Source organism: Amphibalanus amphitrite, unplaced genomic scaffold, assembly GCF_019059575.1.
Source record: "Amphibalanus amphitrite isolate SeventyFive unplaced genomic scaffold, NRLGWU_Aamphi_draft 000056F_arrow, whole genome shotgun sequence".
Lineage (NCBI taxonomy): Eukaryota > Metazoa > Arthropoda > Thecostraca > Balanomorpha > Balanidae > Amphibalanus > Amphibalanus amphitrite.
In genome coordinates, this window is record NW_024881552.1 from 92,318 (window position 1) to 220,160 (window position 127,843).

General features: G+C 49.9%; 3 protein-coding genes and 1 non-coding gene across 4 annotated transcripts; 1 reads left to right on the forward strand and 3 right to left on the reverse strand.

Annotated features, from left to right (window-relative positions):
• Positions 1-11,812: 11,812 nt before the first annotated feature.
• On the reverse strand, positions 11,813-54,003 carry LOC122378253 (glutaminyl-peptide cyclotransferase-like). The gene is made up of 9 exons (XM_043359106.1): positions 53,925-54,003; positions 52,659-52,751; positions 48,420-48,578; positions 46,906-47,089; positions 30,099-30,181; positions 16,643-16,822; positions 13,513-13,735; positions 12,641-12,804; positions 11,813-12,363 (listed from the first exon to the last, which is right to left on the reverse strand). The coding sequence occupies exons 2-8, from the start codon at positions 52,743-52,745 to the stop codon at positions 12,641-12,643; spliced, it is 1,080 nt and encodes a 359-aa protein (XP_043215041.1). The 5' UTR covers positions 52,746-52,751; positions 53,925-54,003; the 3' UTR covers positions 11,813-12,363.
• Positions 54,004-57,637: 3,634 nt separating this feature from the next.
• On the reverse strand, positions 57,638-68,164 carry LOC122378204 (ras-related protein Rab-1A). The gene is made up of 6 exons (XM_043359006.1): positions 68,004-68,164; positions 66,338-66,410; positions 65,246-65,293; positions 61,931-62,206; positions 59,383-59,594; positions 57,638-58,872 (listed from the first exon to the last, which is right to left on the reverse strand). The coding sequence occupies exons 1-5, from the start codon at positions 68,015-68,017 to the stop codon at positions 59,397-59,399; spliced, it is 609 nt and encodes a 202-aa protein (XP_043214941.1). The 5' UTR covers positions 68,018-68,164; the 3' UTR covers positions 57,638-58,872; positions 59,383-59,396.
• A 3,940-nt stretch (positions 68,165-72,104) lies between these two features.
• On the forward strand, positions 72,105-81,849 carry LOC122378205 (N-terminal kinase-like protein). The gene is made up of 16 exons (XM_043359008.1): positions 72,105-72,531; positions 73,259-73,396; positions 73,936-74,058; positions 74,427-74,526; positions 74,832-74,955; positions 75,479-75,569; positions 75,843-76,005; positions 76,317-76,474; positions 76,866-77,021; positions 77,320-77,478; positions 78,086-78,221; positions 78,483-78,797; positions 79,151-79,263; positions 79,637-79,927; positions 80,225-80,372; positions 80,660-81,849. The coding sequence occupies exons 1-16, from the start codon at positions 72,418-72,420 to the stop codon at positions 80,779-80,781; spliced, it is 2,451 nt and encodes an 816-aa protein (XP_043214943.1). The 5' UTR covers positions 72,105-72,417; the 3' UTR covers positions 80,782-81,849.
• Positions 77,810-77,881, reverse strand: Trnag-ucc. The gene has a single exon. It is a non-coding gene; the product is annotated as a tRNA-Gly (tRNA).
• Positions 81,850-127,843: the final 45,994 nt, after the last annotated feature.

A 127,843-nucleotide genomic window follows, 5' to 3' on the forward strand; every position in this document is an offset into this window, starting at 1 on the left:
GAACCGCAAGTATGACCACATTTTTTTAGGAGAAAATGGCATCCGGGAGGTCGTAGGCCCATCTTCAAGCAAGACAGTGCATCAGTGCACAGGTCAAGCAAAGCTTAGAAGCAGTGCCAGGAGACTGTGATAGGCGTGTGTGGTAAGATCACATCCCAGCCAACTCATCGGCTCCATATTTCATAAAAATGTGTTGGGAATATTGAAATCGAGGCTCGTCGAAGCGAAGCGGTGTTCCAGCATTGAGAAGCTCACGGCGCATGCCAAGTCAGTCTGGGCTAGCTTCAAGCCTGCTATGCTGCCAAACATGCCGGTTGGCATGTCGTAGCATGTATTCATGTGTTTGCCTATGAAATGGGGAGCACATTGAGGGGTTATAAACATATCAAAACGCAATGTACTCTGTTTTACATGCAAATATAAGGTGAGAACGAACTTATGGGACACCCTGTAATTGAACTTGATAGTTGATGTTCGCGAAAAACGAGCGTTTGCGCCGATCAATACGAACTATAGGAACCTATCATTTTGCGGCATTATCATTATCGCATGAAATGAATAAAAGTTTCGCGTAACCGTCCCTGATGATGCATAAAATGAAATCTAGCTTACAAAAAAAAACGTTTATTGTGCCGTCTACAGATTAACTGAATGATTCTGAAGACGTAAAAGCCGTAGGTACCTATAAATCCAATGAACTACCAATCGATCATGTATAGTCGACTACAGAATGATGTTCCACTTTTCACAGGCAATTATTTCCCTGGAGTTTTAGGCTGAGCCGCATCACACGGGCTGAGTTCACAAATTATAGCTTTGTCAATGCTCACAATCGACACGCTTAATTGCGTGATAAACGGCACAACTTAGCGCTCCGTTCAACCGATAGCTTCTGAGGAGTGGAACATCATTCTGTAGTCGACTATATGTATACCTTTGTGAATCGTGGCCGCCTCAGCACATTTCTAATTGAAAAACGTAGCTTTTTGTCAATGGGCAAGTCGGCCCTCTGCTATGGTGAACGGGCGCGATGGAGCGTTACGGGAGTTCCAATATTTGTTGCGGATGGGATGGCCGATCGGGAGCGGCATGAAACCACCGTGACTCGATCAATGACAGTGATTGTGAACACTAAGCGCGCTTAGGTAAGGTGATTCTAACCTTCGCCAGTATTGGTGTTTTGCCAGCGTCTAACGTATAAGGGGAAGGGCCCGGGGTCCGTTGCCCCCCCCCCCCTTATACGCTAGATGCTGGAAAAACACCTCCCTCCCCGCCGCTCAGTCCTTGAGGTAAAGCTAAGCAGAAAAAGACGAACGTGTTGCCCGTGACGAGATTAAAGGGACCCTCCCACCTTAACATTAGATTTGAGTTGAGATAGCCAAAATGGGGTCCCTGGCTCACAATTACCGGTTACGGCACTCACAACATCGAGAAATGCCTTAAATTGGAAATATTGAATTTCAAAATTGCAGCATTTTGATTCAGAGGGGCTAATGCATAGGAATACCCCTCTGAATGTGTGACGTCAGCGCAGATATCTGACGATTTTTAAATATTTTACTAAAAGGTTTGGCAGCACGCGGTGGTATATGCTGCTTTGCGCGCAACAAATGCCGCACTTTCAAATAAAGTCTGTAGGAACAGCGGAGATCCCAAAAAGTAAACAAAAGTAAAAGTCTAATATCTTGAAAACCGGTGAATATTTTTCGATGAAATTTAGTAGATATTCGTTTTTGCTCTTTCTGAACCGAGCGACATCACTTTCATGTCAATTCATTAACTTTTGTGAAGGTGGGAGGGTCCCTTTAACCCTCGCCCTGGCAGGGGGGTCGATGCGACCCCCCTAAGGTTTTTCGAAGATAGCGTAAAAACGGCGGCGCGCAGCGCCGCCAAAGTTGGCACAGCCTATGGGGCAACCTTTTTACATATGACCTGAAAATTTCAGGTCCGGGTGACCTTGCGTCAGGTCACCAGGTCAGAAAAACCGGTACAAGATCATGGTCAAATTTCAATTTTCTTTTTGCACCTGTCCAACTCACAGTTTTGGACTGATTTCCTCCAAACTTTCAGGTTGTGCTAAGTTCACCAAGTCAGGTCATCAAATCACCAAATCACCAAATCAGGTCAACCAGTAGGCGTCGACTGCCGCGGCAGGACGCCAAACAAGTTTCTTCAACTTCCTAAAACTGCTAAAACTCACCGGATTTCGATTCCTTGCGCACTGTTGTGCCGTTTAAAACAAACTTTTCCCCATAAAATTTGTTTTGTTTTCGTTTTATCCTAAAAAATACCTGATCCGTGTGTACGCATAGGAACAGTCCAAATATTTCAGAATCACAATGATCTGGAACACCCGTGATGACCAAGGTGTCATTTTTGCTGATAGCCTCTAGAAAGGTCATCCGAGGTCATTTGAGGCTACAAACAGATTGTTGCCAATAACTCGCGATTGGATAGAGATAGAACGCTCGGGATGGTCTCATTGTGTTTGTCTTGTTGAGACGCATCGACTGATATGCAACATGACCTTTTCCGGTCAGGTCATGACCTTGACCTGAGGTCAAATTTTCAAGTTGAGCTTTCAAGGTCAAATTATTGTTCATTCGACGCGTCTCGGCGAGAGGAACACGATCAATACGAACTATAGGAACCTATCATTTTGCGGCATTATCATTATCGCATGAAATGAATAAAAGTTTCGCGTAACCGTCCCTGATGATGCATAAAATGAAATCTAGCTTACAAAAAAACGTTTATTGTGCCGTCTACAGATTAACTGAATGATTCTGAAGACGTAAAAGCCGTAGGTACCTATAAATCCAATGAACTACCAATCGATCATGTATAGTCGACTACAGAATGATGTTCCACTTTTCACAGGCAATTATTTCCCTGGAGTGGTAGGCTGAGCCGCATCACACGGGCTGAGTTCACAAATTATAGCTTTGTCAATGCTCACAATCGACACGCTTAATTGCGTGATAAACGGCACAACTTAGCGCTCCGTTCAACCGATAGCTTCTGAGGAGTGGAACATCATTCTGTAGTCGACTATATGTATACCTTTGTGAATCGTGGCCGCCTCAGCACATTTCTAATTGAAAAACGTAGCTTTTTGTCAATGGGCAAGTCGGCCCTCTGCTATGGTGAACGGGCGCGATGGAGCGTTACGGGAGTTCCAATATTTGTTGCGGATGGGATGGCCGATCGGGAGCGGCATGAAACCACCGTGACTCGATCAATGACAGTGATTGTGAACACTAAGCGCGCTTAGGTAAGGTGATTCTAACCTTCGCCAGTATTGGTGTTTTGCCAGCGTCTAACGTATAAGGGGAAGGGCCCGGGGTCCGTTGCCCCCCCCCCCCTTATACGCTAGATGCTGGAAAAACACCTCCCTCCCCGCCGCTCAGTCCTTGAGGTAAAGCTAAGCAGAAAAAGACGAACGTGTTGCCCGTGACGAGATTAAAGGGACCCTCCCACCTTAACATTAGATTTGAGTTGAGATAGCCAAAATGGGGTCCCTGGCTCACAATTACCGGTTACGGCACTCACAACATCGAGAAATGCCTTAAATTGGAAATATTGAATTTCAAAATTGCAGCATTTTGATTCAGAGGGGCTAATGCATAGGAATACCCCTCTGAATGTGTGACGTCAGCGCAGATATCTGACGATTTTTAAATATTTTACTAAAAGGTTTGGCAGCACGCGGTGGTATATGCTGCTTTGCGCGCAACAAATGCCGCACTTTCAAATAAAGTCTGTAGGAACAGCGGAGATCCCAAAAAGTAAACAAAAGTAAAAGTCTAATATCTTGAAAACCGGTGAATATTTTTCGATGAAATTTAGTAGATATTCGTTTTTGCTCTTTCTGAACCGAGCGACATCACTTTCATGTCAATTCATTAACTTTTGTGAAGGTTGGAGGGTCCCTTTAACCCTCGCCCTGGCAGGGGGGTCGATGCGACCCCCCTAACGTTTTTCGCGTAAAAACGGCGGCGCGCAGCGCCGCCAAAGTTGGCACAGCCTATGGGGCAACCTTTTTACATATGACCTGAAAATTTCAGGTCCGGGTGACCTTGCGTCAGGTCACCAGGTCAGAAAAACCGGTACAAGATCATGGTCAAATTTCAATTTTCTTTTTGCACCTGTCCAACTCACAGTTTTGGACTGATTTCCTCCAAACTTTCAGGTTGTGCTAAGTTCACCAAGTTGTATAACATATAGTTCGGGTTTTTTTAGGTCACTGACCAGAGGTCAGTTAGAGCCTAGAGGTCATTACGTCGTAATGTTAAGCCTATGGGAAAATACTAAATTCGAAAAAAAAAACTGGAGCTATCCGCTTCGTTCTATCACTTTTGTGCTTTGAAACCACAGTAATTAACGGCAGGTCACTTGGTGCTTCTTTGTTTGGTGTACTTATACATGGGTCAGGTCAAATGAGGTCAACTGAGGTCAAATGACGTTTTTGCCAATAACTTGGCACATAATGACGCTAGAGCTTAAAAATGGTATCATTGTGTTCCTGGTGATCAGGCGAATCGAATGATAGGCGATGTGATGCAATTTGGTCAGTTTGAACTCAATTAATTAATTAAAGGTAGTGTGCCACACTGCCACCTTCCAATGATTTCCCATTTTATTTTTCCTAGGATAAGAAGCTTCTGTTTTTACCTAATATCGCAAAAAAATCAAAAATGGGCCTGTAATAGTGCCTTTTTCGCCTAAAAGCTTATCGGTTTTTCGATATGTATAACAACTGTAGTGGGCTGACCTGCAAACAGGCGTCGGCAACAATCGCGAATGCGGCGCATATGTGACAATAAGCAAAGGTCATTATAGAGTTACGACGTACGGGAATGAGTTATCAGCTGTCTAATCGTAGACAACACAATGTCGAACCTTAAACTGTAAGCCTGTATTGGTATTGTTTCTTTTATTTGGCTGTCGAACATTATTTATGGTTTGAACTATGATTTTATGTAAAATAATTGATATGAAAAAGCCGTCTTTTAAGTTATGACCCCATTTCACCACACGCAAGTGGCAGAAATGACAATGATCAGCTAACGCATTTTTCTTGGCCGAAGTCAGAGCGCGCGTCCCGACGCACCACCACCGCACCACAAAGTATGAGCAGAAGCCGCGCCCAAAGCCAGGGCCCCGGCAGGCATCGGTAGGATTGTGATTGCAGGATTGCAAAATCCTGATTGCATTCCTTTTTGGTGGATTACACCTGGATTTGAAATCCATTCCAAAAAACAGGATTTGATTGCGGATTGGATTGCATCATACTTCCAATTTTTTCAATCCAATCCGGATTGTGTTTGATTAGTGCTTTGAAATGGTTTGTTGCGATTATGAGATCGGCTTCATTGGCTTAATGTACTTTGCTATCAAGGGCTTTACATCGAAACTTGAAATAATTTAAACGCTTTTAATTTAAACGCTCAAAATAATATACGCTGATGAACTACATAGGAAGGGTAAAATTACGTATTTGAGGGCGAGTTTTAAAATATAAAACACTGGTTGGGTAGAGATTTAAATGTGGGGGTGTTTGAGGCAAAAAATATTTCCCATAAAATACATGTGCCTTAGATAGGAATTAGGTACTCGCAAGACTAAGTACTAGAAATGGGTGATTTGGGGATGGAGGCACGGCCCTATGCCCCCCCCCCTCCCTCCCTCAGATCCACTAGTGCACATTAATAATACAACAAGATTGCAAAAAAGGATTGCGGATTTGATCACAATCCAAGTGAAAAAAGGGGATTGCGGGTAGGAATACAATCCACTTCGGCACTAGGAATGTGGATTGGGAATGCAATCCTTTCAAAAAGGATTTTACCGATGCCTGGGCCCCGGTAACGTGAGGAAGCCGGGTCGGGGCAGCGTGCGCTGACCCAAGCCGGGGCCGCGGCTTTGGGCGCGGTCTACCGCGTCCCCGCGGGCAGCCCCGGGCTATCACATGACACCGGGAGGACGCGCGGCCCCGGCTTGGGTCAGCGCACGCTGCCCCGACTCGGCTACCTCACGTTACCGTGGCCCTGGCTTTGGGGCGCGGTCTACCGCACCACCTAACAGGCGTGTTCGAAACTGCAGGAGATGATGATGAACGGGTTTATCGAAACTTGATTGGACGAGCCTATCGGTAATAGCGATTTCAGTGTCAAGTGTGTGCATTTATTGTTCATAGTGGTGTGAAATGTGGTTGGGGTACGACCGACAACCCGTCGGGGCGAATTTCGCACTGGGGTACTCAAAATTTGAAGAATTTAAGACGTTTCCATGAGTTTTGAAGGTATGGTTAAGTTCTAAAAATCCGGTTCTCCTTATCTGGGCCATTAACTCCATACGGTCCAGGAAAGCTGGCACACTACCTTTAAAGTTTGCTTAAAATTTAAGAAAAACTTTAAGTATACTTAAGCAAGCTAAAAAGAATATCATTCGACGCGTCTTGACGTGCTGAGTTCACTGGTACTTTTCTTTTTGCTCTATCTTAACTAGATCAGAAGTTATAAGCGAAGAAATTTTGACCTGTTTTTAGCGAAATTTTTACATTTATACCCCCCAAAACCCCCCTAAATATTGACCTAGAGCAATCAAATTTGCACAGGGGCGAGAACTCCAGGGGGCCCACCTACCCACCAAATTTGGTGTTTCTAGGTGCCATAGGAGCCAATCGCGAGGGGGCTCGCATCGACCCCCCCCCCCTGCCAGGCCGTGTTATGAAAAATGCCCTGCCAGGGCGAGGGTTAAGCTGATGATACCCACTTTTAAGGTCCAAGGTCATTGGTTGACCTTCCAGATCAAGTCAGTGACCCAGAGTCGGGGAAATCGGGACCTGCTAGAACTTCGTAAATTTAATTTGCCCATGGGGTCTAGGGGGTCTGATTACGAATCAGATTAATTTGATGAAGATGATGTGATTCATACATATAGGCCAGGTCGGGTCATGTCAGGTCAGCCGTCAGGTCAACCAGTAGGCGTCGACTGCCGCGGCAGGACGCCAAACAAGTTTCTTCAACTTCCTAAAACTGCTAAAACTCACCGGATTTCGATTCCTTGCGCACTGTTGTGCCGTTTAAAACAAACTTTTCCCCATAAAATTTGTTTTGTTTTCGTTTTATCCTAAAAAATACCTGATCCGTGTGTACGCATAGGAACAGTCCAAATATTTCAGAATCACAATGATCTGGAACACCCGTGATGACCAAGGTGTCATTTTTGCTGATAGCCTCTAGAAAGGTCATCCGAGGTCATTTGAGGCTACAAACAGATTGTTGCCAATAACTCGCGATTGGATAGAGATAGAACGCTCGGGATGGTCTCATTGTGTTTGTCTTGTTGAGACGCATCGACTGATATGCAACATGACCTTTTCCGGTCAGGTCATGACCTTGACCTGAGGTCAAATTTTCAAGTTGAGCTTTCAAGGTCAAATTATTGTTCATTCGACGCGTCTCGGCGAGAGGAACACGATTCTAGCAATAGAAATGTTGTGGCTTTTTTATTCGAAAGTGATTGTCGAAAAACACTTTTCGTAAAAACTGCTACCTATTTTTTGAGTTTATGCTCTCTGGAGGCTAAACCGTTGACCTGAGGTCAATTTTTATAATGTACCTATCAAAAGAAGAGTTCAAAAGCTGTCGACTGCTTTTCCATGCGTTTTTCTAGCTATCATAGTTTTTGAGATAACGGCATGTTTTCTGAAAAGTGAAAAATATAATGACAATTGGCAAATTTTGACCTTCGATGACCTCTGGTGACCCCAAAATTGCTCTAAGATGAAAAATGACTGAAATACTTTCAAACGTACGCATTGAGAGCTATCGACTGCTAGTTTTTGAGTTAGAGGTGGGTGGTAACATATGCCCCCCCCCCCCCACACACACACACACACTAGGGCGAAGTTGGCTGAGACCGCCACTGGGGCGCGGGATAAGATCTATTTTGAATCAAAAGTTGAGAGTGTCAGCGTTCAGCTTTCTAAAGCCATCGACCAGCACGTTCCCAGTAATCGCAAAATAAAGAAGACAACGTTCCGGTGGGTGACACCTCAGTCCTACCCCCTTCAGCCAGGGACGGCTTAGTCATTAGTGAGTTGGATATGTAGGTATGAAATGCTAGCATGTGCAAACAACACAAAGATGCATGACTAGGATGTATTGAAAGCCGGGGGCGTGGAAGCATCGCTGAGGGTGTTGTGAGTTGCGACTTGTTCATACTCGTCTGACGGATGTTTTAGAGAGCAAACAAGGCGCTGGCGGTCTTGAGGATAAAGTTGGCATTTCTGTTTTGTCATTTCCTGCCAAAAGATCGGTGGGCGGTGGCTCTATTGATAAACAGTGCCGAGAGAAGTGAACGGAACCACTAAGGTTTATCGAGTTTGTTTGTTTGTTTTGTTGGTTTAGGCTCTTTCGGTCTAACCTAACGAGATTATTCCAGAGCCAGAAGGATGATAGGCACGGGTGGAGAATGTTTGAAAAAGTTACCCCGGCCGGCGACCGAAAGTCAGAAAGACGATGATGCTCAAATATTTGTCAACGGTTATCAACAAACCCCTATTCTGTGGCATAGAATAATGGATGTCTGCCGTTTGTACGCTTTTAGGGAAAACTGCTGCACGCAGGTGCGGAAGATTTCATAATTGTAACAACAATTTTGCAACACGCCTTAAAATTTCGGACGCATGTCACCTAGTGCTAGGTCAGGTCATCAGGTCAAATTTGCTGGATGATCGTGCTAAAAATGCCATCATGCCCTTTGCAAAGCTTATTCCGTGGAAGTTGCCACCTTCCCACACAAAACAAAATGTCAAATTTGACCGTTTTGACCCTCTTATTGATTTGAGCTCGCACCTGAAATATTATTCGCGACCGAGCCTTAAACGAGTAATCGAATGTTTTGTTTGCAGTGTTTAAGCTCCGTTATGTTCATGAACTGTGAGAAAAGTTTTCGGAGAACGCTAAAATCAGAGAAATTTGGCTTTTGATGATCTATGGTGATTTTATTATTGAGCTTGCCTAAAACATGACCAGATTTCTCTGATCACGTTTGTCGCTCTTTCAAACGTCGTTCCGCTTCTCGCCTCGTAGCCCAGTAGCCGAGTTAGAAGGAGCGTGAAAAGCCCACCTCTCGACTCAACGTGTTACGATAGGGCCACCACCCCGGCGCGGGTTAAGTTGGGGGAGCCTTGAGCCCCAGCAGCTCGTCCTTCTATCTCACTGATATTACCCTGGTCCTGTCTTGTGATGTTATTACAGTGCCATCTTACGATAACGGCCCTTAAATATGATTTACTTCTGTTTGATGAAACATGTCGGGCTCCGCGATGAAAAGACTTAAAAACATAGAAGCTCCAAAATGAAAATAAAGTAAATTTTCAAGAACTTTTCAAGGTAGATAAGAATAATGAGAGACGCTTTTATAGATGGCAGTTTTTTCGTATGGAGACAGCTTTTAGGATTTACAAAAGTGGAAAAGTTACCCCGGCCGCGCCGGGGTCGGCTGAAAGTTACCCCGGCCACGGCCGGGGTGGCCGGGGCAGGTTCTCCACCCATGATGATAGGAATAAGAGGGAGATATTGGTCTGGGCGGGCACCATGGTGCTCCGCCATGGGGCTGAGCCCATCACGTCGACAGGCCACCCAGACCCAGCTCCGCTAACGGTCACCGCACCCGACCACGGGCCTGTTCCTGGGGTGGAGCTACCCATGTGGAATAAAGTTGCCCGTCTAGCCCGAAACTGGGGGATTGAGTTGTGGAGAAGGATTTGACTATTCTAGGGATGGAAACGACGGAACGGAGCGTTTATCGAGCTTGTTTGTTTTGTTGGGTTAGGCCCTTTCGGTCGACAAGACCATTGCAGAGCCGGAAGGATGATAGGAATTAGGGGGAGACATTGGTCTGGGCAGGCACCCTAGAGAGTCGCCGGGGCTGAGCCCGTCCATAGGACAGGCCGACCAGCCCCCCAAGCACTCTCTGCACCCGGCTACGGGGTGCAGCTCCCTCGGGAGCAGCGGTGCCGCTCCAAGGGAGCAGCCCGCATGAGATAAAGTTGCCTGTCCAGCCCGGAAGGGGGTTGTGGCGTGGAGGAGAAGGATTTCAGTATCCTGAGGATAGAAGCACGGATAGGAGGGTTTATCGAGCGGTTCGTTTCATTCAAGAATCTGGTCGCAGCCATCTACGTTTTGACGTAGTTAGGCGCACCGAGCAGGGCTCCAACTCGCGCGCCATCTACGCCACCCGAGTCTGTGCTTCGGTAGCAGAATTACGGTAAGCGGAGAGCACACAGCGACACCTGGTGGCGACCCATGGAGGACCAAGGCCTTGGCTTAGCCTGATCAGCGATCGTTTGTAGGTGCATATAACTGGTGATTCGGATCATGAGTCCAATGGAAAATGCAGATGCTGATGCAGTTCTGCTGCAAATTGTCGCCTCTGAATGACATCCGTCCCATGGTAGCCCTGCCTTCCTCATACGTCCACCAGCCGGTAACTTTGGCACATGTGAACCAGTCCTCCCATTCGCTCGCCGCTCACAGCGCTAGCAGCAGCGTCATCTATGCAGCCTAAACGTGCCTATCAGTGACGCTCCTAGTAAAGGCAGAGCTCAGATGACGCCACTGTCGCATGATTCGCTTCTATCTCCCACGGTGACTATAAATACTATCTCCCATAAAACGGTCGTGCAACACGGTCGTGTAAAATCGATATAGCATGTAATTAAATCCGCATTGTGGAGTTAGTCAGATGGAAAGTAGCAAATCGAGGGATGGTGATCGAGACGATCCTACACCCCAAGTAGCGAGATGTAGGCAAAGAAGGAAAAGCATGGAACAGTGCTGGAATGAGGGTCACTCTAACAAGGCTCGGCTGGGCCGATAAGCACCTCGGGCCTAACGGCCCTCGGAGCTTTCGCTAAAAAAAAAACTCTAAAATTTATTGAATCATCCCGACCCTGGGCAGGAATATTACCCTATCGATAAAGCGAGTGGGATTGATAATAACCCGTATAAAAGCTGGTCAAGTTTCAATCACAATGCTTGTCCCACAGAAGTGGAAAATATGGTCGCATTGGTCTAATTCAACTGAACTAAACTGACCTGAGTCAATGTCAAAGTCGGGCTGATAGTTTTTCCGGTACCTACCTTATACCTATCTGTGGCGGGATGGAAGTTAGAGTTACGTTTAACGTTGTCCTGCCTTATTAGTTTTGAAGCACTTTGGAACACTAGCAATTAAGGTTGTTTGCTCTCTGAGGCTCCTCCTCCCCCACCCCCTAAGTGATGTAACGAGCCTTTATTTTTGTCCATGTTGTTGGAAGAATGTAGCCGAACTTTTCGTATCTCTCTCGATACATTTTCACAGACTACCGGACGCAATCTGCTGATTATCGCGATGCAGCCCGAGTTATGATCTGAGTTCCTCCAGACCGATTTCTGATTCACGTACGTGTATTACGGAGCACATCAAATCAAAATACGATGCTCTCCTTGCATTTCTTCTATTTTATGTGGCATGCTCCTGGTGATATAGTGCTGCTCTCACCACTCCTAAATCCATTGTTTCACTTTCACATTTGCAGGACATTTCTTTGGGTCGACTCCATTTAAACTGTTACAACATTCTGTCATCGTCTAAAATTGCAGTCATCCCCTATTTTGTATGGACTGCTTTCTCTAGTTAATGCCGAATATAAGAAAGTGATTGTGTGACATGACCGGCGAAGCTGGCAAGGCTGGGTTGGTGGATACAGGGGTGTGTACTGTGTATGTTTGTGGTCCATCTCCAAAGATCGCCGATCAGTGTCGTCGGATCCATTGTATTATTGTAAAACGGACGAGATTCACCGCAGTGCAATCGCAATCATCAAATCAACTAGTGTCTGACTCTCGGTAATGCACGATAAACTTAATATATGGTTTAGAAGTTAGTAACAAACCAGTAATGATGTATACCTACCTGAGAATGATCAACATAAGCGCAAACAAAGCCGCTAAATAGTATACACAAATGCACAACAATCCAACACAACACTCCAAGAAACGCACAGCGTTTCAAGGTTACGACCCAAGTTTTTAACGTTACAACAACATTGTTTATAACAAAGACAGCCGTTAACAGGAGACACGGAATGTCACGCTCGTAAACCGGAGCAGCCCATTTGACCGTGACGACGTATGTCCGCTTGACCGTGATTACTATACGCTCAACCGTGGTAACGGCCGCCGCCGGCTGATATAATACCGAGGCTGATAACGGATCGGGTGGCTTCTTTATATCCATGGTGTCGTGGAAGCCGATGATTCCTCCGTTTGTAATTTGGTTTATACTCGCACTTTTCGCTGTCAACATCTGAGAAAGATCAGAGGGTCAAATGTAATACGGAGCGATACTCGATAGTACAGTTTTAATATCTTCTGCACTTTCAGAGAGGGCATTTTCTTCTAACAGTGCAGCCTTTCTCTTCTTGCATTACAGCAGTTTTAATCAGCAACAATACTCAAGCCTTTTCTGACGCTCATTAACGATAAGCTACTCAAGTATCACATACGAGAACCAATTAGTTCTAACCGTCAAGCGCCGCAGGTACGGGCGTGCCGCTGCACGCCACTGAAAGCTGTCATCTCACCTAGACGGTCTGTATCGCCGCGTGGTGCAGGTACTCGGATACGAAGACGCGCAGCACTCGGTTCAGGTTGGTCACTGTCGGACCGTGGATGGCCGAAGCGTCGTCAGAACTCTTGTGCCATACAGACGGGAACGGACTCGGGATGATGTGAAGCACCTTTACGCCTGGAGGGGAGAAGAATGTCAGAATGAGTCGTGGTTTCACTGGAGTCACGTCACGAAACTGCCACACTGTCACGAAACTACACTGCAGCACTGTCACGAAAGCGGAAACTACCGGAGCAGTGGAGCTCACCCCCCCCCCCCCCCCTTAGCAGTTTCTCCCGACGTCCCGACTGTAGCTTGAGCCAATAGCAGAGTTTTGTCAGGATCAGGCTGACGCCAAGACGCCTTTGTTACGGAAATATGAATAATGGGATGAATTCAGTCAAATCCCAGACGTTATTTAGACGTGCCCGTAAATCTCCAGGTTCGCTCACTTTGGGCTTCCGGTTTACTTTAATCAAGGAAAAGAATTGAACAAAACACGAACCACGCAAAAATGGTAAAGTTTCATAAATTTATGCGAAAAGTCGTCCGTAATGTTAGGGCGAAATTCGTAGGAAGTGCTTGTGCGTGATATTGCTCCTTAAATGCTGGCATAAGCGATGCTCTAGAACCTTTTGAAGAAAGGTATACGGCAATCGTTATAAGTGATACATAGACCTCTGTACATGCCATTGATGCAGAGAATACAGAGGTCTGTGCGTAATGTTTTAGATCAAAAGAAGGAAGTCTGTTACCATTAGTCCATTAGGAATATAATTTGATAGATTTATGGATGTGGACACATCGCAATACTAAAGCAATAATAATAGACTCTCTGTCCCGTACCACGTCTCTGGAAGGGCAGGTGGTCGTCGCTGATCTGCGGTGGCCCCCAGAGGCCCCACGACTTGCGGTAGCGGAACACGTTGGGCGCCTTTGTGAGCAGGCCGCCGCGCCTTAGTCGCTTCTCGACGCCGGCCAGGTGGCGGAACTGGGCGTTCGTGTCCGTGATGTAGTTGGAAATGGTCGGGTTGGAGGCTCCCAGGAGGTCCAGCAGCACGAACAGATCCTGGCGGAAGACATGTAGGTACGAGTTAAAGGTATGAGCTAATCAGGCGTTCAATCACTGACTACTTTTTTTTACTTTTTGTTCCTGGATAATCCGCTCGGGAGGGAGTACGAAGCACGCAAACGTTTTTTTTTTTACCACACACAGTGGTAAAAACTCTTCTCATTTACTGTCTTGCACAGGAAAACACATGATTGAGAGTTTCTGTTGCTTCAGTTCATGGGCCTAGTTGTCTAGTTTAACCGCTGAGTAGTTTTGGCATTCCAGGGGAATATATACCAGACATTCATCGTACGACAGTTCAAAATGCTAAGAGCAGTTTCCGATCGACATGCCTGCTTTGTTCGCTTTTCCTCGGTCAGCGTGTGTTCAATTCATGTGAAAAAAAGATGAGCACTGTAAATTCCTTGACGGCATTAACATAAGCAAAGTCATCACTATGCATGAAGAAGCCAAACGGAAATGAAAGGACATCTTGTTCTTCCGATACGACGCGACTTAACCCTCGCATGTGTGCGGCGTTTGCCAGCTTCTAATGTGTAGGGGGGGGGGGTCGGTTGGACCCCCCCCCCCTTGCCGTTTGGCCCCTGATCAAGCTAGAGCTTTGCGGAAAAAACGAGCGTGTTGCCCGTGACGAGAGGAAGCCGATGATACCCAATTTTAAGGTCCTAGGTCATTGGTTGACCTTCCAGGTCAGGTCAATGACCCAAAGTCGGAAAAAATCGGGACCTGTTAGAAAGTCGTAAAGTGTGGCTGCTAAGGGGTTTTTCGGGGTGCTGATCACGAATATCGTGTTAGTTTTGATCACAGTGATGTCTTGAAGCATTTAGACCAGGTCGGGTCAGGTCAGGTCAGGTCAACCAGTAGGCGTCGTGACGGGTATTCGTAGTACGTGTCAACCGCCTCTGACAGCTTCGTAACATGTTACGAAGTCACCAAAACTACTTCGTAAATGTTCAAATGGTTGCTAAATTCGAATTCAGCTCCAAAAACTAGCCTAGAAACATGTAAAACTCGAAAAAGTGACCCGAGGTCACCCGAGGTCACCAAAGGTCAATGCCCTGACCTGACCTTCAGGTGACCTTGACACACACGGGAGTAACATCAAATCACATGTTTGAACGTTTGCAACCACGAAAAGCTTGCAAACACGCGGCTAATGCGAGCCGACATACGCGAAATCGCGATTCCGGCCAAACATGGTCTCGGAAAAGAGGTCACAGGTCAAAGGTCATTTGGGTCAGGGTCATGAAATTTTCAGGGTAGGTGTAAAATTGATCAATGCGAGGGTACTGAAAGTTTCGTCGCGATCGGCCGCTTTTTACGCGAGTTATTCGCGAAAAACCATGGGGGGGTCCATCCGACCCCCCCTACACATGCGAGGGTTAAGCCTTACATAACTGATAACGGATAAGAAATCTGCTTAGAGCCCGTTTTTCAGCCAGTGACCTCTAGTCGTTTTGCATACAGAAAAGCACAGAGGTAAATGTTTACGGTTGCCAGCGTAAAAACGTCTTAGATATGATTGATACAAAATCTCCTTTCCGGTTATCATTCTGATTTCTGTAAACGGAACATGAGCCATCAATCGGAAACGATTACACTCAAAGTGGTTCCAACTTCCAATGCATCGATCACTCCCAGAGTGGTCTTGGATATCAGACCTGAAAGAGAAGAACCATAATTTGCAGTTCTCTCATCCAAATGATTCTTCGCATCTATGTAGGTATGCGTAAAAGATATAAATTTTCCTCATTGCTGCACATGCACCGGTTTAACATTTCAAGGCGCAGGAACGCGTCATTCTGTTGAGGATTTTGGCTTACGAATCCTATTTTGGTTTCATAGATCCATGATTGAAAGTTTGATAGTGCCAAGGATACTGGTGTGAAATATTTGTTACTCTGTACCATACCACATCTCTTCTCGAGTAAAGGTCAATGTGCCCCGGTAATAGACCGAACTTTGAGCAGAAGGAGCATTACCCAAATAATGCATAAAAGCAACTGAAGTCGATGTCTGACGTACTGTCAATGTCCAGTGCTCGTAGCAAAGCCAAATTTGATTTTGTTGCGTGTTTGTCGAAAATTGCTATAGGCATGGCTTCTCGCTTACGTTAATATGAGTTAAGAGTATCGTGATATAAACATTCAAAGTTCAAGACCTTGAAAATAAGTCGTACGTGCTTCGTGTAAGCTATCAATTACCGGTGATCTCGAGGTAAACTAACGGTGCGCCCGAGCGGACTCTCATACTCGGCCATTGAAAGTTACAGAGGCCGTCTCGCCTTCCCATGTGGATTTCAACCGATGCATCACCCCGATCCGCCGATACGTTTAAACGCCGACATGTCGGAGCTGCAGCCATTGCGTAAAACAGAAGCTGCGTCCAAAGGGAGGTAAATTTTAGCTGATCGGGCTAGGAAACCCACAGAGCTCCGTCGACCGAGCGACTCAGCTGGAACATTTACCGGTATACCGGGTGGGCGGAGGAGCCGTGTCGCCGAATAACGAGACGTGATTAGTGGACCAACTCGCCCTGCGCACCGCCTCACAAATGGGGGTTGAGTGGGCGTGCCTCACACATGCTATTCACAAAATGTTGAATGCGCAGCTGTATGCTGGAAGGCCGGGGATAATATGCCCGCGGATATTATGGCACATTGGGTCCGGTATGTGTAAGGTTTGGTTCAGAGAAGCGTGTATAACAGAAACATGTTACCGATGTCTTTTAAATGAACTGCTAAATTTACTGTAATTTCAAGAAATTAATTATATTGCAATCGATTTACAATTAGGAAAACGGCTATGAAATTCAAATAAATTTCAAATATATTGTAAAATTAATGTATAAAGAACGCTCTACTCTGTGCTGTAGCCGTTGCTTTTGATTGTTGGGCTAACTCACGATTCGGTCGAGGTCGGAGATGTTCTCCTGGCCTCCCCTGCTCGGTCGCTGCTGGTACACGGAGCTCTGCAGCTCGCGGGCCAGTCGCCGCGAGCCGTAGATGGAGTCCCGGTCCGACCAGCGGACGAACGCCTCCTCCCCGTCCAGGAACATCAGCTGCAGAGAGATGTCCGACTGGCCCTGTGGGTCACCGGGTCAGGTCACAGGCCGGGTCACAGACCGGGTCACAGGCCGGGTCACAGGTCAGGTCAGCACCACTCCGCGGTCCAGGAACATCAGCTGCAGAGAGATGTCCGACCGGCCCTGCGGGTCACCGGGTCAGGTCACTGGTCAGGTCAGCGGTCAGGTCGTGAGTCAGGTCAGCTTTCATTTGCAGAACAAGAGCATTAGTTGTCCTGGGATTTTGGACAGCTCCGAGGGTTCACATATTGTAAGTCACAGTAAATGAAAACAATAGTCCATCTCGCAAGTCGGGTCACAAACAGGTCACACAGTTTGTTCGCAGGTAGGATTCCAGTTCACGCCACTCACTGAACGGACCTAACTCCCAGGTCAGTCGCCGTCCGAGCTCCTGACAGGTCATATCACTCACCCAACTGGCCTGACCTACCTGATCATACGCCGGTCGAACCTCTACCAGGTTACGTCACCGAACTGACCTAACTTCCCCCGACCTCCTTGTCCCAGACCACTGGCGTGTTCCAGGCCTCCACCCCCGGGCGATAGATCGGAGCGGGTACCTACCGTCTCAACAGCCGTAATAGGCGCCGCTCTCGTGCCGCTGTCCCATCTCCTCCCCCCCCCCCCCCTGGCCGGCCGAGCCCAGCGAAGGCACGCCGCGTTGGGCCGCGGTGCCGCCTGGGGCGCTCCGTCGCTCCCCCTACAGGCATATGACACTCGCTCCGAGCCCGCCGAGCCAGCCGGCGGGCGCCGGCCCGAAGTCCGCAGCTGTATGGGACACTCCAAGTCAGTCACGTGACACCCCCCGCCAGGCGCGAGGTGCCCAGACGCGTGCCCCAGAGAGTGTCCCGACCGACGCCGAGGGCCGACCTGCCGTAAAAGGGGCCAACGGTCATAACCAGCTGTAAGCGGCGGCCCGCTCGCGTCACCGCTGCCCGTTGACGCCCAGCGGCCGGCGCTGGGCCAATGAGAACAACGATCCCAGTGCCGGCGGTGCTCCGCCCGCCGCGCCGCCTCGGCGCTCCCACGACGCGGCCGCTAGGAGGGGGGGGGGGGGGGGAGGGGCATCCCGATCGCTAAGGCCGAGCCCACGGGCGATGAAGGCATCTCACTGCTGCCAGCGGCTGCTAGGTACTGGCCGCTGCCAGTCCCTCCGACTCATAACATATGTCTAGGGGCACATCACTGTTACACGGGGGCCACCCATGGCCGGGAGCCCGGCCCACCCGCTCGCCACCGCGACGGTCCGTATTGTCTCAGGACTGTCATACTCGTCCCGCCTTCCCTTCCCCCCGCCCCCCCCCCCCCCCCCCCCCCTCCTCCCGGCCGACCGTCCAAGCCCAACGAGGGCGGCGACCCCGCCGAGCCGCCGCGCCGCGGCCGACCCGGCGCGGCGGTCGCCCGACGGTCATATAACACGTCCCGCGCCGCCCCGGTCGGCGCCGAATACGGCCTGCCATAAAAGGACACCGTCGCTCATAAACCAGCTGTGGACACAAACCAGCGGATCCCGAGACGGTGACACGCCGTCTGCGGCGTGCCGCGCCCGTGGTGGACGCCCGCTTGCGCCGCAGCCAGCGTCCGCCGCTGGGCCGCTCTGGCCGGGTCGTGTGAGAATTATCCCCCAACCCACTCGTCGGGTCAGTCACTATTCTGGCGCAGGCCAGACCAGCCGGTAGGCCACCACGGCCAACCCGGCAGCCACCGGCCGGTTGGTCATCTGGCGTTACCAGGCCAGCCGCCTCAACCGATCCATTACCACGTAAAGCTGGGGCGCTATCCGATCACCCGCCGCGGTGACCTATGGCCCGCTCGCCCACCGGCCGGACCAGTTCCCAGGTCAGGGCCGATGCGACCGCTGCCAGGCCACGCACCGAAGTGACCTAACATTACCAGGCCATGTCGCTCAGACCCCTCCGTGTCGCCCGCCGTACTGACCTCTCATTCCCAGGTCCGTCGCCGATCCGGCCCCTGCCAGGTCTACCGAACTGACCTAACAATCCCAGGTCAGTTTTCGAGCCCGTCTATGGCAAGCCACGCGCCGCTGAAGTAACATTTCTCTGTAACCGGCCTCACCGAACCGGCCTCAGCCCGAACTGGCCTCCGCCAGGCGTCGTACCGAACTGACCTAACATTCCCAGGTCCGTCGCCGAACCCAAGTCAGTCACCGAACCGTTCCGGCCGAGCCGGCCTCGCCGAACCGGCCTCTGTCCGCACCGGCCTCTGCCAGGCCTCGCGCCGAGCTGACCTAATATTCCCAGGTCAGTCGCTGAACCGGCCTCGCCAACCGGCCTCTGTCCGCACCGGCCTCGCCGAACCGGCCTCTGTCCGCATCGGCCTCACCGGACCGGCCTCACCGAACCGGCCTCTGTCCGCACCGGCGCCGTCACTCCGCCGCGCCGGCGACTGTCGCAGCTAACGCAGGCAAACACCCCCGGGCCGGTCCGAGTGCCCGTCACCCCGGGCCGGTCCACAGCGCCCGTCCAAACAAGTCGGCGGGCACCCCCGCCGACGCCCCAGAAACCGCCCCGCGCGTGTCAACACCGGCGCCGCGCGGACGGGAGACCGCTGCCCCGCAACCCCCCCCCCCCCCCAGGCCGGCCGCCACGTGGACGGGAGAGATAGAGAGAGAGAGAGAGAGAGAGAGAGAGAGAGAGAGAGAGAGAGAGAGAGAGAGAGAGAGAGAGAGAGAGAGAGAGAGAGAGAGAGAGAGAGAGAAAGAGAGAGAGAGAGAGAGAGAGAGGGAGAGAGAGGGAGAGAGGCGATAACGTCTCGCGGAGCGTGAAATACAAGACGGTTCAGTTCGGCACGAACTCCGACCCGGCCAGAGGCGTGAGCACGACCACGCCGGTCCCGCCGCGTGCACGGCCAACAGCACGGACCCGGGCGACAGTTCCGCACTGACTCCTGCAATACGACCCAAGTCGGTGATTGCATAGCCCCCCCCCCCCGGCCAGCGCCACCGCGCGCGCGCCACGCAATCCGACCCAAGTCGACGATTGCATAGCCTCCATCCAGCGCCACCGCGCGCGCGCCTTGCAAATCGACCCAAGTCGACGATTGCCTGCCTCCGTCCAGCGCCGCCGCGCGCGCGCCTTGCGATCCGACCCGAGTCGACGATTGCGTGCCTCCGCCAGCGCCACCCCGCGCGCCACCTTGCCACTCGGCCCCGTCCGCCGCTGACCTTGTTCCGCACTGACTCCTGCAAACCGACCCAAGTCGGCGATTGCATAGCCCCCCCCCCCCCCGCCAGCGCCACCGCGCGCGCGCCATGCAATCCGACCCAAGTCGACGATTGCATAGCCTCCATCCGGCGCCGCCGCGCGCGCGCCTGCAATCCGACCCAAGTCGACAATTGCATCCGCCTTGCCATGCATATCGACCCAAGTCGACAGTTGCATGGCGCGCCAGCAATTCGACCCAAGTCGACAATTGCATAGCCTCCATCCAGCGCCGCCGCGCGCGCGCCTGCAACTCGACCCAAGTCGACAATTGCATCCGCCGCTTACCTTGCCATGCAATTCGACCCAAGTCGACAATTGCATAGCCTCCATCCAGCGCCGCCGCGCGCGCTCCTGCAATTCGACCCAAGTCGACAATTGCATCCGCCACTTACCTTGCCATGCAATTCGACCCAAGTCGACAATTGCATCCGCCACTTACCTTGCCATGCAATTCAACCCAAGTCGACAATTGCATAGCGCGCCAGCAATTCGACCCAAGTCGACAATTGCATGCCTCCATCCAGCGCCGCCGCGCGCGCTCCTGCAATTCGACCCAAGTCGACAATTGCATCCGCCACTTACCTTGCCATGCAATTCGACCCAAGTCGACAATTGCATGGCGCGCCAGCAATTCGACCCAAGTCGACAATTGCATAGCCTCCATCCAGCGCCGCCGCGCGCGCGCGCCTGCAACTCGACCCAAGTCGACAATTGCGTAGCCTCCGTCCAGCGCCGCCGCGCGCGCTCCTGCAATTCGACCCAAGTCGACAATTGCATCCGCCACTTACCTTGCCATGCAATTCGACCCAAGTCGACAATTGCATGGCGCGCCAGCAATTCGACCCTAGTCGACAATTGCAAAGCCTCCATCCAGCGCCGCCGCGCGCGCGCCTGCAACTCGACCCAAGGCGACAATTGCGTCCGCCGCTTACCTGCCATGCAATTCGACCCAAGTCGACAATTGCATAGCCTCCATCCAGCGCCGCCGCGCGCGCGCCCGCAATCCGACCCAAGCCGACAATTGCATGCCTCCCCAGCGCCACCGCGCGCGCCACCTGCGACTCGGCCCCAGCCGCCAGACCCCTGCAATCCGACCCAAGTCGGCGATGCATAGCCCCCCCCCCCCGCCAGCGCCACCGCGCGAGCGCCATGCAATCCGACCCAAGTCGACGATTGCATAGCCTCCATCCAGCGCCGCTGCGCGCGCGCCTGCAAATCCGACCCACGTCGACAATTGTATGCCTCCGCCAGCGCCACCGCGCGCGCCACCTCGCAACTCGGCCCCGGCCGCCACTTGCCTTGCCCCCCCCCCCCCCCGGCGCCCGCCGCCCCCCCCCCCCCCGGCGCCCGCGGCCTCCCTACCGCCGCGTACCCCCCTGCCCGCACCCGTGTTGCTTCCCCGCCCCGCAGCCTATCGCTGCGCCCACCTGCCACCGGTCATCCTGCTGTCCGCCACCTATCTCCATTGTCGTTGTCCTGTTGTTCGATCCACTAGGCCAAGTATCCGCCGTGCACACCGTGCAACACTCAACCGGCGTCTCCTAAGCCAGAGCACTGCTCTCCGCACTTCCATCACAAATATGGAGTAGGTCCCTGTGTCGCGCCGTCACTCCTCTCCTCTCGCGGTCGCGGCCGCTCCCCGACTGAGCTCCCCATGTTATTGCCCGCCCGTCGTGTTTGCGCGCGTCCGTCCCCCGGCTCAGTGCCGGCTGGTCGCGGCTGGAGCCCTCAACGGGTCTTATCGGCGGCGGCCGATAAGACGGTCATTCGCAGGTAGGATTCCAGTTAATACCACAATTCAGATAACCAGCTTTTCGTCATGAGTGCATGGACAGCAGACATCGGACGGAAAAACAATTTGTCCTCCACTTTATCAGGTGGTCAATGGAAGCCGATATCACCATTTACTGTACCACGGACTTCTCTGCATAGCGCTGCCAGCCGCTTTATAGGGAAGTCTGTGACTGTATATACACATCGAGGCGATTCCGACCTCTCTGGGAGGTTCGGCTGCACTCTGTTGAACCATCTGGAGGTCCGGCTGCGCTATGCTGAATGAGCTCGGCACTGACTGATGATGTCGCTCCCACGGACGGCCAGCGACGCGTCTGAGAGGGTCGTCTCAGGCGCTATATCCACCAAAAGGGATGGTCTGCCCAGTGTCCATGGCTTGTGATCCTATTTCAGTCGGAAAGAATGCATTGTCCGTCCCCAGTGTCACTGGTACGGACAGCCGGCCGCCCCCAGGCTCCATTATCTCCGACAAAAGAGACGCACCACCCACAGCTGGAAATCTTATTTTAAACGAGAGGAATGCATCGTCCGTTCACATGAACCACCCACTTTTACACTCGACCCCACGCCACCTCATTTTCCGTGTGACCAGTTGAGATGCTAAGGATGACGTAACTTCCATCTTCCATGAATCATCGTGACGAACGGCATGTCGCAGTGAAAGGGTGACCAAACGGCAGACGACGGCTGTCAAACCACGCTAGGCTCTACGTGACTTAAGTCGACGCTCATTGATAATTTGACGCACACAGAGCTGCAGTAATCGATTCAATAACGTCGAAGTGTTTGAAGGCAGAGCGATGTCCCCGCACAGGAAAAAATGGCACGCATGCCTTCAATCATTTAGTCGTTTAGTTTCCGATTTCCTATGGTACTTTGATGTCAACAGGATCAATCGTCGTCGGTAAAACACGAAAACGGAAACAGTTTTGCTTCCCACATCAGAGTAGGCTCGAGCTTATTAAATCAAGTCAGCCATTGAACGACGAAAATAAATTGATATGGCCCGTGTATGAATAAACGACAATAGAGTATCCTGATTACTTTTTCGGGGAAGCCCGTCTGTGCATTGTGGTGGTCGGCGGCGGGTCGGTGGGCGGGGGCGGCTGGCGGGGGCGGGGGCGGGGATTCCAGGACAAAAAGTCAAAAGACAAAATGTCAAAAGACAAAAAGTCAAATGCAAAAAGTCAAAATGGATAAAAGTCAAATGGAAAAAAGTCAAATGGATAAAAGTCAAAACGGATAAAAGTCAAAAGACAAAAAGTCAAATGGCAAAAAGTCAAAACGTCCAAAAGTCAAAAATGCAAAAAGTCAAATGGCAAAAAGTCAAAATGGCGAAAAGTCAAAAACGCAAAAAGTCAAAAGCAAAAAGTCAAATGGCGAAAAGTCAAAATGGCAAAAAGTCAAAAACGCAAAAAGTCAAAAGCAAAAAGTCAAATGGCAAAAAGTCAAAATGGCGAAAAGTCAAAAACGAAAAAAGTCAAAAGCAAAAAAGTCAAATGGCAAAAAGTCAAAATGGCGAAAAGTCAAAAACGCAAAAAGTCAAAAGCAAAAAGTCAAATGGCAAAAAGTCAAAAAACGCGAAAAGTCAAAAGACAAAAAGTGAAAAAACGGCAAAAAAGTCAAAATGATAAAAATCAAATGGAGGGGAATGGTGCCCAGCTGTGTCCCAAGTCTCAGCCCAATCGGTCCAGCCGTTGTGCGGTTATTGAGGATAATAGTTTTCGGGTGTGTGCAAAGTACCCCAAGTTTAGCACGCGCCACGTGCCAAGATCGACACTCAGACAACATGGTGTCCATGCCATACAACTTTTACTTCCAAGTGGTATTCAGTAAAGAAGACCGCTTGTCGATGCGGCATGCGGTTCTTGAGTTATAAGGGTTTGAAGAGCGTGATGGGGTCGTGTCGGGTCGGGTCGGGTCGGGCCGGGTCGCGCATACTCAGATTTTTGCCTTAAACACGAAAGAAGTTGAGTTCAAACTGCCTCGAGCCCCTCCAACATTGAGAAAGTTCCAGCGCCAGTGCTCCCACATGTAAAAATAACCTGTGAATCATTTTCATTTTATTACTTAATGGATTCGTTCATTCAAATATGTTAATTTCTTTTAACCCGCGCCCGGCTGGGGGTCCTGGATTTCCACGCCCTGCTGGGGGGGTGTTTGAACACCCCCCCTTCTAACTCGGCTCCTGGGCCACGTAGCGATACGCGGAAGGCGGCGTTCGAAAGAGCGTCAAAAATAATGAGGAAATCACTTTGGTCAATTTTTTGGTCAGGTCAAAGGTCAGGTCACCAGAGGTCATTGAAGGCAAAATTTCGCCGATTTCCAGGTCGAATGTCGACAATTTCCAAGAAGCCAACGCATAACTCGGGAACCAATAGAGCTACAGCGCCGCGGAAAAGCGCATTCGATAGCCCTATTAACGCCCTTTCTGGACAATTCTCTCGGATTTGACCTAACGTCAACGGTTTTGCCTGCAGGGGGCAAAAACTGCAAAAATAGCCTATTTTTTCGGAAACAGTTTTTCTGCAATAACTTTTGACCCAAGCCTTGTACGAGCTTGTGTTCCTCTCGTCAAGACGCATCGAATGAACTATAACTTGACCTTGAAAGGTCAACTTGAAAATTTGACCTCAGGTCAAGGTCATGACCTGACCGGAAAGGGTCATGTTGCATATCAGTCGATCCGTATCGTCGAGCTGAACACATCTAAGGCGTTTTGATAGCTCTAGCATGCCTCTATCAAAAGTTATTTGCGAAAAACTGTTAGATAGGGTAGACCGGGGCAAGTCGCCCCGCCGAGGTAAAACGCCTCACCGATGTTTCTCGGAACTGGCAGAGTTCTGGGGAAACATCCTCTCTTCTATAAAACGTGCACTATATGATCATTATATGAGCAGACTGGAAAGAAATTGTGATGACTCTTTCGGGAGATATAGCCAAAAATGTGTTTTTTGAGTGATTTTTATGTTTTGTTGTCAGATTATGCATCATGGCGTTCTTTTATGGTCACATCAGGTTAACGACTTTTATGCATTTTGAACAACTATTGTCTAACGCTTATCATGCCGGGTTGGTTCGTGTTAAATTATGTCTTGCTGGAGTGCAAAGCGTTGTTCTCTGACCGAACTACGTGATGGGGTAAAACGCCCCAGTAGGTCGCGGGCAAAAAGCCCCATGGGGCGTTTTACCTCATGTGTTGTTCGGGCTACCCACTTTCTAATGTTCGGTAGCTGGCGAACAATAAGTTTCTATGCCTTTATGTGTATTTTTCTCAGCAACTGGATGGCAAAGGAAGTATTCTGTAAACATTGGCATTGCAATAATTTATTATTTGGTCTTATGAGGCAGGTGAAAAACCTGCTCATACAATAGTGTCATAGCTGAACACCTGACAGGATGGAATGTGCTAACTTCAGAGCCGTGCCTCCAGAGGTCTAACGGACCTCTCACATAAGATTAAGCCAACTACCGTGTTAAATCTATATTACTATTTGAGGAGGGTGCGTCTGTCCGTTACCGAGGTCCCGACTTGGTGGTGCTTTGCGTGGACTACAGGCCAGACCGTTGCACCTAGCCCGGTGAAATTTGCACAACTTACAGATCAAGGATGCGCGACGTGCCTTTGAGGGGTCTCAGCTCGATGGGATTGGTAGGGAGCGCGTGGCACGTGCTCAAAAAGTGCAAATTCGCGTCATAGACTTTACATGTATAAATCGGCTTGCAAAATCGGGCGAAAATGGCTAAATTTGCCCGACACGGGTCCGATCCCCGTGCAATATCTCGGTAACCGTGGGCCGGATCGGCACGGGGAAAACAGCATTGTGTAGATAACTGAACAGGCTATCGAATGATATGCGGTGCAGGGGATGGCACGTGCCACGTGCACCCGTGAGGGTACTTTGGTTGAAAAATTGCGGTTTTTGACGGATTTTGGAATTGACTTTATTTTTAGGTGACCATTAAACGGAGCGAGTTGGAACAACGCCTGTTGGCGAGAGAAATGTACCGCCTCTCATGGGAAAATTGTGAAAAGCTGATTGATCCAAATCAAGGTGGTACAAATCACGGGAGAAAATGGTGTTTGACTATTTTGTGCCACTTTATTAATCACACAGGTTTTGCTCAATGATCTGATATATCTGGCAATTAAAAATGGCACCGTTGGAAAGAGCATTCAATTCTGTCCAAGGTTCAGTCTTTATTTTTGCATGATGAGCAACAATATTCTTAAAAATGTAAATGTTCCAAACCATTACATTGTCATTTTTAGCGAAATTCATCGACTTCACGCCAGTTTTCGAATCATTCTTAAGTGCAACGCATGATAATACGACACGGGCACCTCGATGCGATGTATCTTTTTTGTTTTATTACAAAATGCTTGACCGTCAAAAAGCAATCGAACGAAATGGATACCAACCAAATCGACACAGAACAACCCAATGCCCGCGGGTCACAAATAACCCTTCTTCGCGTTGCGGAGCACGCGGGTAACCCTAGTCTGTAATCTAAAGTATGGGGCTACTTGCCCCAGGCCGTGGGGCGTTTTGCCCTGGGGTTGGGGCAAAATGCCCCATTTGCAATTGCTTCACAAATCACTTCCTAGCTTGGAGTCCGATCATAAGTGAATGAATTTGAGGGGTGCAATTTAAAGTAAAATGTCCAAAGAACGCATTGAGCACAAATTTGGCCTTCCAGGTGATGTGGGACAAAATTTATGCAGCAAAATAAATTATCTGGGGCGTCTTGCCCCAGGCTACCCTACCATTCGTGACCTAAGATGACCTCAGGGCATAAACAGGGGTCACGGACACCATTTTCATGTTCAGTGTGTCTAAACCACTTGTAATTCAGTGTTTGGGAGTGTTTATAATGTCTTTCGCCTAAAAGAGGCGCATTTCAATTTTCTCCCATTGACTTATAATGGGGAGGTCGCAAAATTGACCTGACCTTAGGTCATCGATATCGAAATTCTGAGATATAAATTTTGTACATGCTATTGCTCTTAGCAATCGCTGAAAGTTTCAAAGCGATCACTGCTCGGCCCGCGCGCCGAGTATGCGGTGGTGAACCGGCAGTGTCGAGCGGCCATCAGACGTGACCACGCGGCATACTATGCTGACCAGCTGCGTGAGGCAGGACCGGCGAGGATGTGGACAAAGCTGCGGCCGGTGATCGGGGCGGGGAAGAGTGCCACTGCTGCTGCGCCAGCGTGCACGCCGGAAGCGCTCAACGCGTATTATGTGAGCGTGGGCCCCACCACCGCAGCCAGCGTCCCTGCCCCGCTGCTGCGGACCCCGATACCTGTCAGAATCCCTCGCGTACTCACATGTTCCTTACAACTTCAGTGGGTAGGGTACTTTGCGCTGTATAATATTTTTCAAAAGATGAAAAGATCGATGCTTCGACTTTTATCCTTTTGACTTTTTATTTCAGACTTTGACTTCGACTTTTCTATTTTATACTTTTTTCATTTTTTGACTTTTTGTCTTTTGACTTTTACCCGTTTTGACTTTTTTGTCTTTTGACTTTTACTCGTTTTGACTTTTTGTCTTTTGTCTTTTTTCCGTTTTGACTTTTATCCTTTTGACTTTTTGCATTTTTGACTTTTTGTCTTTTGACTTTAACACGTTTTGACTTTTTGCTTTTGACTTTTTGTCTTTTGACTTTTTTCCGTTTTGACTTTTATCCTTTTGACTTTTTCATTTTTGACTTTTTGCATTTTTGACTTTTTGTCATTTGACTTTTTGCGTTTTTGACTTTTGCACATTTTGACTTTTTGCTTTTGACTTTTTGTCTTTTGACTTTTATCCGTTTTGACTTTTATCTTTTTGACTTTTATCCCGTTTGACTTTTTGCATTTGACTTTTTGTCTTTTGACTATTTATCTTTTGACTTTATTCCTTTTGACTTTTTGTCCGGTTACCGGGGGCGGGGGCGGCGGCCGCCCACCCGGGGCAGCAATCGGCGGCCGGCGTGCCACTAATTGAGTCGCCGGCGGCTATTCGGGGAGCGGTCGACGAGCGGCTCGGTCGTGTCGTGTCACGGGACGGCGTCATCAGCCCGCAGCGTGCCCCCCCCCCCCCCCCAGCCCGGGGCATAGTCGCACCGCGGCCACCACCGACTCTGTCCGGAAATAGGCGGACTGCGCGGCCTACAGCTCAACTTTGCCAGGCGTGGGTATATTGGGATGTTTGACCAATGACGTACCTACTTTTAGACCACGAAACAGGAGACCATCGGGCATAATGGGTATTTATAGCAGTAGAACGTATGTAGGTATCAGACTGTTTGTAAAAGTTGTGATTCACCTTATATTGCTCTTTATAGAACACATCCATATTTCACAGTCCATTTAAATGACCGTGCACAGGGTATTTGACCACAATGGATGAAGTTCATTGATCCCATTCCAGGACGAGTAACGCCCTGCACCGGTCGTTCTCGCATCATCCCCTGACAGACAGGTGCTGAGGTAGCTTCCGCGACATCAGAGCGGTGCAGATGGCTCGTATGAGCCGGCCGGAGAGCCAACGAGTGCCTTTATTGGACACAGGTGGTGACCGGGCGAGTGCCACACCGTGCGTCACCGAGGTGAAGTGGTCATATACACCGGGACCAAGATCTGACGTCAGTTGGGTGTTATACGAAGGAACACGGTACGGCTACAGCTACATTGGACAGTGGACCAGGTGTTGTGGTCTGTTCAGTATGCACAACATCATAGATACCAGACCACGTAACAACGCAGACAAGTAATGAAACAACCAGGTTATGACTCATTCGCCTATCTGCTTCTCTACACCCTTCCATGGAAATAGGGCAGCAGCGATCTTTAATATCCATCCTACGATTCACGCGGGATAACTTTATAACTGATGATGTAATAAAGTTGCCACAACCTCAATCAATTACAAGCGTGACAGCAAAGTGAAGTTATTGCTCGACTACATCGACAATTGATCGCTGCTCAGCGTTTTAAAACAAAGACTGGATCCTAGGAAATAAAGTGCTTGGTCATCAATCAACATGCAAGGGGGACACTGACGAATGCCATTGTCTGAACAGCAACTAACTGAATGTGTGGCTCCATCGAAATGCTCTACGTTTTCGACAGTATACTGAAATTCAAGTTAAACATTTTGGGTGACTTTTGGTGTTGATAGAACAGCTACCTCCATTCATTTCCAATTTAATTATGGACGGTGGGTTGAGATGTGGAGTATATTATGTCGGTATATGTATGTGCCTCCATGGAATTCCATGGAATAATATGAGTCGAGAAGTGCATACTCTCTCCATGAGACGACACTCTATCTAATGGCACCTAATGGGTAGACAGTGACACTCTTGACTTATGGGTACCTCGAGATCACAAACTGCCAGCCTTAATGTTAACGGCGTCGTCTCCAGCTTAGCGCGCCTCGAGAGAAAATGGGTCGACATCATGTCAATGATGCCATTAAGCCGAGGGAAGTTTCGTTAGGCTAAGAGGTTCGGTGAAATCATATAAGGAAGAGCGAATAATGACCACCGATGGATGCACTTAGGAGAAAAACTAGCGAAGTTTTAATATAAAATGTGGTGGTGGCGCCGCGGAAAGCGAGCTGCATTGGGATTGTTTTTTTTTTCTAGTGCATAAATCAACATATAACCTGAGTCATGAGTGATAATTATGATAAGAGCTATCGATTAAGAAGAGCCCATATCGCCGAAGAAACATTCACAAAAAAATGTTTTAGCTCATAATTACTTACCTATCAAGTCATAATTTGTATATTATCTAATTTATACAAAAACATTTATCTAGTATCTCGACCACCTACACTGAAAACAATTTAACCCCAGGCTGGCGAGTAAACCGGTGTTTTACGGGTACCCCTATCCGCAACCATTTTTAACCACCCTCCCAGGAGTAGTGCTAGGTCCCATTGCGGTGTAGTCGTACTTGCTCTGAGCGGATATAACCGCTGTCAGCGAACAAGTCCGCTGAGAGCAGGGACGACTACACTGCAATGGGACCTTACTGTACTCCTGGGAGGGTGGTTAAAAATGGTTGCGGATAGGAGTACCCGCAAAACACCGGTTTACTCGCGGGCCTTGGGTTAAATTGTTTTCAGTGTATTTCTAAAGCAGAAACATACCAATTTGAAGATAATTACGACTGCAGAAATCAATAATCACTCAAGCAGTGTTTGTCCACCAAAACCTGCCGACCCATTGCCTTGTGGGGCAGGGATGGTCACGTGACTGACCTTCATGGGGTCGAGGTAGTCGCGAGTCATCAGTGCCGCCAGGTACAGCATCATGGCGCAGGGTACCGCCGAGTCAGTGGCCGCTGGAACACGACGGAGCCGGGGTGTCAGTGTGATCGGGGTGTGCTAGCCAGGGATCTCTGTGGCATAGCGGGAGACTGGGCGACAGTTAACAGAGATAAGGTAGAACGCAGAACTAAACAAAGCTTAGATATGTTACAGGCCGTATGAAAACTCAGTCCGTTTGCAAACGGCCTGGCCCGATTCAGGCCGTTTGCAAACGGCCTGGACAGCCCAGTCAGTATGCAAACGGACTGAAAAGTCAGGCCGTTTGAATACGGGCTGAAATTCCAGGCTGTATGCAAACCGCCCGAAATTTCAGGCCGTTTGCAAACCGTCTAGGCCGTATGACAACTTTCCAGACACCAGGCCGTTTGCAAACCGTCTAGGCATTTTGAAAACAATCTGGTCTGCATAAAGTTACAGCTGGACAATGTTGAGTTTGTTGAAGCACGACCGTTTCATGACATTACATGGCACCATGAAATCCTGAGGTGCATTCGGCATCCGGAAAAATATTGTCACTCGGATATTCTCCGTCGGAAAATTTTTGTTGAGCGCCTATCTTCAGCATGCCTCGTTATCGCGATACCGTTCGTGATCCCCGATGATTCTCGCTAGTTCCGGAAAATTATCCCCGATTTTTCCGATGACGAATGCAGGCCTGGTCAGGAAGAGATTAGCAGAACTGAGACCCGGCCCGTATATCGCCCGGTCGACCCGGGCTTTCCCCGGACTTCAAAGTTTCGCCTTCCACCGCAATGGTCAAGTATTGACGGCGTACGCAACCGGCCAGCCGCAGGCGGTCGACCGGGCGCGGTGAGGACTCTAATGTGAACCAGTGGCGCGGGAACTTCTTCCAGACTGGGGGGGGGGGGGGCTGAACTATAATAGAGATCAACCTAGGGTACCCCCCAAATCTAGTTTTCTCACCGGTTTTAGGCCACTTATCTTACAGACCTTGGCCTTTTCAACAAAAAAAAAATGCAAAAAGTCAGGTATGGTATTCCGTCTCAGCTGAGTGAAGAAACTACCGTTTTGGCAACCTGGAATAAAGGTTTTAATCTGCCAAATGAGTTGCCGAACCAGTGAAAGAGGTGGATTTTTCACTTACATGCTTTCTTCCTTTGTGACCCACAACCCCTAATTTGGGGAGGATAAGCTGCCCCAACGGTTCCTGACCTCATGAAAAGTTGTGGGGCACCGCCCCCACGGCCCCAGAGCTGTGGGAGCAAGCTTCCCTCACTGCCCCCTCCCCCGGTTCCCGCGCCTATGTATGAATCTATGAAATTATGTTGGTAAATTTCCTATTTCGATTCCTCCAGCTGGGGGGGTTCAGCCCCGATAGCCCCCCCCCCCCGTCCCGGTTCCCGCGCCACTGATGTGAACTAGACTGCGCGCTCCGGCGTTTTATGCCGCAAAATAATCGGTGAGTCTTGTAGTGATACGTTTCACCATACCTCACCAGTAGTGGCTTCACCAGGCTCCATCAACTGGATGGCCGTACACAGGCGGACCGTGGACTTGTATAATTAGTGATATTGTTGAAAAACGGCCGGGCTGAGCATCAGCAGTCAGCACAGTAAGAAAATGTTCGATGTATGTAGACGAGTCATTCGGCATGGAATGCGCAAGCATTCACATGGATGCAACCTGATCATCGACCAACCTGGATCCATTAAGTTCAATCTTCAGAGGCTGTTGTACTTCGCCAGACCGTTTGAAAACTGACTAGACCGTTTTCAAACTGTCTAGGCCGTTTCAAACTGCCTAGGCCGTTTTCATACGGCCTGATATTTCAGGCGGTTTGCAAACGGCCGGCTTTTTCAGGCCGTTTTCAAACGGCCTGACTGGGCCAGGCCGTTTGTAAACGGACTGGGTTTTCATACGGTCTGTAACAGATACACCACGTGCTCACTCTGCATAGCGTGTAGCGCGTATGGATGGAATGGTAGACTGTACCGCAGCACCCAGTAAATGGTAGACTGCACCGCAGTACAAAGTGAGTGGTAGACTGCACCGCAGTACACAGTGAAAGGTATACTTTGCCACATTACACAGATTACACAGTGAATGGTAAACTTCTGCAATGCACAATACACAGTAAATGTGCCGCACTACACGGTGAATGGTATACTGCACCGCACTACACAGTGAATGGTATACTGCGCCGCATTACACAGTGAATGGTAGACTGTACCGCAATACACAGTGAATGGTATACTGTGCCGCATTACACAGGGAGTGGTAGACTGTACCGCAATACAAAGATAACGCAGAACAAAAGACGGAGGACGGCTTCCGCAATTCGATCGATTATATTTACAAACGTGGAGTATGACTAACTTTCAGTTTCCACACACGGGGAATGGGGACGCTAGTAGCTAAGAACTCTTGAAGCTAATCCTTCTTCTTGGCTTTGAATGAAAATGAATCGTTCCCTGGGGTCCTATACAAGCTGTAAAACAATCAACTTGTCGCCCATATTTCACATTTAATCAAATGTTGGTCGGATGGGCACTTTCAATCGTCCAACATGTGGCCCAGTCGAGCGCGATGAAAAAGGTGCAAAACAAATATGCGTGGGAGGCTGGTTATGTCAGCAACTGAAGTGTTAATTGTCATAGGCGCGTATCATCCTTATTTTCATCAGCCTTTACCGTGCTGGCTATTTTTTATTGTTCATAGCCGATATTTTCTATTTCATAGGGCCAATAAGACAATCCCCACCACAAAGTTCCCTTGACAGAGCCCCTCGTGCTGTACGAAGGAACCGAATCGATCCACACATCTCTCCGACTCAGCGATATGCGCGGCGCCACAGGTGTCTGTAGGTGCCTCGTCACTTGGTGCGTCGCTGGCCGCCCGTCACTGTCATCGGACTGTCCAACACTTCTGATAACTCTGTAATGACGTCATCATTGACATTTCTACACTCGGGGTCTTTTTTTCCAAGCGTACTTCGGGCTGAGTGTTAAAAAGCTACTGAGCAAAGATAAAAGACATACTTGATATGTCAAACGAGACGACATCTATTGATGGTTTTCTCGAAGTTCGTATTACGTGACTCCTACGTGTCCGTTGATATCTTCTAAGTAACATTTTACCATCGGCCTAACTAGCTTGCAGCAATGGCATGTGAATGACGGCTTGACGCATCAGCTAATGTTGAGAGACAATGTTCGATCTAAATACGGAGCAGCGGTTACGGGAAAATAAAATAAGCTACAGAATCCTCAACGAGCATGCCAACCGCAATTAACCTTTACTAACACCCGACTCGCATACAGGCAGTTTCGTGTGCTATATTCGGCTAACATCCCCCTCGCACCGAGGCGTGGTGGATCATCAAGGATTAACCAAATGATCCTTTAACCTCCGCTTTATCCGCCTCTAGGCGTCAGCCGGGCTTCGTATTTATAGACCGTTCCAGGTATGGCGCTTTTCCAGCCCCTCTTTAATCCCCCGCGGTTATTCCGAGGTGCGAAAACCGGAGGAAACTGCCGCTCACTGACCCTCGCTGAGCCACTGCCACGACAGGGAGCGGGCTGCCACCGCGTCACGTGCGATCAATGGAAGAGGGATGGCACGCGGAGGACGGTTGACGCTGGGAGGGTTGGGGACGGGGTGTGTCGAAAGGGTGCCGTTTTCTGCAGCGGTCACACCCAGCGCCTGGTCCTCGTCCTCCGAGGAAAGAAGAAGTAAGTTGACGTAAACACAAATAGGAATCTTCAAGCCGCGATGGGGAAAATCTACGCTGTTGGAACAAAAATGATCGAAGACTTCAGTTTCATGATAAGGATGACATGCCATTCCAACTGATCACGCAGCCGAAGCCACTTGAGCCCTTATTGACATAACGGAAGCCCCACAGCTGTGACCCCGCCGGCTTCTTCGCGTGCGTTTTGTCATACATCATTTACGTCTCGATCACCTTTGTGACGTAAATTGCCTCCGTCAGCGGTTTTGAGGCCCCAACAGATGTGCCTTACTCCTCTTCCCTGCTCACTCCCCACAGCCCAACGAAAGGTCTAGACATGTTTTAAACAGAGTAATAGAAAACGGGATAAGTTGTTCACACTCGTCCTGCTAAGGTCCATTAACAGGACGCTTGTGTTTCCTGCTAGATCGCAATGGGGGATACATCTTTACATTTTTACACACGATTGCGTTCGAAATTTCTAAGTTTGTCGGACATCAGTTGTGCTGCCAGATCCTATTTAGAGTTGCAAAGTTTCCCTACCGCACTACCGGCATGCCGGTAATTTTTCACTACCGCAGGTTTTTTCGTGGTATCTGGCATGTCTTGCCGGTAGCATGCCGGTATTTTTGGTTTTGCACACACAAAAAAATTATTAGCATACGATTCAAACTTTGGACACTAAGAGGTTATCAAATTGTAACAACAGCAATCTTTGCCACTGCAAAATACATTTTGTGGTAGAAAACACATTGCTAAGGGTAGGGGTACATATGGACCTCAGCATTTCACAGGTTTGGTTATAATTATAATTGTCAAGAACCTACTGTGGTCTATAAAAGGAAGAACACACATTCATGTTGCAAAGGCACGATCAATTAGTAAGTCTAATGGTAGGTAATAGGTATAATACAATAAAATAAATAAATGTTCATGACAACATTTCATAGGGGAAAAGGCAGAATCAAAACACCACAAAACACATTGTTTGGAAACTGGCCTTGAGTCATGAGATGTGGTCTGAGATACGCCACAAAGAAGTTGACACTGAAAATCCATCTGAAAAGGCAGGTATTAGGTAGCCCTGAGCCTGACTTTGGTCCCAAAAATGAAATGAAAATTAATGAAACTGGCAGTTTGCCTTATCTCTACAAGAAAACACAATATGCAGACAAAATTAATACAAAGTTGAAGTGGTGCAAAATAATAAGAGCTTAGAGAACCAAGGATTGACTTTTAAGATCCCCTCTCCCCTAATGAAATGATGTGAGATGATGACGTAATAATTATTCATATGCCCTTTTGGTTGAATTACTGAGGGGAAATGAATTTTCTTGTAGTTAATTGCACTCAAAATATTAATTTCATTAGAAAAAATATCGTTGGATCATTTACATCAATAAAGTCATTCACAAGGCAGTGTGTTGCAGTCCAAAAACTTTTTTGCAGCAGTTTTATCAGCTGGTTAAAAGCCTCTGTTATGGCGCATCTGTTTCGAAACCTTGTGTTTGGAGAGTATCGTGAGATTCGATGGGGGGCATCATACCGTTTTTATACATATTATTTGGTGACTGTTCTCAGGACAAGTGAGTTACTAACATATATTTTTACATGATTCGTATATCATTCACGAAGCAGCAAGCCACGGCGAATAGGAAAAAAACAGATGTTGATCTCGCTTCCTCAGTTAGGAACATGGCCGAATTGGAATCGGTAGGTAGTTTTTATGTTGTGGTCATCTATATTTTGAACATTTGGTTGATGCCTGACACTGGCGGATCCAGGCTTGCGTTTTGGGGGGGGGGGGGCCAACTCATGCAGGAGCCAAACCTAGGGTACCCCCAAATCCTGTTTTCTCATCGGATTTAGGCCACTTATTTTTCGTCACAGCCCTGACACTATGATTTTTTTTTAACTAAAAAGAAAAATATATAAATGGTAGCCCACCCGACCCATGCCTTTATATTACTTTGTAAACACTTACCATTGTTTTTATCGACCAGTTAAAGGGACCGTCCAACCTTAACATTATATTTGAGCTGAGATAGCCAAAATGGGGTCCCTGGCTCACAATTACCGGTTTCGGCACGCACTCACAACATCGAGAAATGCCTTAAATCGGAAATATTGAATTTCAAAATTGCAGCATTTTGATTCAGAGGGGCTAATGCTTTTGGATACCCCTCTGAATGTGTGACGTCAGCGGAGATCTAATGATTTTTTAATATTTTACTAAAACGTTTGGTAACATGCGGTGGTATAGGCTGCTTTGCGCGCAACAAATGCCGCACTTTCAAATAAAGTCGCTAGGAACAGCAGCGGATATCCCAAAAAGTAAACAAAAATAAAAGTCTAATCTCTTGAAAACCGGTGAATATTTTTCGATAAAATTTGGTAGATATTCGTTTTCGCCCTTTCTGAACCTAGCGACATCACTTTCATGCCAATTCATTAACTTTTTTTAAGGTGGGAGGGTCTCTTTAACCCGCTTCGAGTCAGTGCTTGGGTCCCTTTGCGGGCCGGGAGGTGGTAAAACTGCCCTGTCTAACTCGGCTCCTGGGCCACGCCCTGATTGAACTATGTTTCATTATCGTTTGGGGGAGGGGGAAAACGGGCCACTTTAGGCCTCTGGGAAGGGGGCATGGCCCTAAATGCCCCCTCCCTGGATCCGCCAGTGTAAGAAGAGACCATTGGAGCTGCAGTTGGGTACCTCAGACCAGGGCTGCGGAGTCGATGGATTTTCGGCGACTCCGACTCCGACTCCGACTCCGGCTTTCAAAAACCAGCTCCGACTCCGACTCCGACTCCGGGCAGAATTGTCGACTCCGACCGACTCCAACTCCCGACTCCGACTCCGCAGACCTAGCAGGGCTGCGGAGTCGACAGATTTTCGGTGACTCCGACTCCGACTCCGACTCGGGTTTCTAAAATCGACTCCGACTCCGACTCCGACTCCGGTCACAACTGTCGACTCCGACCGACTCCGACTCCGACTCCGACTCCGACTCCGACTCCGCAGCCCTGCCTCAGACATCAGGGTACGCCCTCAGATGTATGTATAGGACTCGCATGGAGACCTCTTATGCTATAGTGTACTGAAAGGACCCAAAGGAGCCTGTCTATATGGGCTCCCGGAGATAGACGTGGGCCCTCAGGAGCCCGCCAGAGCCCCAATGAGGGATAAGTGAGGGATACCAAGTGCCTGCAATTGCATATTGCATAAGCCATAACGCCTTTACAAATCAATATATTATGCATCAGTGGCAGATCCAAGGGGGGCCACATGGGTCATGACCCCCTTGGTGCCCGGGGGCACCACAGGCCTGTCAGGGGCACCACCGGCCTAGTAGGGGCACCACCAGCCCGCCAGGGGCACCACAGGCCTAGCAAGGGCACCACGGGCCTGTGAGGGGCCCCACAGGCTTGTCAGGGGCACCCCAGGTCTGTCAGGGACACCAGAGACCTGCCAGGGGCGCCGCCGGCCTCGCAGGGGCACCATGGGCCTGTCAGGGACACCAGAGGCCTAGCAGGGGTACCACAGGTCTTACAGGGGCACCACCGGCCTTGCAGGGGCACCTTGGGCCTGTCAGGGGCACCACAGGCCTGCCAGGGGCACCACCGGTCTAGCAGGGGCACCATGGGCCTGTCAGGGGCCCCACCGGCCTCGCAGGGGGCACCACCGGCCTCGCAGGCATCACGGCATCACGCAGGGGCACCTTGGGCCTGTCGGGGGCATCACGGGCCTGTTGGGGGCACTTTAGGCTTGTCAGGGGCACCACAGTCCTGTCAGGTCCCAGGGGCATCAGCAGCCTAGCAGGGGTACCCTAGGCCCGCCAGAGGTACAGCCCACCGCTAAAGTAATGTAGGGTTTTACCAAACTCAACGGTTGGCTTTGACTGGCGATTGTTTAATGCGAAGTGATTGAAAAGAAGATGTCAATAGCTAAAGTTGCAGCTGCAAGGGTGACGATACATATAAGCTACATTCAAAGTTTCATTGTAGTCTGGCTAATCGTTCCTAAGCTTCAGAAGCAGAACATACCCATGACTGAAACCCCACATTACTTCTGCTGTGGACTGTACCACAGGCCTGCCAGGGTCCAGGGGCACCACAGGCCTAGCAAGGGCACCACGGGCCTGTCAGGGGCACCTCAGGCCCCCGTGCCCCCCCCCCCCCCTCCCCCCCAGATCCGCCAGTGATGCCACACCACGCGAAACACCGCCAACTACCAGCTGCCGCGCCATAAACACGTGCCAACAACAGTCTTTTTTTTTAAGGTCGACTCCGCTCGCGCAACTTTTGACTGACCCTCACTGCTACTATATTGCTTCCATATTATGCTGTGGAAAGCTTTACTTCACCAAGTGGCTAAAAACCTCCGTCAAGGTATATTTTCTTAGCAATTTTTCTGGCGTTTTGGGGGGGGGGCCAAACAGGCCACTTTAGGCCTTTGGGGGGGGGCCATGGCCCCCGTGGCCCCCCCTGGATCCGCCAGTGATGCCTGAAACATTTTAGGAGAATGTGGAATAATAGAACACCTGTGACCTGTGAAATATAAATGTGATTACTGCTAACTGTCCAGTCTTCAGAAACACATTTCAGTAATTCAAGTTCTTTTTGTCCTTGCTTTTTGATGATAGTTTAATGCTTTTTGTAGGCAATACCTCTTTGATTACAGGTTATATTTCAACAGTTATAGATGGAGTTGGGTTTCAAAATTGTGGGTATTTGTAGGGCCAACTGAGTAAAAATCAGCCTGCTCGTAGTTGTGGTTGGACAATGGGTGGCTACTGGGTGGGATGGGTACCTACTGAAATTGTCAAAATGTGGCATCTCTTGTAGGGGTAAGCTGGAATCAACAATGCAGGTTTTTTAGTATGCCGGTAATTTGGTGGTGTTTTTGCTTGGGGCGTGGTAGCATGCCGGTATCCCAGAAAATTTTTGTGGGGCGGGGCGGTGCCGGTAGCAGCCTTTGGGGGAAACTTTGCAACTCTAATCCTATTTATCACTCCCGGATACTGTCTGCCCAGGACTACTGCGGGCACTGCTCAACTGAGACGCAGCTGATCTATTAGGACCGAATCTGAACTCGAATGTGGCGCATTTAGGTTGAGCTCTGAGCGCTGGAAACGGGCGCGATGGACGGAAATGACTAGACCTGACGTCTGAATGATCGGAATGAACTCACTGAGAGATTCGCAAATGCAGTTACAAACCTGATCAGGTGAACAAACGAACGAGATTCACAAGCCTCATCTTTGTTATTTTCAACAGATCTCAATTGGAGATTAAATACAACTCATCCCTTTGTGACAGCAGCAAGCCCATATAGGTACAAAAAAGAAAAATATGAAGTAGGGAGAGAGAGAGAGAGAGAGAGAGAGAGAGAGAGAGAGAGAGAGAGAGAGAGAGAGAGAGAGAGAGAGAGAGGAGATGAGAGGCAGACCAGCGGCGGATCCACTGTCCCCTCCGTCCACGACGCTGACTGGTCAGCGCAGTGGTCTGTCCATACACCCGGTGACCTCCACCGTCCCCATCAGGCCGATCGTCATTTATCTAAGGGGCGGCTGAGACAACACTACCGCAGGAGACACAACATCAGCGCCAGACGGCCAGGAGAGCAGGCGGGACAGAAAACCGACTGACCAGAGCACAACAACAGACGACGGACACAGGGGGGCGTCCGTGGGTGGCGACACGGTCCGGTGGCAGGGGAGTGGTGCTCGTTATGGGAGAGACGACGGGTTGGGGTTTACCTCTGCAGTGGCGGAAAGGAGGGAGGACGAGAGAGAGAGAGAGAGAGAGAGAGAGAGAGAGAGAGAGAGAGAGAGAGAGAGAGAGGCGGGGGAAAGAGAGAGAGAGAGAGAGAGAGGCGGGGGAGAGAGAGAGAGAGAGAGAGAGAGAGAGAGAGAGAGAGAGAGAGAGAGAGAGAGAGGCGAGAGAGGGAGCTTATGGATGCCGATAGTTAAAGAGAACTATATACCTTCTTGGCTACAGATAAAAACACGCTAATAAAGTTCTCCATGGGTCTCACAGTTGAGCGAACACTCCCTAAGAGTTGGATCAAACGTCTGTCCCTCATGGTGCAATCGTTTTGTCTTGAACCGATCAAGGATATCAATTGTGAGATTATTGCTATCCCATCAGGTGTGCAGCACGATCATAAATAAACGTTGTTTTAGTGCTGCTGTGTCTGAAACATGCTGTGGAGCCTGCACGACATGCTTATGTCGTGTACCGTTCTGCTTACAGCATGTGATGTTTGCATCAGCTTAACTTATCAAAATCAACTAGCCAGAGAAAGGGAAGGGGTGACGAAACGGTCGAGGAACATATTTTATTCAGTCAGCTGCTTTCGCTCCTAAAGTGGTACCATTTTCACATCCACTGGAAAGGAATGCTGCCGAATGACTGCAGGGTTTGCTAACATCTTGGCCTTGACGAAACGTTTCTGAAGAATAGCACATAGGATGCAGATGACTGCTGCAAGTATATTGCATAAGTTTAACTTCCTGCTGTAGCATCATTTGCACCTCTCCAAATTCGAATGCTCTTGATTTCAAAGTAGACTATATGTGATGGTGCAACCGCCGAGGCCATATTTATAACGGGTGTCAAGTTCAAAATGGGACAAACGCAAAATTAAGGTAGACACTGTGTATTATTAGATATTTTAACGAAACTTTCACCACATATACCTTGTTCTGTCGCCAGTCCACTGGTACTAATGAATTTGAACCAGGGGTCCATGCCTGTCTGCCAGACGCACGTGCTCTCCCGCTATCTTCATTATCGATCGCGGCACCTCCGGGACAATTTTATTGATGCTGCTCAGGATTCTGGCACGCAGCTGCTGATCGGATGACGCTGTCCAGCCACCACGGTAGACTTCTTGTTTAAGTATGCCCAAGAAGTCCTCAATTGGTCCCAGCTGCGGGACATTCGGCGGGTTTTCCTAGCGAATTAAATATCAGGTATGCCAGCCTCCTCCAGAAACTGGCACGTGGCACGTGCATAATGAGCTGAAGCCAAGTCTGGCCAAAATGCATATCCACCCCTTCGGTTGCTGGCCTCGATGAACGGTTTGAGTTTGCTGTTCAGGCACTTGGTGATGTAGACATGGGCGCTAACATTTGTTGAACTGGGGCAAATTGGTTTTGCTACTCCCTTGGGTGATATGGCTATCCACACAAGAAGCTTACGTGGGAACTTTCCAATCGGACGGTACGTCACATTCGAAGGTATGTCTCCACCAGGCCCAGCGTAAAAACCACGGTTTTGTGGCATTTCTGAGCCAGTGTAGGTTAAGTAGCTTTCATCGTCCATGATGGCATCTTGCTCTCGAGTGGCACTCAGTTTTCCCCGGCTAAGGGGTCGCAGGCGGCCATTTTGAGATTGTTCTCGCTGAGCAGATACCGGAGGAGCTTTCTGGCGCATCCTATATCTTACCCCTTCCTCTCTGAGAATGTGTCTCACTCTGCCATGCGTTATGCCAAAGCTGCGGCCCAAGAGACGAAGTGAGACGCCGACTTTGCCGTCTGCCATGCGAACAAGGCCTTGGCGCCTCTTTGCTGACATTTTGGGAGCAGGCCTGCCATTCTGAGCTCGTCGTATGTGTCATTTGTCTAGGAATGTATTGATAACGCGATATATCAGTCGGTCGTGGAATACCAAGCGATTTAACGTGGCGGAAAACCTGAGCCTTAGTCAAGTTCGGGTTTTGTCAACTACTCTCGCGACAATGTCTCTTGCGGCTTGCTTGCTTAAAGGCTTCATGACGACTGACCTCAATACGTAGCCACATTATTTTACATCATGCTCGTGCAATTCACGTATGGACATTCTGTCCAGATTTCAGGTGAATATCTAAAGGGAGGTTGAAAATAGAGCGATTTCAATTTTGTCTCATTTTGGACTTGACACCCGTGTTACAACTTGCAACTTTTCACGGAAGCCAGCCGCTCAGCGCTCACTTGTCGACGGGGCTGGCGCCTCATGTCTCCGACCGACAGTGACCTGGTGGGCCTCCGAGTCGCCGTCGCGTCGGCCGCGGGCCTCACAGGGGCCTCCCCGGCCTCTGTTAGCGCCGACCGACCGACCGTAGGACCGCCTTTCACCACGTGCCAAGCTAACAGAGCGACGCGCAGTGCGTGGTGACGATTGTCGGGTTCGTCGGGTCCTTTCACCCCGCAGGGTCATGGTCGGGACGGGAGGGGACAGGAAGGGTGCCCCACTCAGGCCCCCGCTCGGCCTCAGCGCAAAAGCCGTCGCACTTGGCAGTGATCGGCTACTATAAACAGGTTCAGTCATCACCATCACGCGAGTGAAACTCGTCCGGGTGTCGTGCTGAGTGACAATCAGAGCGTGTGCTACCTACCACTGACGAGTCAGACAACCCCGCATGGTGGCAGCGGACAGGACCGGTGGGTGGCCTGTCCGGTCTACGTGCACCGGTTCTACTTGTCAGACGAGCCCGGCCGACACGCCGGAGCGGCGAGCCGAGCCGCCGTCCGGCTCACTGAGCCGAGCCAGGAGCGCTGACGGACCTTACAGACGACAGACGACGGTCCGCCTTTGAGAGCCATGATCGCTGGGTCATTAGGCAGAGCCGGGTGCGGCAAGTCAACCGTGAGAGAATGGAGAGCCCTGTCCGATATGGTCTGTGCCAGGAGCGTGGAGATAACCCACGCGTGGTGCGAAACGGCACGATACGGCACGGTACGGAACGGCAAGGCATGGCACGGCATGGCACACACACACACACACACACACACACACACACACAAGTATTTTATTGTCTCATTGACAAATGCAAACACGTTTACATGGCGGATCGGCGCAAAAGCTAACGCTTAAGTCGAGGCGCCTCTCCAAAGCTAAACAATTGCAACATAATTTAACAAGATAATAAATCATGGATCCACTAACACAGCCAGCAGGGGACAGAACCACGCCGACCCCGCCAACTACCCACGAAGCATCCAACTGGAATAGGGAAAGCCCGCTCGGTCCCGTGCACAGGGCGGCCACCGCCGGCTCAGATGAGTGATGTGAGTGTGTGTGCTGGAAGGTGGTGTGTGGCTGTGAGTGTGTATACTCGTACTTATGTCAATGTTACGTTGTGTTAGTAAATCGCCTGGTGTTTTGAATGTATGTTTGTAAGTGGTGAGCCACATGTACACCCACCATGCTTGTGACGTTTCTATTAAATAAAAGGATGTCAAGCTTACTTTTTCCTGAGAGATTATCAAAGTTTGGAACGATAGCCTGCATGACACCGAACAGTTGCGATCGAGCTGTTTGGTACAGAGGACAGTCCATTATGTAGTGAGTGGTTGTTTCATTTGGGTGACCGCAAGTGCACGCTGGAGTAAGGACGTTTGGGTGTTTCGTTCGGAATTGATGTGCGTTCAGTAATGTTTGTCCGATGCGCAGTCTAGTGTGGTGTGTGTTTGCTATCTTTGTGCCGACTGAATGTGACAGTGGAGGTTCTGCTGTCCCAAATCGCTGCCAGACTTCACGAGAGAAATCAGAGCGGGATTGAATGGCACGCATAGCAGCAGGAAGAAGATTCCACTGCCTGATAGTTGCTGGGATAAAGGATCGGTGGAAGGATGTGAGTCTAATCGGGGGAAGCGATAGTTTCTAAGTTGAAGTCCTGTAGCACCCTGTCTTGTGTCAGTCAAAATGTTGGTGATATATGTAGGTAGGGGAGGATTGTTATTATAAAGTCTATGAAAGAAAATGAGTCTGTGAATGAGTCGTCTCGTTTCCAGTCTTTCCCACCCTAAGTCATTCAAAAGTGCGTCTGTCGGTGATCTGTATAGTGCTCCAGTAACGAGTCTTGCACATCGATTTTGAAGTCTCTGGAGGCGGATTTTGTCTTTGATTGTCAAGTTGCCGTCGTAAATGATGTCACAGTCAAAGTAAGGTCTTATGTATGTTGTGTAGATGTCGCTGAGCATAGGCCTAGTGAGAAATTTGGCTATAGGGTAGATGGGTCCAAGTAATGAATTAATTGTACGGACAATGCTATTAACATGTTGGTGAAAACAAAGATCAGTCGAAAGAGTGAGTCCGAGATGCTTGTGGCAACTCGTAGTGGGAATGTCTTGCCCTTTAAAATGTAGCTTGAAGTCTTGGTTGTCATGTACGTTGGAAAATGTCAATTGTATAGTTTTCTGTGCATTGAAGGTGATTGCCCAGTCGTCACCGTAACGTCCTATGTCGTCCAAGTCTTTTTGTATCGTCGTTCTGTGGTCCTGGCTGTCATGTGGATGTGATGAATATAAGGAAGTGTCGTCGGCGTAAAAAAGTGCTTCGTTCTGCGTGACTTTTGACAGGTCGTTAAGATACATAATAGCCAGCAGAGGCCCGAGCACTGAACCTTGTGGGCAGCCTGCCGAAATTTGTTCCGGCGGAGAAAAACTGTCTCCTACTCTTACTACTTGCGTCCGTTTGCTCAAGTACGACTTTATCCATTCCAAGACGTTTCCTGTTATGTTGTATTGTATTTCACATTTTTTTAGTAAACCTTTGTGCCATATTTTATCAAAATATTTTGAAATATCGAGAAAGACGGCTGTGAAATTTTCTTTTTTGTTTAGTGCTGAAAATAATTGGTGGGTGAGGTATACAAGTTGTATATCTGTACTGTGATTTGAACGATATCCGCTTTGCTTATCGGATATAAGTTCATTTTCAGTTATATGTTTGTAGATTTTGTTAAATACCAATTTTTCTAAGATTTTGGATACATTTGGAAGGAGGCTTATTGGACGATAGTTTCCCGGGTCTGAGCTAGATACTTTTTTCTTGAAAATGGGTGTGACACATGCTTTTTTCCAAGATTCCGGAAATACCCCTGACCTGATTGTAATGACTTGTTGAAGAGGATTGTTAGTGGTTTGGCGATTATCATGGCACACATTTTCAACAGTTTAGCTGGAATTTTATTTTTATCTGGACCCGAGGATTTGTTTGAGTCCAGGCGATTAAGAATGTTAAGAACTTCAGGCTCAGTAACTCGGACCTCTGCTAGCGTGGGGACGTGAGGTCCCGGGGGGCTAATAGGAGGCATTGGTTTGTTATGTATGTCGAGTCTTGTCTGAGCGGCAAAATGTTTGTTGAGTGTAGTCGCTTTGTCAATGTCGTCAGTCAGTGGTGTACCGTCTTGTCCGATGAGTGGAGGCATGCTTCGATTGCTTCTCCTTCCCATTAGATCTTTAAGAATTGCGTGATAGATATGTGGGTCTTTTTTTCGATTTCAGCAGTTTCATGACCTGTGTTTGAATGTAAGCATCTTTTAGTTTTTGGTTAGTGTATGTGGTACAGTTTCGTTGTTGTTTCCAACGCTTCCAATCCAGATCGGTGTTACTCTTCTTGGCTGCGTGAAATAGTCTGTCTCTTTTACGTATCTGCCGTTTTAGTTCAGATGTGAGCCATGGTTTGTCACTGTTTTTCTTTGTTATTGTTCGGATAGGAATCGATTCCATGGCGGCAGTGAGCAAGGTCTGTGTGAAATTGTCTGTTGCTTCGTCTACGTCACAGTTCATTAGGCTGTCCCAGTCCGTCTCCATTAGCAATGCGACAAGTTTGTCCGAATCCATGTGTCTGTAGTCCCATGAAAGGCACGGCACGGCACGGCACGGAACGGCAAGGCATGGCATGGTACGGCACGGCACGGCACAAAGATGGGGCGTGGTGATGTGAGGGAGAATGCCGTCCCACGTCCCACTCGGACCATCAGCCACGCAAATGGGATCACCGGGATCAGAGCTCATTTACGTCGGAGTCCCCCCCCCCCCCAGTGCAGCTCCTCCCTTGACACCGACGACGTCTCCCCCCCCCCTCATCGACACGGACGCACTCCCCCGCCAACGGCCCGTGCTGCTGCTGCCGGAGGCTTGGGGAAAACACCGCCACACCTCCTCTCCTGCTCTCAGCATCCGGGGCAGTGGGTTACACCGGGAAACTTGTCTCGAGTGTTCCGTTCCAGTGTGTACCCACTGGACTGATTCTGAGACCGGCGACCGCTGTTAGGCAAGCTGGCCTTTTACCCAGCGCATGTTGATTATGACATCCATGAAAATTAACACCGCGGCGGTTACCAAGTGACATCGGCACCACCATGACCGTATATGAGCCAGGCTGACGTCGTTATATCAGCGCTCTTAGCAAATGTAACAAAACGTTATGTTCATGGAATTTTTGCTCCAACTCCCACTTGTTCATAAGGATGGAGCAGGGCTACGAAAAATAAAGCAAAACTTCTAAAAGTTAGCCGCCATGCTCGATTATGCAGTCACGGCCAAAGGAAAATAGCTGCCTGCAATGTCGACCACTCTCGCGTTCGACCACGGTTGTGCCAGCTCCCCGCGGACGGCGGAAGACTGCATGAGGTGAGCCATGTGTGTGCCTGTCACCTCTCACCAAATCACCACTTCACTGCTGCTGATGATGATTTAGCAGTATTGCGGCAGGCTTGGACTGAATACCAATGAACGTAATGGAGGCAAATGAGCAAGAGTTGTCAATCGCCTGAGGCTGCTCCCTTGTTATGTAATGTTGCAAGCCGTACCCACCCTTGCGTCATGTTCCACCACAAATACCCTAAAATCCGGGTATTGTATGGTAGTTACGAGCTGATACCTACTCTGTAAAGCGCTTTCTTGCTGCGGCTTTCGTCAAGATCCGTCTCCGGAGCTGATATCCGGAGGCTTAGATCATCAGAAGACGCTGTTGATATACATTACTCTAAGGAGCATCTGAGCCGATCGAGCAACACATGTCACTTTCCGAATGCAGTACAATCGAGATCGGTCGGCCTTGGCTCTTGGCCTCAGAAACTCAGGCCTGGAAATCCACATTAAAATCAACAAAGAACAGTACTACCAGTCCACAGTCTAATCGAGTTTCGTATACTCGTATGTAGACGTATAATTTCATCGGCCGGAGCTAACGAACAAACTAAGGCATGTGGTTGGTAAATATATTAGAGAACCTGATTACGGCAAGCGTGGTAAACTTTTTTCTCAGTGTACTTACCAACGAAATCGTCCCGTTTGTAGATGGAGTCGTAGTGACAGGCGAGCACCAGCCGGCGCGGCGCCGACGGGTTGTGCGTGGCCACCACGTTGGTGAACGGCATCGGACCGAGCGGCGTGCGCATCCGGAACGTCCTGTCACCGTCCACCGTCCACCCCAGTGACGTCATCACCGAGACGATGTGCTGTGGACAGCGGGGAGGGCTTAGTGTGTGTGTCCACCGTCCACCCCAGTGACGTCATCACGGAGACAATGTGCTGTGGACAGCGTGCAAGAAGGATTTGTAATAATAGGTGAGTGGTAATACAAATGAAGCAAATATAGTGTTATATTCACGCCACTGGTATCAAATGTTTGATGCTAGTATAAAAAATCTTCGAAGATTGAAGATCAGATCAACCTGATAAGAAATGAAATCAGAAATGAGTGCACTTTGCATGATGGACTTAAGAAATATGTATTGGTGTGCTAGCTATCATGTTTACATATTAAATATGCTGGTTGACCGTGACATGGGCCAATCAATCGCACCCAATGTTGACTATGCATGCCCCCTGTTCTTGCACTAACACTGAGGTGAGAGCAGACAGCCACCAGTCGGCCAGGACCGCCGCAATGTTGGACTTCTGTCTCCCCACACAGTAGATCCCAGTGACGTAACATTCCCAGGAGCTCACGTTACGTCACCCACCAGGCTCACAGTCCTGCGGTGGCCTGTGTTGTGTGTACTGTGAGCGCTTTCACAGCCGCTCCCGACCCGTCCGAGAGGAACTGGCTGCCCTGAAGGTCAGTTTCAGCGGAGCGGCGGTAATCGCGCTACCCTGACCTTGCCTCTGGTTCAGCCAGTCACTCCTCTATCCTCTCACTCCTAACTACCAAACCAGTCACTTTCAGGTTCCACACTATACACGTGTGCCTCCTCCCAGGCAGGGAGTGGTCGAGGATGACGGGTTGAACAGGCCCGCGGCAATGTGCTGGTCATGGTGAATGTAACGACGGATATTAGAAATATGAAATATAAGTAGCGGCAGTGACTGTATTTGTCCGGCTCGCCATTAAATGTTGTTTTCCGGCAATAATTATTTACCTACCTACAGTAGCCGACAACCGCTCTGGTCCCTGTACTTCGCGAGATGGTCTCCTCCTTATTGATATATCTGATATCAGAAGCTTGCCTAATGCCTGACGCTCATTGCCGCATTGAAAGGTCACTGTCTGACCATCCTAACTGTTGTGTGATTACGAAAGGCTATGTGATTACGTGATTATGATAGGCTCGAGAGAGATTACGAACTTTAAAACGTGGGTATTTTCATTACACTAACACAGTGACCTATCCCCTCCCAAAGAAACCCATTCCCTTCCATTAAGCTGATCTCCCCCTCTACTAACCTGTCTGTCTTCCATCCTAACCGAGCCTGGCCCCTCCAGTGGCCTATCCTATAGCCTACCCTTCCTCCCGTGACCTGATCCCTCTCCGCAGTGACCCATCCTCCCCCTCTCCCTACACCGACCTGTCTAACATCCTCGTGTGCCGGGCTGGTGACGTATCTGGGCCGCAGGATCGGCTGCAGCAGCGACATGAACACATCACCGCGCGGGTCGGCCGACTGGTCCAGCAGTGCCAGGCTGGTCAGGGAGCTGTCCTCCAGCCGCAGCGGCCGGTGGCGCGCCTGGGGGGGAGGGGGGGGGGGCAGACGGAGGGGGAGCGAGGTCAGAGGTCATGTGTGCGGGCAAATCGCAGCTGTGCCAGATTTCGATGGTCTAATGCAATGCTTTCAAAATAATGTGCATTTGATTAAATGAATGCCTAAATATGAAACAAATTGTTCCATCCATCATCGAAAATTCATGTAATGCTAATTACAAAGTTCTCATATTTTTATTTCTGCTCGATGTTTTGGTAAACAAAACAACACTGCGAACAAGCACCAAACATCCATTAGAAAGAGAAGAATAAATGCTTCTGAGGTTTTTTTGTAACTATAGGCACTTAATTTTGAATGAGATACTCGAGAACGCTTGACTAAATACTAGCATAAAGTGTCTTTCCGCTAAGATTTTATTACGCATGCCCTTTCTAAAACTTATGACCCATCCACACGGCGGCACAAATTGGTGAAAGGCCACCGTCGACAAAGAAGGTTAACTGGCGTGTGAAGGCACAGAAGCAGCTCACGTTCACGTCGCGACCACTGCACCGCAGCAGCGTCTCTGTTCACCCAAACACGAGCAGACGCGTGATGAGAGCGTCACCCCTCGTGTGGTCACAGTCAGCGCACGTGCTGAGCACCTGTTGTGCCTACCGGGAGACCGCTAGGTGACCAACTGTGACCTCAGAAGGACCGCTATGACCTGACCTCAGTACTTATCTACCGCTGAGACCTCTGTATCAATTAAATGCGTGGAGTCAAGTGAATCATGATGTTTGGTATGTGCTTTTAAACGCTCTGTGATTAGGAATTTCTGCAACATCTTAACGCTTCTTCTGAAGATCATATATCAATTAAATTTGGCTTAATTCTAAGACGATTCAATCAGACCAATCCAATATGACTTATGCATTGGAGCATATTCGTTTATCTATAAAAAAATATCTGTCTTCGTCCATTCAAATGTCCAACGGGAACAAGCCCCTGGGCCAGTCCTCTTTAGTTACGTCAGAGCAGCTGTTTTCAAAGTGACCGCTACTGCATCGCTGTGCAGCATTGCGTCACTACACGCACTAAGCAACTACTAACTCCATGCATAAAAACATGTTTCAGTAAGCACGCACTGTAGTCAGCCGTCACCTAGTTCCCCAGACGGAAGCGATAAACTGATAAATAGTGACGCTGAATAAAAAATCACCCCAACATCTGTAAAGCCACCGCTGAGGCATTTCACAAGTCTTATGTCAGAGCGGTGCATTCTTCCCCGAACTCGCTTACGGGAGCACACCGCTGAAATTGTCCACTGTCCGTTCAACAACATGCAACGTAAGAGGTGAGAGCGTTTCTGTCGGTCAGCACACTTTTCATTACGCCGCTCTCTCGGCGTTGAAACTGTGCTATTTTTGTATGCCACAAGCGTGTGTGCGTAAGTGCGCCGAATGGTAGTCGGGAGCATCGCATTGAGTTAACCTCCATATCTTACACATAGGCGGCAGCCAGGGTTGCTAGAGAAACGATACTAAACAAACTTTATAATACGGTTAGCACTCGTCAGTCGTCACGTATGGGTGCAGCCACTCTCCCCCAGCATGGGTGATCATCTGGAATAAGTGAGCATTTAGTGCACATGTCCACAGCGATGGTTGCGTGCGTGGTCTGAGCGCTCGTGTTGCACGCATTGTCTGACATACATAGACATTGTTGGTTTCAATGGGTATTGGGAAATTGAAAGTCTTTGATAGATACTTCACAGATGACTGGTGGAAATTTCAGCATGTCATTTTCCCACCCTTTCTTGCCTTAGCTTGAGACGTCCACACTTGGCTAATGCGTATATAGTCTGTTACGGGTGCAGTCGAGTTTGAGCAAACCACATTTGATGCGTGATAAAACGGTGTGTCTAAAAGTATGTCCCTGCCATCGCAGTCTGGGACTGGTCATATCACACAAAAACACGAAGACGGTTTGATGTGGCATGCAGTTGAGATATACGAGCAGATACTGCACATCGTCAGTCGTTCAGCTTGTTACAGCCCGTAATGAAACATTCCGTGCGAAAACCAATTCGTCACAAAAACAACCACGGAATGCTAGCACCAGCACCGAAACTTATTCACCCTAATCGACTTTGAGGAGAAGAACGAAATAATTTTACCATGAACCGGATGACAGGCGACACTTGCCGTCCGTGAGCCAGTTTTTCGGGGCGTGTGCAGACGTCGTTTTTCATTCTCAGACACTTGCGGAGCGGATGTTCCGACGGAGTGGGGACTGTCAGCGATCAATGTACATTGTGACACGGCAGAATTTATGGACCAGACCGGTGCCACAGCGCACAGGTCTGCACTCGCTGCTGTGCCGCACCGTTTAGACCACGGGGTGAGGGTGGGGCCAAAGGGCCCTTTGTGGTTTTCGCAGATAACTCAAATGCGTCGAGAAGCCTCGTCAAAGAAGCTTGCTATCGCTATGCGGCTCTATGTAGCGAGCTTCCCATTTCATCACTTTTATTTGTTCGTGCTGTTGATACAGTCGTCATTGCTGACAGGAGGGACGGATTGCCACCCGGCGTGGAGAGCCGATTGTAATGCACTCAGCGGATATTGCTGATCTTAAAGTGCAGGTGCGTTATGTGACAGCAGTACGCTGCTGATACATATCTAGGATGATCCTGATCTATTGTCTACAATAGCCGCGGAGTGCATTACAATTAACTCCCATACAGATAATCAGATTGCGAATAGTGTGGCGATGCTGTTTGTGCTTGAGGGCTGGCACGAGGAGTCGACGACTGTCCTGCAGTGACACGAGTTTGGTTACGGACTATGTGAGAAAGGAGATTACGACTCAAACTCCAGAACAGGCCTGCTTCTGGATCATTAAAGCTACCGGAAGTGACGATTTGGTTGTCTAAAGTCCAATAGACTCGCATTCTGTCGTCTGTAATTCCAGCTCATCTGTTTCCAATCTCGCGACGATAACTGTAATAAATGAAAATAGCTTCCAAGAGCCGCTTTATCTGCTTATAGCAAGTAAGCACTCTATTCAGTAGCATGAGAATATATGAACCGGAACCGGATCACCGACTGCCTGTGTCCGTTTCTGAGCGCGGGTCGCCGGCGGGTCGCCGGGCGGGTCAGACGGTGCCTTTTGATGAGGTCCGCTGAGCGACATCCGAACACTCCGATCCGGCGCCGGGGCCGCCGCTGATCGCTGACGCCCACACTCAGGCCCGACGGAAATAGGTTCCGGTGCCCAGATTAAAATCGCCACGGTCGGCGAGCCAGCCGGGGGCGGGGTGGCCCGGGGGCGGCCGGAGAGCCTCGGGCGCGCTCTCAGTACTCGGCAACTGGTCTGACTGTGCAATGCACAGAACAGACGCAGTTTGTGATCATGTCCCAGCGTTAGAGTGTACTGATAGAAGTCAGATAAGGCCGGAGCAAGGCTACGTCAACATTCTCTTAGACTGAAATTAAACAATGACACGGTAAAATCATTATTGAAAGTTCTGATACCAAGAGTGTTCTGAACTTATCCATGGCATACTGCATAGCTCAATAAATTTAATCGCAATTTTCTTTCGTTTGAACTTCACAACGAAATGCGTTATTCGCACATCTTACGCGTTTAATTATGCGCAGCTCAGTATCGGCGCAAGCATTGAAAAAATACCAAGAATTATTTTCCTCAACTATAAGTTCTAAGGTCATGGTTTCTGTAAAAGCTCACCATGCCGCACTTATGTCAGGAAAACTGAGTACGAAGTACGAATGCCACAGGCGCTGTCTTTTGTCGTCATTAATCTTCTAAGCATATTAGTTCCTTTTCCTGACTGAGTGCACTTCCTGTTAGCCTTGACCCTTCCTTGCTCTGCAACTCATAAAACGGCGCAATACAAAGGCCTTTAGCTCAGCTTCAAAGTTTAGCATTCCATTCAGTTCTCTCTCTAATCTAAGAGTCACCTCAGCGTTCTAACTACCCTGTTGCCGAGTCATTAGAGTCCATCACACGCTGCCATCAACACCTCGCCGGATGCTCAGAAATAGCGTCACGTAGAGCCCAAATCCAGCCCAAACGAAAATTAATGAAGGTCGGGCCGCTTACCTGTCTTTGCAGCCACGAGAGGTCCTGTGCTAAAACTGGAAGGCACACCAGAAGAAAGACGGGAAACAGGGACGAGAGCCAGCTCATCTTGACCTGTGGAAAAGGAGCAGGCGTAAGCGTTCTTTATTGGTTTTGGTGGTTTGTATAGAGCCCGGCGAATAGGTACTGATTGTTCCTGATATATGAGCTGAAACGAATGATGCAAGAAAGGTTTATGCGACTTGAAGAACGTGTGTGTAGTACGCATTTACAATTGAATAAACAAGATATGAATCATGGTCGAACAAAAAGCTAAGACAAAGTCTGAGGGCCAGCTCTGAATGCCACCGGAAGAACAGCGTTCCGTTGCCTTCTTTGGCGGCGAAAGGAACAAAAGCACGTCAGCCACGACGTGCTCGCCTGTTGTTTCCTTTCTGCTGCAAAACACAACAATAAATGTGCCACAAATGCATCTATTACTAACTTTCTAGAGCTTTAATTCAAGAAGCAAACACACATTTTTTTAGGAGTGTGGTTCATTATTTACGGCAAGTTAAATTGTTTGAGCCAAGCAATGGAAGCATTTCAAATAGATGGATTCATTAAGCTGGTTATCTGCTGTGCACTTCATTATAGGCGGCGGAACGGGGGGGGGGGGGCACCGGGGCACCGTACCCCCTTGATTTTGCCATTTTAACATTAGCACTATGGGCGTTGCATGGAAAGAATGGGACCAAAAGTCGGCAGTGCCCCCCTCCCCCTTAACTGAAGGTGTTCCGCCGCTACTGCTTCATTTAACAGCGATCATTATACGAACAGTTTCTTGCTCCCCGAATTACGGTACAAAATAAGTGGTAGGTAAATGGATTATGTAATTTAAAAATCAGCATTAAACCAGATACTGTGAAAGTGCAGGAGCCTGTAGTGTGCACACCGTAAATCATGCCAAACCGGAGGCCCGAAGTATGTTTGCATCACATATTGATATTACTGTGAGTACGCATTCATCAATGACCTGATTGGTGGTGACTTCCAAACCGGGTTCAAGTTTCGGAATCGCATTCTTGGAAGCTGTAAGACGCCATCACCGTCTTCCTAAACGAAAGATAGATCGGTATTTTCCTATTCAGCCTAACCAGGACGATGGCGTATGGCACAATGACAAAATTATCACCCCAGTCATCAAACAAAAAACGCAGCGAGTGAACTGCAATCGTGCCATGTCTGCCACACAAAGCGCACGATACCCCGCTGCCCCCGTCTCTCACACTTATCACTCCCACCCACCTCACCTCTGCTGTGTCGTCCGGTGTCTCGTGGACCACTGTGCACCACCGCCGCCCCGCGGTGCGCCCGTGACGACTGACTGCGGCGGTGGCGGCGGCGGCGGACGCAGCGTTACGGTCGGCGCTCAGGTACTGTCCGCCAGGCGGCGCCACTGCCGCCGACTGTGACGGAACGGCTCAACATCGGCACACAGCCAGCGGCGGCACGGCGCGCGGAGGCAGGCGGGCGTCATGACAGCGTGATTGACAGCGCCATTGGTGGCGGGGATTGGTATTGGGAGGCGGTGGCTGTCACAGACGACGGTCAAAGGTCATTGTTGATAGCTCAACCTTCAGCGATTGATGGTAGAGCGGGAGACGTTCAGATTCGGTAGCGTATCCTAAATGTACCTAACGATAGGTCAAGCACTTTTCCCGCGCCATGTTATCTCATTTTATCTGAGTATGAAAAAAAAATGAATAGAAAACTTACTCATTGGTATCCGTGATGAAAACATGCACTTAGGTAAATTACGGCTATACGCATTTCTACATAAATGCCATATTTTTCAGAATCGTTGGTAGCATTATTCCTTTTTTGAATCGCTAGCTCATCCTTTGTCTCGTTGAATAGCAATACACACACCACAGTACACCAAGGTCTGTTGGTTCGACGATCTCAACAAATGAATGAGACGAGAAACATCTCTTCGGAAAGAATACCGTGCGACAATTTTATGCGTTTACCTATATGCCACCGGTGCTTAGCACTGATGCTAAAGCAACGCTTTACGATTTAGCACGCCAGTCGTCATTTGCCGTCTTTGCGTTGCAGCGTGAAACACACTTTTCGATGTCTTACAACAAACGGACTGCATTATGCTTGGTGGCCAGCCCGTCCGCCGGTTGTTACGCAATGCGGCACAGCATATCTGCAGGCGCTCATTACTAGCGACATCTCTGGACAGAGCGTGAAGCTATACGCGAGCCCACCACGCGAGCGGGATATGCAGATTCCTGTTGCAGCCGGGCGTGGCGGTATCGGTTCAGTTGAGTGCGGATCACGACCGTTAGGTAGGTATGTATTTTGTTATGTAATGAGGCACAGTATTCAAACGGGTTTTCCTAGCTTGTGACATCTCTGTGTGTAGAAATGAAAAGTGAAACCAACCAGCGCCTACCAGTAAGATGTATTTACCTAGTTTATTCGTCCGAAACAAAACCATTAGTAAACTAACTGTTTTAACCCTCGCATGTGTGCGGCGTTTGCCAGCTTCTAATGTGTAGGGGGGGGGGGGTCGGTTGGACCCCCCTTGCCGTTTGGCCCCTGATCGAGCTAGAGCTTCGCGGAAAAAACGAGCGTGTTGCCCGTGACGAGAGGAAGCCGATGATACCCAATTTTAAGGTCCTAGGTCATTGTTTGACCTTCCAGGTCAGGTCAATGACCCAAAGTCGGGAAAATCGGGACCTGTTAGAAAGTCGTAAAGTGTGGCTGCTAAGGGGTTTTTCGGGGTGCTGATCACGAATATGGTGTTAGTTTTGATCACAGATGATGTCTTGAAGCATTTAGACCAGGTCTGGTCAGGTCAGGTCAGGTCAACCAGTAGGCGTCGTGACGGGTATTCGTAGTACGTGTCAACCGCCTCTGACAGCTTCGTAACATGTTACGAAGTCACCAAAACTACTTCGTAAATGTTCAAATGGTTGCTAAATTCGAATTCAGCTCCAAAAACTAGCCTAGAAACATGTAAAACTCGAAAAAGTGACCCGAGGTCACCCGAGGTCACCAAAGGTCAATGACCTGACCTGACCTTCAGGTGACCTTGACACACACGGGAGTAACATCAAATCACATGTTTGAACGTTTGAAACCACGAAAAGCTTGCAAACACGCGGCTAGTGCGAGCCGACATACGCGAAATCGCGATTCCGGCCAAACATGGTCTCGGAAAAGAGGTCACAGGTCAAAGGTGATTTGGGTCAGGGTCATGAAATTTTCAGGGTAGGTGTAAAATTGATCAATGCGAGGGTACTGAAAGTTTCGTCGCGATCGGCCGCTTTTTACGCGAGTTATTCGCGAAAAACCATGGGAGGGGGTCCATCCGACCCCCCCCCCCCCCCTACACATGCGAGGGTTAAGGCGCCAGAATACCTAGATGTTCTTTGGTCTGCGAACATCTAGACCTTCTCGCGTTTATTCGCATAAGCATAGGTAATCAAAACCCCTTGCCAACCAGTGTTAAGATACTTGCCATTTGCTAATCAAGTTATGCTGCTGCGAGCACCGGACATGTTTTTAAGTGCTCGGTACTGGTACAGGACATGCAGTATGCACGTACCTACACGGGGTATTATGCACGAAAAGGGTTATGTCCCGGTGTCAATAAAGCTGGCACCGTCTCCCTCAATAACCAGGCTCTTCCGACGAACGATATTCACGGTAACGACACTATTCTTTCTTGCTCGTTCCTAGTCAGGCAAATGGCCACGCCTACGTTACGTCCTACAGGTCCTATATTTAGGTCGTCTTATTAAAACTATTACGTCTTAGAATGGGACCAGTGTCCAGCCAGCTATCCATTTTTAGCACCGGTCCCGTAATAACCTGCGTCTCGTTTTATCAAATTTAGTCTGTAAACCTGCTTTTTCGTGGACATTTGCCTGCTCATTTCGCATTCCGTTTAATACTAGCCCCATTGTGGCATCAACACCCGCCTCTGGAGACGGACAGAAATCGAGTAAGTTTGGGACGTTCGTCAGCGGAGTGTCAAAGGTCAACAGAAACTACCGGCCGAGTTGGCCGGCTGCGTCACCCACCGCCCAAGCCGGCCAGTAAACAAACCGTCAGCGGGCTGCAGCGGCCAGCGAGACACTGAACATCGGGGCTTCAATATATAACTGTTTCTATACTTAAGATTCCAATTAGAATGTGATGGACGCATTCAGCGTGCTTATCACGGAACAGGATCAGTGCTACTCAACTGACTTCAAGCTGGCTACGGCTGCTCCCTTTAACCGTAGACCATATCATTCAGGAGTCTCGAATATCGAGCGCCGGAGCGACTCGAACCCCAGCTCTCACTTACGGGAGCTCAAAGCTCTCCTAAACACTAGATGATCTACAGGACGGAGCCTTCGCTGTAATCCTGGCATAAATCTCACCGAAAGTGGCCGACAAAAGGCACCCAAAGGTCAAGGTGCCAACACGATAATGATAATCCCATTTCCGGCCGGCGGATATCTAAATCAGTGACGTCATTAGAATGACGTCAGCGCCACTGTCGCCCCCGGCAGTCTCCGTAGGCGGGAGACTATACGTGACCGTTCGACCGCACACGTCCCAGTCCAGCCGTCGTGAGCCGAATTAGTGTTCTAGGCACGCTTCGGCACATCACGTGCTGGGTGTCGGCAGCAATGCGACATATCGCGTCGTAACGCTACGTTCGAACAATTTTCATCTAGAAGGCAGTCTTTGTTGAGGTAAAAAGGATCCATTCAACGGAGGCTTTTCTCAGTCCCTTACGTCAGAACCAAAGACAAAATGAGGACCAATGGCATTCCAACGTGTTTGCGGACACCGCTAGCGAACAAATCTTCGGTATTTCCTCTTCAACCAGACACGTCTCTTGCAAGTCATGACTCTTGCGCCTACGTCTCTACTTGTAGGCCGGTGGCACTTCAAAGCCACGATTATATCACCACAACCAACACCACGCCCTCCACAAACACGACTTATTCTGTAGAATGTCGTATTCAATGTCTAGCAAAATCAACGCCACTATAGTGAAATAAAACAAACATTTGGATAATTTATTTAATGAGACATGTGTACAAAGCAAGCACGTTGTGTACAATCATCTGTAATTTGTCGTACGCCGGTGTCGGCTCTGATTGGTGCGGGGCGGCCCCTGTGTCCTGGTGTCTCCCGTACCGCGCCCGTCCCGTGCCCTCTCTGTCGTGGAATGCCTACACCAGCGCCGACTGGCGGCCGCCGCGCGCACTGCACGCTCCGCCGCCGACCGGCAGGTGGCAGCAGCAGCGGCGGGCGGCCCGCCATCGCCAAGGGACGTGCTCTCTGCGACGACACTCTCATAAATAACCCCGCACTACACAGGACGCTACCATATACAGAATAAAACAGGCATAATTTGATCACGCACAACGCCAGAGTAAACAAACCGCCGGAGACCGCCCCAAATTAGCCCAGCAGACACAATAATCAGATAATAATAGAAACTCTGCCGTAAAGCCGACTCGGCTGACTCGCTGCCCGGCGGCGCCGCCGCGCTCCGGCCGGCCGGCCGGGGCCCGCGCACCTCTCACACGCAGGGATCACTCGCCGGTCCACACTCGCCTCAGCCGACCACCGATCACACTCGCCACGCGCGCACACACTCACGCAGAGTCCGTCTCGGTATATGTACACACACACACAACACCTAGGGCGGTGACTGTGTCCGTGTTTAGAGAAGGGAGGAGCCGCGCGCTCCTGGTCACGCGCAGCCGGTTATAAACTATCTGTGGACAACCGAGCGTGAGTGCCTAAATGTACCTCCGCGTGCCGCGAGTCTCGGGAGGGTGGTACGAGTCAGTGGGTCAGTCAGTCAGTCGGTAAATCAGTGAGTCAGTCAGGATGTGCGCGGTTGCGGGTGTTGTATTTCCTAGTTGCATCTTGATGTGTCCCCGTCCCATTTTGTGATGTATGCTAACTAGCGTCCGTCGTGGGGCCTTGCAGACCGATATGTCCTCCCTCTGTCCGCCCCTAGTCTCTCTGTGTCCGGGTGTGTCCTGTGTGTCCGGCGTGTGTCCTGTGTGTGTCCTGTGTGTCCGGGTGTGTTCGTGTGAGGGCGCTGCGTCTGTCCCCGGAGTGCTGCGTCGTCGGTACCTCGTCGGCGGAGCCTCCCTCGCCAGCCGCTGTTCCGTCTCGGCGCGGCGATCAGTGCCAGCGGGCCGGCCCCGCGACCCTTCACCTGAAACCCAGCACCGGGCGGGCCGGTCACAGGCTGCAGGGAACACGTGCCCGGCTATCGGAGCGGGGAGCACGAGCGGGCAGTGTCGTCACGCAGTGATAGAGAGCAGAGTCCAGGCGGTCGCGGGTTATCAGTAGACATCAGTATTCATTGAGTGTCGGTGCAACAATGATATGATATGAAAACGCTCGCGCAGGTCGGGCGAACATAAAGGAAAGTGGAATCACATTATCGCACGAAACCAGCATGGTAATCCAACTCCATCGCTTGCATATCATTTAATAAGTTAGGACAAAGACCTCTTAATTTCGCCTTAATATCACCCCTTAGGCTTAGCACCTCCTAGCATTATGACCCCATAGCCCTAACATTATTTAACAGCAACACTAACAGTCTGACCGAAGGGGCTCGTTAACTCTGAAATTAAGCACCACACTAAATCCAATCTAAGCACACACCGTCATGCTGCCCTGCCCCCTCCCCCTCCCCTCCCCCCCCCTCGGCACGCACCTATCGTTGGTCGCTCAGCAGCAGCCGCTCTTGTTGGCCTCGATGGGCCGTCCCTCCTGGATGTTGACGCGGCCCGCCGTCTGCTCGGCGGCCGACTGGGGGCCCATGCGGCTCTTGATCTCCGAGGCCATGGTCAGGAAGGCCTGCTCGACGTTTGTGGCCGACTTAGCCGAGGTCTCCAGGAACGGGATACCCAGCTGGTCGGCGTACTCCTGTGAGAGGGGAGGGGGAGGGGTGAGAGTGAGCTACAAGGCATATTCGGCAGAACATCCGTCTACAAAACTGCACGCATGACGCAAATGCATTCCACGAGGTGCGACGCAGAATCCGTGAGTCATCAAATGCGACATACGGGTAACAAAAATAATAATGAAATAAATACTTAGTACATTAAAACAAGCCTAAGTCGCCAAGCGTCGTGACCCCCTCAAAGTGAGTCAATTAGCATGATTGTCAGCAGATACAGGACACCAGCGACCAGCTTCTGAACCATATCCATTGTCAAGATGTCGCGGTCGTTTCGTGAATGAAGCTGCACAGCGCACATGGTAAATGCCAGATGCTCGGTGACCGAACTTTGGACAGAGTTCAATGGAGCCGAACACACGTCAAGGACAGTATCGTCCCGCGATCGCGTAGTGTTCTGTTACCGTCAAACGAAACCAGTTTTGTAAACGGCCCATTGACCAAACGAGGAAACCATATCACGGAACTGCATAAACGAAGTGTGCTATCAAACAAAGACGGTGGTCAATGATTTTGTTTCCATTATAAACAAGACAAAAGTGAAACATCGCACACATTTGTGAACGAAATCGACGCGGATCGCCAAACGTAACGTATCCAAACAAATCCAACGCTGTATTTACGGTAAAAGTATACACTGCTATCGATATCCGAAGGACCTCGACGTACACCATTCAAACGTCCGCGTTCCATATCGCCGCCACCATGCTGTCGAGCACCAGCGGCGGCTGAGGCAACTGACACCAACCCTCCCCATCACCATGATCCCTCTGGGGGTGGTGCGCGTGGTGACGCTCACACTGGGCGGCCTGGTGCCCGCCTTCGCCACATTCAGAGCCCTGGAGCGCGAGGACACCTCTGCGCAGCGCGTGCTGCTGGCCTACTGGTGTGTGTTCGCGGTGGCGACGGCCGTGGAGGTGCCGGCGGACGCAGCGCTCTCCTGGCTGCCGCTGTACGGCGAGACCAAGCTGGCGCTGCTGCTGTGGCTGCTGACGCCGCAGTTCGCCGGCGCCGTGCTGCTCTACCGCGGCCCGCTGACCGGCTGGCTGCGCCGCCACCAGGACGCCATCGAGCACAGCCTGCAGCACGCGCATCTGCAGTACGGCGTGTGGGCGCTGGCCGCCCTGCTCCGCGGCACCTTCGGCCTGCTCATCACACTGGCCAGGGCCGCCTGGCTCCTGGCGCCGGCCCACGCCCAGACAGCGGCCGCTCAGCCGCCGCCGCCGCCGCAGTACGGCACGGCGGTCTGCCCCGCGTGGTCCGAGGCGGGGACAGCGGCGGGATCCGTCCCGGTCCGACCCAGCTCCGGGAGACCGGCGCCCCTCGACACGGCTCAGGTAACCCTACTCAGCGCCGGTTTAGAGGAATCGTGTGCCATGCTACTGCGCACAGCGCTGGCCGCTCAGGCAGGCAACCAACTCCTGGCCAGCCTGCAGAGCCAGGCTGCCGTGCTGGGCCAGCCACCGCCGGGCACGAGAAAACGCCACAGCCGGCGGCGCACCATCTCAGCGGCCGCCGCTGCCGTCACCACGACCGGCCCCAGCGAGCGGGGCAGGTCGGAGAGCCCGCCCGAGTCCAGCGAGGCCAGCGCGTTCGGCACCCCGCCGACGGCTGGTCCGCCCGACAGGCAGTGAAGTCAGCGGACAGCCGGCCAGCGGACAGAACCCCAGCGGACAGACACAGACGGCGATCGGAGCGATAGGCGGCGGACGGCGGCAGATGGAGATCACGGAGATAGCGGAACGCGGCCGACAACGAAACGACGACCGAGTGACGGCTGGAAAGGACGAGTTTCGGGAGCAGGGAGCATGGTATTTTACAGTGAGAGAGACGGGAGCTTAAGATGGTTTTCGATTCGGAATAGAGAGGTGGTTCTAGTGCCTGTGTGAATATCTTAGTGCTATCAATTTCCTTACGTGACAGGATGATACCATTTGAAATAATCTGCAAGACATCGCAGGCTTGTCAAATATCATTGATCGTAATCACTATTCGTTACTCACCACATCAACCTTTTAATCTCTCTCGCTACTTCAAATCCCTCCCCGAGTCACACCTCTAAAAAAGCTCGCCTAGGGCGGCCCGCCCAGCGTCCGCGGATCATACGGTACGTCCGTTACCGTCCGCCCGTCTATCCACGCTCTGACGAGCTCAGTCTACCCAGCGCACCGTGACACCCTCCCCGGCCCGGCCCGGCCGGCGAGGCAGCCAACCGCGCCGTCCGCCGGGCCCGACAGACAACGTTACCAGTAACCAAGCACAGCGGAGCAGCGGCGCCGAGCGGCCGGCGACAGGTCCTCACCTTAGCCGTGGTGAAGTCGACTACCTTCTTGGTGGCCAGGTCGCACTTGTTGCCGACCAGCAGTTTGTTGACGTTGTCGCACGCGTAGCGGTCGATCTCCTGCAGCCACTGCTTGACGTTGCCGAAGCTCTCCTGGTCGGTGCAGTCGTAGACGACGATGATGCCGTGCGCGCCGCGGTAGTACGACGATGTGATGGTGCGGAACCGCTCCTGACCAGCTGTGTCCCAGATCTGCAGCTTGATCGTCTTACCTTCCAGCTCGATTGTGCGGATTTTCTGCAGAGAGACGAGGGGGGGAGTTAGCAGGTATGGAGACGGGTGCATCGAATGTCCGTTGCGTTACCGGGAATGCCACAGCGTGTTAGGGGGATTAAACGTGAGAGAGGAGCACGACACACGGGTGGTACCACAGGGTCGATAAAAATACAATACCAGTGCAACGAGGCTCAGCACGACGAGAAAATGACATAAAGTCGAACCACGGAACACAGTAATACCAGTATAACGCCTTATGGGGCGATTAACGGAGCGAGCGAGAGGGTGGGCCTTGCACGTGCGAAATTGCGAGGGGGTACCTCCAACTGACTTGTGCAGTGTGCACGGCACCCTACTAACCGGTCTCTAGCGATGTGCCAAATTTGAGCACAATCGGCTCAGCCGTTCTCGAGATCTGGAAGCGGCACCCTGCACGTGCGCACGTGCAAAATGGGTCCCAACTGACTTGTGCACGGCACCCTACTAACTGCTCCGTAACCGTGTACCAAATTTGAGCGCAATCGGTCCAGCCGTTCTCGAGATCTGGAATCGACCCCTGCACGTGCGCACGTGCAGCAGCACCCCAACTCTGGCACATGGATAATGGATATGCATTGCCTAGTGGATGCCTACCTACATACCAACTTTCAGCGCAATCGGCCCAGTAGTTACCGAGATATTGCAACAATTACAAAAGTGACACCTCTTCGTTTTGCACGTGGCACGTGCATAAGGGGCCACCCACATGCATCGGGAATAGTCCAATACTTGGTAGAAGGAATGAAGCTACCCTACAAAAATTACCGCATGTAAATCGGTCAAGTGGTTGCTGAGATATAAGCGTCGCAGAATCGTGACCACGGAATTTCCGTTATTCTACGTAAGACTCCGCTCGCTTCGCTCGCTCCGCTCGCTCCGTAATAACGCTGCACCGTGTATACCTCACGGTATACTCATGTGAGGGCAGAATGCAGAAAACTGGAACATTTCTGTTTTAGTTTGATGCGCTTCGACCAAACACTACAACAATAAATAATAGCATACCACCGTCCACATTAAAAACGATCAAAGCCAAATAGCCGCTCCGACATTGAAGCGCTCGCGTTGGGGCTGGGCCTGGTAACCGACTCTCAATACCAGCCGGTCAAGACATAATCTAATCGGTACTGTCGGCACAATGACATCAACTGTCGCAAACACTACTCGATCCGGGCCACGGCGCGTGTAACCGACTGTAATCGCAAGCGAATCTGCTGGCTACGGTGATAAGAAAGAAAGATAATACTGCACAGAACTGTCACTTCCAGGCGAAACTAGGTTAGTAGACAAACAAAGCGAAATTAGTGAAAAAGGGAAACTGATCTTCAAGCGAGTGAATGAGTGATTTTTCACCTGTGAGCACTGTCCCACAAGCCGGATGTTCATTTATAAATGGTGTGTTATTAATCACCAAGAACAATGAAAGAGTTGACATATCAGTAATTGACCTTCGTCGGGTTCTGATATTTTGTCGCTCTGGCTACAAATCCACATATAACACATCCAAACGATCAGGCTCCTTCCTCATACCATGCGTAATGCGCCCCTCTCCCTCACAAAGCACCCGTGTGGCAGGGACGGGCCGTTATCAAACCCGCCCGGGTCGGCTGTTCCGGAACAAACAGCGCTGGCCGCTCGATACCCGCCGATCAGCTGGGCAGGTGACGCGTCCGGCCAACGCCTAGCGAACAGACGCTGGCTGGTAGCTGACCTTACACAGAGAGAGGATGGCCGATAGCTAATACAGATTAAAAACCATAAGGAAAAATGGATACGCCAGGAGCTCGTAGACGATTTAGGATCTTACGATTTAAAACGGCCAACATGGCACATATTCCGCACAAGAATGACGAAATTAGGAACAAAAAGTGGAAAGAAGCTAGATCACCTAGGAATTCCAGGTTCATACGCGGACAATTTTTATACGCCGTACTTTTCCCTGACGACAGGATGTCACGACGAAACCGGTTTTCTAACATCACAAGAACCCAACATCATCCAAAGGGCCCTAAAAACGTCAAGTCTCGACGCTTGGAAAAACAATAACACAAACATTCATTTATGTTTCCTTGGAATCGCGCCTCGCGGCGATTCAGCCAACTTCGCCACAGGTGGGCAAATGACAGAACCACACCTGAGAACGTTCTAGACACTTTCTGGTGGAGAAGTTCATGAATCTGATACGAGGGGAGTGGGGCTATTGAACCACGGCACATGAAGCTCTAAAACATCTCATGTGTCGTAACAGAGGTAGAAACTAAGCCAGCGACGTGCCGGCCATGAATGGATCGTAGTCGGGCCGGGCCGCAGATGGCGCCCTCTATACGGCGGCAGCTGAACAGATCAGCTGCGCAGCACTCGGACGTGGGCTAACTGCCGCCAACGCGTGACTCACAGAGCCAATGACGTCATCAGGCCGAGGCCAGACCTACTGCGACGGAGATGCACCCGAGACAACAAAGGCGGCCTCCACTCAGACTTCGCAACAAACAGAAACACGGAACACAGAGACACATAACAACAGATTGGCACATCGTAAAAACAAACACTAAAAAGTTGTTGATACACTGCCCCAACAACAACGGATATGCAAGTGCAAAAACACGCTAAATACAATACACAAATACAAAGACCGAATCATCCTAAAGCGTCCCGTCATCTGCTGGTTCACCCCAAAGGGACCGTCTCACCATTCCACTAAGCCGTTCTGTACCTTCCCCCCCCCCCTCCCGCCGAAAATCCTGCCCATTCAATGGCACGTCTCATTCTCCCCTAGGCCCTATCTTATATATGCAGTAGAATGCGTGTGGCAGCACTGACTGGCTAAAGTTAAAACGGCCATTGAATGTAAGTTTTTCATGAAATCAATCCATTGTACATCGAAGGTCCCATTAATCGTTTTGTTTACTCAGATACGCATTTGGCAGTACTGGCATCACTGCGAATGTTACCAAACGCTATGAATAGATGAGTCATCCCATTCTGCCACTTAGGACACCCCGCCCGCCCGGCGGTACTTACGAAGTCCACTCCGATCGTACTGATGTAGCTTTCCGTGTATGTGTCGTCCTGCAAACAAACAGACACAGTCAGTACAGACCCAGACAGTCAAACAGGCCCAGACGGTCAAACAGAGCCAGACGGTCAAACAGACCCAGACTGGGACAGCACAGACCCAAAGTGAGTCAAACTGACCCAGACAGTCAACAGACCAAGATAGTCTAGAAAAGAATAAAATAAAAGAATGGGCACGCAAGAACTCACAACTGAGTCAAACAGACACACAGGAAGAGAAAGTCCGAGTTGAGTCAAACAAACGCAATGAAAGAAAGCCTAAGTAAAAATTGGCAATAGAAACAGAAGCATACAACATGGACCCAAATCAGGTCAAATGGACCCACAAACAGACCCAGACTGAGTCAAACAGACCCAAAAACAGGCCCAGACTCTGACGACGCTCCCATCCGCCCGACACACGCTCCGTGGCAGGCACCGGCGTCACGGGCGCACATTTCGCACGGCTATATACACATGAGATGCCGTCCTTCAAGGTCGCCTATTGCAGCACACGAGATACCGCACCATGCCGGGAACCGTGTACAATATTTGGGGTGGAATAGCTCTTCAAGAAGTCATCGACCGTGGTTGAATCAGATAAGCTCCGTTTGACTGTATGACTTCGTTAAACCTAGTTTTGCGGCTTTCGTTGCGATTTCGTACGCACACGGTGGTTGCCAATTTTCGCGTGTCGTCCGTAGCGGGATTGGTGAGCGATATCGCTAAAAGGGCACGACGATAGCGCACTTGAGCTGGGCAGTGTCGTTAACCGATCGGTAATATCCACAGAGTTGTAAAAAGCTCGGACAGGTTGGTGAAATCCGACAAGTAAATCCCCTTCGCAGCATTTCATCAAAATTCCAACTGAGATAGCTGGCTAGCCAAATGATAATTTGTACACCTCCCGATGCATAACGATGCATAACTTTGTCCGTAATGTTATCGCAACATCTCTAGAAAGTTACGATTTTGTCCGTTTTAACAACGCACATGTCAAAACTTACTCCTTAGGAGTTAGTCCAAAAGAGTTAAACTGATATGTTTATCCCAACTTACCGCAAACCTGAGGAGTAGGCATGATTTTCCCACGCCGGAGTCGCCGATCAGAAGCAGCTTGAAGAGGTAGTCACTGGAATAGGCGCACAGGGTTAGATTGTGCTACAAACATCTCACCAAATGCACATCAATGCCTGTCAATATGACAGCTCTTAGGCCATTCGATGTGTCATGGTCGTCAGCTGCAGAACTGCTAAGGTCACAACATACTGTCACAGAAGAAGAAAGACATGAAGCACATGCCATGGAAAACAAAGCTGGAGAAAGCACATAACAAGCATTATTATTTATAGTGTAAAAGTACTTCTAGCAGGTGACGTTGGGTGGAACACTATGAACAATAAGTAAAGTTTCAGGCTTTTCCAACATTGAGAAACATCACCTTATCCTATATGAATTAAAGGAGGATTGAAGCTCACAAGCTGCTACACATGTCAAATATCAGAATGGTCAATGCAATTTGTCAATGACTTTGTCAGTGCATGAATACACCTGTGCCAGACTACTTGTGTCAAGGTGTTAACTAGCAATATTTACAGGTGGATATTAGGCGGTAATTCATTTTATGTTGAAAAGAAAATGACATTAGCTCATACTATTCAGAAATAAAATGTGTAGATAGGTTACATCTATCCTGGTGGCAATAGGCAAATTTAATTGCAACTTTCAACCAACAACAATCATATTGTCAATTTTTGCCGAAGTCACATGGGAATAAGAAGTCACACAAGATTCAGTAGGTATCTAGTATAAATACCAGAATGAAAATATTGTAGCAAAAAAAACTTATCACAACCCCATGAAAGATTGAGCAGGCCAACAACAACCAAAGGGTCAATTCCCTCATTTCCCTACCACTCTGCCAAAGAAATATAAATGTGAAAATCACACCAGAAAAGGGCCTTTTCAAGTTTTATAATCTAAAAATTAGAATCAAAGTGAAAGCAGATTAAGCAATGCAACTTGGTGCAGCAATGCACCCCCATTTAATATTCTATAAGTATACTTTTCTGTAAAAAAAAATACCAAAAATGTTAATAAACCAAGCTTCATTGAAAGAATATCCACAACATTAAAAACATAAAAGGAAACCAAACATTTCTATTCATATTGTGAAACATTATTTTGGTGAAAGAATGTACATCACATGTCATTAAGTAGCTCAGTATCTCATAACTGATAATGCAGTCTCAAATAAATAATGTTCAAACCATGTAGGTATATATGCAGTCATGACACATTGCCTGCTTGTGCAACTTGTACACAAGCCAGTTCCACACGTCCAATTTCGTTAGACGTTTGTGGCGTGCTGGTCAATTCCTGACAACGTTGATGTAAAAAACTGTCAGATAAGCATGATTCACTGGCTAAGAAAAGTTTATAATACATGACAGCTCATGATGTCTGTAAGTCAAAATATTTGTCCCAGATCTCAACTGTCCGAACACCGAGTGCACCATCATTTGAAAAGTGAACTGGATTACCGACCAAAGTTTAAGGATCATGCCAGAAAGTTAAAATGCTTACATTGAAAAATGTGTTTGAAAAGCCCAACATAAAATGAATAAAGAAAACAATGGACAAAGGAATCATTCTTCCTCAGGAATGGACCAGCACGCCACAAACGTCTAACGAAATTGGCGAGTTTCTAGCATCTAATACTTACTATTCAGGATTCATGGTGATATATCAATAAGTACACAAAGAGCTTGACTTTAATTCCGTGTGGCCCCGCTTTTTGTACACTAATTCGAAATTATTAATTTTCCTGTTTTATGGGACCATCAACTCAGAAATAAGGCTCTCTCTATCGTCTGGAGGTTTCGAAAGATGCTCTCCAGAGATGGCGCTAGTAAATTTGGCTGACATGACGTCATGCTAAAAAGTGATGGTTTTTGTGAGAGCAAATGTAATAATAGTTGAAAATTTTGTACTTTTGCTTAATTAAGAAAAAATAAATATACAATTGTTCAAAACAGCGTTTTCTTCATTCATCCTTCATTGTTTTAAGAGGAATATAGACAGTTTAAATATTTTTTCTTGACCGCAATTCGCACACGCACTAAATTAAAAGCTGGAGTTTTGTGCGTTCGTAAATCGTGATTTGAGAAAATAAGTTGACAATAATCTTTTGCACTTTTGCTTTACAATCATTTTTCAATGCAGATAAATGCATAAATTATTCGAAAATAGGCATATCTTTGAAATATTATGATTTTCCACAAGCAAATTTTCCCAAAAACTTGAACTACTTACAACTGACGAACGCATCCAATAATCTGGATGTCTTAGGATGAGTTCGTCATTTTTTCCGAAGGAAATACGATACAGTTCAAGCTATTTTACCGATTTATTAGGGTACTTTTGCCAATGAATTAATAAATAAATGACAACAATTAATCTCATTATCAACCATACTCGGAAGAACTTTCTTCGCATAAGCGCGAACACATCCGCGCTTTCATGAAAAGTCACGCCTGTAGATGTCAGGACTGCTGCTTTATGTTTCGCAAGGTGGCGCAGCGCGCAGGGTACCGACTACCGAGGCTGAGGTCTCCAGACTCTCCACCACGATTTAACTTGGAAATGGCCGATGGGGAAGGTCTCACCCAAAAACGGACGCCCTTTTACACAGCTGCATAAAGAGAATGAATTATTAGCATAGCTGACCACACGTCCCCTCCCCCTCTCCGCCCCAGCTCAATAGGAAATATCGCCTATTTTCCTTAGTCAGTTATATTCTGACTAATTTCTCACTCTTCCCAGTAAACCTTAACATGCATGATGCAGATGTCCACTGCGTAAGTCGTGTGCTTTCGTAAGTGTGCCAACTATATAGTGTTGCCTGCCTACACTCTACAGTACAGCCTACTGCTTCCCCATTGTCGTTATAATTGGTGATTCTCAGGTCAAAAGTTACACAGTGGTCTCAGAGAACAATCGTTTCAACAAATTAACGATTCAAACCGTTGCATTCTACTTATATTCCGGTCAGTTCTGCTACTAAACGATTCCGGCAAAACACTCTTTAGGTTATGTATTAGCGAACCACCACACAAAATTCGCCCAATCAATGGTCAGTTATTACTGCTGAGCTGAACCGTCATACGCTATATAGCCTATTATATAGCCTAGTCAATATTTTCAGAACGATACTGACTGACGAAACACAACGTATTCGCGGATTCGCACATACGTTGGCACCCAGGTGGCCTGTCAGCAGCCGCACAAATCCGCACAGCGCAGCCGGGATTTGACATTGAGATGGTACACCGTAAAGCATGCCTTTCCACACAGGCACAAGCACAGGGACACAAATTCTCAAAATCCAAACTTATTCCAATACTGGTCAATTACGAATAGGCATAAAGTTTTGAGGTTTTCTCATGTTCATTCTTCTTTCAACACACGCGGCAGACTGCAGCAGCTGCAGAACATCTCACAGAGCTGCGCTGGATGCAGTCATGAGCTGGGACACGGTTTGTGACCAATGACCGATCGGGGGTGCCAGCCTCCTCCCGGCACGCGATGCACTGGCCGCCGCGCAGTCGATGTCGGGGCACCGCCGGCATTCGCCGACAGGGTTCCATCCGATTCGGTGTATTGGTGGCAGCCCGAACAGTGACCCACGCGAAGCTGGCGGACGTCGATGGCCGATGAGCGATGCCCTTCCGCGACCGGCGGTGGCAGTCGGTCCCACATCAAGAACAGATACCAGTCATGCGGTCAGTCGGCGACGGCGCTGTCGCGAGCCGATCTGATGGTCGCGCGGTGGGCGTTGCCGACGTCCACCGGGACCGTCGACTGGGGGAGCGCGGCCGCCTCTTGGCCGCCGCCTCTGGTCGGCGAGCTCGTTGCGCTGTGGGACGGCATCCACTGCAAGTCGTTCACTGTGAAGCGGTCGTTTGACCGGACCTGGCAGGCGGGGAAAGGGGGCCTCAGATGAAGTAAAACCATCCCTCAGGCCAGCTTGAACTGGCTCTCCACCTCACCATGTTAGATAAGCGGACACCCTCGTGATCATCGCAGCGATGATTGCCAATTGGTGTGTCATTATGGGAGAGGATGCCAGCCTCCTTTGCAAGATAGTCTGCCTTTAACATAGTGCAGCCCGACCCATTGCCTGTGGCGCAGACTGGGCTTGATAATGCAGTGCAGGACACACCAAACGTAAGCGGCCATCTGTACCCCCTGTGCAGTAGGGCTGACTCAAGAGCCCAGAGTTGCCCTCCCCCCCACCATTCTGTGCACGTGATAACTGGATGGGACATGCCATGGTCAGCATCTGTTCAAAAGCTGCCCTAAGCATGTAAAGCTCCACTGGCATGCTCAAGCATGGTCACAGTCAGTTCTCACTTCTCAGTTGAACCTCCAATGGAAACCCATCACAAAGTAGAGATCAGGGCGCCTCTCACACTGCAGCACACTCAACGACTGAGGCACCATCTCATCACTTGCAGGTGGTTCTTGCCAGGAGCAATGCCAGCCACGCACATCAGGTGATAACAGCAGTGTACAACTGCAATCTACAAGCATCCATGTTCTTTCTGGTTTTCTCCTGTTGAGATCCACTGCCATGCATGAACTTGATGGGCTTTTGTTGCGCTCCTCCCATGTGCAGACAGGTTTCTGCTGAAACAAAGCAAAGCAAATGTGATTAATAATGGCCCTGTTTCACCATCCAGACACTGTGTGCACTGGTAGCTACGGCATACCATAGCATCACTCAAATGACGTTGCATGTGACCTCTTAGTTTATGATCAATCGCGTTTGGAACAGAGTGAGAGGTTCTGAAAAACCGTACCAAGAACAGAGGTTTGAGTTCAAATACTGCTAGCATGCTGCTGGTGCTGGTACCGCAGCGTGCTAGCGTTCTGGGATGCTGTCATAGCTTAGCGTCACAGTGAAGTTTGTTGACACTGCCATGGAAACCCAATGCTCTGACACACGCAGCGCACTGCAGTGCTCAAGTGCGTGCTCTGCCGTGAAACACCACCCATGAACGTTGGTTGCATGACCAGGATGGAGCAGTGTGGCAGACAGTGATTTCAATTTTAATTGCACTTCCTAGAGATTAAAATGTTGTTGGTGAAATTGCTATTCATTATTCCTATTACCATTGTCTAAATTTCACATTTTGATTTCAAGACAGCATCAGCATTGACATGTTATATAAAATAAGGTTTAGACTTCAGGTGGTCCCGGGTTCAGCTATTAAGTAAAACAAGGGCAAAAAATTGTCAAAAAAATATTTTTAAAAAATACCTGCCTTCATCAACACCTCATCTAATCTAACCTCATCCTCATCTAACAAGGCCCTAATAGCAAAAACCGTTTGAATAACAATGTAATATTTTGCAACCGCTGCACCATTACTGTCACGTACGCTATCCCTAGATTGGTTGCTGGTAAGTAGTGGTTGTCGTCATCAACTCGTCATGCAGCAGCTGATTGGGATGGGCGGGGCCTATTTTTATCCAGGCGATAGAGAGAGCCAGAAATAACACTGGCCACCCAACAGCTGACGTCAATGCTGAGGGCGTGCGTGCAATTATGACGCAGCAATTGTGACGCATTCGTGATATTTTTTGTCAAATCCTAGAAAAACTGTGGTGATCGTTTTTAAAATTTATTTCTATTTTGCCACACATACAACTTTGCAATGGTGGTATGTGATTGAATCCTAATGAGCACCATAGCCTTCCCATTTTGTATCAGACTTTCAAGCACATAATTTAGTATCGGTATCTCTCCAAGTTTGGAGATGCATATTTTACAGTGCTATAATTTGTCAGATATAAGATAAAGTTTCCATCAGAACTTTTCTTCCATTCCAAATTTAAATTGTTTCTTAAAACAAAATCATGACATTCAATAGCTTAAAAAAGGATAAATTTAGCACATAAGGTGAATAAAAATTCATCCTCAAGAACGTTACTTGAAATGGTCAATTATGCCGCAGCGTATTCATTTCGGTTGTCTGTGGTTATTGTGTTGGGGGAGGGGAAGATAGATTATATTAATTTTGGATTAATTAATTGGTGGATGCTTAAAGGAGTTTATCGTCGTATATGAAACCATGTGGTCGTTTTTCTCAAGAGATCCAGCGAAAGACTTTGCATTCGATATTGGTGAACCAGTAAAGGGACTCGAAAACAGAAGCTTTTGGCGATTGCACAAAGGACGTAGAAAGGTAAAGAAGGTTTAAACTTTTATTTCATATTGCTGAACTGTTGTGAGTATAAGCATAGGTGGCGGAACGGGGAGGGCACCAGGGCACCGTGCCTTCCTTTGATTTGGGAGTTTAAACATAAGCCCTCTGGGCGTTGCATGGAAAGAATGGGGCCAAAAGTCGGCTGTGCCCCCACCCCTTAATAAAGGTGTTCCGCCACTACTGAGTATAAGTGTGCATTCACAAATTAAGTGCAGACTGAAACTGTAATCAGGACACTGCTCAGATGCTGCTTTCTTGTCAGCAAGCTGTGAGCTTGCTAGTTCAGCATCTTATTGATCTCAATGATTTCATTCTTATGGCCTGTGTGATACAATCATAAGAGAAGAAAATTGCCATTTGCCAGCAAGGAGTTTCCACATTTGCAAAACACATCATCATGCTGTTGATAACTAAGATCAATGTTCAGCTAGTACACCAACACTGCTTATACATTTATTTATGTTTCAACTATTAGAAGCATGCTGGCAGGCCAAATTGCTTTCAAGACACAATGACACTTATTGACTTTGTCTTTTCTGAAGAGTAGTGCAGTGCTGAATCACAATTTCACACTTGTGTGAGCATACTTCAAACCTTGTAAAAACCGATCAATATTTGTGTCAACTACCTATGGATTTTCAGTGCTGTAGCCATTGCTACCACATGCAATGCCGCCCTGATGATAGATGGAAACTCTGACCGACAGGGCACCACTCAGGATGTATCCGTGTTTGTGTGTGATGCTAAGGACTCCCCAGCCCAGCTAGAGCTGGCTAAAACAGCTGTCAAGAGGCTGAAGACCCTCCGTCATCCAGGTGTAGTCACCTACATTGACAGCACTGAGGTGAGATATGGTTGTGGTGTACACAAGTTGGTCTGTCTCAAGAGCTATTCTGATGCCTTCTTGTTTATAGATAATAACTAATATTTTTTAGTAAAGGTGTTAATTTGTATGCATGCCACATGGACAGTACTTGTAAGTTGAACAGGCATATTTTGCCCAGGTTGGTGTCAGTATTAGCAAAACCTACTGCATTTGTTTTACCAATTACATTGAACCACTTCCATCTGATAGGGTATTTTTTTGTGGGTGTCCAGGATGGGTGAATGTTCAAAACCAACATGTACAGCTTGCTGAATTTGTGACCTTTGTCACCAGCTGATCACAAACTTCCATTTGAATAGCATCATTTTGATTCAGGTGCTTTGCAATTTCACATACGCCTCTGACAACAGACCATTTGTGTCAGAAGCAAATGATGAATATCTGCTCAACCCTATAGCATTCTCACCATCCCCTGGCTCATTCTCCCACTGGGGTACTGAAGCGAGTAACGGTCGACCAAACCCTGACACCAGAACACCGCATTTCCTCGATCACAGACGGACAAGCTGGTGTACCTGGCCACGGAGCCGGTGACGCCGCTGGAGGAATGGCTGGAGAACTGCTCCGTCACCGCCAAACAGCGCGACCTGGCCATCTCCTGGGGACTCCTCCAGATCACGGTCAGTGCCGTAGGTAGCGGTCATGTTTAGCAGAGGTTGCGGTCAGTGTTGCAGAGTCACGGCCAAGTTTGTGAGGGCCGTGGTGACATTTGTAGATAACGCTTGATTCTGATATCCTCTTACTATGGTTGAGTGGAGAAAATAAGTGATAAAGATGCCAAACAGTGACGCCATTGTATTAGGCTACTGGCTAGGTGCCTACAGTTTTGTGGTTTTGTAGAAGTTCCATAACTTTGATTATTTTGTCACTAGCTCTGGGCTACGAGTTGAATTGAATCTCTATTTTCTCGCAACCTTGTTTTGAAGGGCTATGTTATGAACGGCTGTGTCTCCAGTTTAGTCATTTGCCGGCCGTATCTCTTCCGCAGAAAGCGTTGAGTTTCCTGATCAACGATGGCAAACTGCAACACAACAACATCTGCATGTCGTCCGTGTTCGTGGACGCCGCCGGGGAGTGGAAACTCGGCGGTACGTAAACTACTTACAATGCGGGTTAAATGCTTCGGTTGAACCTGCTATAAAAGGACAGGCTGCTGGTGTTTTGTTATCAAATGAGATATCGTTACACAAAGTATGGTAGATATAATTTTTAAAGAATTTAATGAATGCGATTAGTACTTTCTCGATAAAACATTCATGAAATATTGAATTACGTGGAGTTAATTTGAAAATCACAACATCTAACTGGACAAAAGCCGCACTATCACGATGTTTCTGTGATGAGTGTAGGCTATGCTATATATAACGATGGACTGTGCGCTCGTATCGGCCAGGTCTGGAGTACGTGTCGTCGGAGGGCGCCGGCAGCGCGCCGCCGCAGAAGGCGTTCCCTCAGCTCCAGGTGTACGATCCGCCCGAGTGGAGCGACCCGTCCAAACAGCGACTCACCACCGCCTGGTGAGTGGCGGGACAGTGGGTCCCGAACTCGGGACGGGTCGGAGGGGTGCAGTTAGGGCGGGGCTGACCTCTCTCTATTGTCGTCTCGCAGCAAGTGAAGCCTTGCGTGTGGAAATAACGTATTTATATTTCGTTTTATTTTCAGTAACACTGAACTTTTAGGTATGGTAACGATGGACCGGTGCAATTGTAGGATATCCTATTGTGGTCTGTTGCTTTTGTCATCGAAACGCTGCCAATTGCCATAGCTTTTACCGAAACTCTGGCGGCCAGGTGGCCATTAGCAGTTGGTTGTATCATCAGAGGCTTTCAATGACACTCGAATCACGCCTGCCTAGCTACTCAGAGACTTGTGCATAACGTATTTTCACTTTTCGACGGCTTTATTTGCGATGATGATTGATGGCTTACCGCAGAAAACGCTTCTAGTTTACAGTGTTGTAGAAAAGCTTCATACCTTGTTTTATCATTTCATGTGCAAAGCACATAACGCCAGTTCCTAATGCGGCTGCCCTTATCCCAGGTCTAACGACACATGGGGCCTCGGATGTCTGATGTTCGAAGTTTTCAACGGGCAGCTGATGAAGAAAACCGCGCTCAAGTCTACTGCCAAGGTATGATAAACGGCAATCAACTGTTACCGGTACCAGAACAATCGCGGGCGGCATGTGATAAGCCTGTTTGCCAACTGATTCGATAGTCCTTTGTTTGAAAAGGTGCTTCCGGAAGCAGCATTGCATCTGGATTCTTAACACTAACAGCAGTATTTTCACCAATCTTGACCTATATTGGCCCGCGATGACGTCTTTCCAACTGCCTAGATCTCTGTCGCCGCTCTATGATACTAACCTGCACTGACCTGTAATACGTCGACCCCTCCCCCGCAGCTGCCGCAGTCCCTGACGCCGCTCTACACGGATCTGGTGAGCGGCAACCCGGCCGGTCGGCCGAACCCCGCCGAGGTGGTGGAGCGCGGCCGAAAACCGGGCGGCTTCTTCCACAACAACCTCATCCAGTCGCTGCTCTTCGTCGAGGAGATCCAGATCAAAGGTGCGCACTCGCGCCTAGCGCGCTGATTTCAGAGCTGCCGCTGCGGGAATCTCGGAAACTGATCAGGTTCATGAAGCATGTGTGCGCTACGCTTACTTCAACTGAAGGCTTGTACCTAATAGTTAGATGACATTAGCTAAATAATTCTGAGGATAGTGCAACATAGCAAATACCAAATACTTTTCTGCCTTTTGCTTTCTCCCAAGTACCAACTCAAGCTAGCTACGTTACTCGCCACCATTCCTTGATGAGTGACCACGTGATCACGTGAAACACGCCACATCTCGACGTCATGCATTCCCACGCCCCAGACGCGGCGGAGAAGAGTCGGTTCTTCAGCCAGCTGCCCGGCATGCTGGACCAGTTTCCGCCGGACCTGGCCAAGAACAAGATCCTGCCGCAGCTCATCACGGCGTTCGAGTTCGGCGGCTCTGGCTCCGGATCCACCATCCTGGCCCCCATGTTCAAGGTGCGTGTTTGGAGTGGTACGATGGCGAAGGGTGAAATTTGGGAACTTTGAACGTCAAGGGTCTTCGGTGTTTTTGGCACGAATCCATCGAACAAAGATTGTGTTTTAGTGTCTCGCCGCATCATTTTATTGTGCTATTAAATGTACCTGTTTTGGTGTAAATATTCAAATACATTCGACACAATCTTTTGAAAAAAAAATTTAGTCACCTCTTGAGTGATTCCCTTGTCCTACAAACCCCCACTACTCGGCTTCACCCTTTCCGCCCGGTGGCCTGGCCTCCCCTGACCTCTCCTGTCCCGGTGACCCGACTTCTACCGTCTCCATGAGCTGACCTCTCCCGCCCCGTGACCTCATGCCGTGACCTGACCTCTACCCTACGCGTCGTCAGCTGGGCGGCCTGCTCTCCGAAGAGGAGTACCAGCGGCGCATGGTGCCCTGTCTGGTGAAGCTGTTCTCGTCTCCTGACCGGGCCACGCGCGTGAAGCTGCTCCAGCAGCTGGAGACCTTTGTCGACCACCTCCAGCCGGCCACGGTCAACGATCAGGTCAGTGAGTGGGGCACAGAGAGGCGACGTGGAAAAGGTCGGTGGAACAGGCCGGAGGTCAGGGGTCAGAGCAGCGGGGCAGTAAGGGGTTCAGCGGGGGGGGGGGGCTGTGGGAGACCAATAGAGCAGTGCCCCGTCGAGATAAATATAATGGCATTGCTTGGCAAGCGAACCTTGGTTACTTCAGCAGTGTAAGTGGCATGCTTGCCTCTCCAGCTCTACCTTTTCAGGACGTCAAGATGGATGCCTAGTGAAGCATCATTCTAACGCGCCTCAACCTTTGTGGCACTTCCGTCAGATATTTTCTCACGTGGTGACCGGGTTCCTGGACACCAGTCCCGCTCTGCGCGAGCACACGGTGCGGGCCAGTCTGCTGCTGGCGCCCAAACTCAACTACAACAACCTCAACGTGGAGCTGCTCAAGTACTTCGCCCGCCTGCAGGCCAAGGATGACCAGGTAGGAATGAGGGCCTGCTAATGGGTACGAAGGGCATGGAACATGTGCGGTGAAAGAAAACTAGATGATAGTGACTGATATGGTGATACTGAGCAGAATGGAACGTCATTCTTGTAAATGTGAGCAAAATAAGTCATTGGGAATGATGTTTGGGACGAAAAAAGATCGAGTGTAGGAACGAGAGCATAGGGAAATATGGAAAAAATATGGAAAATGTTAATGGGATCTGCGTTATTTATGGATCAAGAGTAACTATATGTCCCCCGTGTTCGGGCAATGGTGATAGCTTCAGAGCTACTATGGACAACCCTACTGCGTGAATTGAAAAGGTTGCGATGGCCGGGAATCGAACCCGGGTCAACTGCTTGGAAGGCAGCTATGCTCACCACTATACCACCATCGCTGATGTGGGTGGGCTCCAAAGCGTGTTGTAATCCAACATGCGAACTTCATGCGCATGAGGTATTCTGTAATCTTGCAAAAATGTCATATGACATTCCACAGCAGTCAGTTTGTAGACAGCCAAAGGCTCTTGCGGATGGAGTTTCCCCAGGTTTCCCCATGATAATCACAGCGACTCCAACGTTTGCCGTTTGTCCCTCGGCAGGGTGGTATCCGGACCAACACCACGGTATGCATGGGCAAGATCGCCCAGTACCTTCACCCGTCCGTGCGACAGAAGGTGCTCATCTCGGCCTTCCTGAGAGCCACCAAGGACCCGTTCCCGCCGGCCAGGGTTTCAGGTCAGTCACTGCCCACTGGTTGGTACAGGAATGGGGGTGGCTGGGAAATCAGAGGAGTAAATTGTAGGGATGAACGGGGATGCAAGGTGAAGTGAGCGGGCGAGATTGCATTGGCTTTGCCATAGTGTGTAGACAATAAACATGTATATTTAAACTTGCTACTTGAAATCATGAGAAGGCTTTAATGATCTTAACACCCGGCTGTCAATGAGACTTACACGGGATGACCACTAGCTGAGTTCCCCTCTCGGTCTCCACCAGGCGTGCTGGGTCTGGCGGCCACGCAGCAGTACTACTCACTCTCAGACGTGGCCAGCCGCGTGCTGCCGTCGCTCTGCCCGCTGACCCTGGACCCGGACAAGGAGGTGCGACAGCACTGTTTCCGCACGGTGCGCGGCTTCCTGGGCAAGCTGGAGAAGGTGTCGGAGGACCCCAGTCTGCGGGAGGAGCTGGAGGCGGACATCAACAGCCAGACGCCGTCGGCGGCCAACAGCGGCTCCGGCTGGGCCGGCTGGGCCATGGGCGCGCTCACCACCGTCTACAAGACGACCACACAGCGGGCTAAAGCTAAACCAGGTGAGAGAGGAGTGCTGAACACGGTCTCAAGACGACCACGCAGCGGGCTAAAGCTAAAACAGGTGAGAGGCGCGCTACAGCGGGCCAGGGTCAAACAAGGGAGGAGGGGAGCGCTGAACACGCTCTACAGGACGACCACGCAGCGGGCTAAAGCTAAAACAGGTGAGAGGTAGAGCGGACCACCGTCTACAGTCGGCTAAGGCCAAACCAGGTGAGGGGTGGAGCTTAGGCCAGCTGCTACTACCATGTCGATAAGCATCTGTTGAGACTGTAAGTTGATGACTTTTATACCTTGTGGGCCCCACATGACATGGGTTACTCGATCCTGTAGTAACACACCTCTATTTCTTCAGGTACGACGGAGAATCAGGAGTCCGCTGGCTCGAGTGCCGCGGTGGGCTCTGCAAATTCGGCAGAACCAGCCAAGAACAAGGACGCTCAGAGCCGTCAAACGCCCGCCACACAGGTGATTTGAGCTCCGGGAAGTACATCGTAGAGGGGCCAGAGTTTAGATGAGGTGTAGCCTCATATGACGCTGAAACGCCTTCCCGCTCTCCTGTGATTTCTCTCGACGTAACTATATCTTGTATAGTTAGAAATGCTAGAAATGTTGAGTTTTAGGATGTTAAAACGCTGAATTAAACAGCCGAAGCTACGAAGCAGCTCCCGAAGCTATACAGATTACCCGATCGTAGTCATCACAGGATTAAAGTCGAAGCAACTCACTTGATCCCGTGGTTTCGTCTACCACTGGCTCACGCTTCTTCTACACGTCTGCCTCCAGTGTAGATCTCCCACTCCTCACCCACTTCTGACCCTGACCGTTACCCTCTCCGCAGTCGTTCGGCGGCGGCGCGGAGGACACCCCGCCCGCGGACACGGGCGGCGCGGCCGACGGCTGGGACGACGACGACGACTGGGGTGCCCTGGAGGACACGACGCCCACGCTGGCGCCGGCGCCCGCGCCCTCTGCGGCGCCCCCGACTCCCTCGGACGGCTGGGACAGCGCCGGCTGGGGAGGGGACGAGTTCAGCGCGGTGCCGACCACCGCGGACACCAAGTCGGCGGCGGAGATCCGCTGGGCGGACGCCGGGGACGATCCGTTCGCCGCCGTGCCCACCAAACGCCTGGTGAGTGCGGCGACAAACCGAGGATGTCGAACGTGGAGGTTGTGGGGTGCATCGCATGTGTTACCCTCAGCAGGGCAGCTGTTCTGCAGTAATGTGCTAGATTATGAACATTCTTGTTCGTTTTCTTTCGCCGAAGCATAACTGGGAGCAGAAATGCCAGATGCGGATTGCCTCTAGCCTTTAGCACCGTATCATCAACATTGCTAAACCATGCGTTTGATCACTGCCATTGTGCTTTACTGCGAATAAGTCAGCTCAGTGAGTCGCCCGTCCCTGACTGACCTTTCGATTCAACAGAACCAGCCGAAGCCCGCTGCTCCGACCTCTGACGTCAGCGCGGCGTGGTCAGCTGACTCGGCTGACATCAGCGCGGCGGCAGCGGGCGGCGGCGGCGGCGGCTGGGACGACGACTGGGGTGACATGGGCGGCGGCACCGGTGGAACAGGTCAGTGCAAGATTACTTTACTACTCGGTCTGTGGGGGATGAAGAGGGGCGCGGTAAGGGGACGGAGGTCACGGGCTCGGTGACTGGATGTTATATGCGTGTACGTCAGCCAAAGAGGTTCATCAAATGACTTGGTCAGAAAGCACAGAAGCCTTTGGCCATTTCGATGAGTGGTAGTGACGAGAAGCAGCCACCTGTCTGTAGGTACTTGCAAAGGTGATTAACAACGTAGCTGAACGGAAGTCTGCTTTGCATTATACGAGTATAACGTAATTCTCCACTTTCAGGCGGAAGTGCACAGGACAAGAAGCAAGCTATGCAGGAGCGGCGGCAGCAGCGGCAAAAAGAGCTGGAGGCGAAGCGCGCAGCAAAGAAAGGTCCTATGAAGCTCGGCGCCAAGAAGCTCTAGCAGCGCGACACGAACGTTAGGGTATCTGTGTGAGAAGGCAGGTCGGGGTAACTCTGACCTCTCCCTGAAGTGGCGGCAGCGTACCTTATCCAGAGGGCGCGCGTGCTACACCCTGGGCGTACCACCGGTGTTGGCTTCAACAGCAAGACACACTGTTGAAGCGTCAGATGTAGAAGTCCGGCAGAAGCTAGCGGAATTCTATTGAGAAGGTGGTTTCAGGAAGGGATCGGGTCGTACGGTGTTTCGACGAATCCGGTGGGATTTTTCGGAGGCTCGGTGGCAGATAGGTGATCTGATATTGTACTGGAGAGTGCAGGGTTGACCTGTGGATGAGATGGTTTCTACTGGAGACTGTGAGTTTTCCGGCGGCCAGGGCTGAAGGTTGAAACTGGATGCTGCAGGATCGGAGAATGAGCAAATTGGGGTGGCTCGGAGTTAAGCTGGTTGGTGGTGGAGTGTGGTGTTGCGTCAGGCCTGGTATTGGTGACAGGTGCGCCGCTACTGAGTGCTCCTGTATCGCAACCGCGCCTTCAGGGGCGCCTAAGGTGTGTTGTATCTTTGGAGCGTCGCGGAGTTGATGTTGCTTATGAATTATGATACTGTGCGACAGGAAGTGAGGACTGATTGTGGATTTATTGAGTGACTGATGACGTGAGCTACATCTGTGGTGAGATGCCTCATGGGTTTGTCACCGATTGGCGCCAGGTGAGGGAACCAATGCGTAGGCTGGAAACGAGCGTTGGTGTGGGCATTTATCAGCCAACTTGTGATACGGAATGCATTCTGACAGGCGGTATTACTCTATGGTGTGGAATGAACAAGTATGTCGAATGTATGAATGCTTGGATATTATTAAGTGCTGGGATGTGTGGATATTAAAATATTTTCCAACTGGTCGAAGTGACAAGCACATGGCTGCACTTGGTTGCCTCCTGGGTTGATGTGTGCCGCTTGGACGCGGGGTGTGTCGTCCAACTGATTTACTTTTGACGTTTGCCATTGTTGCCGCTTCACATTGCGCTATTTTTGTAACGCCTCAGCGTGGGGGAATACAGGACTCTGAGAAACTCCGGCTCTTTTCTTTTCTTTGGAAAATTGCTGCAGTTTTACTCATAGATACGTGAAGAATCATTGACCTTTTCCTCGAAAATGTAAAAACAATGCCAAAAGTTATATTGAATGCGGTGAGCTTTCGGCTACAAGCCAAGTTATATTGAATGCGGTGAGCTTTCGGCTACAAGCCTTCGTCAAACCAACAAAATGACACAATACAAGGTATTGTGTCATTTTGTTGGTTTGACGAAGGCTTGTAGCCGAAAGCTCACCGCATTCAATATAACTTTTGGCATTGTTTTTACATTTTCGAGGAAAAGGTCAATGATTCTTCACGTATCTATTCTCGCTATGTTCCTCGCTCAAGCACTTCACACCATTAATTGCAGTTTTACTCAGACCCAATCAATGACAACGGGCGCTCCTGTTTAGTTTCTGAACGTCTTTACGAGGCTCATCAGCTGCGGCGGACTCCCTGCACCGCTCCTCCGCCGTCTCCCCTGCCGTTCGCGACCCGACGCGTCTCGGTTTCTTCCGTCGTTATCGTCCCAGTGATGGTTCCGATTGAGGCGCGCCGCCGCCTGTCATTCTCGGGCGGTATTGGTGCGCCCGGCGATTTTTCCCCGATGCGGTGCGCCCTTGTCTCCTGGATCACAGCTCGTTAGTTTTCAGCGAGGAGCGGTCTCGGCAGTCTGCGCTCGGAGCCCGGCCGCCCAGAGACCCGCGAAACAGTGCAAATGATGCAATTATTTGGCGGCGGCGGCGGCGCGGCTGCGACTAAATTGGCTTTGTTAGCCCACCTCAGTCGGTATCGCCCGTCGTTAGCCGACTTCGAGTGGCTCCGCAGTGAAACAGACGCTCGATTAATTTGCATACGTGCCGGCCGACTCGGCGACTAAGAGGGCGACTCAAAGCGCCCTCATCAGACGCTCCGGTAATCATCTTATCCATACGGCTCAGCGTTACTTACTCCAGCGAGGCGAAATCGAACCGTATGAATGAGAGCCCTCGGGCGGCCGCTGCGAGCTGCCGGAAACAAAAGGAAATTGCCGAAGGGTGCAGCTAGAGATAGTAACTGAATTCGTAGCGGCCGTGTCGCCACGGAGTTTGGAGAGTAATCCTATTATGTTTGGGACGGATGCACACGCGGCAGAGGGCTCTCTGCATCTACAAGAGGCCGCCACGGCGGTGGCGACTCATTGGAGCGCCGTCAAACGTGAACGATGAGCCAGCGCCGGAGGAGCGCCCGGACAGAGAAATGACTGAGGCAGAGAGGTGCTCAGAGATACAGCCGAGTTAAGAATGACTAGCTCATAGGATATTCTGTGTTTTCAGAATGTCTCGGCCCACTTGTGCTCTTATCCATGTCGAAGACTTTAATGAGAAATGCGCATATGCCTCCAAGCCAGCTTTTTAATCACAGACGTAGGCGCCTAAACACGCATCATTGATCGGGATATCACAATGTAAGCATTCTTTTGCCAACAATCTGGAGTCATTTCGTATTTTCCACTTCAGTTGTTTGGAAGCACACACTTTTAAGAGCTAAGTTTTCTCCAACTCCCCGGGGGCCGCAAAAAGCGGCGGCGCCACCGGAACCTTCTGCAAATTTTTCCCGGTTCAATTAGCGGGCGCGTATCAGGTTAATCTTCTATCGAAATTATTGCGACGTGCCACTCAACTGACAAATGCAATTCCTTTTCCATTTATTTTCCACTTATGTGTCTGGATTTGAAATCTCGAGGGTGGCTGTTGGCCTGTCTGAAAAATTGATCGCGGAGACGAGTGCTCTATCGACGCCGCAATTTGGAGATCGACATGTTTACCTCGCCTGGCCGCCGGGGTTCGGACGGTGTGAGAGTGGGTCCTCGCACCGCGTCAGGCGATTCTCCACTCACACTGACAGTCAATTCGACCACCGACGACCGCTCGAGCGGGACGGCTGATGGTGTCAATGGATGATTGAGAACATGACATCAGCGCAACAAAGGGTGGATGGGTGGTGCACGGTGTCTACATTGATTGCTGGTGTCGATTTAACGGGGGGTGGATACGGACAAGTCTTTAGCTGGAGGGAGGGAGAGAGAGAGAGAGAGAGAGAGAGAGAGAGAGAGAGAGAGAGAGAGAGAGAGAGAGAGAGAGAGAGAGAGAGAGAGAGAGAGAGAGAGAGAGAGAGAGAGAGGGAGTGAGGGAGGGAGGGGGAGGGGAGAGAGGGAGGGAGGGAGGGAGAGAGAGAGAGAGAGGGAGAGAGAGAGAGGCGAACTCAGGGTCAGACCAGCAATAGGTTGACATTCATCGGATAACCTCGGCTCGGTGGCTGGTCACGGTACAATATAATCCTTGCAGGATCAGAGCGTTCACTCGGCCTATATTAGGCAGCTCTCGGTGGTGGCCGCGTTCCGCTCGAGATTAGGGGACACACCCAGTCCCCCACATCCCCCTCCCGGGTCGAGTCGAGGCGGGCGACACACCCAGTCCCCCTCCCGGGCCGAGTCGGGGCGGCCTCGGGCACCGTTTCCTGCCGGCCGTAACTCTGCGCCGCTGCAGTCGACGCCGTCGACCCGATCCGACATCGTGCGCCGTCTAATCTGCCATTACCATCGGAATGTCCTCATTGGCGGCGCTCAGCGGCGAGCAAACACCTGTTTGGGACGACCGGGCCGGCCGGCGCACAAAGGACCCAGCTTTATGAGGCCGGTTTGTCGCCGGGGAGGGCGGGGGAGATGTCAGGGCGGCGGTACCGATCGGCTTACCGCCGCCCTCCCACCCTGCACGCCGCTCTGATTCTCAGTCGTTCCGGCTCGTCGTTCCGTCTCGGCTGTCGCTGTTTGTGTGACAATGTGGAGATATTGGATCAGAAATGGCGAGGCCGACGGCGTCTCTGTGTTAGACACAGACGTGGCTGAACTGTGGGTCACGTGTGCTTCCCACGACGGCGGACCGGCTGAATTGTAACCAAAGGTGATCCGTTCAAAAACTGACACCGTATGGATTTTACATGACCCGGTGTGACGGCTATCTGACCGATGGTGTGTGGCTGCTCTGTTCTAAGCAGCGCCTCAGCTCCGCCCCAGCACGGAACCTTTGGCCGTTTCCAGTATCCTGACCGTGACCCGGGTGCCACTGATGGATGCCCGGCAGCCCTGACCCGACCCCTGAGTGATGCCCGCGGCGATCTGACCGTGACCTCGCCCGCCGGCCGGCCGGGCTCAAAGGCGCCGGCGCCGATACCGACTCAAACGGAAGCCACGAGCGGCCGGCCCGCCCGGAGCCGGGTAAACAGTACTGCATGGACCGGCGCCGTGGGAGCGTGATGTAAAGAAAACAGTGCTGTTTACGACATGGTGCACGCTCCTCGACAGACCCGTGGCAGAACAGGCACAATGATTTAACCCTGTTATTCACTGGAGTGCCCGTTTATTTATCTCATGCTCACGACCTCACAAGCGATGGGCGTTTACAGTGCTCCTCCTGAGAGATACTCCACAAGCTCCCATTATGGATCCCACCTTTTGAATGGAGAGGCCGCAAGACGAATGCTCGATCTAACCTGAAATATTGCTGATCTGGATTGGTAAGTTGTTGACTTCAGCCGGCAAATCTCCGAGGATTTCAGTTCAATTTCTACCACTGGCACCGGCCGCCTAATGCAACCGCTGTATGGCGTTATTTATGCCGGATTCTTTCGGGCACATAAATAAGGCAAACATCTCGGGCGCTCATAATAATTGCCTATAAATCGCGCTGGTGTCACATGGAGTCGGAGCCAATTCGGGGAATTATTCCGGCGGCTTTCTTTCCGACCGGTACCGCGGCCGAGCCATTATCGAGCCGCGACTTTTGAGCGGCGCCGCGGCGGCTCCAGTGCCACCTTTTGTCCCCGCCGATCCGCCATTTGTCAGTCGAGCTGGCACACACTGCGGGGGCTGAGCGCAAAAAGCAGTCGTCATTTTTAGAGCACCGGCGCTGACGTCATCGGTTCAACTAATGCTGTTATGGCCATTTTTGCACGTATGACGTAGGCTTTTGGTCGATAGGTGTAGAAGTGGCTACAATATCATGTTCGATACAATTTGCGTAAATGGGCCGGACCGTCTTAACCCACGCCCGATTGGCAGTCTCAGCCAACTTCGCCATAGTGGGGGGGGGGGGGCATATGTTACCACCCACCTCTAAATCAAAAACTAAGAGGGCTAGAGAGACGCGGTAAAAAGCAGTCGCCAGTCGATAGCGCTCAATGCGTACGTTTGAAAGTATTTCAGTCATTTTTCATCTTAGAGCAATATTGGGGTTACCAGACTCCAGAGGTCATCAAAGGTCAAAATTTGCCAATTGTCATTATCTTTTTCAGAAAACATGCCGTTATCCCAGGAACTATGATAGCTAGAAAAACGCATGGAAAAGCAATCGATAGCTTTTGAACTCTTCTTTTGATAAAGTCATCATAAAAAATTGACCTTAGGTCAACGGTTAAGCCTGCAGAGGGTAAAAACTAAAAAAATAACTGTTTTTACGAAAAGTGTTTTCCGACAATAACTTTCGAATTAAAATAGCCACGACATTTCTATTGCCAGAATCGTGTTCCTCTCGCCGAGACGCGTCGACTGAACCATAATTTGACCTTCAAAGGTTAACTTGAAAATTTGACCTCAGGTCAAGGTCATGACCTGACCGGAAAGGGCCATGCTGATATCAGTCGATGCGTCTCAACAAGACAAACACAATGAGGCCATCTCCAGCGTTCTATCTCTTTCCAATCGAGAGTTATTGGCAAAAATCTATTTGTAGCCTCAAATGACCTCGGATGACCTTTCTAGAGGCTATCAGCAAAAAAGACGCCTTGATCGTCACGGGTGGTCCAAAACATTGTGATTCTGAAATATTTGGACTTTTCCTATGCGTACACACGGATCTAGAGGCATTTTCATTTTCTCCATTGACTTATAATGGTAAGGTCACGCCACTGGTCTGACCTTAGGCCACGGATATAAAAAATCCGAGATATACAACTTATAGGCGCCCATAACATCATGCAATCCACCAAGTTTGAAACCTCTCTGACAAACACTGCAGGCTGGACATGATTGCAAACTTTTTTAGGCTTGGTCAGTTAACTTGAACTGGTGACCTGACCTGACATGACCTAGGGTCACAAATTTAACAAATTGCCCAGAATAGATTACAGAAAGCTACTCCAAGCGGCGGCGCCGCGTTTTTTTTTTAATTCGCACGCAAAAAAAAAACGCGACAGGGTGGTAACATATGCCCCCCTGGGGCGAGGGTTAAATGTGCGGAACTCTATCCAATGGGCTTTAGCTATTCAATACAAGTAAAAGCCCAATTTAATGAGCATATCATGTTTTTTAAATATTTATTGGTACACTTACATTTTATTAGATACTTGACGGCTGTAATCAAAGCATACCTACCTACTCGTACACTTCGTTTTCCCAATCGGTCGTCTGTCGGTTTCCGTTATCGAGTTACAGTTGACGCTTATTTACCTACTCAAGTTGGTAGCTGGTGCCTATCTGCTGACATTACATTTCTACGCATGTTTAGAAGGGCGTGCTTTTCAAAGACATCTCGAGTATTTTTTGCATTTATGTATAATGCTGACCAGACAAAACGTAAGCAGTAAAAAAGAAAGAACTATATGTCATACAACTTGGTGAACTTAGCACATCCCGAAAGTTTGAAGGAAATCAGTCCAAAGCTGTGAGTTCAGGTGCATAAAGAAAATTGAAATTTGACCATGACCTTGTCCCGGTTTTTCTGACCTGGTGACCTGACCCAAGGTCACCCGGACCTGAAATTTTCAGGTCATATGTAAAAAGGTTGCCCTATAGGCTGTGTCAAATTTTTACGCTATCTTCGAAAAACCTTAGGGGGGGTCGCATCGACCCCCTGCCAGGGCGAGGGTTAGAAACAGGTTCCGGAGCCGGGGGGGGGGCAGAACCCTGAAATCCCAAGGACGGCGCTTGCACCATAGACAAGCACACAAACACAGACAGACACACAGACACGGCTGGAACCGTGCCCCGTTCCAAAATACGTGCATTTCCACTCACAATCCTCTAATGCATGAATAAAAAGCAGCTAGAGAAAGCTCATTTTTGCCAAGTTATTTGGACGGGTGCGTTTCGCAATTGTAACCCTATTTCACGCGAATCGTTTGCTATATTGGCCGCCAGCTTTGCTACACATCTGTGCCTCCCAGTTGAATGAGATCGCTGTCAGATAGGCCTTTTGGACGAATCTGCATCTGCCACTTCCATCTCCGCTATTGTGTTTAATCGGCATATTCATCCCGGTTAGGGCCCGAGAGAGACGCTTTATCGCCAGCATCGCCCCGACAGCGGAGGGCAAAAATTAACATGCATCCTCCGAGCAGAACGCACTCAAAGGGGATACATGGTAATTAATTACTCTTTTACGATACGCTTACGACGGGTGCAAATTGATCCGGCCCCGGCCTCCCCGGAGACTCGTGTCGGGGATAAAACTTAGAGTGGCTCAGTGGGAAGAAAGAGTTAATTGTCATTAGGAAGCCATTTGAACGCTAATAGGGACATTTGCATTTTTTATTCTGCCGTTGTGAACTTCCTGTTCAAAGTTGAATGCTGAGGATGGGCAATTGTTAAACAATTTGGAGAGAGAGAGAGAGAGAGCGGAGTGAGCTAATGCGCGAAGAAGCCGGCGAACTCATCTGCTAAATGCCGACAGAATCGGGGCATTAGCGCGCGGATGGAGGAGGGACGGAGACGGAAACAGTTACACTTTGATGTCAGATGCGAGACATCAGCAGCAGGGACGCAGCGCTGCGTACGAAGGCTGATCCGAGCCAAAAACGCCTGGATGACCACTTTATAATTGTATTGAGATGAAACTGTGCAGCTAGTGCTAACAATGACAAGAAGAGTCAAATAGAGAGCACCGGACGGCGGGCCGCCGATGCCGTTCATGGACATCACACACCGGCACTATTCTATGCACTAACGGTGTACCCACATACCACAACAGCTCACAAAACAAGACCGGACCGCGGCGCTGTGACCTGTCACGGATCATCGTGACGCGTCACGGACCGGTGAGGCAGCACATCGCCGTGCCGTGCGACCGTCACGGAGCGTTATTCCTTCCCGTCACGGAGCGGTACAAGGTCCGTCACAGGCCCTACATCGCCCGGATCGTGCGACCTACGGCTCCCGATTGGACCACACGATACCTATAGTTTGTTCTCGGTTTTAGCGGCAAGGTGATTTGCCCGACATTGGGGGTTACTATGGATTGTGTCACACAGAGTGCTGAAGGTTGTTGATAGTTGCTAAGGGGACACGTACCAGACAAAAGTGACGGACGGACGATACCAAGGGTGCTGAGGATGCACAGGGTCCCAGGTGGCTTGGCGAGGGATGCCGCACCACTCCGGGATCTCAAGTCGCTAATAACGCTACGGGACGTCACACTGCAGTGCCGGAGCTGACGCCAAACGCTGACGGCCGCTGCGTTGTTTGAGCGGTCCTCCAGGTGCGATGAATGCGACCCTTCACCGGCAGTCGAACACCAATTAACACCGCGCTGAATGGCGCCCCTCTGCCGGCGGGGCATTCAGTCGCTCAGCCCGATCCCAAGAGCACACCGGGCCGTGGAAATGACGGCTCAGCGCCGACGAGACAGTCCATTTCTCGCCGCTTTGTCTCACACCACGACTTGGCTGCGCGAGATAAGTGGACATTGTGCCGGCTGAATCTGCAGGGCCGGCGATGGAGTGATTTAATTGCAGCGTGATTTGGCCGGGAAATGTGTTCAGACTCTGCTGATGAGTGGACCTGAGGATGTGTGCTTTGGGCTTTGGATTTGTAAATGATTCACCCTTTCAATACAGTGTCAATGGGAAGGGCTAAAATGGACAGAAGCTGTAAAGCTCGCTTAGAATACACGAATACACTACGCGCTACGCTACGCTCAAATACATAAGTGAATTGAAAACGAGCAACTTTTTGCTTCCCTCCCCCCCCCAAAAAAAAATGAAATGAATCAGGTAAGCTGAACAAAGCTGTGCGGCTGTAAATGTGGCCGCAGGGGTGGAGAATTAGGGGTTTTGGGGGTGCTCGAGCACCCCCTGAGATTCAAAAGTCGCCATAAAAGTGCTCCGGGGGTGCTTAAAATACGCCTGAGACACAAACTGCTTTGCGTAAGTCGTGAGGAGAGTGATGCTGCTGGGAAAACGTATCTATATGTGCTTTTCTACGCAAGAATTCGACGCTTCCATTAGCCAGGTGCTAGAAAAGCACCCCTGGGATTGTGACAATTCTCCGCCCTTGAATGTGGGTCATAGCGAACTTGAGCCAAACTTAAGCCACTGCAAATGTTTTAAAAAGCGCTTCGGATTTCACTCCCTTTTGAGCTGAGCAATTCAGAGCAAACTTATTCCGATACAATTTTGAAGCTTCTTTTCTGTTGCAAGGAAAATGGCAAATTTTCGTAAATTTGGAGCGTTTGGGGGTAGGCACATGCCCTGGAGCCCCTGCATCAATAAACAATAAACGGTAATCATATAGGTCTGCATGCAAAGCTGCTTTAGAATAAACGCGCAACAGAACCGTGCGCAACAGATGGCCGTCCTCTGACCAGAAGTTGTTCCTGCTCGTCGCCCTGGTCAGCCGCCGCTGCTGCCCTGTCCGGCGGCTACTTGGCCTCCGGCCGCAGCGAGAGTTCGGTGATGTAGAACTGCACCAGCACGATGATGTAGGTGAGCACGGTGGCCGCCACGGACAGCATGGAAGAGCGCTGCAGCCGGAACAGGCCCAGCTCGCCGAGCGAGGCCAGGTCGCGGCCGACCGACTCCCGGAACAGGTCGAGCTCGCGCTGGGGCTCGGCGTCGCGCCACTCGGGCCGCAGCAGCAGGTCGCGGCTCTCGCTGATTGTGTCCAGAACCCTCTGCACCAGGTCGCATGGCAGGACGACGGTGGCAAAGGCGTTCATCAGCTGCAGAGAGGTCTGAGGCAAGTATTGCCAAATTCTTCCTTCCTTAACCCCAATCATGATGTTGAGGACGACGATGATGATGTTGATGGTTCCGAATGTCATTTGCATGATGAGTTCGAACAACATGGCGTTTGTTAAGCGTGAGAATGTGCGGGACAGTTCGTCCTGAAGAGATCTCAGCTGGAACAGAACGGGTTGTGGCGGTTGCTGGTTCTTATCCACGGCTGTCCTGAGTCGTCCAGCTATTCCCCCGAAACCAGACAACATTTGAATTCCGGGGAGCATGTACTTGAAAGTAACAAGACAGCTAAAAATTCCATGAATACATTGGATTAATGAAAGGAACAGGCGGAAAAGGACATTCAGAAAACCTGCTTTGTAAAAGGAAGAATAAAACGCCGGATTAAAGGATACCAGCCCAAAAACTGTCCAGATAAAGATGGCAACAGATAGCAGTACACCCGAGCACTTGCGGAATTTTCGAATCGAGTTGTCTGATTCAGTCACCACAGCAACGCGAGCGAGGAGGTCGTCACTTGACGAGAGGATCTTCCTGAAGCTCGCACGCCCGGCCCACACACTACGCATCACAGCTAGCCAGGCCATGACCAGATGTAGACCGAAGACGCCCGTCTGGGTGGCGGCAGCCACCATTGAACCATTATGCGCGAGCTGCGCAACACCGATATTAGCTACCAGGTATGTAAAGTAGGCGGTGCACGCCGAGTACAGCAGGCTGGTGGTCGCCGTGCACAGCGTCTCACAGGCACTACCACTGCCGCTGACGAGGCCGCTCACTCGCAGCGTCCCCAGCAGCACTCGGGCCGAGACCGGTCGCATCAGCCGACCTCGGCCGCCGCTGCGGGCCTCTGGAGGGCCACGGGAGCGCCCCTCCGCCCAGCCGGCCGGCCGGCTTCTTGCTGGGTTTATCTTCACCCTGTCCCTCATGAACGGTGGTTTTATCTGCTCTTGTCCCAAACCAGCGCCCGATCTGCGGTCCAGCAAGTAGGCGGCTCGGAGATGCGGCTAGCCGGTGAAAGTCCGCGCCTGTCAGGACCAAGGCACGACGTCTGTTAGGACGGTGAGAACGTGGCCCGCAGTATGCACACACAAATAACACTGGCGAAAAAATATGTTACGTTTGAATGGATCTGTAAGTGGCTAAGCAGGCAAAAGAAGCGATTGAAAGCAAGTAACCATTGCTCTGCTGTTTATGACACACCGGTCACTTCTGACAACGCTATTTTCATATTCTTCCGAGGATATCTACTTCTAAGAATTAATGCCGCCCACGCACCTACCCTCAAACAAGTTGACTTCTTTCCAGTCAAAGTCGAATGCACGCCTCCTGCCGACCCACCTCTGCGCCCTGGACTCCGAGTCTCGATTTCTAGCGAGTCAGCGAGCCTTGTCCTCGAGTCCCCAGTCCAAATTTCTTCTCTTTTCTGAATACTGTCTCACTCTGTCGGCTTCCCTACTACTCCTGTTCAAACCGAACAGAACGTCCCTCAACACTCCTCCGAAATGTCCTAGAACCAGCCATGTCGGCCTTTCTTATAACTTGATTCAGTTCAGTGCAAACAAATGCTATTCGTCAACTGGCGGCCACCTACTCGATCAGACGCAAGAGGGGTCGCGGCACAAACGTCACCAGTCGCGGCACAAACGCCACCGGAGGCGCATGTCAGTATCGAGCGGTTTGTGTAGTCAGCAGATGTGGTCCTAGAGTAAACTCGGCGAGCTTTGCACCGTTTCATGTAGGCCAAGTCGTGAAGGCGTCTGTTGATCCAATTGTTTGACGACTGGCGGGGAGCGCACATCGGTTATGGGCAATATGTCAGGCGAAAATGGCAATGCCCTCGCGTCAAAAAGAGAGCCTTCGTGCAAACGGAGCTTTTACACCAATTGGTTGAGGAGCTGGAAATAAGTGAACGCCTACCAGAAAATGTCCCAGCCAGCTCGACCAGCTATTGAATATTCCGAAATACCAATTCTACCAATTCTACATTTTATTGCAGCACGTTGAAAGGTTCCATTTCTTAGTACTCATCGTCAGATCAGTAGGTAATGGCACCCGACACGTGCAAAAGACTGCGGGATCACGTAACGAACGAGGACGTAAGCCAACATTTCCACGGTGCGAATGAGATAATAATTTAAAACATTAACCAAAATTCATCAGGTGCCACAAATAGCAACGAGCCAGTAACGTGCATTTTATTGATGGCTGAGCCTGCCGTCGCCCTATCCAAATCTTGGCATCATCTCTGCACCAGTTGCAGTTACAGCGGCGGCAGAGGTGGCCGCTAGGTCGGTCCTGGTCGTCGTCAGTTGCCGCCTAACTCATCGCGGTCGACGCTAAAGGCGACTCATCTGCATATGAAGCTGGGAGCTGGAGACGGAGGGCCGACGCGGCAGCACTGGGAGGGAGCGGGGGAATGGGGATCCCCGCCGGCTGAGGCGCGCTAATCACTCTAACCAGACGCTGAGCCTCATTAATACCGCAGCTCGCACCGCCCAGCAGGCGCTGACGCTTGTTGAACACAGAGGGTGCAAGCCCCCGCCGCGACGGCTAAAAGGTTTCACCTCAAAGGAGGGGACAGCGGGACCAAAGGAGGGAAAGGATAGACTGACAGCGTTCGCCGCTCACTGCATGACTTCAGCGCGTGACACGAGATGCTATACTGAAACCACTGACATAGAGTGCACGCCTTACATATTTTGGTTCCCGTTCAAAAAGACCACAGTTCGAAATAAAACACCACGACCCTTGGTTGTCAACTCACCCAGCGCAAATCATACTGCGCCCTCCCACATGTATTCCGCGTTATTTTCTCGCGCGACGCACCTAAATTCCATTTCTCGGACGCAATGGCCATTCATAACTGCATCATTATTGTATGTGGACGTCGTTGAATTGCGTTTTCCGATCAAGTGCGCTAATAAATGTGTGCCGGACGCTCCATTGGGCTCCGACGCGCCGGATAAATCAACAGACGTGCGTCCGGACAGGATCGTCGAGCGACATCAAAGGCAGCGCTCCGGTCCGACGGCGGGGCGGCCACGCGGGGATCAATGGGGGACCCGGCAGCGCTCCGTGGAGGGCGGGGTCTTGGAGCCGGTGCCACCGCCGGACCGTTCAAGCAAGAGATTGACAGTTCCGGCAAATTAGCAGGCAGATCGGCGCATATCCAGGCAGGGGCACATTCTGCATTCAAATGAAACGAAGAAGTTTGCACTTTAGAATGTCGATAAGCGATTTGAGCGAAATGTGAGGCCATGATGCAGCAAAACTGTGACTTTGACCCTCGCATGTGTGCGGCGTTTTCCAGCTTCTAATGTGTAGGGGGGGGGGGGTCGGTTGGACCCCCCCCCCTTGCCGTTTGGCCCCTGATCGAGCTAGAGCTTCGCGGAAAAAACGAGCGTGTTGCCCGTGACGAGAGGAAGCCGGTGATACCCAATTTTAACGTCCTAGGTCATTGGTTGACCTTCCAGGTCAGGTCAATGACCCAAAGTCGGGAAAATCGGGACCTATTAGAAAGTCGTAAAGTGTGGCTGCTAAGGGGTTTTTCGGGGTGCTGATCACGAATATCGTGTTAGTTTTGATCACAGATGATGTCTTTAAGCATTTAGACCAGGTCGGGTCAGGTCAGGTCAGGTCAATCAGTAGGCGTCGTGACGGGTATTCGTAGTACGTGTCAACCGCTTCTGACAGCTTCGTAACATGTTACGAAGGCACCAAAACTACTTCGTAAATGCTCAAATGGTTGCTAAATTCGAATTCAGCTCCAAAAACTAGCCTAGAAACATGTAAAACTCGAAAAAGTGAACCGAGGTCACCCGAGGTCACCAAAGGTCAATGACCTGACCTGACCTTCAGGTGACCTTGACACCCACCATAATGCATGGGAGCAACATCAAATCACATGTTTGAACGTTTGAAACCACGAAAAGCTTGCAAACGCGCGGCTAATGCGAGCCGACGTACGCCGAATCGTGATTCTGGCCAAACATGGTCTCGGAAAAGAGGTCACAGGTCAAAGGTCATTTGGGTCAGGGTCATGAAATTTTCAGGGTAGGTGTCAAATTGATCAATGCGAGGGTACTGAAAGTTTCGTCGCGATCGGCCGCTTTTTACGCGAGTTATTCGCGAAAAACCATGGGGGGGGGTCCATCCGACCCCCCCCCCTACACATGCGAGGGTTAAAAAACCAGTATAACGCCTTTTGGGGCGACTAACGGAGCGAGCGAGAGGGTGAGCCTTGCACGTGCGAAATTGCGAGGGGTACCTCCAACTGAGTTGTGCACGGCACCCTACTAACCGGTCTCTAGCGATGTGCCAAATTTGAGCACAATCGGCCCAGCCGTTCTCGAGATCTGGAAGCGGCACCCTGCACGTGCGCACGTGCAAAATGGGTCCCAACTGACTTTTGCACGGCTCCCTACTAACCGGTCCCTAACCATGTGCCAAATTTGAGCGCCATCGGTCCAGCCGTTCTCGAGATCTGGAGTCGACCCCTGCACGTGCGCACGTGCAGCAGCACCCCAACTCTGGCACATGGATATGCATTGCCTAGTGGGTGCCTACCTACATGCCAACTTTCAGCGCAATCGGCCAAGTAGTTACCGAGATATTGCAACAATTACAAAAGTGACACCTCTTCGTTTTGCACGTGGCACGTGCATAAGGGGTCACCCACATGCATCGGGAATAGTGCAATACTTGGCAGAAGGAATGAAGCTACCCTACAAAAATTACCGCATGTAAATCGGTCAAGTGGTTGCTGAGATATAAGCCTCGCAAAAGCGTGACCACGGCCGGCCGGCCGGCCGCTCATACTCAGAAATTTCCGTTAATCTAAGGAAAGACTACGCTCGCTTAACTCGCTCCGTAAAGACACATGCGTTGTAAGTTCGCAGCACATCGCTGCTGTTATACTCGTCACTATGCCATGATTCGGCCTGTAATAATAAAGAGTATGACCGTTGTCTCCTTACCAGCTTCACCCACAGCGCATGACCACCTTGTCTGCCAGAAATCAGACCACACTGTCTCATAGCACGAGCCACGCTCAACCATACCTACTCAACCTGCAGTTATCTCCCACCAGCATCTGTGATCGACGCAGTGCCACTCCAGCCCCGGCCGACAGGGGCGACATGGGCTGATAACGCTCCCTCCCCTAACCCCTTCACTCATTGCCCTCACACTCGAGTGATCACTAACTGTGCCCCGGTGGTCGGGGACTCGCGTCATATCGCACCTGTTCGGGCAGGAAGATTGCATCGCAACATCGGGAGGGCCGCCGGCACAGCGAAAAGAGGAGTTCAACGAGGAAGCGTAACCAATCAACGTACAATTTGTAGAGCGCTCAGACAGATTTATTGGGTACTACATATAAGAGCTCCTATAGACGAATCCGGATGGATGATTTTGCAATCTTCATCAACCAAAAAATATTTACCGCTTCTCCAATCAAAATACCGCTTTTACGAGTACTAAGCGAAAGCATTTCATAACGAAAAAGTAAAAACGAAACATAACGAAACAAGAACGAGACCAAAGAAACCACGTCTCCATTTCATGGGCACAGGTGTAATATGTGCTCACCGGGCCTAAAATCTTAAGTTTTGCTGTTATTTCTCTAAAAGATTAGTTAATTAAAAACAGCAAATTGTTTTAGTGCCCATAAAATATACACTAATGAGTAATGGTCACGAATGAGGCGCCACCCTCGCCGCGCCTCAGCTGTCGATACACAGGATATCAGTAGGCGGAACGACCCTGTTTATACATTACAATTCGCAGAAATACTTCCACCTCGGACCAGAAATACTTCCACCTGGTCTATGTTATTGGGCGACAGTTTACAGAAGCATTGATCTAAAGGGCAGATGAACCGTCATGCAGGGGCCATATCATACGGAAAACGGCGGCGGGTGGCAGGGCACGCAGTGACACTCCGGTTGGCTGGAAGGGAACAGAAAACTACGGTGCTATTAGGAAAGACAGACGGCAGGACTACACAAACAGAACAGAAAACTACGGTGCTATTAGGAAAGACAGACGGCAGGACTACAAAAGCAGAACAGAGCTACGGTGCTACAGAAAAGGGCAGACGGCAGGACTACAAGAGCACAGCAAGGGAGAACACCCTTTCATCTTGAAGAGCCAGGAGTGTCTGAGTTCCAGCGACGGCGCGCCTCTCTGCTGTGAGCGAGCGAAGCAGCTGTCACCAGCTACCCTAGTGTTCTCAGTGATGATCCGCGAGCCTCACACGGTCCTGCTGGTGGCCGCCACTGTGGCGTGTCTGTGTAGACCGTCCCCGAGTCTGTTCACCGGACCCCGGCCGATCAGGGTCCAACTGGGGAGCGTCAACACCCGTCCGGTGACGGCGGACCTGGTGAAGATGAGGGAGGCGCTGGGCATCGCTCTGGTCAACGACATGTACCTGGATAGGCCGTATATATCAACGGTAAGCGAAATGAAAAGGGCTGCATTTGAGATTTGTAGGTATTACATCCCATGCTTCCCTCACATTTGACATTGTATTTGTCAACGGATGCTTCCTTAGTCTGTTGCCGAAATAACCTTAAATGCAACTGCCGATTACATATTTTCAAGTGATGTTTAATTTATGATTAGAAGGGCATGTAGTCATACTACAACAATGATAAAAAACCAGTAGTACTATGTTTACGCCTCAATCTTAAGGCATCAATGTCCTATTTCAAACGTCCTTTTCCGCAGGAGACAGCCCAGCCGTGCGGTAACCCAGACGGAGTCGGGAGACCGGCCTTCTCTCACGTGCACAGCATCTTCGAGGCCGGCCAGAAGGGGCCGCTGCTGGGCCGACCCGGCTTCTGGATCCGCCAGACCAACGCCACCATGGTGTTCTCCTTCCACGACGGCTGTCCACTGCAGGTGAGCGCTGCCTCAGTAAACAGATAGGCTGCGAGCGCTGCCTCAGAGACAGAGAGGCCGTGGGTGCTGTCGCAGAGGAGACGGAAAGGCGGTCAGTGCCGCCTCAGGGGAAACAGGCCGTGAGCGCTGCCGCAGAGACCGAAAGGCTGTGAGTGCCGCCACAGAGAAAAAGGCTGTGACTGTTGCCGCAGAGGAGGCAGAGAGGCAGTGATCGCCTCCTGAGAAACCAGAGAGGCAGCTGGCAGCGGAGATTCTGCATAGACTGTCAGAGAACGATCAGGGCTAACTCTGTTATAAAAATGCTGCACTTTTTGCTGTTTCATTTCTCCATTTATTTGATTTTTCTGGACAGAGTATGCGCCGTGAACGCAAAAGAATAGCTTTAGAGACGTCCGTAAGCGCTCCCGAGCGGTTTGAAGTTGAGGTGATGACCAGTTCTTGAGACCGTATGTAAAAATGCTGCTAGAAGACCTTACTCTGGCTCGCCACCGCTACATACAGCCGCCTTTGCCATTATTTTCAGCTGTACAGAATCCTCTCTGATGGCGAGCTACACACGGAGATCGTCGGCAGTCCGCTGACCAGCCCGTCCTTCCGTCCGACGACGGTGCTCCGGTCGGGGGAGCTGGTGACGCTCGAGTCGCTCTGTGCCGACCGCGCCACACTCGTCTCCTTCGTCACAGTGCCAGGTAACGGGCGCCGAGCTGTTGTATGACTTATCGAAATTGAGAACATATTTCATGGACATTAATTCCAGGCACTTGCATTCCTACATACTTATTCTTTGCGTAAAGCAATCTCTACTTATTATTTGAGGCTGAACCTTGCACACAATATTCATATGCGAGTCGACATCTAACCGAACCGCTGACATTTATCTCCAGCGTGGAATCCCCGTCTGAGGGAGGAACTGGACCCGACCAAGATGGCTGCCGAGTATCCACAGCACGCTCAGCTGATCTCGCGACTGGCCAGCCCCGAGTTCAACGCTGACCAAGGTCCCCTATTCTCGACATCGGACACAGTCGCGGCCCCCGAAGGTGCCGCAGAGGCCACAGGTGACGGTCAGTGAAACATAACATCGGCGCCAAATGGGTTGGTATATACCTGTCAAACGGCTGAAAAACAATGATTCTGCGCTGAGAGAGGTTTTTGTTATTGTCATTGCCGGCTCGAGTTCACGATTTAAATGATGCTGTTTAAGTGTTAAGTGGACTTGTGTGCGGCGGTCACTTTGTGCCCTATATCTTCTACAAGCTAAGAGCTTTTGTATCTTATATCTGATCGTAAAGAGCCGTTTCACGACACACCGCTGCTATCCGAGTTACATGTGAATACCCCGCGAGATATTAATGGCATTTTAGCCTACCAATGAAAGGGTAGGTACACTTTCTTGTGATGCAGCATATAATGACAATAAATGAAACTACATCGTCGCCAGAGCGTCTGCTTATTAAGTCGTGAACTGCAAACACACAGATGACGCCAAGTAACCATAAACACCCTGCCCAATACAATTGATTCCTTCAGTGCGGTTTAGGGCAGTGATCTTAGTAAAAACTACACTGGACACGTCTGTGGGTAATCATTTACTCAGCTTGTAACAGTTATCAAGATCAATAAATGTGCTCAGGCCATCAACAAGTCATAGTTCAACTGGCTATATCAGACTTCAGAAATATTCCTTGTTCTTAGTAGCTAGTGTCCAATGAAATGGACAAGACCCTCAGCCGCGTTTCCCACTGTCCAACGATTAGTGGTCCGCTCAGACCGTCTGTCTGGACTGGACAGTGTCCACGGTCCGGTCCCGGACGAATGGTCCGTCCACGGTCCGGTCCCGGCCGACGAATGGTCCGCGCTCCCCGACCAGCGGCTCTGTTTACCCTTATTGGCTATAAATCGGCGAGCGGTCGGCCACCGTTGTCAAATCAAATAGGTAATAAGTCTCTGCGGAGCGGCCGGCCACCGAGCGCCCGCTAACCGCCCGTGTGTGTTCCGCTTTGTTCCGTCCGCCGCACAGTCGCTTTTTTCGACGTCAATGGCGCAAACGTAATTGATAAAACGCGCCGGCCGACCGCAGTCACTGCGCCACACTCCGTCACGAGCGGCGTTTTGTGCGCGTGAGATTTATTCGCGCCCCTAATTCAAAGCGAGCCGGCCCGACGCTGACACTCGAGCTTTTTTGACAAAAACGCCGAGCTATTTTAGCACGGTGTGCTCTCTTTTTTAAAGCATTTCACGTATCATTTACGGCTACAGTTATTAAAAAGCCATATATTTTCATTAAGTGGGTCTTTTGGAGAAAACCCATGGAAGGCCAGGTGAAATGAGCTTCACACCACAGCTGGGGCATTCCACGTCAAATCGAACAAAAATCGGCTGTTTTGCACCTTACCATCAGCGATTTCATTATAAATTTGTGAGCGAGTTCCTGTGTGGCCCCGGACATTACATTGATGTTTTTTGCACATTCTGACCACAGGTCTTCTAAATATAGGGCATCAAATTTTTGCAAAATGTTGCATCTTTATATTTTTCAACGACCATAACTTTGGTTGTACTTGTTTGATTTGAATGAAATAAACCTCACTGTTTAGGTAATTTCTTAAGCATTTGTTTAGAATTGCACCTACTTAAATATATGACCTTGAAATTTGCTTAAATCTGTTCTTAAGCACAAATATTGAAATAGCAAAAAACACGTCACCTTCGATTTGGCTCATTTTTATATATTTTATTGCCTACCATATTCTTAACAACCTGTGAAAAAATCAGAGTGGGCCATTCATAAGTTTTGAAGAAAATTGCACATATGCAAACGGATGTTAGCACGCGCAGTGGAGGGGGAAGGACGAATTTCGCCCACCCCTCCTGTTTTTCGCCAATATCTCATAAGATTAATGCGAAATTAATTATGGCTACCTGTCAAGAATTGAATTGGACATCTCATCGTGCAAGCAATAAGAAAATCGGTTCACAACTGTTCTACTAATAGCGGTGTAAAGTGAACATCCTGTCGCCGCAGCAACGCGGCGACTCGGCAGCCGGCGCCGACCGCTACGCGCCGCCTGAATTGTAGACTGTGCCGGGACGGAACGGAACGGTTCCGTCTTTACATCGCGCTCCTTACCGCTGATTACGTTCGATTCGCGTCAAATTTTGTGAGAAGACTAAGAAATGTACAGGCAATCTTATGGTGAAAGAATTTTGAAAATCGGTTGGTAAACAATTGAAATATGAACGTGTAAACACAAAATTGTGATTACTGCGTTTCCCGCATCGGCCGAGCCCGCCTCAGCCGGCGACATGTTACTCTTAGCAGGCCTCTAACTGCCATATTTATTATTGGATTAACTAGAAATTCCCCATACATACTGAAAAATGTATGTTCTTTCGTATAGTGAAGATCAAAAGACGTGAAGATATCGTTGCGTGATAATGTTTTGTTGAATTTACTTCATGATGCATTTCAACACGGCTCAAAATTCACCGCAAAATACCGTTTGCCTGAGACACTTTTACTATGGAACGTGAATGCTTGACTACGATGACTATGCATTTCCATTCTCGCAGAGTTTGGGATATCACTAATCAGCAATCATTCATTTCAGAAAGTGTACACAAGCAAGCATATCTTGACTCTGTCTTTCAAGGTCACGCGCGGTTGCGTGATGTTGATGCATGAAAACGGCGTTTGCCGCGAAAGTTATGAATGGCCCACTCCAATTTTTTCACAGATGGTTAGGAACATTGTGACGGACATAATATGTAAAAATTACCCAAATCGAAGGTGACGTGTTTTTTGCTATTTAAATTTTTATGTTTTAATTCAAGGTCAAATGCATTTCAAGGTCACTTCAATTTAATTTTACAATTAAAAATCAAAGCCTTATCAATTGCCTATAAGACCCTGCTAATATCATTTTGATACCAGAAAAGGAACCAGAGTTATAGCCATTTAAAAAATTGATGTGTGGCATTTTTCGCTATATTCGATGACCTATATCTCAGCGATACGTTATCAAATTTCGAAAATATTATACGTAACTCAGTTTTGAACCATGCCCAGTCTGCCTACAAATTTTCAGAAAAATCGAAGGGGATGACGGATTTCGGTGTTTGATTTGACGTGGAATGCCCCAGCTGCCTCTTGCCAACCAGAAATTGCGTTTTGTGCGAAAATTATTTATGCAATTTTGGAAGAACAGACCACTGGGCGATCGCAGATTTAGTGTCGTTACATGGCTGGCCACAAGAGGCTCTCAGCACTGATCAGCCTATTCAGATTCAAAGGCACGCTCTCAAAACGGTGGCGGTACCCTGAGTGCGACAAAGGCCGAATATTTCATAATGACGCCTTTTTAGCATACGCGCCGCGGTCGTCGACAGGCAGCTGATAGTCCATGACAGCCGGCCGTTCAGAGAGCAGCACTCACTCAGGTGTGCGTGTGCGTGTGCGTGTGCGTTTACCCGCAAACGACGTTTTTTGCGTTAAAAAAACGGATTAGGGGGTTCCTCTCAGGTGAAGTGCAAAGGAACCTGGCGGTATCCTTTCTATTAATTATATCCTTCATTAGCGTTTCTTTTCCAGTAGGTGATAACGCGAAAAAAATCCAATAAAAATATGATAAATTTATCAAATTATCCAATGAAAAGAATGGAAAATTGGATAAATGTCTTCGTGCACAATTAATATAAATGCCCTATACAAATATAAACTGCTAAAGGATCACATTCCAACAAAAGAACACAACAAAAAGTTAGATACGGAACAGTCCATCTGTCTTTAGAAACGAACTATTGCCAGCCTCAGAAGATCTGCCGGTCTCTAATACCTATGCCTCAACTGGCACCATCCGTGTCCGCGCGTTTGACGATCCTCCAATGAATAGACAAATGGGCTCAGCAGCAGCGGCCGGGAAGCCGCTCCTCCAAACGCCGCCGCCCGCCGCATCGCTTTATAATTCAAATATTAGCACACAATTAGCATTTACCCAGAGTCCAAACACAAAGCGATCCTTTCACGCCTCGCCCGGCAACCCTTTATGCGTCATTGATTGGCGGAAACAGTGGCCGGCCACGTGACCCGCTGTGAGCCGGCCGGACGGCGACACCTCGTGGTCACGTGACCGGCGCGCCCGGGCGCCTTTAATCACCCCCTGAGGGCGCGCGCCCCGGCGCCCGCCCGGCGCCGCCTCAGGGAGTGCACTGTGTGCCCCGGGCAGCAGCGGAGGAGGCTGCGCGGCCCGGCGATACGGCACAGCGGGGCGGCACTGACAGCGGCGGCTGCGGCGGCGGGAGGGCTGGGAGTGGGTTCAGATGGCTCTGATGGGAGGGAATGGGTTAGGGTGATTGGGTTCAGCTAGCGGGACATGAAGGTTAGATGTAGAGGTCCGACACAATCCGACAGTCAGATAGACGTAGGCAACGAGCATTGCAATATGTATGTATGTATGTATGTATTGACGATCAAGAGCAATCCACAATCGGCGTGGCGATTACACTCCGAGTCCGAGCTGGTTGAAGATAACACAAGAAATAGGTACCTACACAAGAAAACGCACACACTTACGGATACGAGCGATCACTTGATGGCACAGGTATGTACGATAGAAATTTTGCATTTTGTCGTTTGACTTTCTGGCATTAATTCTCACAGGTTCCTCACATCCGCACATCCCAACGGCTGCACTACTACCAGTTACAAATCTCAAAGGACGGCCCTCGCGCTTCACATCCCGCCCGCAGTCGCTCTTCTCGTTTCCTGCGCACTCCTATCACTCGCTTCACGCCCACACACTACGCTCTTCACACTCAGAGATCCTCACCTCCTCCCGCTCACTTCTCACGCACTCCCCAGCCCCCTACATCTCCCCCCACCCCTCGGTCCCCACTTCTCACACTCTTCTGCTGCGCTCCTCGCCCCGGCACCCATTGAGTCGCGACTAATGCCGCCGACACCGGCCGTAAATCAGAGCCAGTGTCGCCTCGGCGCTGCCAGCCCGATCCCGAACGCAATGTGATAATCTCCCGCTGTCGGATGGGACGGCACTTGGTCGCTGAGCGCCGAACAAAACAGAGCCACTCCAGAACTCGGATTCGGTCGCGTGCGGCACCTCCGGCGGACGGGAGAGGCTGCCTTCACCGCGCTGACGAGCGCATCGAAACTCCTCGCAGGCTCGGGAGCGGTGAGACTGAGGAAAAAAGGCGACTTATTGAGGTGGTTCGGTGGGTTTATTTCGCGAGGTGATGACACAGCGCCGAGCAGTGTTTTGGTTTCATCATCCGCTATCTGCCGTCGCAGGATGAGTTTCCGCGTCGACGTGGATGCGTTATCAGCGGTGTCTGCTTTGTGGAGACCGATCCATTTTTGGTGGCGTCGTAAAGCGACAATAATGACGTGATCGGGACGCTTTTGGCGCCGTCGAACACACCGCTGAGTGACATTTACGGCGCAAGACGGCAATCAGCCGTGAACGCGTCTCGTAAAACGGAAAGTGAACGTTTTGAATATATGCAAATGTCTCACTTTTATGTCTGACAATCGCGGATTTTATGTGCGAAAGCGGTTTCGGGCTTTATCATAAACTGAATGAATATGTTGATATGAATAGTTTTTGGCAGTTCTGTCAGAGCAAGGGCTCGTAAAAACCAAATCTTTTCAAACGGCAGAAAAGCGGGATGATTTGGTGGTCACCCGGACTCACATGACTGGTAGCAGACAACTGCGCTCTAATATCAGCCGTCAATAGGCCGCAGATGTATCCCTTACCACTGCACAATGCCACCAAAGCTGCCGAGGCCACAGTCCGGCCGATATACGCTCATTCAGACTCCGACTCTGGCCGAGCGCCGCGCCTCGGCTAGGCGACCGGTTCATTATTTGGCCGTCTGATTTGCATCCGAGACCCCCCGTACTGCGGCGGAGCGGCGGCCACACGTGACCGATAATGAAGCGGTCCGAGGGTGTCACCCACCGTCACCCGGCGTCATCCGAGCCCGTGACAGCGCGACCGGAACTGGCGCGGCGGCCACCTCCGGCGCCGGCCGCGCATCTCGCGATGCTATTTCAGGCATGAAACGCGCCGCGTGCCGGCCCGCTCCGGTGTCACTGGCGATCCTTTTTAGTCGTGTTTCACTCTGAAAAGAAGCCACGTGGCTAAATGACATGCAGGATATTCTAATGGACGGGTCAGTCGGCGGCCGCGTGCGTCGGCGGTATGGAGAATGGCTGCTCTGTCACCGCGCGACGGCCCGATAAAGGATCGGGTGACGCCGGGGAGAGTCACCAGCCAGCCGTGGCTGATCCTGCAGAGATGAGCCCACTTTAAAACCGACAAACGTCAGACGAGCGGGGTGGCACCCGACCGTGATTAGACGGACCGATTAGGCATAATGAGGAGGAAATATGCTATCGAATATCCGAGGATTAGGGACGAGCTTGCCAACCCATTACATGTTTCACACAAACGCAATCCCTCCGAGCATCAGCTCCGCCTCGTGGTCATACGAATGTTGCTTCTCACCCAACAGAATCCTCATAAATAGTTCAACAAGTGGCTAACCCACATCACCACATCAGAGTACCGCTGGTCACGACACAGAGTGTGAAAACGATACTCGACATGGACACGACTCTCTCGGTGTCAGAGCCGGTGTCGGGGTCGGCTCGGCGCGCCCGGCGGCGTCCCCCAGCGGCGCGACTCTATTTACGAGACAGCCCCTTCCGCGCCATTCACTTCATTTACCAGGTTTCATTTGCATAAAGCCCTCCCCAAATGTGGGGAGCGCCGGGCCTTTTTGCGCTGGGGATCGGAAAATATGGCCCAGTTCTGGCCCAGTATCGGGGCAGCGGCAGAGCGGCAGGGAAGGCAGAGTCGAGAGGAGGGGTCGAATCAGACCCCGGGGAGGGATGTAGAAGCTGAGGTCAGAAGGGGCGCTGAGCCAGTACGAGGCGGTGCAGGCAGCAGCTCCCCGCAACAGGCCGCGCTCGAGAGAAAAGCAAGCTGAAAAGTGAGTTTAACGTAACAGCGTGGTTGATGGGTGATCGATCAGACCTAAAACTTTGAATTTTGGTATGGCATTCACCATTCTTGCAACACGTGCTAGTGATTCAATCCATTTCTCGTCCGTCAATGCAATACTGCACACCACATCCCCGCATTTATGAAGCGCATGGGAGCCGCATTCCTTCAGAGTTTTTATGACGGGCCATAAGCGTCCCGCACACGCCCACCGCTCCAACCCTTTCCGCTGATCCGCTTCACACACAGCCCACTGAGCACCGCTGCCGCCGCCAGCCGTGCGCTGGCAGGGAGATTGGCCCTGGACCTGACGCTGAACGGGTTTAAACTGGCGATATTATCCCTTCAATTAGGCATATTGTTGCGGCCGGCAGGAGAGGGTTGAGCCGGCCGCTCCGGTCACGTGTCCTCAATGGCCGGCCGGCATCCACTACAAACAGGCGTGCACGATAAACCGGCGCGATGGTGGCGCGCACTCGGCAGAGATTAATGTGCCGAGACGGAGCCGGATGGTGCGCCGCCGGTAAAAAATGCGCCGCCGCCGCCGCCGCACCGCACTATGATTATTACCACGGGCGCGCGGCGATATGTCGATGGGAAAAGCAAACGGGTCGGCCCGGCGGCAACGGGCGGCCCAGCCACTGTTCGGTTGGCCCTCCACTGTTTTTCCGCCCGGGGCTAATGACGAGACGCACAGAACGACCGTGTTGTTTCAGCCTGACGTAGAACGTGTACTTAGCAGAGATATTCTCCTAAATGTGGCAGGAAAAGACGACTCGAATCCAATGCAGTAAAAGTCCGCAAAAGAAAGGGCGCTTTTACTTGCCATATCCACAGGCAGTCGTGAAAAGTAAAACGCAAATGTGCACAATTTTGGCAATCGCGACGTCAACAAAAACGAACGCTTTCAATCGCAATTGGAAATCACTGACAGCTCCTTGACCAAACAACTAGTGTGTGTTATGAACAGTTTTAATACGCGAGTGTCTCGGTTTCATTAAGCATCATTAACCTCGGGCTTGCTGCGCCCGACCACCTACGCTCCGTGGCAGGTCACCCGCACCTAATTAGGTCATGACCTGACCTTGGCGGCGGGCACGACTCCCGCGCCGACTTCATTGCGAGCTCTGCAGGTGTCCAAAACCGATATAATTTATTGCCGATAACAGTGAACCGATCAGAAAGGTAGTGTAGTACTACCGAAATACGAGTCATGTTGACTCAACTCCCTAACTGGGTCTAGGCTGGGGTTTGAGAATACACTAGGGAACAACAGTTCGGTTGCAGTCGTTGAATGGATGTTGCACCTTTCAATGAGTATTTGGAAAGAAATCACTGGTTGATCGATATGCTCATCGCAATCATGTTGACGAGAGTCCAACAATAGCCGCCATTGGCAACACAAATGTGTAGGTACATCCGAGAGATTCCCTGATATCGGTCCCATCAAAATCATGGCAACAAGAATGACTGAAAAAAAAAACTATAAAACATGTTGATTTTAGCAAACTGTAACCCATCATCTTGGGGCAGGCCAGGAAATACGGTGCTGGAAACAATTTTACTGTCCAAAGTTCCGTGAACAGATGAACAGAACAGAACAACGAACATTTAAAGCACCGAAGAGCGCACAGCACTTAATTCATATTTGGCTTGGCCAAATTTGCTGAGTTCCAAAAGAAAACATGCACTAATGTGTTAGCTGCTGCTCTAATTGCAAAAAAAAAAACGAACTAGCCATTCATGAAAGCTCGAAATTGTCTGGTATAAGATTATTCAAGTCACCAGCTATAAGTTTTTATTGGGTAGCTTTCGGAAGCTTTCCAGCTTCCTGCATCAGAAACAATTTGCTGGCTGATGCTGAACTTGCTGGCTGATGAAGGAAGGTGGAAAGCTTCCGAAAGCTACCCAATAAAAACTTATAGCTATAAGTTTAGCTGCTTATAGCTTATAGCTGGTGATTTGAATAATCTTATACCAGATGAATCCGTCCCAGCTCAATAACAATATCTACATATAATCAAATTTATGATACTTTGATCTATAATCAAAGCTCGATTTGATCAATCAACGCGTCAATACCTCACCAGTCATCACAGAAGCGAGCTCTTTTAATATGGATATTACCTGACGGGTTTCTCGATGGCTACCGGTCAAGGCACTGCAACACGTATAATTTACATTTATTGCAACGGAAAATACTCAAAGACGCCCAGCCCTGTGCTCGACTCGCCCATTGAGAGATTGCTGAACTTGCTGTACTGCTGCGCTCATAACCAGCGAACTGAGACAAAGTGATCCGAATCTGCATACATGTGCCATTAGCGACAGAGACTGCTGCCCAATAACTCTAAGTAATGACGCCCTATGTTTGCCAATGATTTTATCACGGAACGGTATGCATCACAGTTATTATCGGCATAAATGTCACTTCCATAAAACACTCCTGATGAATGTGAATAACAATGATGTCAACACCACGGCGGATTTCTAAGTTACCCACAGCTAAAACGTACAGCGCTATACCCGACTCCTTTCGTGACGTTACCAGGAGCTACTGGCGCTGTTTGGCCTGGAGCAGCCGGCTGGCTTTAAAAGCTCGCCAGTCGACTGTAACTGATCGCTACCACTTGCTCGGGCGAGCACCGGCTCCAAACGACGAGCCCGTGTAATTCTCTCGCCTCTCCGCGCCTGATGACAGCGATAAAAAATCTCCAGGGTACTAAAGCTCATTTGAATAAAGCGATAAGCCTGCCGGTTTCGGAAAATGAAAGAAGGGAGCGACCCAATGAAATAATGGTATCGAACTTTTCATCTTGTTTGGTCTAAACGCGGCAGATGTGTTTTTCGCTGAGACGGAGGCTCGATTTAATCAGGCGCAAGCGGACATATTGACTGTTTAGCCTGGAGGAAGAACTGTATTAGCAGAATAAGAAACAGGAAAAGAGCCGTAGGCAGCTGACAAGCGTCATCGATAGAAAAACAACGATCACACGCCAGTACCGTGGCGTGTGTGTGTGTGTGTGTGGGAGGGGGGGGGGGGCTCTTCGACGCTATACGCGAATGCGCTTATGTATTAAAATTAAAGAACACGTGCTTAACGACGGCGCGATTAACTCAGATTTTTTTATCACTGACCAAGTGACCATATCTAAGCGAATGGCGGTGGTGTTCATAACTAACGGCCAAGTGCTCCATCGCCAATAAAAGCAGTGCTGATGATAAATTCACAATGTATGACAAAATAAATAGTTGTTGATTTCGATATTTCAGACACCCGCTGTCCACCCAAACTTCGACGAGCACCAAATCCTGCTCCTGAGGGCGACACAGCGTGCGGGTTGCACTACATAGTTTGAACCCTTTCTGCCAGCGGAACGCCGTGGCCTGGAAAATAATCACCCCGAACCACCGCCACCGCTCGCGCCACCAGCATAACCACTGCCACCGCCGCCGTCTGTCCAAGCGGCGCGCATTAAATTTTCAGACATGACTGAAACGTGCCGCTCCCAATCAGTCGTGAAACGACGCACGTGACACAAGAAAGGGTTGAGGGTGGCGTCAATATAGTTGGGCTAATACCCTGTTTCGCTGGGGGCACTCGAATAGATCATATAGTAATCCGGCCAGGTTTGGGACGCCGGCCGACGGTTCGTTCAAAAGGAGCACGCTCTTATTATCTCAATTTTTGTTCCCCCTTTGAACTCGGAAACCTACAAATCCTTTTTCAAGGAGAGCTCGGACGAACTAATCGATGGTTTCCGCGAGCAGTGAGCGACGGCAATAAATGTCGGAAAAATCAGGAGCCACAATTTGTGATGTCGTATAAACGAATGTCCGGCTAAGGTCCTCATACTTTGAGTGAGATACCTTTTATTGTTGGGTGAATATGACTAGAAGATAAGTCACAAATCAGCAGTCAGCTGGGCATCATTAATTGAAGCGAAGAGTTCGAAAAAAGAAAGTCTTCTTCAACGTGACTGCTTATCACTACGTCATCAATACGCACTTACTTGTTGCACATATCTAAACTCTACCCTAAATCAAGATCGGCCCTCGGCCTTCCTGCCATCCTCTCACTGCACTCTGTCGCCTTCTCCTGTTCAATGAAGCGGCACTGAATGCCCGGCGGCTGACAAAGCTGTCGGCAGGTCGTCACAGAGACTCACCAGGGTGGCGGCAGAGCGACCGCGGCAGTAGCGGCTTCACAGGCCGCCCCCGTCAATCGACGAGCCGCGGCGGGGCGGACCGCGGTCGCCGCCTGACGCCCCCGGCCGCCCCGCGTCGCTCCAGCCCCACTCAGTGTTCGGCCCTGCTAGTTACCAATTAAAGGGACCATCCCACCTTAACATTAGTTTTGAGTTGAGATAGCCAAGTTTGCGGCCAGGCTCAGAAACCACCATTTATCCTGGTCGCAACCCCCGCAGCTTTATGGTGTTCAAGAAATTTCTTCCCTTTACTTGCAGGGTGGGACCAGCTTAGTCCCTATCTCTTAACCATTAGCGGTTTTTTGATGACGTCAGCAGTCATTTCAACGCCCGCCATTCCTTGAACCCGAGTTTTGCTGACCTTGAGCTCCCTTGTTTATCAACGTGAAATCCGTCGTCGGCGCTGAGAAAGCATGTTGCTTTTCATTTTAATTTGAATATTAGAAGATACCCACCACTGGAACTTGGACTGATATTATACCAAGGCCGAAGATGATCAAGCTGCCTGCTATATCTGGAGCTTGGTGTTCAACTTCAACATGGAATAAAAAACAAAATATCAAAGCAAACTGGATATGGTACTGCAAGTTAAAGTCCAAAGAAATTTGAAGAGCTGACAATTGACATTAATTCTTTTCCTGCAAGGTTTCCATATGGAGATCAAAGTCACACCATGAAGAAATATTTTTGATGTTAACAGTTGAAAGGGGATTTATCTTCCAGTTTTGACGAAAGACGCTGCTGACTGTCTTTGGAAAAGGATGTCGGCATGAGGTGCAATTGTGCTTGTGAAGTGGTTATAACTGGTCTTTTCACAGTATTAAATTAAATGTGCCATTGCAGCCAAGTGTGTTATCATGTAAGGTAAAATCAAAACTACAATGTTGGTTTTACGAGCATTGAGAAGGCTGGTAGGTAACACCTGCCTGTGCTCGTAAATCATGCTGCCAGAGTATTCTAAATTAATTTTATCATACACTTTTGTTGTCCAGAATGGTTGCACTATTGTTTGGTATCATATTATTCCATGTAAATATGGTAGTGTAAAGTCCGACCAACATGTTACCAGATTTGAAGCTGTTACGTTACCTAAGTACCTGTTTTTTACTGGCGTGGTGAATGTCACCTGGATTTTGTTTTGAGGTGCAGACCTAGTAACTCTGACTACATGGGTTTGAAGCTATTATCTATTCTGTTTTTACTGGCCTGGTGAATGGCGACTGATGTTGTCCGTGGATGGCACTGAAACAAATTTTGAGTGTTTTGTACAGTGTTTTAATACAATGCTGAGGGCTGAAAGTTGTCTTGTTTAGAGTGGTGAAAGTTCTGGATATGCCAGCCACCATGGTGGGTCAGAGTTAAATGTGTTGCAGTCAGTTCGGCTTCGGCAAGCACACGGATGGGCATACGCATCAAGACCTGCTCTGCCATACTTTCAGCCAATTTAACCTCGGTAAGTCTTTTCTTTTTTCTGCCAAAAGCTATGACATTGTGAATTTCAGCACTGTGGCCTGTGTGTAGCTTTCAGGAAAGCAATTCTAAATAAAGCTCTGATAAAGTGCAAAATCAGCAATGCAGCCCTCTATTACATTTTCTACAACATCTTACTTGTTCCTTGCATGGAGAGAAAAATGCAATGTTATGAATTCGTTTATTCACATAATTTGACAAGCATGCAGTTACCTGCTACTATCACTGCACAAAACAGAGCAGAAAACATCAGTTGATCAAACACAAGACATAACAGAAGTTTACAACATAGGGCTGCCGAACCTGCTTCCTCCCACCACAGTTGATGCCATTTCCTAGCCTGGCTTGATGTGAGCACTGAATAGCTGCTTTGTCTAATTACAGCTCACTACCATTCAACTTAAACTACTCTCTTTAAAGTAAGAGTGAGGGCAGCTCACTCTTTCAGTGTTCATAGCAGCTCGACAGACGACAGACAACAAACATCTTGACAAACCAACCAGTATTTGATTTGGCTAATGATTTATGTGCTTGTTGTATCATGGCCAAAATACTTTAACAGCAATAATCCCTGTTTCATCTTGATCTTGCTTTTATTTCCATTTGAACTCAGATCTTGAAACAATCATCTGAAGTGATATCAGATACTGGCTTCTGTTTCTCTTGAAAGCAAGTTAAAACAACAATGATAAACTAAGGCAGGAGATGTGAGTTGTGACAGTAGATTTTTGATTCAACATATGTCAACCTTATATTGCTTGAGACCTCTGTGACAGACAAATATTTATAGTTTTTTGATAGTTTGGATTCTTGGCTTGATTTAGCAGATCAGCTGTGAACCTTGACTTTGAAATCACATAAATGTCATGGTACCCGAACGAATCCTCGCATGACATTTCTTCGTAGCACAATTTTTCGTCCGCATTTCTTCGTCTACAAATCTTCGTCGGTGCATTTATTTGTCCCTCAATGCTTACTCTTGCATATATTTGCGTTGAAGAAGAAATGCGAGCCGATTTTCATATACCCTGGTGCGAGACAAAGTAATGCGATAGGTACGAATAAATGCCCTGACGAAGATTTGCAGACGAAGAATTGCGATACGAAGAAATGCCATAAGAATTGTCCTGGAATCCTTTATTGGCCATCATATATTGACCTTGATAAGATAAACGCATCATTCGCGCAATATTTGTCGCACTTTGATACCAAACTATTGCTTCCAAATGCCGACGTAAAGAAAACCTTTATGTGACGTCATAGAAACAGCGGATTTCCCAAAAAGTAAACAAAAATAAAAGTTTTATATCTCGAAAACGGGTGAATATTTTCCGGTAAAATTTGGTAGATGTTCATTTTCGCTCTTTGTGATTCACGCTACATCACTTTTATGCCAATTCATTAACTTTTTTGAAGGTGGGAGGGTCCCTTTAATTGGCGGACCGGTGGCGGCGCGCCGGGAAGGGTTGGCCAGCGGGGGGCGGCCGGTCTCTGCAGAACGGACTCGGTCGGCGCCGAGCCCTCTGTTACCGCGGATACTAATTGAATCACAGTTGCCAGCCGACGGCGTCCCGGGAGCTGGAACATCAATGGATGTGGATTTTTACCGCTGACGTCCTTTCAGATGGGGATGTGGATAAAAATGTGCAGAATAATGCATTGTTCCACAGCGCAGCCCTCGACGTTTCGCTCGGCCTTTTTAATGAAGCGTTTATTGTGGACATAACCTCATTTGTGCCTCTCAATCTATTTTCTTTGCCGTAACACAGTAAAATGGAGTTTGAACAAAATACGGGCTATCCATTGTCATAAATCATCAATGTTCATGCTTTAGGGTAAAAACTGAAAGGTATGTAAAATATACAATTGTAAAGACGTGACTTCTGATAAAAAGGTAGGACAAATTCCACCAGAAATTGGCGGCGAATTAATAAAAACAAGCGGTTAGGGCAGTAGCCTCAAAGGCACGCGGTCACCGTAACATGCAGGAATATCATATGCAATAGGTATGTATCTTTCCGTAGATGTAGTCCAGCGTCACATATTTTCCAATATCCATCCTTGTTTCACAAATATTTATTAGCGAATGCTTTGCTGTGATCAAACATCTTATGAAACTGCTTGCCGCGCGATTGGAGAATGCAAAGGACGAGTGATAGTTACACCCCACTGAACAATAAGTGAGCGAAAAAGGTGCAAGGGATTTTGCTCATTACAGTACATTGAAATCTGAACCAAACCTTCCTTCCCTTTCTGCTTTCAGAATTAAACTTCACTGAAATCCCGTATCATTTTCCTGCGCATTTTTCCGTATCAAATATCAATGAAAACCCCTCTTTTTTGGGCAGCACGTGCCGACCGCGCCGCGCTCGCCTCCCGTCTGATGACGGCTATTGTGACGCGCCGGACTGGTCTCCATAGACAGCCGGTGATCTTATCTGCGGCACGCGGGACTCTCTCGGTAAAAATGCCGTCCAGCGTGGGTGAGGGTGCAATTAGGGTGCCGCCTGGCGACCCCCCGCCGCCGTCCCGCGGCCCCTCCGGCCGGACCGGGCCCGCCTGATGAGACCGCTGCGGCGCCGACGCCTCGCACAATACGGCCAGACAGCCAGGTCACGTGACCGAGGCGGGCCCTGTTCAGCGGCGGCCGGCGTGGTCACGTGTCCACTGCGGGACGCTCTCCACAGCCCCGCCTACCGGCAAACAGGCTGGCCGGGGAAGTAGGCCGTTACACAGATTGTCATCAGCGACAGTGGCGAGTTTGTGGGGACAATATTTGGACAGATTTCCACGATGGATGGATTTATATCCTCGATCAGTAACATCCAGTGATTATTTACACTACCGACTCCATACACGTGTCTTCAGAATGAAGAGAATCATAAGGAAATTTCGCACGCGGAGCGCTCAGCATTTAGCAGAGCGCTGCGGCACAGTCTAACAATCAGGCGTCAACGGGTTTCGTTCGCCGTAGTGGTAGGCAGGCCCGCAATACACTGCGAGGAATCGCGATGGCGCCCGGGCGGCGAGTTACCTAAGTGTGGAACTACCCAGCGCCGAGCCGGCCGGATGACGTCACACCACGGCCAGTGCCGGCGCGGCGGCAGACTGGCCGAGATTGGCATGGTCTTAACTTGGCGAAGAGGCATTGGACGCCAAACTTCTGCTGCAGCTATTAATCACATTTCATGCGTTTCTTCCATGTGTATGAGCTATCAAGTCCTTCGAATACCGTCCTAATGTGTAGGTGAGCGTACCTGCATTTAGCAGTGTGTGCTATATGCTATGTGGATGGGCACATCCGACAGTCGACACACTGCGCAATGGATTCCGATATTGCTTGGCTGATTCTGGCTTTGTGTCTTCGAACGAACCATTGAAAGGGAGGACGTCATTTTTAAAGGTTGTTAGGTGCACTCAAACGTTTTAAGATAAGCAACTGCTGATTGAATTTCTGGCGAGGGTTGGTGGAACGCTCTGTTTACAAATGAGTATCTACCTACCTAGTACCTACCTGCAGTGGCAAATAACTGGGTCGTGGTCAGTTAGGCATGATTCACGAAGTCCCTTATCTTTTATTAGACTTATTAAGCCCAATGTGCAACATTTGCGTCGTTTCGCGTTGCATCGGGTAGCAAATGAGAAAATCTGCTTCTTCTCCACAGCCCTCAAATCAAGAAACCGTCCTTTTCCTTATCGCATCATTCCAGAACATAATTTTAAAACATGGGTATCTTCCCCACAAAAAAAAACTGAAGCAGTTTCTTTCGGCTCCAATGCGCCGCTCGCCCAGGGAGACGGAAGTGTTATATTCTCGGCGGTCCAGTCTGCATTCTGCAGCACACTCAAACTTGGCGGACCCCCAGCGCACGACTGAACGATTCGTATTGTTGTGACTGTGACAATTCACTGGTGGTTTCGGAATAATTAACCCGCGCCGGGCCGGTGCTCTGAATTTCCGCGCCGGGCCGCGGGGGGGTGTTTGAACACCCCCCCCCCTTCTAACTCGGCTCCTGGGCCACGTAGCGACACGCGGTAAGCGGCAATCGAAAGAACGTCAAAAATAAGGACGAAAACACTTCGGTCATTTTTTGGGTCAGGTCACAGGTCAGGTCACCAGAGGTCACTAAAGGTAAAATGTTGACTATTTCAACATTTTGGAAACTGCCAACGGCTATCTCGGGAACCGATAGAGCTACAGCGCCGCAAAAAAGTGCATTCGATAGCCCTTTTACAGACCTTTCTGAGTAATGTTCTCAGATTTGACCTCAGGTCAACGGTTTAGCCTCCAGAGGGTAAAAACTCCAAAAATAGCCGTTTTTACGAAAAACGTTTTTTCGGCAATAACTTTTGACTCAAAAGAGCTTTGACATTACTTTTGCCAGCATCGTGTTCTTCTCGTCGAGACGCGTCGAATGAACTATAATTTGACCTTGAAAGGTCAACTTGAAAATTTGACCTCAGGTCAAGGCCATGACCCGACCGGAAAAGGTCATGTTGCATATCAGTCGATCCGCATCGTCGAGCCGAACACATCTAAGGCGTTTTCAGCGCTCTAGCACGCCTCTATCAGAAGTTATCATCGAAAAACTGTTAGATTCTGTTCGTGACCTGAGATGACCTCGGGGACATAACGAGGGGTCACAGTTGCCATTTTCTGGTTCAGTGTGTCTATTTTACCTACATCTCGATGTTTGAGAGTGTCTAGAATAGCGTTCGTGCAAAACAGGCGTTTTTCAACTTTCTCCCATTGACTTATAATGGAGAGGCCGCAAAATTGACCTGACCTTAGGTCACCGATATCAAAATTCCGAGATATACATTTTATAGATAGTGTTGCTGTAATCAATCGCTGAAAGTTTCAAGGCAATCGTTCAGTCGGTGTAGCTATGACGAGCATTCTTATTTTTTCTGAGGTGAGGTCACTTGGCGTGACCTGGTGACCTGACCTAAGGTGACCTGGGTCTGAAATTTTCACAACATGTGCGGAAAAGATGCACGAACAGGTGTGCCAAAAACGGCGGCGCTCCGCGCCGCCGTTTTTGAGATATCTGCGAAAAACCGCAAGGGGGGGTGTTCAAACACCCCCCCGGCCCGGCGCGGGTTAACAGGCGGCGCAGCCCAGTGCCTCTTACAATGAATTACAGTGGCGAATGCACTATTGCAGAGAAGAAATGGATTGAGCAGATGCCCAACTTCGCTGTATTATCAACTAAACATTAGGTACGCTTTACATTTTAATCAGGCAATCATGTAAACAAACGACTTGCGAGTTGCGACCCTTCCGCCTTACATAACTCGGCAGAATGCCCCTGAGTCGGCTAAACTACACTGCATCTCTTCAAACCTTAAGTATTTCACAATTTACCACTCAGCTATGCAACAGGCTTATAATTCACTGCTCAAGTCTCAACACCTTTTTCCCTATCATCTTTTTGGCACCGTCAATCGCCATCTGCGCTGCCCACTGTCCAGCAAATAATCCGGCCGTCTCCAGTTATCTGGCAGGGGCTTCCAAACTCAAGCGAACTCGCCGAAGTTTCGCCCTTCAATGCGCAGGATCTGTACAATTGAGTTTGAGCCTCTGGGTTGGCTCGGCGCGCCTGCGCCGCGCCGTTGGTCCGGCCAAGTACGCGAGTGACGTCATGCTATAAGCGTCATCCCCCGACCAAAGTCACCAATCAGAGCCCTAGAATCGACTTGTAGTTCCACACTTAGGTAACTCGCGCCCGGGCGTATCTACTTTAGATGACGATGAAACCGTTAACTTTGGCAAAGTAGCGCATAATTATGATGCTAATTGCTATGATATAGAGCGGCAACCTTTTTGGGGCAGGACTAGCGTCCTGCATTATCACTGCACTGTCCTGCTGTCCTACGTTCCACATGATGCGGTCAGCGGGACGGATAAACTGTCATTCGTTATTTACAAAACATGGTACCTTTTGAAAATAATGACAGAGTAATGAATTGAATTGCTCATTTTTGACAGCTGAGAGTGATAGACAATGAAGCGCGCCCTCTTGGATGCAGGCCATGTGCTAACTGCTAGCAAGCAAAATCGAACTTATTCTTCATTTCGCCGATGGGAGCAGTGAGGAGGCCTTCGGACAGTCGCCGGCTGGAATTTGTCCATCTGGGTTAGTTTATAATGCGATACCTAAATTATGTGAGCTCTGAATTCTTAGAGCGGAAAACCTACCTACATAATAACGTCGTCACTATAACTAGCGAAACCCGGGACAAAAGAACATGAAAGCGTGCCTGTCGACCCAGATGGCCCGTGAACCAGTAATTCACAATGACCAGCGGTCAGCGAGCACCCCATCCATCACCTGTGTCTAGCTCATTTCACACTCTGACCAGCTCCCCGCGGGACTCCCGAACAGAGGGCACGGGGCGCTGTATTTCACCGACCCTCCCCCTCCCCTATCGCGGTGAAATCGGCCGTGCACGCCGTACGGGGAAGGGCTGGCCCCGATCATCCTGCCTCAGCCGGCGACCGTCCAGCCTTTAGGCAAACACGAGCGCACGGCCCGGCGCTTTTTTGTCAGTGATTGGCGGTGCACCGACGCGCGGGCCGGCGCGTGCCGCCGCACGGGCCAGAGACCAAACTCGGATCATCCCCCACTTAGGCAGCTCAGCCCGGCCGCCGACAAATGAAAGGGTTTGATTTGCATTCATGAGTGGGCGCTTTATAGTCGTGCCAACAGGGGTACAGCGCTGGCTGCGATATGCGGTGCGAATGCCATTTGGTACCTGCTCATTGAATGGTAATGGCTCAACAATTTGATGACACTCGTTGACAGCAAGTCAAGCGTAATGCGTATCATTTATTGGCTTATTACCTACTTATTTACACACCACTTGCACAGGCATTTCGTTAAGTGTGAGCATTTGGATAGCAGAAACCATATCTGAGAGGCAGTTATTGGTTCAATTGGAATATAGGATGAGGTAAGTACGATATAAAAGTGCAGTTTTTGACAATGCGCAGGCTGACGCAAAAACTGTCTAAGGTAGATAACAATATGAGTTTTCAGGTAAAGATGGGTGGACTTCAGAAGTGTCATTTCGGCGCGCACTGCATTTAGGTCTCGGTGGGGGTGAAAAGTAGAAACATTATATTGCAATTATGCCTTGAGACTATGCAATATTTCAATATGCGGGCATGATCTTGAAGGACAAGCTAAGCTATAAAAAACGCAAGTTGATCGGCGTAGTGCAGTGGTTGTTTATATAAAATACTCTCAAAAGCGAGGCAACGACCGAGGTCACTTAGAAACTTCCGATCGTCTACGAGACTCCCGCGCTCATTCGTAATCAGATCATGTTCTACTGATGACTGATGTCTAGCGTAGGCAAAATAAATACCTGTTTGGTGGTTTGGGTGCCAAAAGTTAGCGTAGAATGCCAGGCAAAGCTATACGCTTTTTAGTAACTTGATGTTATCTCTGTTGTATAATGCATCTGCATTCCTCAACCGTGGAAGTATAAAATGTAAAGTACCTTATGTCATTTAGTTGAGCGATCCGACCATACTTTCGGCGTCATTCTTAAAGCAACGTGATTATTGTTTATGTCTCGATGGTGCTTTAAATGATCGTCATTTTCATTTATTTATCATCACACCATTATCGTCTCCAATATGCAGAAACACATCCATGTTTTTTCTCTAAATGTATTAAATATCTACTGAGCATGCATGGGACACAGTGTCACAAATTGTACAGACGCAACCGAGCGGAATCGGCGCAATTTGATATCTTACATCATGAAAGACCTGATATGGGCTTGGATGCATATCTGACTCAAAAATGAGCAACGCGATGATACACTAGCTAACGCACACAAATGAACATTTTTGTACGAAGTGACTAGGACATGTGGGAAATGGAGACCACTATGGAGTAAAATGCCATTCACCATTGAAAGCCTTATTTGTGCACCGTTTTGGCGTGGGACTAGAAGCAGAACAGTTGTTTGTCATCATAACGACAAATGAACACAAATACATTACTGTTTATCAGGCATGGTTTGATGACAGCAGATGATATATGACTAGAAGGCGAAACAGCAGTGAAACAGCACTGAAAGACCGCGGATTACATATATCAAACACCCTCACTCACACAAACTCAGCCACCACACTAACGACAGCGCACGTCATACGTGCCCGTCTTTCAGACTAGGTCGTTGTCTAACAATTTGATCTTTCCTCATAGCGACATTCATTCAAGCGTGCATACATTGAAATGCCTCAAACCAGAGCAAACGCAGGGAAACAACCACACGATGCCACTAATTATGGATGGCATCAGTCCACCTCGAATCATGTTCGAGTCTGTGTTCGCGGATGCCTTTTTCAGACACTCAGTTATCAGTTGCCGGTCAGCAGCCTCCGTCGTTGATAATTCATTCATTGGTGGCCGACTATACGTCATCCGACTGGCAGTGTTCTGAGGCGCAGTATCAGCCAATTAGAGCAGTCGGACAGGTTCGCTGAATTCCGAGAGCCTTCAGCAACACCACCAGAGGGTTCAGGCAGCTCTCCGGACCGACTCTCAGCCTCTGTGGCGGTAGCACCAGAGCAGTAGCGCCGCAGAGGCCGAGGCCAGGACCACGGTGGTGGTGGCGGCGCGGCCAGAGTGGCGCGCTGGGGACACCTCCGGCGCGGCGCGGCGTTTGCGGCGGGAGCTGTGTAGCTGGTCGGCACAGCGGCGGAGAGCGCGCCCCACCTCCTGGAGGGTCTGTGAGGACGGAGTGGGGGCGGCCTCAAAGACAGAAGAAGCCCGTCTTGGCAGGGTGGCAGACGGACAGAAGACTGATCGCCCGACGGCTCCCGACTCCTTCGAGCACTGCTGACGTTCCTGCTGGTGTAGGTGGTGCTCAGAAGTGCGCTGCTGCTGGTTCTGGTGATTGCAATGGCGTCCAGAGGCGGTGTCACCAGCAGAGCAGCTCTGTACCAGGTCCGGCAGCGGAGGGATCCGACCGGGCTGCTCCCTGGCGTCCACTGCCGCGTCCGCAGTCAGCTTCGGGCCGCCGACCGGCTCTGAAAGAGGACGTGAACGTCAAATGCTGTGAGATGCTGAGCTTGCCACATGCAGCATGTAGTGCACGACAGCCACCCAAAGCGCGACACAACACGCTTTTATCGGAAAGTGTGCAGCGTAGGTATATCGCCGAGAACGTCGAACCAAAACAATAGCATCCAATAGCCTTCAACAAGCGAGGCAATCAGCTTACAATTTTACTCATCGAATCTCCAGCAAAAAAGAAATATCCAAGATGAGCTGCAAAATTACAAAACAAAAAACAGCCGTGAAAAAAATTAGCAAGTTCACGCTTGGTCAAATTCGTATAATTAAAAGGGCAAATTACCTATTGATTAGATATATCAATGCATAAGCAAACAGCTTACGCAAACAAAAATAAAAACAAACACACTGGTTGAGGCAGCTCCGTCAGATCCCGTGCCGCCGCTCCCCGCCCGTTCCCCACTGCACTGACCTCTGCGGGCGGCGCTGTCGGCGGCCGCTGTGAGCGCGCAGAGGCGCGCCAGCTGCCGGGTCAGCAGCTGCAGCTGGCCGGCACAGCGGCGCTGCCGCGACCCCAGCGGCTCACCGGGCGGCACCGGCACGGCGGCCGTCATCAGCAGCTGGCGCGTCCACATGCTGTCGGCGCGGCGCGTCACCGAGCAATGACGCGCCGCCGCCGCCGCCGCGGACGATGCTGATCGCGCGCCGCAGTCGGGGTCGACGGAGAGCGGTGATTGGCGGAGCGATGAGCGCCGGGATGCGCCGGCGATACGACAATAATGTCATACTGATCGCAGCGTATGCTGTGGGGAAATAGAAGCCAAGAATGCGTGGCGGGAGCTTAGTGTGATTAGAGGTGCTTCCCATGTCAATGGTCCGAAAGGATTGAAGATTGTTGCAGGCAAGATACATGACGCATATGTTCAGAAATTCCTTGATCGGAGTTAATATCAATAACGTAAGAGAATGGTTGATGAAAACAAAAGATTAGAATAAGTGTAGGTACCACGAATTCATGCGTGTCAATGACATGCAAGCTTATAACCATTGAATTATGCATTTCGTAATCAATAGGAGCATATTCAGTTATAAAATAGGATGTCCTTTCAAACGAGAACTGGTACTTTTCGTAATAAATGCGCCGGAAACCATCGAAAGGCTTGCTCAAACAACTTTGAAACACTGTCCTTTTGCCTTAGTGGGCTGCTAACTTCAAGAGCATGTAGTGCGGTGCAGCATAACTTCAGGCGCGCCACCCCAGCGCCATCTATGATTATAATTGTAACCAGTCCTGAAGCGGATTATCAGAGCACGCAATCACCGGCAGAGCGCTACAATTATTCCTTCCCATTGCAAGGCCATTTATCACAGCCATTGAAGGTCCATGCAATTACCTCAAGACATGCGTGACCAAGAGTTCGTAATTACGATCAATAACACAGATAACCTGCGAGCAGGTAGGTACATATTTGTTCTGCATTGTTCGTTTATATGAAGTAGATACGACCTCAGGCATCAGTCAGGGAGTGGCTAATACAAAGAGCAACAGGCGCTGACAGCAAAAGTGATCCGGTCGGTCAGTGATAAGTGGCCATTATTGGCAGGCTGCCAACCATCACAAGCCACTGGCTGGAAAATAAAATAGAATAAATACAGAGGGCCAGAACCAATCTCCGCTATAAGAACAAATACATATCAGCATTTAACATTTCGAGCTTGTACCTTTTTAGGGCCTTGATTTCGAAGGTTTTGAGGCAAATGTCTTTAGTGATACGGGAACAAATATTTTTTCATGCACACACAAAAAAAATCATCCGGGATGACGGTTTGTGAGGAACTCATTCTTTGTCTGGGACTGACGTGCGCCTTTTTATTTCTAGCTCGACAAGGCAGTAACACAGTGCGAGGCCTGTTTTCGGAAACTCCACCGCCCACTCTGGACGTCTCTTTCCCGGGCGCGTGGCTCTGAGCACCCCGGCCTGTTTTCCCCGCGGCCCAAGCATGCCGTTTGGATGTTAACTGACCAGACGCTGGTCATTGCGGCCGCCAATTTACGTGTGTCCATTCGCTGCTGTTGGCATCCTGCCGGCGCAAATGGCCGGCGCGATTTGTTGTACGGCTAATAAAATAAACCATTGCCGCGGGCCGAGACGATCACGGCTACCCCAGGAAGCGGATATTGCCAATAGCCGAGCGCGGCGAGCGGCCGCTGACCGGACGCCGGCTGATTTCCATACCGGCCGACCGGGGTAATGTGAGCCGAGGACGGGGTAATGTGAGCCGCCGACTCCCCCTGAGCGACCCGGAGCACGCCGAACGGCCCGCCGCCCCCAAACGGCTTCCGCGAGTGTCTGTCGTAGCCACAGGGCGGCGGGCCCGCCCCCGCCCCCCGCCGGTCGAGTGATGGCTGCCGACGGACGATTCATAAAAGCGCCGACGCAGTGGGTAACGAATAACGATGAGTGCTCGGTTACGGACGGTGCCCTGACACGCAGGCACGGGAGGACCCGAAAGGACCCGGCCGGACCCACTCGACACACTGCCGCAGGGTGGATGAGCGGCACGGCGTCCGCTTCCGGCGCGCGTGATTTGTGAGCGGAGGAGCCACGCCGCAGTCGGCTATTACACCAATAGAGGCTGGCCACCGTCTATAGCTGTAATGGCAACGGGCCATTACCCGGCACATGACACAGAGTCAGGGAAATGCCACCAGCAATATCGCCTGGCTGCAAAATGCAGTGATTTTTTACCAATGAAAGGAATCTGTTCAAAACGTCTGTGAACAATATCACCCCAGCGATAAAACACAATCCCCAGCCGCGTTTCGTATCTCGGCGTTCCGCTGCATGTTTTAGATACACGCGACTTCATTTCCGTGCGATTGTATCGGCTAAAAGTTGCGCCGCATTTAAACCCCGGGCCGGATGTTCTCCCACCATAAAATTACCCGGCTCCGATTTTATGCGGTGTTCAGTATCCAACAAATTTGATCGTGGATCATCGCGCGGCGGCCGGCGGCCATCACCGCTTTACGAGCGCAACCCTTCTGCGACACGTGCCGGACTCGAGCGCCATATATTTGTGACACATGCACCGGCGAGCGCTCCTGCAGTGCTACATCACCGCTACCGGAGACGCTAAGTGCGGAACGCGGCCGCCGAAATTGCAGGGTGATATGTACACGGGCCGGGCGTTTATTCATTTTGGTGATGTTAATTGTTCAATGGGGTTACTCTATTGATTCAGAGCTGGTTTGTGGGGTACCCACAGCAGCATGAATGATACGAATGGTCATTTTCGACAAAGGGTGGATGGCACTCCCCGTCTTCACGCAGGAAAAGGGGGACAGCTTTGCGTGCGTGAAATTTATCTTTGGTGTCCATAGTAACTCCCGCATGGTAATTGAGGTGAGTTTCGCGGCGGAATTCGCTATAATCTGGAAACCACAAAATCAACCGTAAAACAATGCACGAATAATTTCACATCACATCACTGTCATCACCAGACCCGCCACCCACGCAACAATGTCGTCATTTCCCTCGGGCACGCGGCGCATTGACGCGCCATCCGCCGTCCAGTGGCTCCGCCTCAGCCATCCGATGCTGTCTCGTGTATCACGGCTCCGTGTGACTCACACGGCGGCAGCGATCGAGGGGGAGGGGAGGGAACACCCTGCGCCCGACGCGTGCCGCACTGGCCGCTTCTGTCGACCGTGAAACGCTGATAAATGGGCCTCTAATGGTGTCGCCGACGACTTTTTACCGCGCCTCTTCAGCTCAGTCCGCCCCGCTCTTCACGGGCCCGGCTAATAGTGGCGCACGTGGTATCAGTGCGGCAGACGCGGCGCGCGATCGGCGCTGATTGCGCCGCGATACGGCGGCGCGCCGCTCCGGTTACGGCGCGCCGGTGCGCCGGCTTTGTCGCCGCTCCACGCGCCAGCCTTGTCGTTTTCTCCGTCGACCGCCGCTCATATGAAAAAATCAAAAGAGACCGGAGTAAAACACAAGCCCATTATTCCCGGTCGGTAATGGAAATATGAGACTCAAAAATGCCGACAGAAATTAGAGACGAGTTTAATCAGCGGTGCTTTTTTAGGGATTGAAAATCCGCCGGCGGTGTTGGGTTCCTGCCGTAATCTAAACATGTAATCACGGGGAAAATCATAAAAACGGGCCACCAGCTGTATGCAAATGCCGGACAAAGAGTGAATTAGGGCGACGGCGCGGGCCCCTCGGCGGCACAGACATGGACGGTCCCAGTCGACGGCGTCGAGACAATGCGAGAAATGCGCCAGACAAGTATATCACCATCGTGGCCACGCCGGCCCGACGCCTCTGGCACCAATGAAAATGTACGGCGATTTCTGCCGCATTATATCATTGCCGACACACAATAACGTCCGATTATTATGACGAGGGGCGGAAGGAAATTTGATTACCGTCGTTCACGCTTAATGGGATCCAGAAAACGAGCAATAAAAGTAAATAACTTATGAAATGGCCTGCCTCACATCAGCCACTTCATTACATCGCGCGACCACCGGAGCCCCGAGACCATTTCATGTGGCAGACCGAGCGGCGAAATACGTAAACTTTGCCCATTACGGTCACATAGTGACCCAAACAGCATTCTCCGCGGCGATCGACGAGAACCCTTCCACCCCTCCCCTCCCTTGCGTATCGAGTCTTGACAGCGTCACAGTTTGTTGACGGTTCTATGCACCTGAACGGCGGCCGGATCATGTGCGCCGCCCGCGCCTTTGTTTCGGCTAATAAAAGCGACAACAGGAGGACCCAGCAACGTTCCCTGATGTACCCTGATCGATGGTCTCACGATGTTAAAGAGTCACGTCGCTGATGGATCGCGTATCATCCAACAAAACCGACTCACAGCGCCGTGAACGAATTAGTCGTGGTAAAAACGCCAGCTGCCCATTACACTGTGCTTTTTGTCGCTAAAACCTCGCTAAAACCATACATTTGCGCCAAAAAGCAGCAACGCAGTTAATAAAAATATACGAGTATTTGATAAAGCGTTAAATTCAATGAGCTGTAAAACCTTCAGAGGCGCCCTTGTTAAGTGCCTGATTGATGGAATAATAAATAAGCTCCGGCCAGTGTCGGTGGGTAGCGTCACAGAGCCGTCCTTTATCCCCGCACGTGGGCCGTGACCAATGTCCATCACCCACCTGGGCACCCGACAGACACGGAGAAAGGGACGGCATGGGAGGAGGAGAGTGGAGGAAGACGCGCCGCGCACGGCAGCGGACTGAGGTGTTGCGTGATGGTGATGACGCTATTGTTCCGCCGGCTGTTCGCACGTAACCGTCCGAACCGCAATAATCGGACGTCCGAGGAAGTGTGAACCAATTCTCATCTCTGTCCGTCTGTCGGTTCACAGCACATTCACACGCTATCGCAATTTGAGCGCTCCGTCGTCTTTTTTAGTTGCACTGGAACGACTTCACATAAATGCCCACTGCCCATGTGCGGAAAACTCCAAGTTGACGAAGTGTGGCAAATCAGTGACGATAGCGGCTGACGATGAGCGCCATCGGATGCCGCCGGTGCGCCACAATAGTCCGTGCCGCGGCGTGAATGCGCCAAGGTCACTGGCTCGCCCTCCCGCCGACATAGGATCCACCGGGCCCGTGTGACCGCACCCCATTGTCCGCTCACACATCCGCTCCCCATCGGGGCACTATTCCACCGAACTTGGAGTCCTTCTGAATAACGGATCGTCTGAATGGGATGGATAATTTCACCCTCAAGGGTTGGCCGGCTATAGTGGCGATCGGTGAGCTTTATTGGTCCACAGAGCGGCGCCGGTGCCCACCGGACCATTCGTCAATTGTTAATTATTACATCGGACGGCGGGATCGGCTGTCACAGACAGCCACCTCCAAATGGGACCGGACAGATGGCATAATTGATTTATACTTATGAATGGCGGTGCTTCAGAGCACATTGTGGCGCCCTATGACTGTCTATGGCAGACGCATACATCGTACAAATCAGGAAAAGCGGTCCGTGCATTGTGACCGCACGACCGGCCCTTTGTGATTTGTTCAAATATGAGGGAAATGGCAAAGAGCTTCAGCTGTTTTGTCAGTTCGTATTTACAATGCTTTCTGATCCACATATAACTCATTTCCTAGCCAGTTTATCCTATCTCTCGATCACATCCTGGCTGCTACCCGCTCCTATTCTCCAGGGTTTCTGTTTCTCAACCGGTCGACTAGCTTTACCCTTCCATAAAAACAAAGCTCTCCAATCTGCTAAGCCTCATTTCCGAAGCCTGGTTTCGTCAACAGCTCCGAGCATAATTCATTTGTTCGATAAGAAAATTCTGTGAGGCCTCTTATCGGAGCCCTTTTTGAATTTATGCTTCATTTAAATGCAATATTGAGCGGAGAAGGTACAGTCGGAGCTCGGAGACACAAAGCCGTGAGCAGGCGGCGCTCGGGAGAGATCGAACAAAAGACGCGCGAGTCAACTACATGAGAGAATAGGAAACAGTTCTGATCTGATTAAAGGACGTGTTCAAATTCAATCTGCAAACAATCAGCCCGAAGAAGCGCAGCATTGTTTATAGAAACACATGATCATAGAAAGCATCCAAAGCTAGAGGAAATGGAAGATAAAACCAAAGTCGACGGTAATAAAAGCGTCGACAGACATCCGATGGACGTTGGTTTGGCAGTTGAAAGGAAGAATGGAAAAGGAGTTAAAGTAGAAACGTACAAACAAGGCGCAAAGAAAAGAAGATTCTCGGCTTAATTTTAGTCCCCGATTACAGCGTGGTGCATGGCGGCCGGCGGAGTCTTTCTTGACAAAGGAACTATGTAGTACCTATTGGACGAGCGGCTGCGGAAAGGCTTGAGGGTCGCGGACATTGTGTGCAGTGGATGGTATTCTATCGCCCTGAGATGGACTTTGCCGGTCGGTCTCTAGGTGGACTCACTCCAACCAACCGGGTAGAAAAGTTCCAATCAGTCCACATAAAGTCACATCACGCAATCCATTATAAAATTTCAATCGGTCCTAATCGAGTCACTTTACAAACCTACCTAGAAAAAATAAATATCGACTCACTAAGCAAATATTTAACAGCTCAATCATGTTCGGCCGATACATTCGCTACGCTGATATGGAAAGACACTCATCAAAGCGTGTGTCAGACATTTCTGACACACCTGGTAAGGTCATGCTCACATGGTTTGACTACCAAAACGGTCTTAAACGCAGTATTACCGACCATTCATTCAGTCGGATCGACCATGTGGTCAGCCAAGCGCGGCTCCGTGAAGAAACTCAGCATCCCTGCTACTTTATCCAGTGACCCGAAACTAAT

Excerpts from the sequence above, each read along its gene's own strand:
- LOC122378253 (XM_043359106.1), bottom strand. The coding sequence starts at position 52,745 with ATGAGCTGGCTCTCGTCCCTGTTTCCCGTCTTTCTTCTGGTGTGCCTT. Across the intron at positions 48,579-52,658 it reads TCTCGTGGCTGCAAAGACAG|GCGCGCCACCGGCCGCTGCG; the intron begins GTAAGCGGCCCG and ends CCTCCCCCCCAG. Across the intron at positions 47,090-48,419 it reads CACACGAGGATGTTAGACAG|CACATCGTCTCGGTGATGAC; the intron begins GTCGGTGTAGGG and ends CGCTGTCCACAG.
- LOC122378205 (XM_043359008.1), top strand. The coding sequence starts at position 72,418 with ATGTGGTCGTTTTTCTCAAGAGATCCAGCGAAAGACTTTGCATTCGAT. Across the intron at positions 74,956-75,478 it reads CAGCGACTCACCACCGCCTG|GTCTAACGACACATGGGGCC; the intron begins GTGAGTGGCGGG and ends CCCTTATCCCAG. Across the intron at positions 76,475-76,865 it reads TCCTGGCCCCCATGTTCAAG|CTGGGCGGCCTGCTCTCCGA; the intron begins GTGCGTGTTTGG and ends ACGCGTCGTCAG.
- LOC122378204 (XM_043359006.1), bottom strand. Across the intron at positions 65,294-66,337 it reads GCCTACTCCTCAGGTTTGCG|GACGACACATACACGGAAAG; the intron begins GTAAGTTGGGAT and ends GTTTGTTTGCAG. Across the intron at positions 59,595-61,930 it reads TCGACTTCACCACGGCTAAG|GAGTACGCCGACCAGCTGGG; the intron begins GTGAGGACCTGT and ends CCCCTCTCACAG.